The sequence below is a fragment of the Aulonocara stuartgranti genome, assembly GCF_965226115.1.
Source record: "Aulonocara stuartgranti genome assembly, chromosome: 11".
Taxonomy (NCBI): domain Eukaryota; kingdom Metazoa; phylum Chordata; class Actinopteri; order Cichliformes; family Cichlidae; genus Aulonocara; species Aulonocara stuartgranti.
In genome coordinates this window covers 19,848,745-19,992,556 of record NC_138947.1, presented here as the reverse complement: position 1 = coordinate 19,992,556, position 143,812 = coordinate 19,848,745, and the positions used below count along the sequence as shown (strand labels likewise).

The 143,812-nt window shown below is 39.2% G+C and overlaps 8 protein-coding genes, 2 long non-coding RNA genes and 1 pseudogene across 20 annotated transcripts in view; 7 read left to right on the top strand and 4 right to left on the bottom strand.

Annotated features, from left to right (window-relative positions):
* Positions 1-6,685: 6,685 nt before the first annotated feature.
* LOC309718006 lies at positions 6,686-30,248 on the top strand (annotated as a pseudogene). The gene is made up of 17 exons (XR_014280713.1): positions 6,686-6,757; positions 7,056-7,397; positions 7,551-7,862; positions 8,079-8,123; positions 8,426-8,767; positions 8,920-9,231; positions 9,797-10,052; positions 14,165-14,242; positions 14,539-14,880; positions 15,034-15,345; positions 15,904-16,167; positions 16,799-17,062; positions 18,050-18,355; positions 18,711-18,783; positions 19,219-19,312; positions 19,418-19,844; positions 29,977-30,248. The product of XR_014280713.1 is annotated as an uncharacterized misc_RNA (transcript).
* On the bottom strand, positions 24,926-26,655 carry LOC309717129. The gene is made up of 3 exons (XR_014279628.1): positions 25,591-26,655; positions 25,164-25,208; positions 24,926-25,082 (listed from the first exon to the last, which is right to left on the bottom strand). It is a non-coding gene; the product is annotated as an uncharacterized lncRNA (long non-coding RNA).
* A 3,988-nt stretch (positions 30,249-34,236) lies between the features above and the next one.
* Positions 34,237-48,974, top strand: LOC309717107 (myelin-associated glycoprotein-like). Of its 2 annotated transcripts, none has more exons than XM_082551401.1 (10): positions 34,237-34,426; positions 34,636-34,745; positions 35,372-35,719; positions 36,236-36,532; positions 36,632-36,895; positions 45,497-45,778; positions 45,946-46,030; positions 46,155-46,211; positions 46,482-46,665; positions 48,841-48,974. In XM_082551401.1, the coding sequence occupies exons 2-10, from the start codon at positions 34,679-34,681 to the stop codon at positions 48,871-48,873; spliced, it is 1,617 nt and encodes a 538-aa protein (XP_082407527.1). In that variant the 5' UTR covers positions 34,237-34,426; positions 34,636-34,678; the 3' UTR covers positions 48,874-48,974. The 2 variants fall into 2 exon arrangements, with proteins under 2 accessions (XP_082407527.1, XP_082407526.1); XM_082551400.1 differs by having other exon boundaries at positions 35,363-35,719.
* A 68-nt stretch (positions 48,975-49,042) lies between these two features.
* On the top strand, positions 49,043-49,759 carry LOC309718005 (free fatty acid receptor 2-like; the record flags this gene model as incomplete). Its single annotated transcript, XM_082552947.1, has 1 exon — positions 49,043-49,759. One exon carries the CDS (start codon positions 49,043-49,045, stop codon positions 49,757-49,759), a length of 717 nt encoding a protein of 238 aa, XP_082409073.1.
* A 12,522-nt stretch (positions 49,760-62,281) lies between these two features.
* On the top strand, positions 62,282-68,243 carry LOC309717114 (free fatty acid receptor 2-like). Of its 4 annotated transcripts, none has more exons than XM_082551417.1 (2): positions 62,282-62,343; positions 67,009-68,243. In XM_082551417.1, exon 2 carries the CDS (start codon positions 67,016-67,018, stop codon positions 67,928-67,930), a length of 915 nt encoding a protein of 304 aa, XP_082407543.1. In that variant the 5' UTR covers positions 62,282-62,343; positions 67,009-67,015; the 3' UTR covers positions 67,931-68,243. The 4 variants fall into 4 exon arrangements, with proteins under 4 accessions (XP_082407543.1, XP_082407544.1, XP_082407541.1 ...); XM_082551418.1 differs by lacking the exon at positions 62,282-62,343 and adding an exon at positions 62,850-62,927; XM_082551415.1 differs by lacking the exon at positions 62,282-62,343 and adding an exon at positions 62,994-63,068.
* Positions 68,244-72,287: 4,044 nt separating this feature from the next.
* LOC309717964 (free fatty acid receptor 2-like) lies at positions 72,288-73,190 on the top strand (the record flags this gene model as incomplete). The annotated part of the gene is made up of 1 exon (XM_082552905.1): positions 72,288-73,190. Exon 1 carries the CDS (start codon positions 72,297-72,299, stop codon positions 73,188-73,190), a length of 894 nt encoding a protein of 297 aa, XP_082409031.1. The 5' UTR covers positions 72,288-72,296.
* Positions 73,191-73,573: 383 nt separating this feature from the next.
* Positions 73,574-88,704, bottom strand: LOC309717414 (lens fiber membrane intrinsic protein-like). 4 transcript variants are annotated; one of them, XM_082551966.1, is made up of 12 exons: positions 88,550-88,704; positions 87,993-88,271; positions 87,619-87,879; positions 87,148-87,390; positions 86,765-87,043; positions 85,958-86,050; positions 85,309-85,533; positions 85,089-85,208; positions 84,934-84,974; positions 84,637-84,723; positions 84,435-84,548; positions 75,778-75,851 (listed from the first exon to the last, which is right to left on the bottom strand). In XM_082551966.1, the coding sequence occupies exons 1-11, from the start codon at positions 88,602-88,604 to the stop codon at positions 84,474-84,476; spliced, it is 1,758 nt and encodes a 585-aa protein (XP_082408092.1). In that variant the 5' UTR covers positions 88,605-88,704; the 3' UTR covers positions 75,778-75,851; positions 84,435-84,473. The 4 variants fall into 4 exon arrangements, with proteins under 4 accessions (XP_082408095.1, XP_082408093.1, XP_082408092.1 ...); XM_082551967.1 differs by lacking the exon at positions 84,435-84,548 and having other exon boundaries at positions 75,755-75,851; XM_082551968.1 differs by lacking the exons at positions 75,778-75,851; positions 87,619-87,879; positions 87,993-88,271; positions 88,550-88,704 and having other exon boundaries at positions 84,450-84,548; positions 87,152-87,179.
* A 1,961-nt stretch (positions 88,705-90,665) lies between these two features.
* On the bottom strand, positions 90,666-98,024 carry etfb (electron transfer flavoprotein subunit beta). The gene is made up of 7 exons (XM_082552825.1): positions 97,887-98,024; positions 95,626-95,784; positions 93,363-93,521; positions 93,184-93,246; positions 92,444-92,602; positions 92,037-92,248; positions 90,666-91,311 (listed from the first exon to the last, which is right to left on the bottom strand). The coding sequence occupies exons 1-6, from the start codon at positions 97,938-97,940 to the stop codon at positions 92,078-92,080; spliced, it is 765 nt and encodes a 254-aa protein (XP_082408951.1). The 5' UTR covers positions 97,941-98,024; the 3' UTR covers positions 90,666-91,311; positions 92,037-92,077.
* Positions 98,025-101,320: 3,296 nt separating this feature from the next.
* Positions 101,321-117,140, top strand: usf2l (upstream transcription factor 2, c-fos interacting-like). 3 transcript variants are annotated; one of them, XM_082552615.1, is made up of 11 exons: positions 101,321-101,827; positions 102,300-102,340; positions 102,568-102,674; positions 103,786-103,905; positions 105,138-105,291; positions 109,285-109,372; positions 111,366-111,404; positions 113,468-113,526; positions 113,889-113,983; positions 114,111-114,239; positions 115,092-117,140. In XM_082552615.1, exons 1-11 carry the CDS (start codon positions 101,793-101,795, stop codon positions 115,179-115,181), a joined length of 957 nt encoding a protein of 318 aa, XP_082408741.1. In that variant the 5' UTR covers positions 101,321-101,792; the 3' UTR covers positions 115,182-117,140. The 3 variants fall into 3 exon arrangements, with proteins under 3 accessions (XP_082408741.1, XP_082408742.1, XP_082408743.1); XM_082552616.1 differs by lacking the exon at positions 111,366-111,404 and having other exon boundaries at positions 101,322-101,827; XM_082552617.1 differs by lacking the exons at positions 101,321-101,827; positions 102,300-102,340; positions 102,568-102,674 and adding an exon at positions 103,441-103,639.
* A 6,887-nt stretch (positions 117,141-124,027) lies between these two features.
* On the top strand, positions 124,028-125,055 carry hamp (hepcidin antimicrobial peptide). The gene is made up of 3 exons (XM_082552994.1): positions 124,028-124,336; positions 124,437-124,514; positions 124,658-125,055. The coding sequence occupies exons 1-3, from the start codon at positions 124,250-124,252 to the stop codon at positions 124,763-124,765; spliced, it is 273 nt and encodes a 90-aa protein (XP_082409120.1). The 5' UTR covers positions 124,028-124,249; the 3' UTR covers positions 124,766-125,055.
* Positions 125,056-140,607: 15,552 nt separating this feature from the next.
* The window catches only part of LOC309717828, a 13,073-nt gene continuing 9,868 nt past the window's right edge, over positions 140,608-143,812 (bottom strand). The window contains exons 2-3 of the long non-coding RNA XR_014279820.1: positions 141,246-141,368; positions 140,608-140,977 (exon numbers count right to left, since the gene is read on the bottom strand). This is a non-coding gene — a long non-coding RNA (uncharacterized lncRNA). The remainder of the gene's footprint in view (positions 140,978-141,245; positions 141,369-143,812) is intronic.

Genomic DNA, 143,812 nt, shown 5'->3' with positions numbered 1-143,812 from the left:
TAGTAGATGTATTATTAATTATATATATCGACAGAATAAAAGAGGAAATAAAACTTTTAGCTGGTGTGTGTTTGTGTGTGAATTCTACTGAAAAAGTTCTTATTTCCCCTTCTAGATATTGTAATGCCTGAAATCGTCAGAGTGCATTAAACAGTTCTTAATATGGACACTAGTTGCTGTCACACTGTCTCTTTTGCAACTAAGGTTTCAACTTCCTGCTCTGATATCGGCCCCTCCTCCACCTCCTCCCCTGACAGCTGTAAGACTGACTCTCCTTCCACAGTGTGGAGTAAAATCCTTTCTGCCAAAACCTACCCTCTGCTTCCTGAAGTACGGACACTGGTTGAAAATATGAGGTCTCATATTTTCAAATATGAAGTTTCAACAGAGTGAGCAACAGAGTGATAATATCTGAAAAAAAAGATCAGTTACGTCTTGTGGCCATAAAATGTTGAAGCTGCAATTTCATAATTTTTAAAGAAAGTCCACATCCTCTGTTAGCCCCTGCAAATGTAGTCTCAGCAGAAAGCCCATGATGTCCCTTTGACAGTACAGCAGCAGTCACATAGACTGCATAAACGGTGCTCAGCGTGGAGGCCTCAGGCTCATGTCCCGACAGAGAACAAAAATTTATTGCTGGATCTTACAGATTGAATCTCCACTATGAGACTACATCCACAGATAAACACAAAACCTTGACTGATGAAGCGTAGCGAGGGAAATATGTACCTAACCAAAGTCTACTTGCACATGAATTGACAACCTGATGAATACTTTCATGAGAAAGTTGCAGTTTTGTTCAGCTTCATCCATATTCAGATGCTAAAAGTGAAGATCTTGGTTAGGATCAATCTTCATTTGTAAATAAACGTTCTCAGTGTTGATACAGATACAGATCCTCCCTCGGTGACAATCACCTGTCCATCACCCTTTTCATTTCCACCTCAGATACTGAACTTGACTTTAAAGCACTTGTTAAAGCCCCAAAACGATGACACAAGAAAACAGAGCTGAAAAACTGAAGATGAAGTAATCAATATACAAGCAAACTACTAGGCTGCAAGCATTAAAAGAAAATGGATGAAGAAGTGCTATTGCAGCTGTTTCGGACTGAAACAGTCCTGCCGTGGTCATCCTGCATCACAGCATCAGTCTGTAGTTATCACTGCAGGTGATGATCTCCAGAGTGAATCAAAAGTTGTAACTTCTCCATCTGTGGCTGTAGTTCAGGAGGTAGCATAGGTCGTCTATTAATCGGAAGTTTGTGGTTGCAGACTGGCTGCTCCAGGCTGCATGTAGACTTGGGCAAGATACTAACCCTGAGGTGCTCTCCGATACATTCATCAGGATGTGAATATAAGATAGAAAGCACTTGTGCAAAAAAAGTATATAAAAATCTCTTTGTATGAATGGGTGAATGAGGCCAGCTGTATAAAGCTCTTGGAGTGCTCAGAGTGCAAAAGTGCCGGATAAAAATCAGTCATTTTACCATCTTCTTTGTCTAATCCTCTTGAGTAATGTGGTCTGTGTGTGGATCCTTTTTGAGCAGCCACAGTTGCTACAGGTGTCCTGAATTGATTGGTGGGTTTTCTCTTCTGCTGAGAGCCTTCTGCTGATAACATGTGAGAGAAGAGCAGGGCCCTGTTTCAGGAAGCCGGTTTAGAAAACTCAGAGTGAAAAACGATACGCAGGGTTGAGTAACCCCGAACTGTCCAACTCGGAATATTCGGTTTCAGAAAGGCTGATAACAAGTAGTTCAGTCAACGCGGAGTTGCTTTAACCCCAAGTGAAGCGCGCGGACGAGGATACATAAAGCCCTGATCAGTGGAGCACAGATTAAGCGAGTCACCATGGAGACGGAGGGAAAGAAGGCGCGGTCAATGTATTTCACAGCGCTTGAGGCCGAAATTCTGATGGCAGCATATGCCGATAACATGCAAATTCCGCGGAAAAAAGTAACACAGCGACAGCTGCAAAAGAAAGTGAGCATGCATGGCAAAACATAGCCGACAGAGTCAATGCGTGAGTGTTAATTTAAACATTGATCGAGGGATTTCCACCCATTTAACACGTTATTTTATCATATGTTATTTTATTTGTTATTTTATACATTTTATTTTGTGACGTGATGTGAGCGCAGGTGCAACCCAACAGGCCCCAAACGTTCCTGGCAGCAAGTAAAAATGAAATAGAAAAATATAGTCCAAACAGGTAAGGTGTAATTGTATTATGAGCCATAGTGCTTGGTCTGTTTGTCCGATGTAAATCAATTGCAGTTAGAGGCTACATTAATTTTCTGTCTGTAAGCACTTATTGAAATTATCTGAGCACATTACAAGTACATATTTGCTTACTCTGTATGCTCAAATGTGACCCGTTATAGCCAACAGAAAAAAAGCGGAGGCCCGAAAAACAGGTGGGGGTCCTCCACCACCACCACCACTCACAGAGGCTGAGCAGTTGGCCCTCAGCCAAAACAGTGGGCGCCCTGTGGCCGAAGGCATCTCTGCGGGGACATCCTCTGAGTCAATAACCCCGCAAGACACAAGTGCCTACATAAGGGGTAAATTCAAAATAATACATGATGTGCATACATCCTTTCTTCACAGTCACCTTTGCAGTGCTACTCATTCATTTGATAAACTCTTTACCATAATGGATTATTTTGTAGTGAAGTTATTTTCCTACTGATTTTGCCTTCCCTCAGTCTTGGTTGTCTTTGAGAGCATAATGACAATGAAGTGTAAGCTGAGTGCTATATGTTTGTTAATTGCCATTTGGTCCCTTGTAAGTTATAAGTGACCTGTATAAACCTCATATTCTATCAGTTGATGGTGATGGTGTACTGCATCTGGTGCAGCCTCCTGTTGAGCCAGACCAACATGCAGTTGTGAGTAATACTCCACAGATTATATGAGGTTACAGTAGAACAGCAATGTTGTTTATTTCTTTACTACAGGAAAATAATGAAGAAACATTGACAGCTGTTACAGAGGAGGAAGCAACAGAGACACTTTATGAGGTTTACATCTTTTAATACTTTGTGTACAGGAAATACAGGCGACCAATAAAGCCAGTTGAACAAAAAATCTGTTTATTCTTCTTTCAACATGTTGAGGTGATGGGTCAAAAGAAATGATTGTGACATATGGTGTCTCTGACTGCTCTTCCATCTTGTATGTCCGTGGGAGGGTCAGGATGTTCATGGTTTGGATCACTGCTGATGTTTGGTTCAGAAGGACAGTGTTCTCCTCTAATTGTGGCAATGTTGTGAAGAATCACACATGCCACAATAATGTCACATGCCCTTTCTGGGGTGACCCTGAGTCTTTGCAGGCACTGGAACCGGGCCTTAAGCATTCCGATAGTCATTTCAACTCTGGCTCTTGTCCTGCAATTAGCCAGATTATATCGCTGCTGTGGGCCCGGTTCAGGGTCAGAGTAAGGGGTAAGCAAATAGGGTAAACATGGATACCCCCTATCACCAAGCAAGTAGCCAGTGTCTCCTAAGACAGAAGGATACACTTCAGTTCAAATGTCCCTGAAGCAATTGGTCTTTATATATTTTAAAGTATTCTCAACTCACCATGTCCAAATTTTGTGCTCAGTGTACATTCACGGAATATTTGTGAGTCATGGACAGAGCCTGGCCACTTGGCTTCCACATTTGTGATAATGTTGGCAGCATCACATATGATCTTCACAGTGCAGAGAACACAAATTAGCATCCATTACTATGATGAAATAATTTGTTAGTTTGAAATGCTACAGGGAACTATGTACCTGTACATTAATGCTGTGGAAAGACTTCCTGTTCACATAGTCTCCTTCATTTACTGAAGGAGCAATGATTGGAATGTGAGTACCATCTATACAGCCAATCACGCCTGGGAACCCTGAAAATAAATGTAAAATTTAAGTAGTAGTTCAAGTATCACCACATCATAAATTAAGTTTTGGTCATCCTGATACCTGCAATTTTGTGGCATCCCTCTTTGATGAATCTTGTGGGTCTATGACCGGGGAACACCACAAACGTGTACAGGAGACGTTTCAGTGCAACTGTAACATTCCTGACTGCCCGACAGACGGTAGCCTTGGAAACGTGCTCAGCGTCACCAATATTATACAGAAAGCTCCCGTTTGCAAAAAACCGAAGTGCAATACAAATAATATGTAATGAACTGAGAGCATGTCCGCGATGTGTCACATGCGTAATATATGGCCTGAGGATGTTATCCAAATAAATTATAGATTGTGCTGAGAAACGGTAACGTTCACACAGGAAATCATCAGGAAATGATAAAATGTCCAAACGCGCTCTGATCACTCTCTCCCGGCGGAGAGCTCTGCGGAGAATTTGGGCTTCACGATCTACTGGCTCTTCAAGGAAGGGACACGCCATGTCTGACACTTCCTACTGTCAGGTTTCCGACAAAGGGGCGGAGACAGTCAGGGTTAGTTGTAGTAAACCTGCTAGGGGGCAGGTTAGCTTCACGGCGTGTGTCGTCATAGTGACTCACTCAGGCTTCAGCTGAACTCGCTTTGTGAAACCGAAAACCCAGAGTTTTCGTTAACTCAGGGTATACTTACTCAGTTTTTCCACTAAACCGGCTTCCTGAAACAGGGCCCAGGTGTGAGAAAACAGAATCCATAAATCATGACAATAGTTTGATTTTTGCTGTGATAATGACATTTAGATGATTACATTGTCTGTCATTAAAATTGGGTGTAGCAGGAAGCCTGGATGTCAGATGTCCTGATGGAGACAGACTGTCAGACCCGACTGGGTCACTGAAAGCTGTAATGCTCAGAGAGTGATCTGCTCAGCTCTTTCATCCATTTATTAATATAATCACTGATGTTGTATTTCATAGACACAAACTCAACAGAAGCAGCTCAGCCTGTCTCAGGCAGTGTTGAAGTTCACCTTTATCACCTTTATCACAGACACAGCATCATCTCCATCATCACCATACAGATGATGTAATGACCTCTTAGCAGCTTAGTGCATGTTATTTGATTCACATTAATAGAGAGGAATAAACGCTTTTATGAGTTGTATCATCCTCTCATCATCTCATACATCGTTTCAATCATTTTCAGGCTCTAAACATATAAACTAACAGTGGGAGAAGTCACCAGAGTTTGTTTACACAAATAAAACAGCTGTAAACAGCATTAATGCTACCCGGTTAACACAGCAAACTGACCAACATTGTACATGATGAGTTACAAGCAGTAAAGTGAATAACTCAGACGAGTGTTACTCACTTTACTAACCCAAATACAAGTTATTAATGTGGAGTGATTGCAAATGTTTACAGCAGTTTCTATGTTGCAGAGATCGTGGAAAGAAAAAAGGTGACAGTCACTTCTGGTCATGTTCACACTCACTGTGTCTTTTGTGTTAGTTCCTCATTTTACATCTTTTTTGAACACTTCTTTAAAAACCTCACATCCAAAGAGCTGACTGCTCGACAAACATCATAAAATTGTCATGATTTGCTGTGTGGCAGGCAGGATGAGGACCCAATCGCAAAACTCACACACACGGGGATGAACTCAAAAAACACAGCTTTATTGCTGGCCACGAGAAACAATACAAAACTAAACTGGGAAAAACTAACATAAAGCTCACCAAGGAACACAGGGGAATCACACACAGCATGAGGGAGAACGCGACGCCGAACAGAGGGAGACTCAGACAGAAATACACAGAGGGTAAACGAGGAAAGTGGGCACACACGGGGAACACAGGTGACACTGATAATCATAACGAGACAGGGCGGGGTGAACTGAACATGACATGTACAGGCACAGAGGTTCAGACAGGAGGAGAGAGAGCACGGGGAAACACAGACATAACGGGCTGGGGAAACATGAAACAACCACAAAGGGAGACGAGGGCTCATAAATACATAGAGGGCACACAGGGGGGAGAGAGAGCACGGGGAGAACTTAGACATAATGGGCAGGGGAAACATGGAATAAAACATAAGGAGAGACGAGGGCTCACAGATACACAGAGGGGCACACAGGGGGTAAAAGCCATGAAGGGAAAACACTTAGGGAACAACACAACAGGGCAACTCAGAAAACATGGCCTAAATAAGGAACAAAATACAAAAATACAAGGAACTAAGAATACTGGGCCCACATGGCCCAGGACCATGACAAAAATAATGTAAGTTATCACATTTTCACTATGATACGAATATCAAGGTTTTAGGAAAATATGATGTGATTTTCTGTAGTTCTTTGATTCACAGATATTTAGATGAATTGTCATATTTTTGACGTTTGTAGAAATATGAATCCAAAGAAAATTAAAAACTTTATGAGACTATTAAGACATGAATTCACTGTCTTTAGTAGAATTTTTCAGAAATCAGAAACATAAATTATGTTTAATTGTTGAAGAATATTTTTAATAAATTGTATAACTGCTTTAGACTTACACCTTCCTCTTTCTTCTCTTTCATCATTTAATGTTTAAACTTTGTGAAATCAACACTGTATGTATATACTCTAATCTTTGTAAGGCTGAACATTTATGTATCTATATTTTTCAAAGTGACAATAACTACCAGTAGTAATTTGGACCTTACATGACATCTTAACAGCTTTTCCTTGGTTAACAAATAATCATGTAAACTGTTTCCTGTGTAAACTTCAGACTCCCTTAAACTTCACTCTCTTGCAACAAAGATGGCTGGAACTCTGACTTTTCTTCTCGTTTGTTCTCTGCTGCAGGGTGAGTGAAAGAAACTTGACATGTGCATTACATAAAGATGATTAAAGTTGATAATAATAATAATACACTGTTGTTAATTTAAATCATTTACTTAAATTATCTGACATCACTATTCAAGATGAATGTGCAGTAAAGTACCAAGGCTTTTTATTGATGAGATATTTAACAGTAAAAGTGTTTTGTATTAGTATCTGAATTTAATACTGAGTCGTTGTAACATGATAAATATGAAGGAAGAGATGAAACTGTTTGGGTTTTTGTTGTTATTGTTGTTGTTTTTTATCGTGTTGTGTTTCAGGTGCGCTGTGCGGAACGTTCAACGTCAATATACCACAGAAGATAAATGTTTTGAGAGGATCCTGTGTGAACATCCCCTGCTCCTTCGATGTAGACAACACGCATGATAAGAACTTAGATAATTCATGTAAAGCATATTGGAGTGATTCATCTTCATTTTCCACTGAAAATGCAAAACTAAAGCCAACTAAAGAAATGACAGGAGACTTAACAAAGAAAGACTGCACCACAACTTTCAATAATGCAAGTCTTCTTCAAAGTGCTAAATACTATTTCAGACTGGAGTGTAATAATCCACTGAAATTCACTTTTACCCAAGCTGGTGTAGATATTTCACTCATAGGTAAGATTTTTTTTTTCATCCATTTACTGACAATTCATGAACAAATTACACTTGTGGAACTGCTTTGAGCTTGCTCTGAATTCACTGGATTTTACTCAGCATATAAAAACTGAAACTGCTGCTCATTGACTGACCAGAATGTCTTCCCAACAGATGATCCTCCCTCACCGACTCTGACTCCATCCACACTGGAGGTGGAGGAGGGAGCCTCAGTGAGTCTGACGTGCTCTGCTCCAGCTCCATGTTGGTCTCATCCTCCAGCTCTGACATGGAGCCCTAAACTGGGTCAGAGTCAGGAGACACTGCAGGAGAATCAGGACAAAACTAAAGTCAGGACCTCTGTTATGAATTTCAATGCTTCTCACCTCCATCATGGAAATAAAATCTCCTGCACTGCTGTCTACCAGAAACAAGATGGTATCCCTGATGTCACTGCTGAAACAAGTTTAACTCCTGATATTTCATGTGAGTTTATTTTTTCTCTTCTAAACTGAAATTACAATAATATACTTTCTTGACTTGGTTTAAATTAGACATAAAATGGTCAGTCAATTACAGTGATGTTATGAGTATGCCATAACAACGTCTTTGGGTTTTATAAAATATAATGAAGACTTTAAAAGTTTGAATTTAATTTCATACTTTAATTTCATACATGCAGACTGTACACTGATGTGTGATCGTCTGGAACTCTGACTTTTCTTCTTGTTTGTTCTCTGCTGCAGGGTGAGTGAAAGAAACTTGACATGTGCATTACATAAAGATGATTTAAGTTGATGATAATAATAATACACTGTTGTTAATTTGAATTATTTCCATATCAAATTATCTGACATCACTATTCAAGATGAATGTGCAGTAAAGTACCAAGGCTTTTTATTGATGAGATATTTAACAGTAAAAGTGTTTTGTATTAGCATCTGAATTTAATACTGAGTCGCTGTAACATGATAAATATGAAGGAAGAGATAAAACTGTTTGGGTTTTTGTTGTTATTGTTGTTTTTTTATTATTGTGTTGTGTTTCAGGTGCACTGTGTGGAATGTTCAACGTCAATATGCCAGAGAATATAAATGTTTTGAGAGGATCCTGTGTGACCATCCCCTGCTCCTTCGATGTAGAGACGAGATTTGAAACTAACTTAGATGATTCACGTAAAGCATATTGGAGTGATTCATCTTCATTTATCAGTGAAAATGCAAAACTAAAGCCAACTAAAGAAATGACAGGAGACTTAACAAAGAAAGACTGCACCACAACTTTCAATAATGCAAGTCTTCTTCAAAGTGCTAAATACTATTTCAGACTGGAGTGTGATAATCCAATGAAATTCACTTTTACCCAAGCTGGTGTAGATATTTCACTCATAGGTAAGATATTTTTTTTATCCATTTACTGACAATTCATGAACAAATTACACTTGTGGAACTGCTTTGAGCTTGCTCTGAATTCACTGGATTTTACTCAGCATATAAAAACTGAAACTGCTGCTCATTGACTGACCAGAATGTCTTCCCACCAGCTGCTCCTCCCTCACCGACTCTGACTCCATCCACACTGGAGGTGGAGGAGGGGGCCTCAGTGAGTCTGACGTGCTCTGCTCCAGCTCCATGTTGGTCTCATCCTCCAGCTCTGACATGGAGCCCTAATCTGGGCCAGAGTCAGGAGACACTGCAGGAGAATCAGGACAAAACTAAAGTCAAGACCTCTGTTATGAGTTTCAATGCTTCTCACCTCCATCATGGAAATAAAATCTCCTGCACTGCTGTCTACCAGAAACAAGATGGTAGCCCTGATGTCACTGCTGAAACAAGTTTAACTCCTGATATTTCATGTGAGTTTATTTTTTCTCTTCTAAACTGAAATCGTAATGATTTACTTTTCTTGACTTGGATTAAATTACACAAAATGATTAGTCAGTTACAGTTATTTTATCAGTATGCCATAACAATGTCTGAGTTTTATAAAATATAATCAAAGCTTTTAAAGTTTGAATTTAATGATTATTTAATGATTTATGTATTTTTTTGTTAGCTCTGCTTTTTAGCTTTAGGATGTCTTCAAAACTGACAGTAAAACAAAACTACATTTAGTGAGTCATGTTGGACAGTTGTTTTTATTTTAAACAGCAGTTTTTCATTTACATCCTATGATAACATTTTCTCACATTATCATATTTCTAAATTAACTCATGAGCTTGTCAGAGCTTTCAGATTCACTCTAAAGGTCGAACAAGAAAGTAGAATTGCAGAAACGTTTTACTTTTGACATTTGGCTTTCTGGTCTGTAATAGGATGATCTATTAATAGTTCCGTTAAAATGCAAAAGGAGCTGTGATGTGTGATTTACATAAAACCTACATATTACATTTAACAAATTATCATTGTACTGATTTTTAGATTCACCCAAAGATGTACAAATTTCAGTCAGTCCCTCTTGTCCAGAACAGCAATATGACTCTGACGTGCAGCAGTAATGCCAACCCAGCAGTAGAAAACTACACCTGGTACAGAGCTGATGGAGACCAGGAGACTTTTATTAGGACAGGAATCAGCTTAAATATTAAAGTGTCCAGAGACAAAAGAAGATTTTTCTGCAAAGCTGAAAATGAGATCGGGGTTGGACGTTCTAACCTGACTCACCTTGATGTTCAGTGTATGTATCACACAATTAAAATATTTTAAGGTTTAAGCATAACTTGAGCAGCTATAATATATGCATGGTATCATTATTCATTGCAGATTGTGAAACACAGTGTGGATTTTACAGTGGAGTCCTTCCTTGGGTCCTTGCTGGTGTGTTTTTCAGTGTCAGCGTGATCTGTGCAGCTTTCCTTTGGTATGTTTTAAAACTGGTTGTTGATTAAAACTAAAAGTCCTGCAGATGTTTCCATAAAATATTTTTCAATAATTGTTTTGTATTCTTCTAGCAAAGTACAAAAGAATGTGAAGCCACAAGAAGAGGACAGAACTTACATGTCACTGAATCGTAGAAATGTCGGCTCTTCAGAGTATGATGTCATTAACACAACTCCAAAGTGACCTTCACTGATCCTTCAGAATATATCTAATTTTGTTTTATTTTGTGTTTCCAGAGAAATAATTCTCAGTCACACTTCTCTTTATTAAATGCATTTAATAGCCACTGAGCGCTTATTCATCAGTTTTTTAAAGGGTGCTGGAGTTGCTCAGTTTAGTGGGATTGAGCAAATCCAGCAGAAAATGCTTCCTAAAGCTTTGATACTGACTATAATCCTGTTTGTTGATAATGTAAATTTATATTAAACTTAACAGGTTATAGTGTTTTTCTTTGGGGTTTTTTTTTATTTTTTTTATATATGTTCATTTTGCATTCGATGTGAAAAAGCTGGGGCAGGGACATGATTATCAGTAGGTCACATAAGCTTTTAACAGCACTGTTTAGAAAATAGAGACATTAGTGATCTACACGGCTGCTCTTTTCTACGTTTACGAGAAAGACCTTGAATAGTTAAGATGCCTTGTCAGACCAGCCACATATTAGTTTCCTGTAAATTTGCCCTGTTATCAGTATTTATGTTTCTCACACATGAATGTTTGATTAGTTCCTCCTCAACCAAGTTTATTGCACTAAATGTTTAGAGTAAGATGTCCTGTCACCCGAATGCCATTCATGCACAACTGAACCTTGTACCACCAATATTACCACAGCAAATGAATAAATTGAACAGCTCAACAGTTTTTATTTTATACCATGTTAAATGTTTTCCATGGGTAACCATGCATAGTAGTATGTTTAGTAGATGTATTATTAATTATATATATCGACAGAATAAAAGAGGAAATACAACTTTTAGCTGGTGTGTGTTTGTGTGTGAATTCTACTGAAAAAGTTCTTATTTCCCCTTCTAGATATTGTAATGCCTGAAATCGTCAGAATGCATTAAACAGTTTTTAATATGGACACTAGTTGCTGTCACACTGTCTCTTTTGCAACTAAGGTTTCAACTTCCTGCTCTGATATCGGCCCCTCCTCCACCTCCTCCCCTGACAGCTGTAAGACTGACTCTCCTTCCACAGTGTGGAGTAAAATCCTTTCTGCCAAAACCTACCCTCTGCTTCCTGAAGTATGGACAACTGGTGAAAATATGAGGTCTCATATTTTCAAATATGAAGTTTCAACAGAGTGAGCAACAGAGTGATAATATCTGAAAAAAAAGATCAGTTACGTCTCGTGGCCATAAAATGTTGAAGCTGCAATTTCATAATTTTTAAAGAAAGTCCACATCCTCTGTTAGCCCCTGCAAATGTAGCCTTAGAAGAAATCCCATGATGTCTCTTTGACAGTACAGCAGCAGTCACATAGATTGCATAAACGGTGCTCGGCGTGGAGGCCTCAGGCTCATGTCCCGACAGAGAACAAAAATTAATTGCTGGATCTTACAGATTGAATCTCCACTATGAGACTACATCCACAGATAAAGACAAAACCTTGACTGATGAAGCGTAGCGAGGGAAATATGTACCTAACCAAAGTCTACTTGCACATGAATTGACAACCTGATGAATACTTTCATGAGAAAGTTGCAGTTTCATTCAGCTTCATCCTTATTCAGATGCTAAAAGTGAAGATCTTGGTTAGGATCAATCTTCATTTGTAAATAAACGTTCTCAGTGTTGATACAGATACAGATCCTCCCTCGGTGACGATCACCTGTCCATCGCCCTTTTCATTTCCACCTCAGATACTGAACTTGACTTTAAAGCACTTGTTAAAGCCCAAAAAAGATGACACAGGAAAACAGAGCTGAATAACTGAAGATGAAGTAATCAAAATACAAGCAAACTACTAGGCTGCAAGCATAAAAAGAAAATAGATGAAGAAGTGCTATTGCAGCTGTTTCAGACTGAAACAGTCCTGCCGTGGTCATCCTGCATCACAGCATCAGTCTGTAGTTATCACTGCAGGTGATGATCTCCAGAGTGAATCAAAAGTTGTAATTTCTCCATCTGTGGCTGTAGTTCAGGAGGTAGCATAGGTCGTCTATTAATCGGAAGTTTGTGGTTGCAGACTGGCTGCTCCAGGCTGCATGTAGACTTGGGCAAGATACTAACCCTGAGGTGCTCTCCGATACATTCATCAGGATGTGAATATAAGATAGAAAGCACTTGTGCAAAAAAAGTATATAAAAATCTCTTTGTATGAATGGGTGAATGAGGCCACCTGTATAAAGCTCTTGGAGTGCTCAGAGTGCAAAAGTGCCGGATGAAAACCAGTCATTTTACCATCTTCTTTGTCTAATCCTCTTGAGTAATGTGGTCTGTGTGTGAATCCTTTTGGAGCAGCCACAGTTGCTGCGGTGTCCTGAATTGATTGGTGGGTTTTCTCTTCTGCTGAGAGCCTTCTGCTGATAACATGTGAGAGAAGAGCAGGTGTGAGAAAACAGAATCCATAAATCATGACAATAGTTTGATTTTTGCTGTGATAATGACATTTAGATGATTACATTGTCTGTCATTAAAATTGGGTGTAGCAGGAAGCCTGGATGTCAGATGTCCTGATGGAGACAGACTGTCAGACCCGACTGGGTCACTGAAAGCTGTAATGCTCAGAGAGTGATCTGCTCAGCTCTTTCATCCATTTATTAATATAATCACTGATGTTGTATTTCATAGACACAAACTCAACAGAAGCAGCTCAGCCTGTCTCAGGCAGTGTTGAAGTTCACCTTTATCACCTTTATCACAGACACAGCATCATCTCCATCATCCCCATACAGATGATGTAATGACCTCTTAGCAGCTTAGTGCATGTTATTTGATTCACATTAATAGAGAGGAATAAACGCTTTTATGAGTTGTATCATCCTCTCATCATCTCATACATCGTTTCAATCATTTTCAGGCTCTAAACATATAAACTAACAGTGGGAGAAGTCACCAGAGTCGTTTACACAAATAAAACAGCTGTAAACAGCATTAATGCTACCCGGTTAACACAGCACACTGACCAACATTGTACATGATGAGTTACAAGCAGTAAAGTGAATAACTCAGACGAGAGTTACTCACTTTACTAACCCAAATACAAGTTATTAATGTGGAGTGATTGCAAATGTTTACAGCAGTTTCTATGTTGCAGAGATCGTGGAAAGAAAAAAGGTGACAGTCACTTCTGGTCATGTTCACACTCACTGTGTCTTTTGTGTTAGTTCCTCATTTTACATCTTTTTTGAACACTTCCTTAAAAACCTCACATCCAAAGAACTGACTGCTCGACAAACATCATGAAATAATGTAAGTTATCACATTTTCACTATGATACGAATATCAAGGTTTTATGAAAATATGACGTGATTTTCTGTAGTTCTTTGATTTACAGATATTTAGATGAATTGTCATATTTTTGACGTTTGTAGAAAAATGAATCCAAAGAAAATTCAAAACTTTATGAGACTATTAAGACATGAATTCACGGTCTTTAGTAGAATTTTTCAGAAATCAGAAACATAAATTGTGTTTAATTGTTGAAGAATATTTTTAATAAATTGTATAACTGCTTTAGACTTACACCTTCCTCTTTCTTCTCTTTCATCATTTAATGTTTAAATTTTGTGAAATCAACACTGTATGTATATACTCTAATTCTTTCAAGGCTGAACATTTATGTATCTATATTTTTCAAAGTGACAATAACTAGCAGTAGTAATTTGGACCTTACATGACATCTTAACAGCTTTTCCTTGGTTAACAAATAATCATGTCAACTGTTTCCTGTGTAAACTTCAGACTCCCTTAAACTTCACTCTCTTGCAACAAAGATGGCTGGAACTCTGACTTTTCTTCTCGTTAGTTCTCTGCTGCAGGGTGAGTGAAAGAAACTCAAAATCTTCTTTGCTGAAAACATGATTAAAGTTGATAATAATAATACACTATTGTTAATTTAAATCATTTACTTAAATTATCTGACATCACTATTCAAGATGAATGTGCAGTAAAGTACCAAGGCTTTTTATTGATGAGATATTTAACAGTAAAAGTGTTTTGTATTAGCATCTGAATTCAATACTGAGTCGTTGTAACACGATAAATATGAAGGAAGAGATGAAACTGTTTGGGTTTTTGTTGTTATTGTTGTTGTTTTTTATCGTGTTGTGTTTCAGGTGCGCTGTGCGGAACGTTCAGCGTCAATATACCACAGAAGATAAATGTTTTGAGAGGATCCTGTGTGACCATCCCCTGCTCCTTCGATGTAGAGACGAGATTTGAAACTAACTTAGATGATTCATGTAAAGCATATTGGAGTGATTCAACTTTATTTGACAGTGAAAATGCAAAACTAAAGCCAACTAAAGAAATGACAGGAGACTTAACAAAGAAAGACTGCACCACAACTTTCAATAATGCAAGTCTTCTTCAAAGTGCTAAATACTATTTCAGACTGCAGTGTAATAATCCACTGAAATTCACTTTTACCCAAGCTGGTGTAGATATTTCACTCATAGGTAAGATTTTTTTTTTCATCCATTTACTGACAATTCATGAACAAATTACACTTGTGGAACTGCTTTGAGCTTGCTCTGAATTCACTGGATTTTACTCAGCATATAAAAACTGAAACTGCTGCTCATTGAGTGACCAGAATGTCTTCCCACCAGCTGCTCCTCCCTCACCGACTCTGACTCCATCCACACTGAAGGTGAAGGAGGGAGCCTCAGTGAGTCTGACGTGCTCTGCTCCAGCTCCATGTTGGTCTCATCCTCCAGCTCTGACATGGAGCCCTAAACTGGGTCAGAGTCAGGAGACACTGCAGGAGAATCAGGACAAAACTAAAGTCAGGACCTCTGTTATGAATTTCAATGCTTCTCACCTCCATCATGGAAATAAAATCTCCTGCACTGCTGTCTACCAGAAACAAGATGGTATCCCTGATGTCACTGCTGAAACAAGTTTAACTCCTGATATTTCATGTGAGTTTATTTTTTCTCTTCTAAACTGAAATTACAATAATATACTTTCTTGACTTGGTTTAAATTAGACATAAAATGGTCAGTCAATTACAGTGATGTTATGAGTATGCCATAACAACGTCTTTGGGTTTTATAAAATATAATGAAGACTTTAAAAGTTTGAATTTAATTTCATACTTTAATTTCATACATGCAGACTTTACACTGATGTGTGATCGTCTTAACGATGTACGTTTTTCTTTTGTTAGCTTTGTATTTTACTTTAGGATGTCTTCAAAACTAACAACACAAAACCACGTTTAGTGAGTCATGTTCCACAGTGGTTTTTTATTTAAACAGCAGCTTTTCATTTACATCCTATTATAACATTATAGTGTTTCTAATTTAACACATGAGCTTGTCGGAACTTTCAGATTCACTCTAAAGCTCAAACAAGAAAGTAGAATTGCAGTTTTATTTTAGACATTTGGCTTTGTGGTCTGTAATAAGTTCTATTAATAGTTCAGCTAAAGTGCAAAATGACCTTTGATGTTTGATTATCATAATACTCATTTTTAGATTCACCCAAAGATGTACAAATTTCCGTCAGTCCTTCTGCTCCAATATTAGAAAACCAAAAGGTGACTCTGACCTGCAGCAGTAATGCCAACCCAGCAGTAGAAAACTACACCTGGTACAGACCTGATGGAGACCAGGAGACTTTTATTGGGACTGGAAGCTCTTTTAATGTTACCGTTTCAAAAGTAAAAAGTACATTTTTCTGCAAGGCTACAAATGCACTTGGATTTAAACGATCAAGCAACCTACAAATAAATGTTCAATGTATGTATTAATTTAATTAATTTTCCATATTTACTCTTTACATATCACAACTAGAATTCTATTAATGGGATTGAAGGATGTACAATACATGAATTATTGTAATGAAACTAAAGCATTAACTGATCTTTGGGGTGGAGTTAAATAAAGAGACTGACAATAATCACATTACAAGTAGTTAATTTAATTTAAGTATTGGTTATTAAAATTAGGGATTCCTGACAGCCACATTATTAGGCACATAGTAAGAAGAACAAAAAAAAATTCAAACTTTCTTCAGATAGCTCTAAATCTTTCAACAATAAATCAGTTAAAGATTAAAGACAGTTAAAGTTAAATACAGAAGAAAAGGTGATTTCATTTGACATGAACAGAGTCTTCAGAAAGAAAAGCCAAGGAAAACAGCTTGTCATTTTTACTCTTCAGTTTCTGCTTAAGATGAAACCTTTATATTGGTGTGGTTTGCTCTCTGCTAATATTTAAAGATACAATTTTGTGTTATGCATTCAAGAGTATTTAATATTATTTAAAAAAAACATTTGAAGCACTACTGTATTACAAATATTTACACTTATTCTGTAAATAAAACTGTCCTAACATTTCAGTCTGCATGTTTCTGTGCTCATTTTTTCAGATTCACCTAAAAACGTTACTGTTTCAGTCAGTCCTTCTGGTCCAGTACCAGAGAACAGCAACGTGACTCTAACCTGCAGCAGTAATGCCAACCCAGCAGTAGAAAACTACACCTGGTACAGTGCAGATGGAAACCAGGAGACTTTTATTGGGACAGGAATGAGTTTATCTATTAGAGTCTCCAAAGACAGGCGGATATTGTTTTGCAAAGCTGGAAATGAGATTGGAGTTGGAGGTTCAGGCAGCATTCAAATTGAAGTTCAATGTAAATATCACATTTTACATCTCTTTAACATGTTCTCTATCCACATCTAATTTGCATGTACATTTGTATGATATTACGATTCAACAACAAAAAAGAAAAGAGAAAGAGGCAGACTAATTCAATGACAAAAATGACCTTTGTTTAGCCAGAGCAGGAGACAATGTAAACAGAGTACAATGCCAAGAATCCAGCAAATGAGGAAAAACGGGTAATCTTAAAAACTGGCACAAGCACATCTGGACCAGACAGGACCAGACTGCAGCAAAGGAGAAAGCATTATATGCACAAAGGGTAATCAGTTAATGAAACACAGGAGGGTCACAAGATGCTCCCACAAAGATTCAAGACAGTTAATGAAGAAGAGACAAGTAAACTTAAGAGCACTACACAATTACTAAGATAAAGTTAGGAACCATATAAAATACAAAAAGGGAAAATCAGACGCAAAACTGAAGAAAGGAAATACAGAGAAGGAAAACAGAAATACTGAGCGAAATAAAAAACTCTAATACAAATAGAAACTGTAACTAAGAGAACTAAATACATGAAGATGAAGACGTGATAAAGTAACTACTAGCCAAACAGATGATGTTAACAATATATAAGAATTTAAAGTCCATAAACTCAAAACTGTGTGTGTGAAACCAAAGACCATAGCAGATCTGATACCAACAAGCAGCAATGTCACTCTGACATTCTGCAGTAATGTCAGCTGAGCAGTAAGAAAGTATTTGTGATGCAGCGCTAAAGATAACTGTGAAAACTGATGGGGAACAAACACATTTTATGAATCAAAGATTTAAAGTTAACAGTCTGTTTAGCTCAAGTCTGAAAATTATGTCAAAGTCAGTAAAATTTAAAGCATCCTATGTTCAAAAAGGATTTCGCTTCATATTGATAACTATGATCAGTGCTTGTTTTTGGTAATTTCTGTAAAATGTATTCAACATGATTGTGACCAACTGCTCTCTCTCTCTTCAATGATAGACCCTCCACAGATCCTGTTCTCGTCACACTGCACCTCAACAGAAAGTCAGCTCAACTGTTCCTGTGAGACTCTGGGAAACCCGTCCCCCAATATACAGTGGTATTTGAATGGACTAACTGTCAATCACTCTAAATGCGAAATATTCAATGAGACTCTGAACAGGACAATTCTGAGGAGCTTCTTCACTCTGAATCAGCCTCATAAGAAGAATCATCTCACCTTGATTTGTCGCACCGTCAACTCTCTGGGCTCGGCCAGTCAACAATTTTGTGTCAGCAGCCAACAAGTTTCCACAGAACATCAACGTATGTCTTTTGTACACTTGTAAATATTATTGCTTAAGTTGTATGTGTACTAAAGTGGAGACCAAGGATGTTTAAAACCTTAGCCAGTGATACAGTGTACTCTACAGAGCCCACTAACAGATAATGTTAGGACTACATCTATGCTCCTCTGGGATTCACTTGCAATCAATTTCTTTGCAAGAAGTTTTAGATACCCTCTAATCCATATAAAGAATGAATCGGTTACTTCAGTCCAGTTATAATAGACACACTAGGAGTTTCATAAAATGTATGTTGTGAGTTCAAACAAACCTTATTTTTTAAAGATAACACGATTAATATACAGGTCTTTTTCTTTTTCTTTTTTTAAATTCAGTTCTGTATCCAGCGATAATATCCACTCTTGGAGTGCTACTGTTAGCACTGTTACTATGTGTGTTTTTTATCAGGTAAGTAAACAACATGAGACTTTTTCAGAAAACCTTCACACTTTACTGTAACAGTAAACTCTATTTGTCCTGATTCTATTTGACTAAATGCTGATAAGTACTTTGTTTATTTGGGTCTTCGTTTGTTAAAAAAACACTTTTGCAGCTGATTTAATACTCAACATTGGTAACACTATTGATTAAATGTAATATCAATCAAATCTGTTCATCGACAGTCCATTTGACATGCTACTGGTGGTTAATATTTGCATGTATTCATTTTCAAGACGTCTGTTTACATTGTCTGTTAACATTCAGTAATGCATGTACAACTGCATTATTGCTTGCTAGCAGACAATTAATCTATTCATGCTGTGAACTAAAATGTAAATAGTGGCAAAACTACGATGTATGAATTGTATGCATATATGCTTGATATTCTACTTCATTTTTTAGGGCTCAGAAGAGTCCCTGTAAAAATAAAGGTCACTTAACAGACGAAAACAACACAGTTGCAACAAGTCAGCCTCTAACTGAAGAAGGAAATGAGGTGCTTAAAGTTCCTTTTAACAGTGTTGACCAATGCTGATGCTTTTGTAACTATACAGCAAGAAGTAGATTATCTTTACCACTGATATTTTCTATGTAATTGTAGGAACCAAACACAGCAGAAGAGTGCATTTATGCAAACGCTGATGGGCTGAGAGGGGCAGAAAATTTTCACCCTGCAAACATCGCTGGACCAAGCGGCACTAACTTTCCAAACTCTGGGCCAAACCATGCAGAAGGAGGACGCAAAAAATCAGACAAGAAAGAGGACGAGTGCGAACTGATTTACTCTGATGTGAACTGGAAAATGAAAAGCAAGAAAAAGAAGGGTGAAAAGTCTTTGGACATGAATCCATCTGCCAGATCTTATTTGGAAGAGGAGAAGTGCACGGTGAGGGGAGTTAACAGAAAGTCTGTGAGCAATGCAGTAGAAATGGGAGGCCTGTATGCTCAAGTGGAGCCTAGAAATATGAGGAAGGAAGTGGGGTGTGAATATGCGCAAGTCAAATTTAAAGAACAAAGCGCTATGCAAAAATAGATAAATAGTGCTGTGAAAAAATATTTACCCCATATTTCCTGATGTCTTGCTTTGTGCAAAATTAAACTAATCTTAATATTTGGAAAAAATAACTCAAGTAAATTCAAAATTCACTTTAGAAAAAAAAAGTCCAAATCTATTAAAAAATTTTGATTATCTGAAACATTTTAATGTGACAAATATGGAAGGAAATAAGAAATCAGACAAATACTTTTCATAACATATTGCAACCTTTTGCATTGTTGAGCTTGCTACAAAACAAATAAATAGCTGGTCTGTTCTCTGGGTGTGTCCTTGACACATGTAGTCACTATGTAGCCATTGAGCAATACAATTACAATCCCTTCATTCAGGCTTCTCTGGCACAGTATCTCAGACACTGCCTGATATTTTCTTAAACTTGGTAGCTACCAGGTGGCTACAACTGGTCCAAGGAGACCTGTTAGAGAAGCTAGGAGAAGCTCTGGACATGATTCAGCACACAAATGGCCTGAGGATAAAAACTCCTCTTGAGCCTCTCTGTTTTTGTTCGGAACCTTCTGCCTGATTTCAGAAGCTGGAAGAGTTTGTTGCTGGGATGGGAATGGGTCCTTCAAAATCTGAGTTATTCTAGTCCAGCATCTCCTGATGTAAATGTCCTGTAGGGAAGGGAGAGCAGTCCTGCAGCAGTGTTCTGCCGTACGGATACTCTCTGAAGTGCTTTTTTAGCCTTGACACAGCTGTTTCTATACCAGGATGTGATGTTCTGTGTGAGGATGCTCTTCTCACACAGAACCTGTGTGAGGATTTTCTATACAGTGCCTGTATAGAAAATCCTGAGGATCACTGGAGAGACCCTGAACTTCCTCAGTTGTCGTATGTGGTACAGGTGCTGCCTAGCCTTTTGGTCTGGACCTGAATGTGGGCAGACCATGCCAGGTCTGAGGAGATGTGGACACTAAGGTACTTGAAGAACTGCACCCTCTCCACTAGAGCTCCATTAATGATAATGGGCTTGTGGTCTCTGTGCTGACTCCTTCTGAAGTCCACCACCAGCTCCTTGGTCTTGCCGACGTTCAGCTTGAGGTGGTTGTTCTAGCACCACGATGCCAGATTCTTCATTTCATCCATGTAGGCCGCCTCATCGTTGTTGGAGATGGTGCCCAACACCACTGTGTCGTCAGCAAACTTCACAATGGTATTGGCCACACAGTCTGAAGTGTAGAGGGAGTAGAGCAGTTGCGAGAGGACACATCCCTGTGGCGCTCCTGTGCTGATGGTGAGGCTGTAGGAGATGCACCTACCCACCCTCACCACCTGAGTTCTGCCATTGAGGAAGTCCAACACCCATGCACACAGACGGCTGTTGAGTCCCAGATCCCTCAGCTTTGTGAACAATCTACCGGGCAATATTGTGTTGAACGCTGAGCTGTAATAAAAAAAAAAGCATTCACACATAGTTAGCCTGTTTCTTGTCCACGGCGCAGTGTCCCTGGCTTTGTAATCCATGATTGTGCGTAGTACGTGCCAAATGCTCCATGTGTCGCCCCGGCTGAAGTGAGACTCCACTCGCTCCCGATATCGGCATTTGGCATCCCTCACCGCGCATCGCACGCCGTATGAGGCCGCTTTCATCACAACATCACAACATACATCTGAATCTTATTGTTTAGCTGTTTTGTTTGTTTGTTTTATTAACATGCAATTGCAGGAAAAGTGTTGTTAACTGTTCTGATAATTAGTTGTTGTATTGTGTACCCAGTCACAAACTATGTCTATATAGAGGTGATATTAATATATTTATAGTATCATGATATGCAGTCACAGTCAGTTGTGCTTAATTTAATTTTCTATCTTGTTGTGGGCTATAAATATAATGAATGATACTTAAACATAAATACAAGTGATTCTGTTTTTTGTTTGGTTTTTTCAATATATTATTTTGTCAAACATTTTTTGGAAGTTAAGCACCAGTGTTGGACAAGTTACTTGAAAAAAGTAATCAGTAAGTAATTACTGATTACTTTCCCCAAAAGGTAATCCCGTTATTTTACTGATTACTTATTTTCAAAAGTAATGAATTACTTAGTTACTTAGTTACTTTTTTTAAACATGATTTACAACCTGAATAGGTAATAAAGTGATAGATCTTTCAGCCCAATTCTACTTTTTCTGCATAATCCATTGGTGCTTTCGAGTTCACTCATGGATTTGCTCTTTCATATTCATAGAACGCATTCACTTGCTATTACACACTAGACATGGGGAGGATTGACTGGTAGATATCGAATAAATTTTGGTTTTTGTACCTTTGTCCTCTAAGCTGTATGACATCATTTCACTGAGTAAATGTTCTGGGTGCATTGCATTGGCTGATAATAATCTTTGTTCATCACCTGATCTAACCTGATTTTAAGTCCCTACATTCCTCCTTATTGCATTAAAAAGTGTAGCAAACTAGAAATTTAGTGAAACAAAGACAGCCATTCTTTCAATCTTTCAGTGTTTCTCATGTTCAGACTGACTGCCTTAGTCAGCCTCAAACAGGAAACAGTTTCCTGTTTGAGGCTGAATAGCAGAGAAAGTGGCAGAGCATCTAAGCTTGTCTTTTCTCAAGTCACTTTAGATTTCTCAAGTCATCTAAAGTGACTTGAGAAAAGAAACAGACTGGGACATCACAAACACAGTGAAGCAGCATCTATCTAGCCAGGTACGGTTCTTGTAAGATTTAAAGATTGAACTTCCTTTCTGAAGATCTAAAGCTGTATTACAAATGTAAAGCTAAGTTTTGTGCTTTGTTCAACCTGGAAGAACTTGAGGATTCTAGTGTAGAAAAATCAACTGTAGTGCTATACACTTCCTCAGTAACTGATTTTGTGTCACAGTGTATCATGACCTGTATTATAAATAATACAATGTTACAGCTGCTGTGTTTCAAAGATGACTTATCGGATGCTGTAAAGTGACTGCTGTCTTCATGGCGGCCGCTCATCTGCTGAGTTTGATGACTGGTAATAAAGACCCACTTTTGTCTTTAGTTCTGTTGCTGATAATGCTTTTAAACAGTTAATGCAATGTAAAAACACAGACAACAAGTGTCAATTTGGAATGACTAAGAGAGGGAGGGAGAAAACAGGAGAGAGAAAACATGGGGAAAAAAGATAAAAGCTGCATGGGTTTCACAAAAAATACAATAACATATAAAAATTCAGGCAATGTTCATTTCATACTATTGGCATTATTGTATTATTTTCCTGTAGCAATACATTTGGTTACTTTGACAATGTGAAAAAGTCATAATCGTGTAACCTCATCAAATTAATCTTTAGTAATTTTGCAGTAAAGGTAGGATATGTTCCTTAGAATTTGAAGACAGAAAGCAGAATACAGGAAGACAGAACATCCACTCATTTCATTTTTAATGAGTTGACAGCAATATTAGGTTGATTTCTGAGAAGTCACTGGTGGTTTTTTGTTATTTATATATGGTTGATGTCTCTTAGTGGTTAGCCAGCTTTCATAATAGCATCTCTCTGTGCATCAGCGTTTCCATTTGTGGGTCATCACCAAAGATATTATTACAAAATTTTTGTGGTTTAGTGATGTTTCTGACCTTCCCTTCTGCTCTCCTCTTCCTCTCACCCTTTTGAGGTACCTCAAAAGAGTGAAATGGTAAAAATAGTAAAATTTAAATTTTAGTGATCTAATCATGATTTTGTCAGTAATAGAAAGTTAAACATTCCTATCAGGAACTTTGTATGCACACATTCATCAGCATGGTTAAAACTGATTTAGATTTTTAAAAAGTTAACCATCAATTTCACGGGCACTTCTGGACAGAAACAAAGGCTAAAGATACATTTTATTTATTTATTTATAATACTAAGTGCAATAATCCTTTCTGTCATCGTTGTATTTTTACTCAGTTGTATATAGTATTTGTATTCTATTTTTATCTTATTGTATATTTATTTTATTTTATTCTACTGTATATAGTATTTTATTCTATTCTGTACGTACTGTATTTATTCTTATTGTATTCTAATTTTTGCCTCATAACTTTTGCACTGTCCACTTCCTGCTGTGACAAAACAAATTTCCCACGGGTGGGACTAATAAAGGTTATCTTATCTTATCTTATCTTATCTTATCTTATCTTTTATTTATTTGCTACTTCTGATTCTGTCACATTTTATTCTTAAAATATACCATGGTTCACAGATGATGCATCTCTTCTCTGTACAGGAAGTTTGCAAGTTCAATGCCACAAACTTGCTCATGTTATAATTCTCAACAGTGTATCTTTAGTTCACAGTGATATTAAATGCTAATCTAAATAGAGGTTAATTCCTGTTAAAAAAAACTTTTTTCTTTTCCACTGTCACCAAGTCCTTGCTCAAATGGAGTAATTTGATTGTTGTGGTTTTCCCTGTATTATCGTAGGGTAATACCTTACAATATGAAGTACCATGTGGCAACTTTTATTGTGATTTGGTGCTATATAAATAATATTCAACTGAACTGAATTAGTTATTAACTTGTAAAAAGCAACATAATAAAAATAGGCTATTCATCCTAGAAAATATATCAATATTTGTCATCTTAATAGGGGTGTGGGAAAGGAATATTATATTTTGAATTGTATCAATACAAGGACACCAAATATCAATATTTTTATTTAATCAATTAAAATAATCTGGGAAGAATTAGAACAAGAAGTTTCAGCTCACACACCACCATCCAGAAATAACTTTAGACAAGCGAGCGTATGTTAAATCAGCTCAACCGAAATAAGTGCCCAACACTGGACACACATAATTTGACAAAGCTACTTCATATTTAAGAGCAAGTCAGTTGCTCAGTCATATGAGTAAAAGTAAAATAGCAACCTCCTAGCATCAGTCAAAAACACCAGTCCCTGACATCAGTCTAGACAGTAACGTGTGATTTTCAGTGACTTATTACTGTTAACTGTTGTATCATCAGAAGATGATTGCTTTAGATTGCATGTAATTGCCCATTTGACCCCATTCAGTCAGAGTGTCACGGTCGATAGCAGGGACTCAAGCGCAGAGCAGGTTGACGTTTCCAAACACATTTTATTTACAACACCAGTACAGAATATATACAGTGAGGGGGGGAAATCCAGGGTTCCAAAGGTCCAAGGGGAAGGTCTCTCACACTTGTACTCGTCTCCACGTCCAAACTCACACACATTCACACAGCAGGAAGGTCACAGGTCCAGGGAGGAAAGCTATCACACAGGAGAGGGAAATTATTCAAAAGTCACAAAATACTCAAGCATGGATTCACGGGAGCTGAGAGGATCACTAACGTGTCTCGCACAATCATCCAGCGATGAGGAGGTCTGCGTCCTGGCCTTAAGTAGTGGACAGGTAATGACAACTAAACGTGAATGGGTGTGTGGGCCAAGGGGGGTAGCCCACAGTGAGCTCCGCCCAGGCAGAGCGGTGAAGGAGATAGAAACAGAGAGAGACAGAGAACACAAAACACATGCAGCCTTGCGGGGCCGGCTGGGTAGACACGGGGACCATAACACAGAGACTGATAGCAAACTGACTCCAGGTGTTAGTGACAGCATTGGTATGCTTGGCAATCTCATTTTGCATTAAAAAAAATATGGTGAAAAAGCTATCTTATTGGATAGAATAGATAGTGACAAGGTTTAACTATGAGGAAAATTTAAAAGGTGATAAATGTATATGAAAAATAAGTCACAGATATACAAATAAGTTTGTCACCTGTTTCTCTCTTCCTCTCTCTCTCCTCTTCTCTCTTGCCGGGCGGAACTCACTGTGGGTTCACGCCCTCGGCCCAGGCCCTCGGGAGATGAGACACCTGGGTCTCATTAAGATGATCAGCATCTAAGCCAGGAGGTGACTGCTGTTCGTTGCTGGATCGTTGTCTACCACAAATTAGTGAAGCCAAGCTACAGCAAGTCAAGTTAAGTGTGTTTCCTTTGTGCGTTGTATTTAAACCTGTCTCCCTGTCCACAGAGGTCCCTGGATTTCCCCCCCGTGTGATTCCCGAGTGGCAAGTGTTGCAGTGAGAACCTGTGATCGTGTGTGTGGATGATTTGAAGAATGCGTGCTTTTCCCCTGGACTTCCCTGGAGCCCCTTCTCCCTCACGCAGCTGTACATAGCACTCCCCCGCCCCGCTTCTTGTATATACACCTGGTGAATTGTAAATAAATCTTTCTTCTGTGCATCTGAACCCGGAGTCCTGCGCTTGAGTCCTCCTCCAAACCGTAACAATGTTATTGCAGTAGTCAGCATATTGCAAAATGGTAAAAATCCCGATAATATTATACAGAGCATACAGCCTCTACTCAGCCTTTTTATTGTCTTTTTTCAAAACTGTTTGCTAAACAAGCCCTATTGACAACAACCTACTCAATACATCAGCCTAGAATGAATTTAAAGGTTATTTAAAGAAAAATATTGTTTATTTGTCCCATAAATAATAATAAGTTTCTAATTTAACACATGACCTTGTGGAAGCTTCAAATTCACTCTAACACTTGAACAAGAAAGAATTGCAGAAAAAGTTTTACTTTTGACATTTGGCGTTGTGGTCTGTAATATGATGATCTATTAATAGTTCAGTTAAAGTGCAAAAGGAGCTGTGATGTGTGATTTACAGAATATTACATTTAGCAAATTATCATAATACTCATTTTTAGAATCACCCAAAGATGTGCAAATTTGAGTCAGTCCCTCTGGTCCAATATCAGAAAACCAAAAAGTGACTCTGACATGCAGCAGTAATGCCCACCGAGCAGTCGAAAACCACCTCTGGTACAGAGGGTACAAACACAGTTGGATTTAAAGCATCCATCAACCTCCAAATAGACATCAGGTGTATGTATTAATTTTACAAAATTACTATTTATGTACCCTGACTAGTAGTACCCAACTAGAATTTCACTAATAGAATTGAATGGTAGAAAAATATGTGTTTTTGTATTCAAAATATTAGAGACCAAGAAAAATACCTTGTGCTTTTTACTTCTCAGTTTTTACTTGCTAGCTTTACTTGCTAGCTTTACTATGCTAGCGGAGGAGATTATCCCCACTGCGAGAGTCACCACATTCCCCAACCAGAAACCGTGGATGGACAGATCGATCTGCACTGCAGTAAACGCCAGGACCGCCTCCTACAACGCGGGTCTCGCCACTGGCGATATGAGCGCCTACAAAGCGGCCTCATACGGCGTACGGCACGCGGTGAGAGATGCCAAACGCCGGTACCGGGAACGTGTGGAGTCCCGCTTCCACCAGGGCGACACACGGAGTATGTGGCACGGACTACGCACCATTACGGACTACAAAGCCAGGGACACTGCGCCGATCAACGCCGACTCTGCATTCACCAACGAGCTGAATCGGTTCTACGCCCATTTCGAGGTTAGCCAGGCGGCTAATGCTATCTACCGCCTGACTACCGAGGACAGTGACGTCATCAGCGAGAGACCGGTGACCAGCATCGCGGAGCATGACGTCCGAGCGGCACTCAGGAGAGTGAACACAAGGAAAGCGGCGGGGCCAGACGGCATCACCGGCCGTCTGCTGCGCTGCTGTGCTGACCAGCTAGCAGGTGTGTTCACTTACATCTTCAACGAGTCCCTGGCGAAGTCTGTGGTCCCCACATGCTTCAAAAGATCCACCATCATCCCTGTGCCCAAGAACAGCAAACCCTCATCCCTGAACGATTACCGGCCAGTTGCACTGACCTCGGTAGTAATGAAGGTGTTTGAGAGGCTGCTGAAGAACATCATCTCCTCCTCCATCCCAGACACCACAGATCCGCTGCAGTTCGCCTACAGATCCAACAGATCCACAGAGGATGCCATCGCCCACGTCCTACACACCACTCTCAGCCACGTGGACAAGAAACAGGGTAACTATGTGCGAATGCTGTTTGTTGATTACAGTTCAGCGTTTAACACAATAGTGCCCTGCAGACTGTTCACAAAGCTGAGGGATCTGGGACTTAACAGCCGTCTGTGTGCATGGGTGTTGGACTTCCTCACTGGCAGAACTCAGGTGGTGAGGGTGGGCAGGTGCTTCTCCAACAGCATCACCATCAACACAGGAGCACCTCAGGGATGTGTCCTCTCGCCACTGCTCTATTCCCTCTACACTTCAGACTGTGTGGCCACCCATGGCTCCAACACCATTGTGAAGCTTGCTGACGACACAGTGGTGTTGGGTGCCATCTCCAACAACGATGAGGCGGCCTACGTGGATGAAATGAAGAATCTGGCATCGTGGTGCCAGGACAACCACCTCCAGCTGAACGTCAGCAAGACCAAGGAGCTGGTGGTGGACTTCAGAAGGGGTCAGCACAGAGACTACAAGCCCATTATCATCAATGGAGCTCCAGTGGAGAGGGTGCAGTCCTTCAAGTATCTTGGTGTCCACATCTCCTCAGACCTGACATGGGCTGCCCACATTCAGGTCCAGACCAAAAAGGCTAGGCAGCGCCTGTATCACCTACGACAACTGAGGAAGTTCAGGGTCTCTCCAGTGATCCTCAGGATTTTCTATACAGGCGCTGTGGAGAGCATCCTCACACAGAACATGACATCGTGGTTCGGGAACAGCTGTGTGAAGGACCAAAAAGCTCTCCAGAGAGTGATCCGTACAGCAGAACGCTGCTGCAGGATTGCTCTCCCCCTGCTTCAGGACACCTACACCAGGAGATGCTGGACTAGAGCAGCGCAGATACTGAAGGATCCGTCCCATCCTGGCAACAAACTGTTCCAACTTCTACAATCTGGTAGAAGGTTCCGCATCTTCCGGGCAAGGACAGAGAGACTCAAGAGGAGCTTCTATCCCCAAGCCATCCGTGCCCTAAACACACACACCCGCCCGCTCACATCATCTATAATTGACTGAGACAGGACTCTCTTCCAGACACTAAACCAAGGCACAATGTACATTTCAATTCCTTTAATTTTAAATATGTTTATATTGTCTATCCTGTAAAATAGTCAGATGTCTATTCATATTAATGTACAGAATTCACCTGCTTGCTGCTACTACTGCACATTCACCCAGTGTATATACTATATGTGTGTGTGTGTGTGTATATATATATATATATAAAATGTTCTTCCTCTACACCCCCCCCCCCCCCCCCCCCCATTTTTGCACATGTCGAGGAGCGTGTCAGGCTACATTTCACTGTGTGTTATACTTGTATAACTATGCATGTGACAAATAAAGAACCTTGAACCTTGAACCTTGAACTTAAGACAAAACTAAACTTGTTGTTTGTCTCGACCCAAGCTTAGTAAGACCCAAGTAGGATTTCATATTATTTGTTCAAGAGGAAGTAATTACACAAAGTAAACTAAATAATAATTATAATACCAGCAATTTTCAGGTGTAAGATGTCCAAATAATACAACCTCAGATATTCATGCTTTTTCAATAATAAAACTGTCTTGCATTTCATTGTGCATGTTTTGGGGCTCATTTTACAGATTCACCTAAAAACGTCACAGTTTCAGTCAGTCCCTGTTAGGATGCCTGGGTCGTCGACCCAGGGTTTTTGAGTTTATGATATTATTTATACTTTCTAGTTTTTGGTTTCTTTGAGTTCTGTCTTATGGCTTATGTCTCTGTCTTCTTTAGTTGCTCTGTCTCCCCTATCACCTGCATCCCCTTGTCTAGTTCGCGTCTATGTGTATCCTAAGTTCCTATATCCCTGTGTTCAGTCAATGTTTGTGTCTGCCCTGTTCCCACGTCTCTGTTCCCTTTGTTATAGTGCCTGCCCGTGAGTCTGTGTTATGTTTCCTGTTTTACTTTGAAAGTCCATGTCTGATGTTAATGTGTCTGGTTTTGCTTCCCCTTGTCTCGTTAGGCCTGATTTGCCCCAGCTGTGTTTTCCTCCTGTTACCCATTCCCTGATTGCTCCCTCTGTGTATTTAAGCCCTGTGTTTCTTAGTGTCTGTGTCGTGATCTACCGTTTTCTTAGCTGTGTGTTCTGTCATTTCTCTAGTTTAAGTTTGTTTTGAGTTTTTTCAGTTATGTTATATTTTGAGTATCATTAAAGCCATTTTGATTTCACGTCTGTCTCCGGAGTCTGCACCTTGGGTCCTATTCCTGTCTGCACACAGCCACACCTAACAGTCCCTCTGGTCCAGTACCAGAGAACAGCAATGTGACTCTGACCTGCAGCAGTAATGCCAACCCAGCAGTAGAAAACTACACCTGGTACAGACCTGATGGAGACCAGGAGACTTTTATTGGGACTGGAAGCTCTTTTAATGTTACTGTTTCAAAAGTCAAAAGTACATTTTTCTGCAAGGCTACAAATGCACTTGGATGTGAACGATTAAGCAACCTACAAATAGATGCTGAATATATGTATTGATTTTCCATATTTACTCTTTACATATCACAACTAGAATTCCATTAATAGGATTGAAGGATGTACAATACATGAATTACTGCAATGAAACTAAAGCAGTAACTGCTCTTTGGGGTAGAGTTAAATAATGAGACTGACAATAATCATATTACAAGTAGTTAATTTAAGTATTGGTTATTAAAATTAGGGATTTCTGACAGGCACAATATTAGGCACATAGTAAGAAGAACTAAAAAAAATTAACTTTCATCAAATTGCTCTAGAACTTGCATCAATAAATTAGTTAAAGATTTAAAGTTAAAGACAGAAGAAAAAATATTTTATTGGACATGAACAAAGTGTTCAGAAAGATACAAGCCAAGAAAAACAACTTGTCACTTTTTACTCTTCAGTTTCTGCTCAAGATTTAACCTTTATATTGGTGTGGTTTGCTCTCTGCTTTTACTTAGAGGTACAATATTGTGTTTTGCATTCAAGAGTATTTAATATTATTTTTTAAAATATCTTTCAGGGCACTACTGTATTACAGATATTTACACTTATTCTGTAAATAAAAGTGTCCTAACATTTAAGTGTGCATGTTCCTATGCTCATTTTTTCAGATTCACCTAAAAACATCACAGTTTCAATCAGACCCTGGTACAGTGCGGATGGAAACCAGGAGACTTTTATTGGGACAGGAATGAGTTTATCTATTAGAGTCTCCAAAGACAGGCGAATATTGTTTTGCAAAGCTGGAAATGAGATTGGAGTTGGACGTTCCAGCAGCATTCAAATTGAACTTCAGTGTAAATATCACATTTTACATCTCTTTAACATGTTCTCTATCCACATCTAATTTGCATATACATTTGTATAATATTACAATTCAACAACAAAAAAGAAAAGAGAAAGAGGCAGACTAATTCAATGACAAAAATGACCTTTGTTTAGCCAGAGTAGGAGACAATATAAACAGAGTACAATGCCAAGAATCCAGCAAATGAGGAAAAACGGGTAATCTTAAAAACTGGCACAAGCACATCTGGACCAGACAGGACCAGACTGCAGCAAAGGAGAAAGCATTATATGCACAAAGGGTAATCAGTTAATGAAACACAGGAGGGTCACAAGATGCTCCCACAAAGATTCAAGACAGTTAATGAAGAAGAGACAAGTAAACTTAAGAGCACTACACAATTACTAAGATAAAGTTAGGAACCATATAAAATACAAAAAGGGAAAATCAGACACAAAACTGAAGAAAGGAAATACAGAGAAGGAAAACAGAAATACTGAGCGAAATAAAAAACTCTAATACAAATAGAAACTGTAACTAAGAGAACTAAATACATGAAGATGAAGACGTGATAAAGTAACTACTAGCCAAACAGATAATGTTAACAATATATAAGAATTTAAAGTCCATAAACTCAAAACTGTGTGTGTGAAACCAAAGACCATAGCAGATCTGATACCAACAAGCAGCAATGTCACTCTGACATTCTGCAGTAATGCTGAGCAGTAAGAAAGTATTTGTGATGCAGCGCTAAAGATAACTGTGAAAACTGATGGGGAACAAACACATTTTATGAATCAAAGATATAAAGTTAATGTTTAGATGTTTGAAACCTTAGCCAGTGATACAGTGTACTCTACAGAGCCCACTAACAGATAATGTTAGGGTTACATCTGTGCTCCTCTGGGATTCACTTGCAATCAATTTCTTTGCAAGAAGTTTTAGATACCCTCTAATCCATATGAAGAAGGAATCTGTCACTGCAGTCCAGTTATAATAGACACACTAGGAGTTTCATAAAATGTATGTTGTGAGTTCAAACAAACCTTATTTTTTAAAGACAACACAATTAATATACAGGTCTTTTTCTTTTTCTTTTTTTAAATTCAGTTCTGTATCCAGCAATAATATCCACTCTTGCACTGTTACTACATGTGTTTTTTATCAGGTAAGTAAACAACATGAGACTTTTTCAGAAAACCTTCAGACTTTACTGTAACAGTAAACTCTATTTGTCCTGATTCTATTTGACTAAATGCTGATAATTTCTTACTATTTTATTTTTTAGGGTTCAGAAGAGTCCCTGTAAAAATAAAGGTCACTTAACAGATGAAAACAACGCAGATGCAATGAGTCAGCCTCTAACTGAAGAAGGAAATGAGGCGCCTTAAGTTCCTGTTGACCAATGCTGATACTTTTGTAACTATACAGCAAGAAGTAGATTATCTTTACCACTGATATTTTCTATGTAATTGTAGGGACCAAACACAACAGAAGAGTGCATTTATGCAAACGCTGATGGACTGAGAGGGGCAGAAAATCTTTAACCTGCAAACATCGCTGGACCAAGCAGCACTGACTTTCCAATCTCTGGGCCAAACCATGCAGAAGGAGGATGCAAAAAATCAGACAAGGGGACGAGTGCGAACTGATTTACTCTGATGTGAACTGGAAGATAAAGAGCCAGAAAAAGAAGGGTGAAAAGTCTTTGGACATGAATCCATCTGGCAGATCTTATTTGAAAGAGAAGTGCACGGTGAGGGGAGTTAACAGAAAGTTTGTGAGCAATGCAGTAGAAATGGGAGGCCTGTATGCTCAAGTGGAGCCTAGAAATATGAGGAAGGAAGTGGGGTGTGAATATGCGCAAGTCAAATTTAAAGAACAAAGCGCTATGCAAAAATAGATAAATAGTGCTGTGAAAAAATATTTACCCCATATTTCCTGATGTCTTGCTTTTTGCATATTGGTCACAGTTTGGAGTTTCAGAACATTAAACTAATCTTAATATTAGGAAAAAAATAACTCAAGTAAATTCAAAAGGCAATTTTTATTAAAAAAAAAAAAAGTCCAAATCTATTAAAATGTTTTGATTATCTGAAACATTTTAATGTGACAAATGTGGAAGGAAAAAAGAAATCAGGAAGCAGACAAATACTTTTCATAACATAATGCAACCTTTTGCATTGTTGAGCTTACTACAAAATAAATAAATAGCTGGTCTGTTCTCTGGGTGTGTCCTTGACACGTAGTCACACTGTGGCAAAGACATTGAGCAATACAGTTACAATCCCTTTGTTCAGGCTTCTCTGGCACAGTATCTCAGACACTCCCTGAAATAGTCAAAGACTGGCTCACTACCAGGTGGCTACAACTGGTCCAAGGAGACCTGTTAGAGAAGCTGGGAGAAGATCTGGACATGCAGTTTGCATGCTTGAAATTTGGTGGTAATTCATTTTAATCTGATTAGCCTGCAACAAACGCATGGCTCTGAGCATGACCCAGCTATAGTCTAGCTTCATCTGGGATGTGATAATGCCTTCCTATGTTTGAATGCTCCAAATTCCAAGTAATAAAATGCAAAAATGTTTTAGTGGCCAACATGATGAAATCATTTTTGGAAAAATCTTCTGAAATAATTAAATAAAAAAAGATTAAAAGATTAAATAATTTAAATAATTTAAAATATAGAATATAACTGCACAAACATCTCAAACTTATCATTGTTTAGCTGTAGGCTATAAATATAATGAATGACACTTAAACAAATAAAAGTGTTTGATTTTTTTTGTTTTTTCAATATATTATTTTGTCAAAGATTTTTTTTTTAATTCAGTGCATCTGGGAGTTTTTTGTCTTTTGTTATGTTGCACTTGTGCTTTCGAGTTCACTCGTGGATTTGCTCTTTCATATTCATAGAATGTATTCACTTGCGAAGACACACTAGATATGGGGGTGATTGACGTCATTTCACTGACTAAATGTTCTTGGTTGCATTGCATTGGCTGATAATAATATTTGTTCATCACCTGATCTAACCTTATTTTGAGTTCCTACGTTCCTCCTTGTTGCATTATGAAAAGTGATGTATAAATATGTATGTAATCATTTTTCTAAGCACTTAGATTAACACAGGAATCGGTCCAAATCCATCTAACCTTTGTCACACTGCTTTGGAGTTTAATGAACAACATGTGATGAAGTGTTTAGCAAACTGTAAATTCGGTGAAACAAGCAGAGCCCTTCTTTCCGAGTTTCTCACTTTCAGACTGACTGCCTTAAATGAGCACTGCAAGTTTCCTGTTTGAGGCTGAATAGCAGAGAGTGGCAGAGCAATTTAGGTTGTGGTCAAAAGGTGGACTTGAGAACAGAAACAGACTGGGACATCACAAACACAGTGAAGCAGCATCTCTCTTGCCAGGTACGTTTCTCATAAGATATAAAGATTGAACTTCCTTTCAGAAGATCTAAAGCTGTATTACTGATGTAAAGCCAAGTTTTATGCTTTGTTCAACCTGGAAGAACTTGAGGATTCTAGTGTAGAAAAATCAACTGTAGTACTATACACTTCCTCAGTAACTGATTTTGTGTTAGTGTATTATGACCTGTATTATAAATACAATGTTACAGCTGCTGCGTTTCAGAGGTTGAAAGGCCAAAGGTGACTTATCGGATGAGTAAAGTGACTGCTGTCTTCATGGCCTCTGTTCATCTGCTTAGACTGCTGAGCTTGATGACTGGTAATAACGACCTGTTTCTGTCTTTAGTTCTGTTGCTGATAATGCTTTTAAACAGTTCATGCAATGTAAAATCAACTGTCAACGTAGAATGACTGCACCATATGAGTGAGAGAAAAACAATGGGAAAAAAACAACATAAAAGCTGCACAGGTTTTACGAAAATCTTATATCCATACTATTGGTATTACTGTATTATTTTCCTGTAGTAATACGTTTGGCTACTTTGATAATGTGAAAAAGTCATAATCGTGTAACCTCATCAAATTAATCTTTAGTAATTTTGCAGTAAAGGTAGGATATGTTCCTTAGAATTTGAAGACAGAAAGCAGAATACAGGAAGACAGAACATCCACTCATTTCATTTTTAATGAGTTGACAGCAATATTAGGTTGATTTCTGAGAAGTCACTGGTGGTTTTTTGTTATTTATATATGGTTGATGTCTCTTAGTGGTTAGCCAGCTTTCATAATAGCATCTCTCTGTGCATCAGCGTTTCTATTTGTGGGTCACCTATTTTATTTTATTATTCGTCAGCAAAGATATTATTACAACATTTTGTGGTTTTGTGATGTTTTTGATCTTCCCTTCTGCTCTCCTCTTCCTCTCACCCTTTTGAGGTACCTCAGTTCTCCAGCAGGTGAAAGGCTTCAGCGTTAGAGTACCCAAAACAGTTGTTGCTGATGAAGGAACCTGTGTTGTGGTGCCATGTCAGACAGAACCTTACGATCGAGTTATCTGGTACCAGTATCATAATCTAAAGTATCCTGTTGTTTATGATGGAGTTTATTCTTATAACGTGGAACAGCAGTTCAGAGGACGCACCAAAGTATCTGGCAACGCTGCAGAGGGAAACTGCACCCTGATGATTGACAATGTGAGCACAGCTGACCATAACCTACGTGTTTATGTGTGGATCAATCCAGACTCTCAGACAACTCAGACATTCCATGATCAAACTGTAACTATCAGTGTTGGTAAGTGAATATTGTCAAACTTCCATTTAAGTCAGACTGACCAATGTTACGTGCCAGTTTAGTTCAGTGGATGAGTGGGTGACTGGGCAACCACATGTGTTATAGAGCAGCACCCGGGTATGAGTATGAGGCCCTTTGCTGCGTTTCTTCCCCTCTCACTCTCTCCTCCCTGCCTCCCTGTTCATCTCACTGTAATATCACCATAAAGGCAAAAAGCCAAAAAGTATTATTTAGAAAATGACCATGGTTGCAGGAGCTTAATAACAAATATATATATAAAAAATTCTGTGAAAATGTAAATAAAAACAACTAAAAACTAGTTCTGACAGAATTTGGAAAACTCAAAATCTGTTACACATCCAAGAAACCCAGCACATAACACGGCTACTTGGTTTAAGTGTACAATAGCAATTTGCCATACAGTACATGTCATTTAGAAAATTCTAAATCTCAAGATATACAAGACATTTTTTTCTCTTTATTACGTTTTGTTTTTTGTTTTTTTTTAACTTCTAGAAAGAAAAGCTCCCATAATCTACATACAGAAGAAAATGGTGGAAGGGGAGAATTTCCAGGCCAACTGCAGCATAATCTACTCTTGCCCTTTCTTACCTCCATCGCTTCAATGGAATGCAAACACACTTCTGGAAAACTACACTTTTGTGGATTTCCACATGGAAGTGCATGGCCAGTGGTTCTACCAAAAGACACTGCGAGGAGTAGCAACATATCTGATGCATAACAGGAGGATTCGCTGTTCGGCTAAGTTTAAAACCTTTACCATTGGAAGTGAAATGACACTCAACATTTTATGTGAGAAAAGCAATATGTGCTCTAAATACAGTAAATCGTAGACCTACATTTATTTATCTTAACAAACTGTCTTGTTGTTATGATTTCCTATATCCACAGATAAGCCTGTCACTGTTACAGTGAAAAAGGAAAAGAAAGTTGTGGTGGAAGGTGACAGCATCAACATTGAGTGTGTTGCTAATAGTAACCCCCCACCACACAAATACTTATGGTTTATAAGACAATTAGACCAGCACAAGATCAAAAATTCAACTCAGAGTACAAAGCATTTCAACAACATTGCACGAGATACATCTCTGTCCTGCATGGCTCAAAATGCTTTTGGAGTGCAACAGTCCGTCTGGGTGGATCTGGATGTTCAGTGTAAGAAAAAAAGAAACACACACACAACAACAACAACAACAAACCACAATAACATAATAAAAAAAGGCTATTCATCCTAGAAAATATATCAATATTTGTCATCTTAGCAGGGGTGTAGGAAAGGAATATTATATTTTGAATTGCATCGCTACAAGGAAACCAAATATCAATATTTTATTTATCCATCCATTCGCTTCCGCTTATCCTTTTCAGGGTCGCGGGGGGCACTGGAGCCTATCCCAGCTGTCATAGGGCGAAAGGCGGGGTACACCCTGGACAGGTCGCCAGTCTGTCGCAGGGCTAACACATAGGGACAGACAACCATTCACACTCGCATTCACTCGCACATTCACACCTAGTGACAATTTGGATTAATCAATTAACCTATCCCCACAAGCTGCATGTCTTTGGACGGTGGGAGGAAGCCGGAGTACCCGGAGAGAACCCACGCAAACACGGGGAGAACATGCAAACTCCACACAGAAAGACCCCGGCCTGATGGTGGAATTGAACTCAGGACCTTCTTGCTGTGCGGCAACAGTGCTAACCACCGTGCCACCGTGCGGGGAAAACAACATCAGAAGGACCCCAGCCTGAAGCAAAAAAACACCGAAACTTTGCGTCTTTACCAACTGTTACTTTCTACGACACGCTTATCTTAGTGCTAAATATTTTATTTAATCAATTAAAACAATCTGGAAAGAATTAGAACAAGAAGTTTCAGCTCACACACCACCATCCAGAGATAACTTTAGACAAACAAGGGTATGTTAAATCAGCTCAACCGAAATAAGTGCCCAACACTGGACACACAATTTGATGAAGCTACTTCATATTTAAGAGCAAGTCAGTTGCTCAGTCATATGAGTAAAAATAGAATAGCAACCTCCTAGCGTCAGTCAAAAACACCAGTCCCTGTAAATTAAACTCTTTCGCGATGAGAGGAGGTGGAGAAAAGATAAACTCCAGTTATCTTATGAAATCCTACGTGCCAGCCACTCGAAATTCCAAACTGCTGCCAAAATGGTGGCTTTCCTATCAAAAATTATCCTGGCTAATGGTCACAATCCCCGAACGCTATTTAAAATTTTTAATTTAGTGGTCAATCCCTGCCCTGTTATGCCGCTGGTGTGCTCTCCTGCTCTTTGTGAACAATTTTTAAATCACTTCTTAGATAAAGTTTCATCTCTTAAGTCTTCACTTCCTTTAATGTCTAGCCCTGTTTGTAGCCCTGGTTGTTCGTCTACTTTCCATCAGTTTGAGCCCGTGTCACTCCTTACTCTTAAGCATTTAGTTGAACAACTGAACAATACTAATCCTATACATGATACCCTCCCATCTCGCATAGTTAAGGACTGCTTCGATGTAATTGGACCCAGTATTTTATCGCTATTGAATTCTTCCTTACTCTCTGGCTGGAATCACATTAATGATAAATTCCAGTCTGCCTTCAAACCACATCATAGCACTGAAACAGCGTTGCTTAGAGTCCTCAACGATCTTCTTCTAATTGCTGATACTGGACGCTCTGCGGCCCTAGTTTTATTGGATTTATCCTCGGCCTTCGATATGGTAGATCACAACATCTTATTAGCGAGGCTTGAGCATACTGTAGGCATTAAAGGTGTTGCCCTTGATTGGTTTAAATCATACCTCTCCAATAGGTCCTTCTCTGTCAACCTGGGCACTTGCTCTGTGTTGGGCCCTACTCTTATCTCACTGTATATGCTCCCTCTAAGTGCAATCTTTGAGAAATACCGCACCGCCTTTCACTGCTATGCTGATGATATACAGATCTACTTTGAACTAAATGATGATCTTGCTTTATCCTTGCACTGCTTTCAAGAGTGCATGCGTAAGGTCAAAGATTGGCTCTTAGCAAACTCTCTTATCCTAAATGATAAGAAAACTGAAATCGCGGTATTTAGCAGCAACGTTCCTCATGGCCAACTTTGTGATGCCTTTGGTTCCCTTACCAGCTCCCTTTCTGACACTGTTAGCAATTTGGGCGTGTTGCTTGACAGCTCGTTCAAATTCGATAAACAAGTGTCTGCTGTAGTTAGATCTAGTTTCTACCAACTGCGTCTCATCTCTAAGGCTCGGCACTATGTTTCACATAAGGACCTGGAAAAGCTCATCCACGCCTTTGTGACTTCTAGGCTGGATTACTGCAATTCACTGTATTTCGGTCTTCATTCTGCCCTCCTTCATAGACTGCAGACAGTCCAAAATGCTGCGGCACGCATTCTGACCAGAGCTGGGAAGTTTGCCTGTATCACCCCTGTAAAGTAAAGTGTAAAGTGTGTGTGTTAGTCCCCATAGGGAAATAGTTCCTCTGCATTTAACCCATTCACCCCCCAGTGAAGCAGTGGGCAGCCACCAATGTAGCGCCCGGGGAGCAGTGTGTAGGGACGGTACCTTGCTCAGGGGTACCTCAGGGTAGCCGTTCAGTGGAGTCAAACCCCCGACCTTCCGATCATGGGGCCACCACTCTACCTACTGAGCTATCCCCTGTTCTAGCTGGCCCATTAAATACCGCATCCAATTTAAAATACTGCTGCTTACGTTTAAAATTACCAACAACACAGCACCGAGCTACTTTAGCAAACTCCTTAAATCGTATGTTCCTGCCAGAGCATTAAGATCATCTACTCAGTTACTCTTGGTGCAGCCTAGATCTCGGCTGAAGTCTAGAGGTGACCGGGCGTTTGCCCTGGCTGCACCAGAGTTGTGGAATAACCTTCCGATTGCGATCCGGGCGTCCGATTCTATCCAATCTTTTAAATCACGGTTAAAAACCTATTTGTTTAATCTCGCTTTTCCTGCTTGTTAATGCTCGTGCCTGGACGTCACTTCCGGCATGATGGCGCCTGTGTTTGGCTTCGCCGCTGCCGGGTGTAGTTGGTCTCGCTCTATTGTCGTGTTTTTTCTTTCTACTCTGCTGTTTTTTAACTGTTTTAATGATGTACTGGCTGCCTTGGTCTACGATCGTCTGACGCTGTTATCCATCCGTTCGTCAATGACGGCCAAAGATGTTTTTTCTCCTTCCTTTTGTGGGACTTTCCATTCTCCACACTTTTCTCCGCACTCCTTTGGTACCTTCCACCCTCTGCCTGTGACTGGATCTTCGGCCAGCGCTTTCAGCGTTCCCCGTAGACTACGGAGAAGAAGAGGAAAGAGATCGGGCATCCAGGTGAAGCTTAGGCTCCTCTGGCGGCGGGGACGAATTGGAAAGCGATGTCGGGCGTTTTCCGTTGCCTACGCACATGACAGCTATATGGAGAGGAATCTGTCTCCCAAGGCCCTACTTGGATATAGGGGGCCCAGCTCTCCAAGGCCGTGTTATCTCAGAAGGGTTCATCCAGACTCTCCTGCCGACTGGCTTTTCATCCCCTCGGTGAGTGGAATATATGAACGTGAAGGGTCTGATCCCGAGAATTTACGCCCTTTAATTCGAGAAACTCTAGCTTCTTCCAACAACAATGTTTTCACCCCGCTGTCTATGGCGCTCTTTAATGCCCGATCTTTGACGAATAAATCGTTTGTGCTTAACGATTTTATTGTTTCTAAAAATCTGGACTTCCTGTTCTTGACTGAGACCTGGCAACGGGGGTCGGATTATTCGTCTACTATTGAAATGTGCCCAAATGGCTTCTCTGTCATTAGCCAGCCTCGAGGATCTGGTCGTGGAGGAGGCCTCGCGGTGGCATTTCGGAGCCGTTTTAACTGCCGTTCAGTGAAAGTTGGACACTTTCTGTCTTTTGAACTGCAGCTCATCAAAATTGGAAAGAAGGATCCTTTTTACTGTGCGTTGGTCTATCGCCCTCCTGGCCCAAACAACTCGTTTTTAGCCGAGTTTAGTGATTTTCTGTCCTCTACTATGAGGTTGTCTAAATTGCTTCTTGTGGGAGATTTTAATATACATATTGATGATGAGTCCGACCTCTTTGCTAGGAGTTTTACCAGTATCATGGACTCTTTTCATTTTATCCAACATGTATCTGGCCCCACACATAACAAAGGCCATACACTGGACCTTGTTTTTTCTTTGGGTCTGAATATTGATTATATCTGTTCTAAGGACATTTTTATTTCTGACCATTATTGTGTCTTTTTTAATATGTCTTTTTATGAGCCTATGTCTCTTCATCGGACAGTTATTTCCCGCACTTTAGACTCCTCCACAGCACAGAAGTTCTCTGATGTTTTTAATTTAACATTATCCCCACAAAACGATGTTGATTTTTCTATAGATCTATTCAATTATCATTGTCTTTCGATCTTAGATGAAATCTGTCCGATTAAAATGAGACCTGTGCCTGTTTCCAAGTCTGTACCCTGGTTAAATGACAACATTCGTCTTATAAAACGTAATTGTCGTAAAACTGAGCGGTTATGGAGGAAAACTCACTTAAATGTTCATCTCCTCTATTTAAAGGATCTTTTAGCCTCCTTTAACAATGCTATTAGAGTTGCGAGGGCTGCTTACTTTTCTCAGTTGGTTGCAAGGAGCAGAGGTAATCCTAAAGTTTTATTTGATACTATTACTAATATTATTACTCCTGCTCCACCTGCTGCTATTATTTCTTCTGTTGAAGATTGTGAAACTTTTCTTGCTTTCTTTTTAGAAAAAATTAGCAACATAAGGAAAAACCTGTCTTTTTCAGCGTCTGCGCTGTCTGTTCCCACGCCAGCTCGGCCTGTTGTTTTAGAAGGTTTTTCACCTGTTTCACTACCAGAGCTGGGAAAAATAGTTAGTGCAACAAAATTATCCTCTTGCTCTCTTGATTTTTTACCTGCATCATTATTTAAAAATGTCTTTTACTCTACTGGTCCCTGTATTCTTACTATAATTAATACCTCCTTGGCCTCGGGCATAGTCCCTGCCTATTTTAAAACTGCTGTTATACATCCCTTGTTAAAAAAGCCTATGCTGGACCCATCTCTCACTAGCAATTATAGACCGATCTCAAAAATTCCGTTAATTGCTAAGATTCTAGAGAAGATCGTGGCTAAGCAGCTTACAGCAGTTTTAGATAAATATAGTATTTTCGACAAATTTCAATCTGGCTTTCGTAAAGTTCATTCCACTGAAACAGCCCTTCTTAGAGTTTCTAATGACATTTTGTTACAAAGCGATGCAGGTAAATGTTCTGTTCTCTTAATGTTGGATCTTACGTCGGCCTTTGATACTGTTGACCACTATATTTTACTTAACAGGCTGAAACACTGGGTTGGTGTCTCTGGGACTGCATTGAAATGGTTCTCCTCGTATCTCTCTGAACGATATTCTTCTGTGGCAGTTTCTAAGTATAGATCATCTTCTGCGTCCCTGTCTTTTGGTGTGCCACAAGGCTCTGTGCTAGGGCCATTACTGTTTTTAGTTTATTTACTCCCTCTTCAGCACATTTTGAGCCCTTTTGAGGATATTTGTTACCATTGTTATGCAGACGATATCCAACTCTATATATCTTTTAAACCGGAAGAGGCTTCTAAGCTGCGGCTTTTAAATGTGTGCTTGGAAACCATTAAAGGCTGGATGGCTGAAAACTTCCTCCAACTAAATGACAGTAAAACCGAAGTCCTCTTATGTGCCCCAGATAGACATATACCCAGTATAATAAATGCTCTTGGTCCTCTTTCAACGTTTGTAAAACCATCTGTCAGGAACTTAGGGATTATCCTTGATCCTGCTCTTACGTTAGATAGTCATGTTAAATCTCTTGTTCGGTCTTGCTTTTATCATTTAAGAAATATTTCTAAATTGAGCTCTATTATATCCTATACCGAACTGGAGATTGTTATTCATGCTTTTATCTCTTCACGACTGGACTATTGCAATTCCCTGTTTACTTGTTTAAATAAAGGTTCTTTGGAGCGTCTGCAGATCGTTCAGAATGCTGCAGCAAGACTTTTGACGAAAGCTTCTAAATTTTCACATATAACACCGTTGCTCATGCAGTTACATTGGCTTCCTGTTGAATTTAGAGTCCAGTTTAAGATTTTGGTTTTAACTTTCAAGGCTCTTCAACAACAAGCACCACCATATATCATTGAACTTTTACAGCCCTATGCCCCTAGTAGGTCTCTGAGGTCGAGTAGTCAGGGCCTACTTGTCATTCAGTATACGAGACTGAAAACTAGGGGTGATAGAGCTTTTGCTACTGTGGCCGCCAGACTGTGGAATTCCCTTCCTCAGGACTTACGATCCGCTGATTCATTGATTACTTTTAAAAAACAGCTAAAAACACATCTTTTTAAAACTGCCTTTTGCTAACTTTGTTTGTATTTTGTCTTTTTAATCTGTTATATCTTGTAAAGCACTTTGTGATCTCTATCTAGAAATGTGCTATATAAATAAAATTTTACTTACTTACTTACTTAGACTTACTCTATTTTTCTTTATACATATTTTTATGGCTTGTGCTTTTACTATGTTTTTACTTGATATGCATTTTATACTACCCCTGTGTATTAGTGGCAATGACCTGTGAGTATATTTGATACTTTGTTGAGGCCTTATAATACTCATGTTACTTTTCTGTCTTTTATGTTAAGCACTTTGGTATACCGCTGGTTTTTAAATGTGCTCTATAAATAAAGTTTGTTGTTGTTGTTGTTGTTCTGCAACTGACTGCAGCTTGTAGTGACTAAACCCATTTGTAGGCATTTTTTGGTCATGAGTGTGCATATGATTTTAAAGCTTTGTTGGAGATGTTAGCGTATGCCCCGTGAAAGTGTCTGCATGTATGTAGACAAGCATGAACAATTTAAACTATGTTTTACTCACTTACTGTTGTTAAGCAGTTGTAGGATATTTATATTTATCATATCTCTTTGTCATTCCACTTGTCTTCTCTTTGCCATAAATAATTTTAAGCTTCAAAAACCTTAAAACTTACAGTGGCTAAAATGCATGTAAATAATCTTAATTTCTGCCAGAAACTAATTTTTAGCAGAAAGACATCATGGTTTCCTTAGACTTCCACCACTCTTCATTCTAGGGAGTTTTGTCAAAAAGGGCCTTATAAATTGTAAGTTTAGGCCAAGATGATAAATAATTTTCATGTTCACTGAAAGTTATAAACCACACATATCTAAGAGGTTTGCATAAATGTGATGTAGTAATATTTGCCTACCAGCAAATATACTATTTGCCTACTAATATACCTAATATACTGTTTGCCTACCGGGCAAACAGGTCGGTAGGGATGATGCAGTAAACATGGGGCTGCATTACATCCTGCAACACCTCGACCGCCCGGGAACTCATGCCAGGGTCCTGTTTGTGGACTTTAGTTCAGCTTTTAACACCATTGTGCCTGAACTTCTCTCCTCCAAACTCTCCCAGCTCAGCGTGTCACCAGCTACCTGTCAGTGGATCACCAGCTTCCTGACAGATAGAAAGCAACAAGTGAGGCTGGGGGAGATCACCTCTGAAACTCGGTCCCTCAGTATTGGTGCCCCTCAAGGATGTGTCCTCTCACCACTACTGTTCTCCCTCTACACTAACGACTGCACTTCCAAGAACTCGGCTGTTAAACTCTAAAGTTTGCAGATGACACCACTGTCATTGGCCTCATTCAGGATAGTGATGAGTCTGCATACCGGCAGGAAGTTGAGCGGCTGGTACTCTGGTGCAGTCAGCACAATCTGGAGCTGAACACTCTTAAAGCTGTAGAGATGACAGTGGACTTCAGGAGACATCCCTCAACTCTGCTCCCCCTCACCATATCAGACAGCCCTGTGTCGACTGTGAAGACCTTCAAGTTCCTGGGTACCACCATCTCCCAGGACCTGAAGTGGGAGACCAACATCAACTCCATCCTCAAAAAGACCCGGCAGAGGATGTACTTCCTGAGACAACTGGGGAAGTACAGTCTCCCACAGGAGCTGCTGATCCAGTTCTACACTGCCGTCATTGAGTCTGTCCTGTGCTCTTCCATCACAGTCTGGTATGGAGCAGCCACTAAACAGGACAGGAGCAGACTGCAGCGGACTGTGCAGGCAGCAGAAAGGATCATCGGCGTCCCCCTGCCCTCCATCCAGGATCTGTACCTCTCAAGAACCAGGAAACGGGCAGGGAAAATCATCGCAGACCCCTCACACCCTGGTCACAGACTTTTTGATCTGCTGCCCTCTGGCAGACGGTACAGAAGCCTGCAGACCAGGACCACCTGACATAGGAACAGTTTCTTTCCCCTCGCCATCTCCCTTCTAAACAGTTGACCTGTCACACTGCTCCCACTGCCAGACTGCAGCTGCACCTTATGTACATTCTGTAGTATTCATTCCACCTCATTTCATTTCTGTATTTTATGTATATAAGTTTAGATTAGTTATTTATAGTTGGTTTACACAGCGATGTGTATGTATGTGTAATGTGTGTGTGTGTGTGTGTGTGTGTGTGTGTGTGTGTGTGTGTATGTGTGTGTGTGTGTGTGTGTGTGTGTGTGTGTGTGTGTGTGAGATTTACATTGCTGTGCTTGAGAGGCACCATCTACCGGAACCAAATTCCCTGTATGTGTCTGCACATATACTTGGCCAATAAACACGATTATGATTATGATTCTGATTCTGATTTATATTTGGTCTTTTTAGATCGCCCTGTAATCCTACCTGAGACCTCGTGCCACCTTACAGGAGACCTTCTGAGGTGTATCTGTTTGGTTGATGCATCCCCTAATGCTTCTATATACTGGATTATAAATGGAAATTACACCCATTTGTCCTCATTCACCTCTGCTTTGACAAATAAGAAACATGTAGTCTTTGGGGAAATAAAGATTAAAGTTAAAACCCAGACCAATGTATCGTGCACAGGCAGAAACCCACATGGAAGTGACACCAAAAAGATACCTGCAGTCAGTTTGTCAGAATCATGTAAGTAGCACTTAAGACTAACAGTGTGTATATGTTTGTGTATTCAGGCATGAATGGTGTTTACCCAATTTCCTTCGGGGTCAACCTTCAGGATCAATAAAGTTTTATTGAAATGAATTGAATTGAATTGAATGTGTGTCTGTAAAAAATGTTTCTTTGTTTTTCAGCCCTTTTGCTGTGGCTCATGCTTCCAGGAATGATTTTCCTCTTTGGATGTGCTGTTCTCATTTACAGAAAATATCCTGTAAAGAGGTTGGTAAACTGTGTTTCATGTTATTGTTTTTGGTGTTTAAGATGTAAAAGTATTAACACAGATTTCTTTTTAAATACTTGACAAACATATATTTCAAATTTACTAAATTCAAACATCTTTTAGATTATTTTTTGGAGGAGGTCAAGTCCAGCAACAACAGATAAACAACATTTTTCATCGGTGAGGAAAATCATTTCAAATGAAGCTACCTCAGTTTTGATGATGTGTTGTAAAGATATGATAATTCGTATGCAATAAGTAAAGTAGCCTTATTTATCTGAGTAATCTCTTCTGTAAGAGCTCAAATATACATATGAAAGGCAGCAAAAACCTTTACACAATGATTGGGGGTCAGTTGCTGCAGAATATAACATGGTATGTCTCTAAATGAGCAAAAATATTTAAAGTTTCTGGGTGGCTTTGTAATATTTTTCTTCTAACTTTTGCTAGCTCACAAAATGAAGACACACAAATACACCTACACAGACCTGACAGAGCCCTGGAGATGGAAAGACTTTCCTGTGTTTATGACAATGATTTCCTGGAAGAAATGCAAAGATCGGCGAGATCTCAACACTACCAAAACAGTGAAACGCTTCTCCAAAGCAAAAATGAAACAGAGCCACCTGACGAGGTTTTACCACAGAAAATACTCATTTCAAGTTTAAAGCATATGAAATCACACTACATGTATCAGAATGGAAGTTGATGTAGATCTTGACACATATAATCAAATTGCTTAAATCAGACTGTACAGTTATGTTATGCTATTGTTTTTTTAACTATTGTAATTTCTCAAACATCTAAAAGTAGTAAAATTATATATTTTACTTCCCACAAAATTTGTATTGCAACATGAGGGTTTATCTGGAGTAATGACCAGAGGGAATTTGCTGCTGTCTCACACAGTAGGTTCCATTGATTGTTGGAGCAATATAGTCTACTTGCAATGCATATTAGAGTGACATACTTTTGTACTCTCAGTTTTCTCTTAAGCAATTCTGTTAGACTTGTCACTGTTAGACTAGATAGTTTTGTCAAAGCATCAGTTATATTTTTGAACATATACATGTCTACCTTTATTTCCTGTTGCAATCTTAACATGTTAGTGTTCCTAATGCTAACAAACAAGGAAATCAATATTTAAACAACAGAAAACTGAACTGCAAGCAGAAGAATACTTGTTCTTTACTCCACTGCAAAACTGACAAACATCTATAATCATGCCAAGGTGGGAATATATTCAAATAAGGATAATTAAAATATTGTGGAAAAACAATTTCTTACACAATGCCCTCTTCTATGAGAGGTCTAAGTTTGAATATAAAATATACTGAATATATATATATATTATATATTTGAATAAAAGTTTATGATTATAGAATTTCAGACAAAGAAGAGCCAACATCAATTGCAGTTTTGCATTTGAGTTAATATTAACTCAATGGTGGCTGCTATTGCTTTTTGTAGTCCCCTGTGTGTTTGATGGAGCTTGACTCAGTGTTTCCAGTTTCTCACATTTTATATCAGCCCATCTTTGAACCCACGAGTTAAGCTGTAAGTCTTTCATGAAATACAGCCGGAGTCAGACTAGTAGTAGTTTTAGTCACAGCATTTTGGAATCTTCTGCTGCTGCGTAAGTAAATTTATTTACCTAATGAAATGAAACATACCAGAGCCTGCTTGCAGTTAAGAAATTGAGCAATTAAAATCATATCCAAAAGTTATTTTAATCATATTTTTAGTAAACGGAAACAGGATCACAATTACAACTGAGGTTACAACTGCATCTATTGCTCAAACGTCATCATGCTGATCTGAATTCTTTAAAATCAAATGTCTGTGACAGAGAACACAAATTGTATGCTGATGATATAGCAGTATTAAGCAAATATGCTATTCATTCTGTGTCAGTGTTATTAGAGGCTGTTGAAACATAGTTATCCAGTTACAAAATCATCTGGTATAAATCAGAAAACATACCAGTATCTTCAGCTTGCTGTCCTAGTCAAAAGAATGAACCCACTGTGCAGAGTGATGTCTTTTAAATGTCCCTTTTAGACGTACAGTTTTAGTCCAATTGATGGGGTTGTTTTGTAAACCCAAGCAACATCTTTTTTGACGTCTAACGTCTAGTGTTGACATTGGTAGGACTGCCGTGTACGGGCTATTTATAGTCCACAACGACCACATTTGGATTTGTGGACGTCTTGTTAACATTATTATTACTTGACATTTTAAGATGAATTTCGCCATTTTTAATATTTCAACACATTTTAATAAATGACAAATTCAACCTGGTTACAAACAAATAAGTTCATTAATTGAAATAAGTACACCAATTTGAAAACCAAAAAGAAAACCAAAACCATCATAGCACTAACCCCATACTATGTAAATTATTTAGTTATTTGCATCCCTGTTGTATGAAATGTGCCTCTAACAAAATAGAAACAACAGAAGGTCTTAGCTGCCAAAAAGGCTGTGATGTGTGATGTGTTATTATTTTCAAAAATGGAAAATTTGTCTGGGAAGCCAGAGGAAAATTTATCCAGTATAAAATAATTGTTCGGTATTACCACACTTTCTAGACAATGTAAGTTTATTCAAGGATGCTTTGTGAGGGATTTTTAGGACAGAAACAGGTATAAAGAAAAAAGCTAAGCTTCTTCTTTTTTGGACAACAACATGCTTACACACAAAGTTGTTCCAAGTGTAAAAATAGAAAGTAATTTTTAAAATGTCATTTGTCTTTCTAACCAAAAACATTTCAGTTGATATGTGTGTTTTTTTCTAAATGTTGATTTAGGTCAATAATGGTGGAGTCTACAGTGAGGAGTGAGATCATTCTCTCAGTTTACATCATTTCATTCCTGATCGGCTTCCCCTGTAATCTCTTGGCTCTCTATGCGTTTAGTACCAAGATCTGTTCCAAGCTACGTCCAACAGACATCCTGCTGCTTAATTTGACCATCTCCGACCTGCTGTTTTTGGTCATCCTTCCTTTCAAGATGCACGAGGCAGCATCTGGTATGAAGTGGGATCTGCCCAACTTCATGTGCTCCATCACTACCTTCACCTTTTTCTCCACAATCTACACCAGCTCCTTGCTGCTGATGGCAGTCAGTGTGATCCGCTACATAGGAGTAGCATTTCCTATCACCTATCATCTACTGCAGAAACCTGTGTATGCAATTGTTATCAGTGTTGCTGTTTGGCTCATCTCATCAGCACACTGCAGTATCATTTTCATCATCCAGCATCACCCATCTCTGGCCAGTAATAACTCCAATGCGTGTTATGAACAGTTTTCAGAGAAGCAGTTGAAGATCCTCCTCCCAGTACGTCTGGAGATTTTCTTTGTACTCTGCCTCATACCTCTTCTTATTTGTGTTTACTGCTACTTGCGCTGCATCTCGATTCTGTACAGCCTGCCCAGGATATCCCAGATGCAGAAACAGAAGGCCATTGGCATGGCCTCAGGGACTCTTGCTGTGTTCCTCATTTGTGTTCTGCCATACAATTTATCTCATTTAGTGGGTTACATCCAGGGACTAAGTCCAGAGTGGAGGTACTACATGTTGCTTCTGAGCTGTTTCAACACCTGTATCGATCCCATCATCTTCTACTTTTCCTCGTCTACCTTTCGCTTCTCAAGTGAAACATTCATTTTTAGGAAGTGGTTCAATTTTTTAGGACTGAAAAGGAACAACAGCACCACTAACTAATAAGAGATGGAAAAATACATTTTCAAAACTAAATGTACCATTAACACATTTAAGTTCACTGCTGATGATGATCTAATATTTTTCGAAAGGACTGTATTTTCCTTTTGAAACTGTTTTTCCTGTTTTCTACAAAATTCAAAGACATGTTTGTTGCATATGAAAATTTCAACACTTTATTTTATTTTTTCATTCAAGTGCAAATATCAAAATATAAAATGAGCCCTGCAGCCCTGACACAAAACTTCCTCTTTTCTTTATTTTGGACTGGCCACTTTTCTGCATTCATGCAGTCTGCAAGTTATTTAGAAAGAGGTATGTTGTTAATTACAAACCACACACATTAAGTAAGAGGTGATGGCACTTCTAAAAGGCACCTAAATCAGGTTTTACATTTATTTTAGCAAACGATAAGACACATTTTTCGTCAGTGAAATATGTGGGATTTAAATGATTGGAGTTTTTTCGTTTGTTGTGTTTTTTGCTCTATTTTTGAAAGCTTTTTCATATAACAACTGATTTTCTTTATTAGTATCAATATATAGTAATTTATTTAACCTTAACTGCAAAGCTCATATGTAATATATATCACTGGGATATTAGATGCTGTAACTACAGTTCTCTACTGGTCCTGAACTTTGGACTTTAAATCGCATCCAAATATCAGTCAGTGAATTTAAAAGCATTTGAAATGAGTGGAACTGTGTTGTTGTAAGTCTTAATGAAATAGATGCTAACTATGGAACCTTGTTAACATTGTTGAGATTATCCAAGCTGTCATAGTCCTGAGTCATTTTGACCCACCGTTCTTGGTTGTCTTGTGTTTTTGTAATTTATTAGTTCATTATTTATTCTAAGATCCCTAGGTTGTTCCGTTTAGTTTATTGGATGCCCCCTTGTATCTCTGCCCTCTGTATCTCCCTATGTGTCCCTGTTTCACATTGTGATGTGAGTTCTTGTGCTGTGTCTCCCTTCGTGTTTCATTCTGTTATTTTTTCCACATTTCCCCAGCGCGTCATGTCTGTGCTCTCCCTCGTGTTCCCTCGCTCCCTCGTCTGCCTCTCCTCCACTCCCACGTCATGTCTCCTGTTTTATTGTGAAGGTCCCACGTTTTCATGTTCATTCTGTTCAGTCCAGCCTCCCCTGTCTCGTTATGGTTATCCGTGTCAGCTGTGTTCCTCATGTTTTGTCACTTCCTTGTTATCCCTCTGTGTATTTAAGTCAGCATCTCCCTCAGTCCTCTCTCCTCCTTCATGCTGTGTGTTCCCATGTGTGCATCTCTGTAAAGTTTAGCTTATATTTTCCCAGTCTAGTTTAGTTTTGTATCATTTCCTTGAGTCAGCAAATAAAGCTGCATTTTGAGTTCATTCCCGTGTGTTGCGAGTCTTGCATTTTGGGTCCAATCTCCTGCGTGCCACACAGCCATATCATGACACAAGCTCCTTTTAGTCAGGTGCAATCTTTAATTTGAAGTTATGGTGGATCCCATATGATAGAGCATGCCTCAAAACAAGTTATGGTGGTCTACAAGATTCCAAAGTTTTACCACCAATAAAATAAAAATTTTAACATTTTTGTATTTTTTTTCTTCCCTGGAGCTGGATTTTCTCATGTTGAGGAAGAGCTTTCCAGATGTTCAGTGTTATGGTCCCATCTTTGCTCAGGACCTACCATTTTTCTGTGCTCGACCCATTTCATTTCATTTTGTGGTTTCTCCAGTGCGTGCATTTGTGTAATAACTTTGAAGACCTAAAAAAGACTATTTACTAGGGCTGGGTATCGTCACTGAGTTCTAGAATCGATTCAATTCTGATTCACAAGGTCCCGAATCGATTCGATCCACGATTCGATTTAATTCGATTCGATTCGATTTAAATCTGGGAAATTTTGACAGTCAGAAATATAATTCAGATCAGTACATTTACATATTTTTGTATCAATAAAAAGGAAGCTGACACACGCAAGACTTTATCACAGGTGTGAGCTTCACAGCAGATGCCTTTGTGTCAAAGTAGCTGAGGATAAAACACAGAAAAACATGAAGGTGATTTTCCTGGCCTGGGATTTTATAAAAATATTCTGCAGTAGGGATGGGTATCGAAAACCGGTTCTTGTTGAGAACCGGTTCCCACTGTTTCAATTCCTTGGAATTGTTTGCCATTTTTGCAAACGATTCCCTTATTGATTCCAGTCGCCCCGAATGACGTCACCACGTTGCGGAGTGTCATTTACCTGGCAGGAAACATGGCGGCTCAAACGCTAAAAAGTTTGGTTATACTTTACAAGAACCGATGACAACAGGGCAACTTGCAATACTTGCAAAGTAGATACTTCATTTAAGGGAGGAAACACTACGAATATCCAAAAGCATTTGCTCACAAAACACGCGATGACCTTAAATGAATGTCGTGTTTTTAATTCCGCTCCGGACTCGTGAATCTCAACCCAGCAGCAGCGGTAACGTTTGCACGTCCTCTCCCGTTAATGCGGCAGGTAAATAATCAACTAACAGTGCATATTATGTTAGCGCGATCTGCCTTATCTGCCATTACTGCGCGTTTAGGTGACCATGATGAGAGAGACAGAGTCTGGCTGGCGCTCGCTGGCAGTTCTTGCTGCAGTCTACCGGTAGCGTCTCCTTTCAAGCCAGGATAGACTAATGTCACCGAGCAGTGACTAAGTTTGCGGTAAAAGGCTTGAACCCATTTGCCACAGCAGTTGATTTTCGGTAAGTGAATGTGTTTAATTGTAGGCAGGGACATTACTGGATATTCTTGTGTAATTGCTACAGAATAATTTATGTTATACTTTGTTATTGCTACAGAAGAATATTTATTTTATTATTTTACATTTACAATTTTTTCCCCGGGGTCCCCGTGACACCCCATTGAAGAGCCATAGGCTGGATCTCTTAAGATCTCACTGTTGGATTTGTAAGGCCATGTTACTCCTAAATTTCTATCTTGTTCAAAGAGAAGATATAAAACAAAGTTCTAAGCTATTCGACCTTAGTGTTCTCCTTTTTAAAAAAGAATCGATAAGAGAATCGATAAAGAATCGAATCATTAAACAGAATCGAAAATGGAATCGGAATCGTGAAAATCTTATCAATACCCATCCCTATTCTGCAGTACATCAAAAACGAAAGAAAACCATTAATCAACATATGAACACTACCTCTGGCGTTACAGCGGTTTTATTAGAGACACGGCTAAGCATTTTGCATTTTGAATAATTTTAAAAAGTTTAAATTTGTTCAGTATTGAACAGCAGAAATGAGGTTTTCTTTTCGGAAGAATGTAAAAGGGGAAAAAACAGCGGCCGACAGCGCTGTAAACAACAGTAGACTTGTGCGTAACAAGCAAGCGAATAATGAAGAAAGGGAAACTGTTCTTGAAGTACAGAGAGAGAGAGAGAGAGAGCTGTGCATCGCGATGGAAGCAAAACAGTAAAAGTCAGAGTGAATTCATGACGATGTTTATGTGAAGCGTAGTTTGGATCTTCTTTTACTGCTGGTTCGGTCAATATTGTTTGGAGAGAGATCAAACTAACAGCTTTAGAATCAGCGCATAAAGGGCGTGAACACAAAGCGCCGACCCGCCGACAGATCAGAATCAGCGAGCTGTCGGCTTTCAGCCCCGACTGTGAGAAAGGCGACATCTAACTGATTCTGATCCGCGGGTCACGCTGTGTGTTTAAGTCTATGTGCAGAATCCCTGTACCTGCTCTCATTTACTGTCTTAACTGTTTGGTGGTTCTTGAAATTTTGTGAGATGTCACCAGAGATTTTGGCATTTCGGGCAAAATAAATTTATATAAAAAAATCGATTCAGGATTTTAATGAATCGATTTTACGTTATCCAAGCCAGAATCGATTTTAATCGATGAATCGATTATAAAAACCCACCCCTACTATTTACAGCAGGTAAACAGTATCTGAAAGTCATTTAATTAAGAAACAGGAAAAAACTGACTTAACGTCCTGGTAAATGCTCTTCTGGCTCTTCTGTTGATCCATCTGTTGTTTGCTAAAGACTTATCAGAAATGTAGTCATTGGAAGGGTGTCTAAAAATATTTTTAAGGATGGAAAATAAGAAGAAAAGGATGAGGCAGTGGTGGTCCTAGCCTGTTTGGCGCCCCGGGCAAACACTCCCTCTGGAATTTCTAAAAAACATCGATGCAAATTATAAGTCTGTGTCATAATGTCTGGTGTTTTCATGTTTGTTGTTTTGTTTTTATTTTGTTTTATTTTGCGAGTTGGTTATTAGATGCTGCTCCAGCCAGCCAGAGAATCCCCTGCCGCCACCGTCACTGACACAAGACAGACGCCAATTATCAGCGCCAGAGAAGCGCCCGATAAGACATCGTGAACGCTTCCTGGCCATCCAGTGAAACTGTTGGGAAGACAACGTGAACATTTTCTTTGTACTGTATAATCTGCAGATTCTGACAGAAATCTGCCACTATCCTTTGAAGCACCGCTCCTCTCTAAAACAGCAATAAGGATCATTATTAGGTTATTTACATTATTATGTAAATAACAAAATAACTTAAAGCAAAAATTGGGAAAAAATGTAAAGTCCGAAGTCTTTATATTAAGGGCCATCAGTCAAACAATACTGTTTGCTCTGGGTCTAAACAGAGCGCGTTGTGTGTGAAGTCTTCTTTTGCGCATGCGGGCCGCTTTGAGCGTTCACACTAGAGCACGTTTTGCTGTCGCATTTTAGTTGTAGTAAGAACAAGCAGACAACCCTGGGCACATGTGCCACAGCTGGCATGCAAAGGGTTAACTGATGGCCCAACCATAGGACTGGCCATCGGGCATTTTCATTTTTATGGGCCGATAATCTTATTTTTTTGTAACGGTATGAACAATGAAAGGTGTTGGATTGGCCAGATGCTGGCCGATGTGTAAATAACTCAGTTGTTTGGTGGTGGCTATGCCGGAGCTGCCACAGAGGCCTGCAGGTGGATGAGGGAAAGCGGAGGCAGGAGGAGGAGAGACCCAAGGCGGCTGCCGGTCCGAGTATCAGGTGAACTGAACTCCAGGTAAGAAGTTATGACCTGCAATCTATCTGGGTGTCATGAATCGCTGTGTGCAGGCAGGAGGTGAGGACTCAAAATGCAGGACTCGCAACACGGGAATGAACTCAAAAGGGCAGGTTATTGTAGATGCAGGAAAAAGATACAACTAATGAAGAACTAACGTAGACTGGGAGAACAGAACCAAACGTTTCACCGAGAGGCACTCAAAGGATCACACAGCATGAGGGACACACAACACAACACTGACTCAGAGAAACAGGGTTTAAATACACTGGGAAGTAACGAGGGGAATGAGACACAGAAGGAGGGCACAGCTGGGAGAAATTAGAACTGACGAGACAAGGAAGCAAAGCAGAACACATTCACATAAGACACAGACCTTCAAAGTAAGACAGGAAGTCTAACACAGAGACGCGAACTTGACTAGGGGAGACAGCGCAACTAAGAAACAGAGAACAACAACAAATACTGAGAAAACTAAACAGAATACAAGAAAGCCAAACTAACGCACTAGACTATACAATAAACTGGGGCAACAAAGAGAACTAAGATAAAAGTACAAAAACTCAGAGACACAAGAAACTCAAAACACTGGGTCACCGACCCAGGACCGTGACACTGGGTCAGATATAAACCAAGTTTAGGTGTAGTTTATTTTCGTTGTCCTGACTTTTTACCATCAGTTACAATAACTTGTACTGCGTACTAGCTAGCATGATGGAGTTTCTATACAGCTGGGTGGGTGCTATGATGTTACTGATAGTGAACTTTTTTTAATTGATAAGGTTAGTTAGTAGAGTTGCCAACGACCCATAAAAAACAGAATCAAGGCATAAATAGGGAACAAAATACAAAACACACAAAAACTAAGAATACTGGGCCAACATGGCCCACCAGGACCATGACAGTTAGAATGTATTTAATATTAATTTCTAGTATCAGTTGATGTTTGCTGGAGCCACAGCTGTAAAAGCTGCTGGTCATGATATCGGTTTGGTTATCTGGCGAGAGGGAAACATGAAGATGAAACCAGGAGATGTCCTTACTGAATCATCAGAGCTGAACAGGTGATGGAGAAACAGGTTCACTTTTTAGGTGACATGAATGAGTTGAAGGGAAGTTATCAACTGTTTCTGAGAGACAAATAACACCAGGATCCTTTTTTATGTAGCTGACAGCTGGTAACTGTGCAGGGGCGGGTCTAGCAAAGTTTTGCCAGGGGGCCAGGTAGGGTATTAACAGGGAAAGGGGGGCACAAAGAAATACTTTTCTTTCTTATTCTCATTTAAAATGTCTAGCTTTTAATAAATAATTATCTGAATCTTACAACCAAAGTGGTCATCAGTGGTAAAATGTTTAGAAATCATACATAAATACTAACAAGATAGTGTACATTACTGTAACAACAGTGTTCGTTTTCATTCAAAGGCTTTATGGCATTTCCTATAATACCTGGTGGGCCGGTCTCTAGTCAAAATGCCCGGGCCCATTTTTTGTTCCAGTCCAGCCCTGGGCACGACACACAGTGAATTAATCTGAGAAGGCGCATTTAAAAATAAATTGCCGGGCCAGCGGTGCACATCGCAAATTAGCTCGCATAGACACATTAGTTGTGCCGCTTCTTAATGATGGTATTTTAGCTAACAACCCCAACTACCAGATTCAACTTGTAATTGGATAAAAAATAACTTTAGCCTACCAGTGAGAGGGACATTGCCAGCTTGCAGTTTTTTCAAGTGATGTTGAAATTTCCAACACTTCAACTGCTTCAGGAGCTTTCCACTCAGCGCAACATCAGCACCACAGAAATACATCCGTAGACTCAAGACAGAATTCACAATGGGTTTTTGGGACTTTCAGGTGTATGGACCAATGTTTTCTTTTCTGATCAAACCAGAAAGCTTCAATCAGCAGCTGGATTTGTCTCTGGCAGAGTTAATGCCAGAGGAGACCATAAATAGCATTTGCATTTTCTGTTGTACAGTTCAATTACTGTTATGGAGTTCTTGTTATGGATAAAAAGTGTCCTTTTTTTTCGTTTCAAAATAGCTGATAACTAAGCTGCCAACATCTGCGAACAAATATAATTCTGTAAAGTTGTTCTATATAGTGTGTTATTATAGAGTGTTGCTAATGCAATCATATGGCACATTGACTCCTGAGGAAATTTTAGATGGCACTCGTCATCAGAAAGGTTGCCGATCCCTGCTTTAGTCAATATACTTCATTTGGTGTTCTGATTTCCATTTTATACTGGTGTGAATAAAGTTCTTTAGGAAAATGTTCTTTTATGGCTTTGACTGCTGATCAGTCCCAAACAAATGAGGCAGGCAGCTCTCAGAACCAGCTACAGAATTTCAATAGTAAATAGGATCTGCTATATTTAGTTTTGCAAGGTAAATGTGTGTACTTAACAACCAAAAAAAAAAATTCTGTCTGTATCTTTCATCAAAGACTTTCATATTGTAACTTGTGAGTTCAAAGGTGAACTGATATAAAATGTGTCACACAAGTCACATTTGACAAACCTCTTTACTCATCCTAGTAGCCATCAGTAGGTAAATTATGACTAAAATGCAAATTTTTCATCATGCTGTCTTTGGTAAGCTAGTAAAGGACTTCTTCCCACTGTGTCTGCTGGAATAACTTTTGAACTTGATAATCAGGTATGGATTTAATCATGCCATGTGCCTGCTTGTAGTCAAAGTTACACTGTACACTGTGTTAAAGTCCAAGACACCAAACCATCACTGAAACACAGTTGCAATTTACAATGGATTTAATAATTATCTGACAGATTTAATTGGCAGTTAGTGTTGGTTTTCTCCTGTTTTATCTTCAGACTGTCTAACTAATTAAATACATTTGATGGAACAAAAAGAATCCCATAACAGTTTATTTTTAACACACTGAATACTTTACCATATCCTTGCTCTTCTGTTTTGATTTGCAAAATTAAAATGTAAAACAACCCCTGCAGCCTTCTTAAACTTCTTTAACTCTAAACTCATCGATTCTTCTACTTATCTATAAAAAGGGATGCCCCGATTGACCAAAAACCACCCTTTTTTGTACACACATCAAATTTGAGGCAATGGCACTGCAACCTACTCGAGTTATCAGGTTTAGATTTTATTTGAGCAATATGATAAGCTTCGTTTTTAGTGAATGGCATTTGTGGGTTTTAAGAATTAGTAGAGTTCTTTCTTTCTTTGTTTTTTGATGAAAATCTTAAAACTGTCACTGAAGCTTCACCTTCCACTGAATTAAAGTGAACATTTTTTGGGGGGAGGCAGTGAAAAAAAAAGTTATATCTATTTGATTAATAAATATTTTTGGTGAATAAACGCATGCTGGTTAATGAATGGTTGGCTGATAGCTGGTTGATGAATTTTCGATGAATTCCAGGTGAGTGTTACAGTATGGATCAAAGTGACAGTTTGGTTCCCAGTGCATCTATGTGTCTATTATGTCTAATATCTTTGCTCATATTGTTAAATAGTCTGCAGTCTACAAGATTTATGAAGGGGTTATATATATTAAAGAAATTACCTGTTTTGCGAGTATCTTTATTACTGTGTTATTGTACATACTCTAAAATACAATGTAATACATTATAGACCAACAAGTAGGGATGGGTACTGGTGTCCGGTGCCATCATGGCACCGGTTCTGACATAGACGGTAGTAACCAGACCGAAAAGCAGCGCACATTTCGGTGCTTTATTTCGGTGCTTTTTTTTTCCCTGAGCTGTGATTCTAGCCAATCATTTTACGTTTCCGAGGATAGTAGGCGGGTCCAGGTACGTACGTTCTTTTGAGCTAAAGATTAAAAATGCCCAAGACGAAGCTGTCAAAAGTCTGGCTGTACTTCACAGCAAAATATGCAAACTCAGCAGCCTGCAACAAGTGCTTTAAGCTGATACTGTGATACTGTCAAAGGAGGTAACAGCTCAAATCCGATGAAACACCTGGCGACGCATAGCGTTTTTTGTTTTTTTTTTTAAAGCCGAGAAATGCGCCGTATTTGATAGCTTGCTGCGAGACCTCACACCGTGCACATCTACTGTGGGTGGGTTGCCTGTTATCGGACCCGGAGCAACATCCCCCAAAAACCCGAAGAATGGAGTCCTGTAGCCCTGCCAGTATAGCAGAAATGATGACGGATGATGGCAGCAGCAGCCGTTCTTCTCTGCGTGAGTAGCTTAATGTTGTTCGTGTGTAATTTACGTTGAGTAGGCTAACCACGTTATTACATTAATGCATGTAAGGTGAACTAGCAAACATCATCATAGCTACATGCGGCTGTCTTCTTGTTTGATGGCAGATACTCCCTTCACCCTGGCCAAAAAGGCTAAAATGACCAAAGAAAAAGTGGAAAACAGCTAAACATGAGAGGTTTTTGGACAAAGGGGCGACCATGGCTCAGGGGGTTGGGAAGCGTATCTGTAACTGGAAGGTCGCCAGTTCGATCCCTGGGCTCTCTGTCCTGGTCGTTGTGTCCTTGGGCAAGACACTTCACCTACTGCCTACTGGTGTTGGCCAGAGGGGCCAATGGCGCGATATGGCAGCCTCGCTTCTGTCAGTCTGCCCCAGGGCAGCTGTGGCTACAACCGTAGCTTGCCTCCACCAGTGAGTGAATGAATAGTGGCATTGTAAAGCACTTTGGGTGCCTTGAAAAGCGCTATATAAATCCAATCCATTATTTTTATTATTTTTTCCATTGTTTAAGCACTGCTTCCAGCCAAGAGTGATACCATATATGCCCCATAGCTGCAGAAAAGGTTAACATTGTTGAGAGGTTTTTGGACCAATTTTGTGTTCTCCATTCTTTAAGCACCGGTTTGAGCACCGTTTAAGCACCGGCACCGTTTCAAAAGTACCGGTTTGGCACCAGTATCGGATAAAACCTAAACGATACCCATCCCTACCAACAAGTCTTTTACATCCTTCTCAATACAAACAATAATATCTTGGCAAATACTGCAAATAATTTTTTTGGCAGAAGAAAACTTTTTTTCAGCAGCTTTTTTTTAACTTCTTGAAAGTAGTAACGTCTCTTTCAAAGGTTCAGCTCAGTGACATCTATGTGTAGGAAATCCCTCACCTTACACTGCTGCCAGGCACAGACAAAGTACATGTATTTTCAACCTAGATGTGTGATTAGAAGAACCAAAAAACTATCACCTGTAAATCTTGTATTTTGTTGTTTGAGTGCAGGGCAGAAAAGTTCCCTTAGTATTAATTTGACACATCAATGTTATGTCATAACAAACAGAGGGAGCTGTTGCAACTGTTAAGAAACTCGAGGGAGACAACTTTGCAAAAAAACCCTCAAAACACTCAACAGTCTTGGCTTCAGATTTTGACTTCTTTTCCACCTTGTCAGCGCTTATGATGCAATATGAGCAGGTTGCAAGGGGATGTGGAGGTGGTACAGTTTGGTGTCTGGGATTATGGTGTTGAATGCTGAGCTGTAGTCCATGAAGAACATCCTCACATAACTCTTCTTGTTCTCCATTTGGTTCAACACTTTGTGAAGGGTGACAATATCCTCTGTGGACAGGTTTGCTCTGTAAGCAAAATGGTAGGGGTCGAGAGAGGGATGTAAGCAGTCTCTGATGTGCTGTGATACCATCTGTTTAAAACACTTCAGGATTACAGACGTGAGGCCTATGGGTATGTAGTCATTGAGGCTGTCTATATCAGTCTTTTTGAGGATGGGGATGATGGTGGAGACCTTCAGACAGTTGGGAACGGTGGCATTAGTCAGGCAGAGGTTGAAAGGCCTGGTGAGGATCCCTGACAGTTGATGTGCGCAGGGTTGACCACAGACCCTTGGACCCAAACCAAGCAAAGGTGTTGAGCGCTTCTCCTAGCTTGTAACAGTATCAATAGCTCATCAGACACAGGTGGGTGACAATTCTCAGGGGTGCCGGACACGGACTCGGAATGAGTGCCACCCATGACATGAACACAGAGTGAGCAAGTGAGGGACCCTGGCTGCACTCAGGGAAGGCTGGGGGACAGTTTGTGTCTTTGTGTCTGTCTGCTTCCCATTTTATTTCGGTGGTCTCTCGTCTTGTGTGCTTGTGCTTGTGCACTTGTGTCTGGGTCAACTTTGCTAGCAAGAGATAGAGAAGCGTTGAAAGGCTGCTCCAACAGAACAGCGGAGAAAAACACGAACACAGTGTACAGTCGAGTCTTATTTCTTCACGTCATTAGGCCACAAATAGAGGTGACATGAGCCACATGATTGAGACACAGGCATTAGAGCCTCTTATTGCGTGTTTCGTTTGGGTTTCCAGCGATGCGTGGAATTACCAAAGATAGAGTGGGCATTGCCTAACATATGAAACAGCAAAAGACCGCTGTGTAATCCATTTATTGCAAGAAAGTAACCATATTCTGAATACCACCTTTTTTTAAATAGTAACTGTAACGGAATACAGTTACTCATGTTTTGTATTTTAAATATGTAACACCGTTACATGTATTCTGTCACTCCCCAACACTGGTTACCTCACCCTTCAGTACTCCTGTTTCCAAGAGTTATTTCTCCAGTTTCAGTTTCAGTTATGATTTTTTTCATCTGTTATCTTCTGCATTTTGAGCGAGTTGGGAATAAGGCAACCATCCATCAGAGCCGTGCCAGGGACCAAGTGGCTACTCCATAGTTAGAAAGGCTCATGTCCTGGGCACTTCAAACCCGCCAGTTATTGATCCTGAAGAAACAGAGGGTCACAGACCGATTCCACTTCAAGCTAGGGAAACAGATTACATCTGTTTTAGAAAAGAAAAAAAAAAAAAAAAAAGAGCTTTAGTAAGGTCTTCAGATGCAGTTTAAAGGACAGATTTTATCACGGCAACCAGCATCAAACTCAAGGGGTGGATGAAGGTGATAGACAGGTCTGGTCTCCCTGGGCAGTTCAAGCCATGGGTTTAGCAGCAGATTCTCTCATGAATTATCTGGCCCTCGCTCGTATATGAGGTGCCCATGACTATAGTCCCATTTCTTGCTTGCTTGGACAGCAAGACTGGGAGGAGTTGGAAGGAAGAAGAGGCAGTGCTGGGATTGGGAGCATTCCTTCAGTCCTGGTCAACAAGAAGGAAAGACGTTAACTAGTTCTTGAGGAGGAAGGACACTTATTCTGATAAAGTGGGAGCAGGCAATGAAGCAAAATGTCAGCTGGCAAGATATCTGCTCATGTAACCCCCAGAGGATTAAATTCTTCATCCAGGAAGTTTGACTTGCTTCCCAGATGTTCTCATGGTACAAGGTTGAGTAGCCAGCCTGTCACCTTTGTTCAGGGACAGGGACCCTCGAGCACATCTTGAACACTTGCTGTATTGGACTGAGCTAAGGACTAGATCCTAGAGTCTATTGCAGAGGCAATCAGCAAGAGGAGTAAAGATAACAGGTGCAGCACTGTCGTAACCAGAACCATCAGGATAGTCACTGCTGGATAGCAACCAGAGAATCAACCCAAAAGCTCAAAGGGGGGCTTGATTGCAACCGCACAAGACTGGCAGTTCAACAGGTATATTTTAATTTGGCCTTTTTAGGTCCCACAGTAACTCTATCCTCCTGCCTTCTGAAGGGAAATATTCTGAGCTGTGGCTGCTTGACTGACACCTATATATCTACTTATATGGACTGCATTATTTCAAAGAATTCTACTGTGCATATTCATCTCTGTCTCAACAAATGAAAGAAATGTGGTCACTGGTAAAATAAGGATACCAGCCAAACTATCTATTTCACAACTTGGAGTCATGGAGACCGACAGAAGCCCACATGCTGAGCACTGGAAGGAATTCAAAAGGTTTATTTACAGGTTTGTTTGAGGAAAAAAATAATGTAATCAGTGAGGCATTTTAAGGTCCCTAAGTGGCAGCGAAGGTATTATGGGTTTCCAAGGCACACACACACACTCTGAAGTATAAAGCTCACAGGCCTCATGCAAACATGGAAAGGTCTGCACAGAGACACAGAAAGAGTTATGTACCCACCTGACGCAAAGATCTGGCAATGACTGAGTGTCTGCTCCAACATTAAGTAGCCGGCCTGATTGTTCAACTAGCTGCAGGTGATTCAGATCAACTGAGCAACCACTGAGGAAAGGTAAACACTATACACACAAAACACATGCACAGACTGACAGGGGAGAAAGAAAGAGAGAGAAAAAGAGTGACGGAAAGCCAGCATGATGCCGAGAACCCACTGCTAAGTAACACACAACAGGAAGTTAAAGGCAACGGTTATGTGTGTATATAAGTAACACTTCTGATTACATTTTTCTGTGTATGTCATATTGTTATTCAAAAAGGTTTATGCTCAATTTCTTCTTTGCTGATGTGATTCTTGCTCATGGGAACTGTTTTCCTGATTGAATGTGAAATGTTCTGTTACAAAAATATATTCCAGCATCAGGTTGTTTGCATTGTTGTTTAATCTCTGGAGCTATGGAAGTGTATGTTTTTGTTAAATACATTTGCACAAATTTGTTTCTAATGCTCTGAATTCAAAAAAGTTCTTTAATTGCTATAGGGTCAAATATTTAGCAGGTATTATCTAACAAGAATAAAGATAAAACTCTCAAATGTGAAGGAAGCTATAACCAGAAGTGGCTGTTAGCAGGGCTAAATTATTTTTAAAAAAAATATAAGCTCTCATTGCTTCCAGCTGAGGGCATGGAAATATTTGCTCAATAATAATAATAATAAATAGTCGCATCCCACACGCTCTGCTTACATCTTCAGCATATCCTGTTTTCCACCTCTATCACTGTAAAGTGGACGTGGTGTAGATAAGATGAGAGTTGGATCTCAATATATTATTTAATAATATTTGGGTATTGTTATAAGATATGTAAGATATTTAGCAGATGCTATGTAGATCACCATCTAATATCTCTGAAATATCTCTTAATGCTTTATGTTTTGTTGAGAAATCAGTTTTACCCCGGTTCTTTTTATTCCTCGAGCATCCAGAGATGGCACCGGACTCAGTAGTCATTTTCACAAAATCTTTTATTCATCTGTATTCATCTTCATTCTTCTTCATTTAAGCATGCACTTCTAGAAGGGAAGATGAGGCCGGTGTCCCTCTGCAAAAATCTTCACCCCTTTGTTAGTTACAGCCAGCTTTATAGAAGTGACCCCATCATAAAAAAAACCCCTACGGTGTGCTGCAAACTCTGTCTGTGTCTATGTGCACGAGCACGTGAATGCCTGCATGTGCACGTTCCCACGTGTCTATGTGAGTGCTCGTGTGTGACTGTGTACGCATACCTGTGTGTATGTGTGAGTGCACATGAGTGAGTGTGTGTGTGGATGTGTGTGCGTCACAGTTAAAACACTGTGGGTGAAGATATCTTTCTACAGGTCATAAAACCCCCACAGTTATAAATGTTAACACCCCCACCTTAAAACATCCTCTGGGGAATTTCCACTCAGGAGAAGCCTTCTAAAATCTACTCCTAAATTCACAACACTATAAGGCCTTTATTACTTTACAAACAGTGTCTCTACAATAATTCTACATTCTATGATAACATATTTCTAAACTCTAAAATAAGCTAAACATTCCTACAGTTTCTACTCTAGAAACATGAGTTTTTGTTTCACAGAAAACTGTTGTGTAGAAAATGTGTTTTCTGATGGCAACAAATGATGTTAGTATTTGAAATGTTTGAGATTTGTTTGAAATTGGTAGACAATTAATTAGTTCTACTTAGGGTTGGGCGATATGTAAAAATTTATGTATGTATGATGTAAAAACAATCGTAAGCCCAATAATCGACGATGGGCAATATATTGGCACATATGCAGACTTTTAAAGGGCGGAGCAATGTAATCATGCAAAGACTGATTTGCGCGTTTACCAAACAGAACATGGACGAACTAAATGCCAAAAAATATAAAGTCGCCAATTTGGGATTTCTTTGGCTTTAAACCGGATGAACGAGGTAAATCTAAGGATGTAACCAAAGCGGTGTGCCACTTCCGCGAGAATTTGCTCGCGGATGAAAGACGGTGCTGTTAAAACATCGCAAATATTATTTTTTCTTTTGACTACTTCTATTAGCTCCATCATTATGAGCAGATTTACACATGGACAAATAAATAAATCAATCGCCCTTGTAAAAACGATAGTCCATATATTTGTCCAATCGCCCAACCCTAGTTCTGTTGTAATTTTGGAATATTTGACTACAGGTTTTCCTTATTATTGATACAGTCCAGTCACTTGGCAGTGTTCATTCTCATAAAGAAACCTAAAACTGCCATAAAAATGAATGTAGTACATTTAACCAAAAGAAACAATAGGCAACCAAAACAGCAAGTGAAAATGAAGCAAGCTCCTTAACTTCGGGATCTACTGTTTTGTTATCAATTTTGACATGTACATACAAGCGTCTTAATGTTTCTGTGAAACTGGAAAAGGAAGTTGTGGTGGAGGGTTGCAGCATTGGTGTGTCGCTAACAGTAACCTCCTACACTGATTCAGAAAGCCATTGAACCAGAGAAGAATAAATTCAGCTGAGAGTAAAAGATTTCCTTCAGCAACACCACATACTTCTCTTAGGTTGAAATACAGCCAGCGATAAGTGTACAGTCATTTTCGTAACTGGCCATTACTGTTTCAAGTATAAAACGCATGAAGAGCATGAATCAGACTGAAAGTCAATATAGACTCTTACAAACAGAACTACATTTCCTGAATTACAGTAACTGTATCTCTTTTTTTTCTATTGCTGATGCACTGGACTTTTAACCCCTACAGGGTGTGCATTGAAACATTTTTTAAACTACTGACATGAGGACATTTGTTTTGAGTGGTAAATGGACTGGTTCTTTTATATCACCTTTTTACTCTACCTAAGAACTTAAAGCGCTTTATACAACATGCCCCATTGCCCCATCCACACACACATTCATACTCCAGTGGATGCCACAAAGAGCAACTTGGAGTTTGAGTCTAGCCCAGGGATATTTGTCATGCAGACTAGAGATGCCGGGGACAAAAGCACCAACTTTGCAATTAATAGATGGCCTGCTCTCCCTTCCACGCTATGGCCAGCCCTTTACATTGTAGGTTCCACACAGTTGTTCCCATTTCAGTTGCATATACTGCTGAAGTTATTCTACTTAAGCATGAGCACCGATACATTTTTAAAAATTAGCATAGATTGCAAAAGGACCAGTGATATTTTTAAGATACTTGACACCATAGTTATTTCCTGTTGCAAGAGATGTCAATTTTGGGAAAAGGAAGTCATTGACAAACTGTTCCTAAGCAACAGATAACAGAACTATAGAGGTTAAAGCCTACATGTTATTTTCCCCTGCGCTGCTGGAATCACAAATATCTTAAAACACTATGAATTAATTGTGTACTTGGGGAAAAAAATGTATGTATAAAATGATTATTTCTTCCCTGAGTTTTGTTGTAGGTGTAACTATATCATTTTTAATTCTAATTATAAGTTCATAAATTATTACAGGAGAGTAAAACATAGGAAGAGGTCCTTTATTAACCCATCTAAGACAAACTGTTTACATGCTGCAGTTTTCCATCGTAGTTAATATTAACTACTGGTATTAGTCATACTGAAGTCACATGTGACTTCAGCGTGACTGTTTCCGGCTTCTAACATTTTATATCAGTTCATCTTTGAACTCACGAGTTACAACCTGAAAGTCTTTGATGAAAGTTGCAGAATGGAATTTTAGTTGTTGTTAAGTCTGGAAACTTTCTTCTGCTTGGTGAGTAAATACATTTACCTTATCACACCAAATACAGAAGATTCTACAGTTGGTGAAGTTCTACGGCTGATGCAGAAAGTCGACTGCCTCATTTCTTTGACACTGATCAGTGATCAAAGTGAATAAAAGACATTTTATTCACCACAATGTAAAATGCAAATATCAAAAGTATCAACTGAGCAATATTTAAGGTGCTTATTTTACTTCTTTATTTATGCATTTAACTATTTCCATAGACAGGTTGGACATAAAACTGTTCAGTATTGTTCAATACTGTTCAATGTGATTGATCAGTGAACATTTGAACAGGCAGCTGTCTTTTACTCTGTGTTTAAATTGTCAGAAAAAAGCTAAATATTTTATTATTATGGGGTATATTTTTTCTAAACTGTGATTGGTTTGTGTTCTTTTTTCTTTTTCTTTTTTTGGTTTAGGTCCATAATGGAATCTACCGTGAACAGTGGAGTGATTCTTTCAGTTTACATCATTTCATTCCTGATTGGCTTCCCCTGTAATCTCTTGGCTCTCTATGCATTTAGTACTAAGATTCACTCCAAGCCACTTCCAACAGACATCCTGCTGCTCAACCTGACTGTCTCTGACCTGATGTTTTTGATCATTCTGCCTCTCAAGATGCACGAGGCAGCAGCTGATATGGAATGGAATCTGCCCAACTTCATGTGCTCCATCACCTCCTTCACATTTTTCTCCACAATCTACACCAGCTCTTTGCTGCTGATGGCAGTCAGCGTGGTTCGCTACATAGGAGCAGCATTTCCTATCACCTATCAGAAGCTGCACAAACCCATGTATGCAATTGTTATCAGTGCTGTTATTTGGCTGATCTCGACAGCACACTGCAGCATTGTTTTCGTCATCCAGCATCACCCATCTTTGGCCAGCAATAATTCCAGTACTTGGTGCTATGAGCGTTTTACAGACGAGCAGAAGCAGATCCTCCTCCCAGTACGTCTGGAGTTTTTCTTTGTACTCTGCCTCATACCTCTTCTTATTTGTGTTTACTGCTACTTGCGCTGCATCTTGATTCTGTACAGCCGGCCCAGGATATCCCAGATGCAGAAACAGAAGGCCATTGGCATGGCCTCAGGGACTCTTGCTGTGTTCCTCATTTGTGTTCTGCCATACAATTTATCTCATTTAGTGGGTTACATCCAGGGACAAAGCCCAGAGTGGAGGTACTACAGCTTGCTGCTTAGTTGTTTCAACACCTGTATTGATCCAATCATTTTCTACTTTTCCTCCTCCATCTTCCGCTTGTCAAGTGAAAAGTTCATTTTCAGGAATTGTATGCTCAGTCCTTCACGGTTCCAAGGACATGTCAACAGCTCTAGCTAGACTAACATTTCCTTTCATTAGTAATTGTTCATATTTAGTTTGATTATATTTGTTTGAGTGCACATTACAGAGATAAAAATAATATGCAGTATGTAATCTCTCACAAGTTTTCTGCTCCCCACTCACACAAACTATTTTTGGTGATTAAAAAGACAAAAAAAAACATTGTTGCGTAACACTGGTGCCGCACAGTGGAAAAGTGAGGTCATTTTGATATAAACTGATGCATCATTACCTGATCTAGTCACTTTGCATGTGTTTAGAAAATGTGTTTACTGATAGCGAGACATAAGATTTTTTTTTTTTTTTTTGAAATAGCTGTACAGGGTTTATCTGAACTTCCTCATAACTGTTCAATGACTCAAAATAAAATGTTAATGAAAATAGAAGTGTTTATAAAACTGAAATGTATTTTTGATTTTATTTTTTTAAAGCAAAGATGGCATTTTTCTTATTCTGTAATGCTATCTATTGATTTGTTTTACTATTAGCAGAATACCTTAATATTACATATCTTGAAAACACTCATTTACATTAACAATCCTGCGCAGAAGGTCATAAACAGGGCCAATCAGCCTCAAACGCTTGCCTGGAAACTTGCCTGTCACAGCACTGTAAATGGCCACTGCACGCAGTTCAAAGAGAATTGGTCTGGTATGCAGAGAGGTGCACATAATATAATTTATCATTCTATAGGTAGTGCTCAATTCAGTTGCTGTGAACTTTTTGAGAACTTTATTTTTGCATCATATGGAAATTCACTAGATTAATTATTAATTTGGTTTGTGTAGCCATGACTCGCTGAAAACAAAGAACATGGACACAAAAACAAACAAAAACAATAATAATAATAATAATAATAATAATGTTAATGATGATGATAATAATGATAATGATAATAATAATAATAATAAAGGACAGAAGAACATCATATTAAGTCAAACCGACAGTCTTCTTCTATAATTTACTTCTTATTGAAGATACTTGAAAGGTGAAATTAGTAATAAGCAGATGTTCAATAGTTTTGATTAAATTTGGTCTATTCAGATCCCCCAGTTATCCTTTCCCAGTCTACCTGTCTCTTGAAACAAGATGTTCCGAGAGCTGTCAGCCAAGTAGACACAATACGTTTGACACCCATTCATCCATTCTCTTCCAATTCAGGGCCCCAGCTGTCAGAGGACAAGAGGTAGGGTACACTGTGGACAGTGTTGGGAAGGTTACTTTTGAAATGTATTCCATTACAGAATACAGAATACATGCCCTAAAATGTATTCTGTACCGTATTCCGTTATGTTACTCAATGAGAGTAACGTATTCTGAATACTTTGGATTACTTAACTTAAATTATCATGCATTTTACAACTACGTGAATGTACTATTGCTGTGTGATTTATTACTATTACTGAAGGTCCGCGGCTCCGAACCGTAGTAAAGGGACCTCTGGCTAATACGGGTTCCTTGTCGGGCTTGTAGCCGAAAAATGGCTTTACTTTGTTGTCTGGGTCAACTCTGCTTGCGAGAGACAGAGAGAAGCTTGAAAGGCTGCTCCAACAGAACTTATTGTTTCGGAGGAAAACACAAACACAGCGTCCAGTCGAGTCTTAATAGCTTACTTACAACTGGGCTTGGCTGCAGTGGTTATTATTATATTTACATGCTTCCAGCTCCCGTTTTTGCTCGATGACAACTCGTACTTTTCGACTCTCCTTTTTCTTCCACCTCGCGCTCACAGACACATAACGAGTATGGCAGTCCATTCTCCCTGCAGCACGGACTACACTGCCCATGAGGCTACATTCTTTAGGGCTATGCCTGTAGTATTCTGCCTATTAGCTTAGCACAACAACAACAACAAAAAGGCGCTCTCTCACCCAGGAAACACGCAGAGCGTCCCCCTGTAACCATGGCAACCGCAACGCTGCCGCCTGGAACTACAGAACATAGCTGTCAAACAAAACCGAAACACTCCTGACCTGCGACAATATGAAACAGGAAAGTACCGCAGTGTAATCCATTTATTTCAACAAAGTAACTGTATTCTGAATACCACCTTTTTAAACGGTAACTGTAACGGAATACAGTTACTCATATTTTGTATTTTAAATGCGTAACATGTATTCCGTTACTCACCAACACTGACCGTGGACAGGTCGCAAGTCTCTCAAGGGCTAACACAAAGACATAGACAGACAACCATTCACACTCACATTCACACCTATGGGCAATTTAGAATCACCAGTTAACCTAACCCCACTAACTGCATGTCTTTGGTTTGCGGGAGGAAGCCAGAGTACCCAGAGAGAACCCACAGAAAAATGGAGAGACCACGCAAACTCCACACAGAGAGACCCTGGCCTGACGGTGGAATTGAACTCAGGACCTTCGTGCTGTGTGACAACATGATACCTCTATATTATTTCAAGCGATTCTTTAGTGCTCATTCAACTCTGTCTCGACAAATGAATACAAAAATTTGGTCTCTGGTAAAATAAGGATCCCAGCTAAACTATGAACAGTGCAACCTGGATAACACTCAGAAATAACACCAGACAGCTGTCTGAAGGCAATGTGTGTATGTCAGTAATATTTCTGATTAAAAGTTATTGACTGTGTGTCATATTGTTACTCAAAAAGCTTTATTCTCGGTGGCCTCTTTGCTAATGTGGTCGTGCTTGGACCGCATTAGTATTAAAAGTTGGAACTGTTATCCTGATTGACTGTGAAATGTTCTATAATAAAAATATATTCCACCATCAGATTGTTTTGTATTGTTTAATCTTTGAAACTATAAAACTGGATATTTTGTTGAATAATTTACACAAATGTATTTCTAATGGTCTAAATTTAAAAGAGACCTTTAATTGCTTGGTTAAGGTCACATATTATTCTTGACTAACAAGAATAAAGATACAAGTCTGAAAGGTAAAGAAAGTCAGCAGATGTACTTTGGCTTTGAGCAAAGGGTTAAACTGGGCAAGAAGAATCTGGTAAGGCATTCAGTATTTTCAGTAAATGAGAAATTAAATCTGAGGTGCTGATTAATGCATAATATCGAGTGCATGGTGATATTTACTCAAAAACTAAGAAAAAATCACTTCCCACAGTCCTCCTTGCATCCTTAACACATCCTGTTGTCCTGCTCATCACTGTGATGTGGGCACAGTGCAGATAAGATAAATTTACAGCCTGTACATAACAAAAAATCTAGTAGAGCTAGCAGTAGAAACTACAGTAACTTGTTTTTAAATTACTTGTTTTCCACACATTAAACCACTATGTTATGTATCTTTTTCTCGTCTGTCAAACCCCACTTTAACCCCTGGTGGTCAGTGTTAGTGTTTTGATATAACAAGGAGTATATGGGATAAACTCAGGATATAGAGCAGACCGTCAATCTTCAGCTCTTTCAGTCTATGTGCTGTAAAGTCCTTAGGCATGACATAAACCACAAATCGCCCCTGATGCATCCAGTGACTTGAAAACTGTTTTTATACTGAAGGCTACATGTATAGGTAATCTCCACAGTGCTCCTAAAATCACAAATTTCTCATGGAGCAATGGAAAATATCTTGAATTCTAATAAATGCAGGCTTCTGGACTTACGAAATCCAAATCAGAATCAATCAGAATCAGAATACTTTATTAATCCCGAAGGAAATTACTATGATAATAATTTATTTTGGTGACAGGAGGTCCTTTGTTAACATATCTAAGATGAAAGTCAACATGAGCTGCGGTTATTTATTTTAGTTAATATTAACCTACTGGTGTCTGCTGTTAGTCATTGTAGTGTGCCCCAGTGTGTCGCATGGAGTTTTAAGCTTCTAACACTTTATATCAACTCATCTTTAAACCTGGATTAGAAACTGGAGGTCTTTGATGAAAAGAACAGAACGGAGTGTTAATTGTGAAGTTTTGACATCGGAGATATATTATACCACTTGGTAAGTAAAAATATACCAAGATCCTATTTGCTACTGAAAATCATCTACTGATGACAGCTGACTGCCTCGTTTGTTTTAGCACATTTAAGTGATTGAAGTAATGAAACACATTTTCCTAAATAACTGTATCTATACTAACGGAAAATGTTAATTGTTTAGCAAGCAACACTGATGCTTTAGTATTATCTATTGAACATAACTGCAAGACATTGATTTTCCTTTATTGTTTAACTAGAGACATTCACTTTCTGAAGTTTGAAAATTCCTACATTACTTGCCAATTAACATCTGTAAATTTATTGTATTCATTACTGTTTGGTTTGATATATTAGATTTAATAATACTGTATATGTATAAGATGTATGAGAAGCATAGAAGAAGAAGTTAATCTGTGTTGTTTATTTTGGTTTAGGTCCATAATGGAGTCCACTGTGAGCAGTGAGATCATTCTCTTCATTTACATCATTTCATTCCTGATTGGCTTCCCCTGCAATCTCTTGGCTCTCTATGCGTTTAGTGTCAAGATCCACTCCAAGCCACTTCCAACAGACATCCTGCTACTCAATCTGACTGTCTCTGACCTGCTGTTTTTGATCATTCTGCCTCTCAAGATGCACGAGGCAGCATCTGGTATGAAATGGAATTTATCTCATTTCATGTGCTCCATCACATCCTTTGCTTTTTTCTCCACAATCTACACCAGCTCCTTGCTGCTGATGGCAGTCAGCGTGGTCCGCTACATAGGAGCAGCATTTCCTATCACTTATCATAAACTGCACAAACCCGTGTATGCAGTTGCTATTAGTGCTGTTATTTGGCTGATCTCGACAGCACACTGCAGTATCGCTTTCATCATCCAGCATCACCCATCTCTGTCTAGCAATAACTCCAGTGTGTGCTATGAACACATCACAAAAAAGCAGCTGGAGATCCTCCTCCCAGTACGTCTGGAGTTTTTCTTTGTACTCTGCCTCATACCTCTTCTTATTTGTGTTTACTGCTACTTGCGCTGCATCTCGATTCTGTACAGCCGGTCCAGAATATCCCAGATGCAGAAACAGAAGGCCATTGGCATGGCCTCAGGGACTCTTGCTGTGTTCCTCATTTGTGTTCTGCCATACAATTTATCTCATTTAGTGGGTTACATCCAGGGACAAAGCCCAGAGTGGAGGTACTACACCTTTCTGCTTAGCTGTTTCAACACTTTCATTGATCCCATTATCTTCTACTTTTCCTCCTCCAACTTCTACTTCTTTAGAGAAAAGATTATTTTTAGGAAGTGTAGCTGCACTGATTCAAGGCTGCAAGCGTAGACCAACAACTCTAGCTAAGATTGAAAATGTAAAAATTACATCATATTTGATATCACATGTACATTTTCATTTTATTATATTAATTTACTATGAATTACAGAAATTATATCAGAATTTGAGCCTTATATTTAACAATTCATACATACAGACCTGTATCTGAAATCTTTTAAAATATTCAAGCTTAAATTTGGATATCTTACTATTGCTTATGATCCTAAGCTGTTTAATGGGATTGTGTTATCCTTGACCATTTTCTTAAAAATAAAAAAATAAAAAAATACACATTTGGTACATATGCAGTTTTCCAAATTTTATTGTTTTCCACCACGGTGCCAATCTTTAAATGTAAACTAATGTCTTCCGCAGCCCTGACACACTTTTTCCTCTTTCCATTAACGTGGGCCAGCCACTCTTCTGCACTCATGCATTCTGTAGGCACACATGTAGAATATACCTGCAAAACATCAACAAAAGTCATCTTTAAAGAGACATAGAGACAATTTCTATAATATAACATGCCAAACAGACTTTGATTTCTGATAGTAAGACATATATTTCGTGTATGGAGTAGAAGATTTAGAAAATGTATACATGGCCTGTATTTGGCCTGTATTTGTATAGTGCTTTACTAGTCCCTAAGGACCCCAAAGTGCTTTACACATCCAGTCATCCACCCATTCACACACATATTCACACACTGGTGATAGCAAGCTACATTGTAGCCACAGCCACCCTGGGGCGCACTGACAGAGGCGAGGCTATGATGGATAGTTTGACAAGTAAAGACTGTACTAACTCAGAAATCCAGCAGCTCTAACATATATAAGTATGGATAACATTTTCAGAAAATGAAAGTGTTCATAAAACTCAAATGTATTTGTGTTATTATAATTAAGAAATTAATAAATGAGACCTGCTGTAATTTTGGTTTATTCAATGCTTTTCTGCATTTCCAAAAACTGTTAAATATCACTGTATTGATACTAAGATTCATCTAGATAAACAAACCTGCAAAGAAGGTCATTAGCAGGGCCACCCAGCCTAGTATGTAGGACCAAGAGAAGCGCCAGTCACCAAAGCGCTTGCCCAGGAAGTTCACAGTCACCCCAGTGTAAATGGCCATTGCAAGCAGAACAAAGAGAGCTGGTATAGTGGACACACAGTTAGACATAATATGATACTAATATGATAAAAATAATGATACTATCAGTTTCCAAATAATCACTTTAATAAATGTTAAAATGTTAATTGTTTTCTGCATCAATAACTTACTTGAAACAAAGAACATGATTCCAGCGGCAAATGATCGGTTGAACCGCTCAAAGGCAGAAAAGTGGGCAAAGGAGAGGATTCCTGCGATGATGCCAGCAAAGCATGACATGGCCGACAGGATCATAAAAGCACGAGTGGCATTCCAGTATGCTGAGGAGGAGTAAAACAAGAAAATACTATGAAGATGTATGCTAGAAGAACTACAACATACTAGCACTACCCAGGAAATTACAGATGTATTTATTATATATTTTAGATGTTAAAAAAAGATAAATTTGAGTTCAGAATAAGATTCTCTCCAAATATAACTCATAAACTTGTAACTTTCTCTATTGTAATGCATAATATAAATTAAAAAAAAAACAAAAGACAACTTTAATCAACTTGAACTTGCATTGGAATATATTAATAATTTAATATATTTACTAAAAATATTTGAGATCTATTTTGGTGTACTGACTCTTTGATTCCTTGTGCGGTGTATGGTTGTAATTGCAATTAATACAATTTATTCCAATTTCATTTATGACATCAGCAGCAGCTGTTAGGGTAGCCAAACATTAGTATGATGTGATGCTGAAACCAAGGGGCATCATGGGTTATTGCCACCAATACAGGGATCCAAAGTTATTCTTTTTGTTCTCAGAGTGACATAGATTAGTTGGATGAGGCGGAAAGTTCAAGTAGTGGATATAATGATCATTTTAAACTATTATATATTTGAAAAACTGATTTTTCATTGTCTGCAGTTGTCATGTCCAAAACTGCCCACTCTCATTGGTTATCAGACTGTCACCAGATAACCAATGAGAATGGGCCTCAGCAGTCCTTTGTATTATAAACATCGATGGGCCAATTTTAGCATGCAAATAAGTTTATTAAGAATAAAAGGTAAACCATTATATGTGCTAAGCATCAGCAGTGTAACTGTGATCATACTGGCATGCTAACATTAGAGCAAATACCACAGAGGTTGGCTATAAACTTGGTCTTGGACTTTCATTCTAATAGTATAAACGTAATGTCTAATGAAAGTCAAAAAATTCCTGTTGATGCGCCTTAAAAGTAAGAAAAGTTGGCTTCTGACCAGATAAACAACTGTCTCCGGGGAGGATCACTGTTCCTTACAAAGTTTTAAATGTAATGAATTTGGGTAGAGGACAATTCCCTACTTACCAATGCTGTCAGTTTGCATGTAGCACTTTCCAGACATGCAGTATCTCCACAAGCCCTGATGGGCGAAGCTGCCAGACAGACGGTACTGCATCCAGTAGTCTGTGGCTGTGGAGACCACCAACAGGATGTTCCCCACAATGGCACAAAAAAGGCCCCCTCCCATGAAGCTGTACATCATGAGTGATCCTATGACAGTGGTTAAGGCTTTATGCACTGTCAAAAGAAAAAAGAAGATAGGAATCAGTGGTGCAAGAGTAAAGCTGCAGGAAAGAAAATAGTAATTTTCTTTACAGCTTGGTGCTATAATGTTAATGTTTATTAAGTAGGGAATGGTTTTAAGAGACAGTAACACCCTGAAGAAGTAGATGGAAAGAGTAAAAACAAAAACTGCCCACATCTAGTTGCCACCACATGTCTGTCACTATGGCGTTGCATTCATTCAAACTTCATTTATATTAAATCAGAAAGGCTAAATGCATTCTTCTAAAACCACTTCACTTCCAGGAATTAGTGAATATATACCATTGCACTCCCTGAATCCTACCGTGACACATAGTCAGTTTGTGAGTCAATCCAAAACAAAGCTTGCATTATTAATAAAGATATTTTTATCATGTTTTATAAAACATGAAGTTTTATGTGGGTCTTATAGTTAATTGATCTAAATTTATTCATATAATGTGTTTTATCGACGCAGTTATCTCTCACAACAAAGCAAAGGACAGCTGCAGACCTGGATAAGCAAATCATGCCACCTGCAATGCAATCAGCTCATAGCAACACGTACTCTCTCGCTCACTCTTTGAATGTGTTTTATGTGCTTACAACTGCAGCAAATAAACTGCCACAAAAAAACAAATAAGGAAATAGACTGGCAATATAATCAGCAAATAACTTCCAATGATGTGAAAGGCAGTGACAGCTGACACAAATAAAATGTAAGGTCATTTTAGGGTAAGGGTATAGTTGCATAAGTAATCAGCACCCATGGATCAGACCAAACCCATCATCATACTCATCCTTTACTTTAATTTCAGCAAAACATTTGTGGAGTTTCACGACTATATCTTGTGTTAACAAACTCTGTCCACGTACAGACAGATATAAACACTCAAAACAGCCTTTGTGGAAATTCCATTTTGCTATTATGGCACACAGACATACACATTGAAAACAGTATCAGCTACAATACCAACTATACACTTGCACTATCAGCCTTGGTAAATATTGAACAACTTTAAAAACATATCAAGCATCTGTTTCAAGACATGTGGGTTCAGTTTTTCTCTGAGCTGTAAGAGCAAAATTCAGACGGCATACATCTGCAACACTGGTGTGTAACATCTGAATGTCATATTCCTGTCAGGATATATAAAACAAACAGACAAATCTATCATCTCAAATCTCAATCTTTATGGGATGAAATCTTTAGAATCATTAGAAATGCTTGATGTATTATTTAAAACTATCTATGAATATACTGAAAATAAAGACCCTGAAACATGAAATATACATACATTATTACGAAATAGTCACAGTGCATGAAAACTGGTTAGCAGCCAGTGTTATCCATTCTAGTTTATAAATTCTACTGCAATTTAACAAATCACCATCACCATCATCTCACCTGAATTCCTCAGGATAAATCAACCCTCTTAAGTATCAGGCTTTCCTTAGGGAAAGAGTGAGAGAGAGTGCAAGCCAGGAGTGAGCGAATGTCAAAGAGGATGGCCTAGGCTGAATTCCAAAAGGTTAACCCCCCACTTTTCTGTTGATGGAGGCAAAATCCTTTAAAACAATCAGCACAGTACAAATGGATATGAGTTGGTGTGCAAAAAGCCATGTGACACGTTCCTGCTGAACTACATGGGAGCATTGGGGGGGGGGGGGGGGGGGGGGGGTGTCAGGGGATGCTATTGGGGTAAGGGGGAGGGTCTGTGATGCGAGGCCGCTGCAGCACAGTCCTTGTCTGTTGTTCTGTTTGGTGTTCTGGAACTGTGGATGTGCAAAGGCTTGCAGTACTGCTGCGGTCAATGGAACGTGCTGAAGTGCACACTTTCTTTCAGTGTAACTGGGGCGTGGTCATGGGGACACGTTGATGCTTAAAACAGATACGTAAACTTACACCGTTCATGTAGAGTGTGCTCTGCATGTTCACAGTGAATATGTGATGATGTTGACAAGGCAATTGCCTAACAGTTATAACAGTTAAAGGTTGCCGTTTATTGCATAGTTAAAGAAATATCAGCTAAACCTACCCTACTGGATTTATTCTACTAACACTAGCACACGTAATCTCAACGGCCTTGTCGTTTACACCGTCACTGTTCTATTGCAATCCATTACAACAATTATGATAAATTGTCAGGGGCTGATGTGATGTGGTTGGTGTTTGTTGGATAGAAATGGTTTAAATTGAACTGTGTTACACTGAGGAGTTTGTTTGACAGCATCATTTCATAATCTTTTCTGGAAAAATTACAGTGTATAAACAATCTAATATTTGCCAAATATTAGGCAACAGTAACCAGTCACAGATGATATATGATACATCTATATCTCTAAAACTCGTTTCCTGAAATTTGTTCTTGCCCTATGACAGTAAGGGGAGACCACCCACTCATTGTTACCCTGAATGAATTTATCATTAGTAGGAAAAAGATTTCAGCATCTTACTTGCACACTGCACAACACAACACACCCCTCAGTGAAACCTTGTCTCCTAGTTCCTCATTTCTGCAATCATTTTAATGAATGTTACGCCATGGCTGTACTTGGCTGTACTTGGCTAGTTGTAGTCTAGTCTGTAAGCTGTCTATCTGTATCCTCACATATAACTGTAGAGTTTTTTCTTATTTACTAAGCAGAAATTAATAGTATTTCACGATGCCACTTTTTTCAGTTTGTATTTCTAAGTACGTGCTGGTTTGCAGATAATGCTGCTGGCCACACGTCATATAACCTCATTTACTCCTGAACATGTCAACAGACAGAGATAAAGAGATAATAGGATTAATAAATGCAAAAATCCCCAAAAGGGGGAATAACATAATGTGTTGTGACCTTTACTGATCTCTTGTCACAGTGTGTTTTTATGTTTTTATTCACTGTTTATGCATTTAACACATTTTTACTATGAATGCACTGAGGGTCAAGAAGCCAAATAACCCACAAATTCTCTGTAATTTTCACAAGAAGAACTCTGATGATGCAATTGTAGTTCTTCTTCATTTTGATCATGAATGCTGTCAGTCAAACAGATTAGAAAGAAGTTTTAAGTCAGACCCACAGCTGCTGTGGTGTCATGTTTGCTTAAAGACGGTGTTGACAGGTTTGTTCATTTAACCACCATATAAATCTTTCACAAGATCAACTGCACATTTGCAAAACATATGATCAATATGATTGAAAGAAATAGACTGTTGTTAGTTAGGACTGAAGTGATATTACACTGACTAAATTATAACTATTTTGTTTAGTATTTAAGACTGAGATAAGCAATAAGCACTAAATAAACATCTTTAGGGAGTAATCGCACGCTGTACTAATGGTCCTCACTCTGTGAAAATTAGAAGCTTTTGCCAAGTTTTTCCCCAAAAGTCAATATTGCACCATGTGGCTGAAAACTGTGAGAAATCATGAGAAAGAAGAAGAAAGAAGATAAAATGAAACACCAGACCAGAAAATACAAAAACAGAGGATTGTCAAGTTAAAGCAAAACAACGTTGACCAAACACTAATGAAGCAATTTCAACACAAGTGTGACTGTCGTAATTTTTTGCCACTTATGTTCTCTACTTGGGAAAGCTAAAACCTCAAGAGCACTTCCTCAAAGTGTATAATCGTGTTGAATACTAGCAGCTTAATTTGAAAATCTGCATTATAAGATTTTCAAATGACCAGATTAGTGTGCATCGTTCATTATTTTCATGGATGATGCACATAAAGATTTTAAAAAATTTTTTTCATTTTTCACTATTGTTATAGGGTTAATTAAATCCTTTTACTAAAATATTTAATATAGCAATGAATAAGAGTGGCAATGAGTTTGTGATCTTATTGCAGATTGGCTTACTTTGACTGTAGTAAACTACAAACTTTTAGGGGACAGAGGAAGCCAAATATTATAAATACAGACTTGTCAAACCATGTTTAACCATATTCTTTCCTCTACTTTCTTCTTTCAAGTTCATGTTACGGCACTAGAGCACCATCTACTGCACAGTTGTATAATATCAGCTCACCACAATGAAAAAAGCATTGCTGAGAGAAGCTGGCACTAACCACCACCCTCACCACTAGCCATGGAAAGTTATTTTTTCTCACAGCGTACCTAATGTGCATGCAATTTACATAGGCATTTAAATTTAATGTTACTCCTTGAGATTTTACTTATCTCACCTTGAGGTGTGTTATTGGTACTTTTACTTAAGTAAAATGTTTTCTTCTTCTACCACACTTCACCACTTCCACATTTATGTGCCTCCCAAAGACAAGATCACTGTTACAACCCGGCTCAAAAGCCGCAACATAAAAAAAAGGAGATGAATAACAGAGTGTGGGTGAGAAGAGGTTTCATCCTAAAATGGAAAACCAGGTTGGCTAAAATGGCTGGTGCCACCAAGGCAAAGACTAGTGCACTGCCAGAAAGCTTGCCTCAGGTATGCTTTTATCCACACCTGACTAGGTGTGGCCAATTAGCACCAGCTGAAAACACTGAGACGATTAGAAGCTGCAGAGGGACGTAACAATCACCTTATTCCGAAGTAAAATCTGCTACATAATTATGTACCACAAAAGAAATTGACTGTCATAAGGGATGTTGAAGGGTCTATAAATGAGCCCCACATGATTTCAAGTAAACATTAGAAATAAGAATTGATTTTTATACCTTTAAATTTAGTTGCTTATGTTAATCCTTGTCCATTTGTGTTCATCAATTCTTTCCATTATGCTGCAGCGTCTTGTGTGGATGATGCTCAAGATCTTACATTAATGTTTATCGAAACATTAGCACTTCTAGCATTGGGCTAGAAAAGGATAGTTCCCACTACGTCAATTGACCTTTTGAACAAAAACACTGAGTTGCATCATGAGATTTTTGCATTTAGATGATTTTAAAACAGGGGCTGATCCAAAAGGACCATGTCAAGTCATATTCTTGTCTCAACAGGGGAACTCTCGACTCCGCCACAATGAAAAAATAAAAAGTTAATCGGTCCATAAATATTATGGTGACGATGGGATCTAATGGTGAAACATATGGCTTGAGGATTAGTATATGCAAAACAGCATTTGCTGGGGAAATCAGCTCTTCCAAGGAAGTGATACTTCCTTCTTCACTCTTTTTCTAACTGTAGTGTAATTACTTTAAACATTTATAGAGGTGGTCACACTTGCTGACGATCAGTTAATAGTGCTCTCTTAATTTCTATGAGAGCAGTAAGGGTATAGTTGGCTTTTCACTGGACTGCTTCTGCATTTTGGCCTAATTTTTCCTAAATAAATAACTATACAGTGTAATATGCCATGTTTGTAGTTCATCTCTAACATAATTTTAAGAACTGCTATGAATCTTAAAAGAAAGTTATTTTTCATGACATTAGATTCCCCAGAAAATGTAGGAAACAAACAGTCAAGAAAAACATGAACAAAATCAAGATTTTATTCAAAATTTTAAATTAAAATAATGTTATGCCAATATTTTTAAAACAACAGAAAAACCTGGGCAAAAGCCCATGATGCTGGCCTACGAAAGTGCACTACTACACAGGATATTAACTTGTCCTGTAATTTTAAAAATTATCCTTTAATTTTTAAAACAGCTACCTAAAAGAGAGAAATCACCCTGAATTTAAAAGAGTCAGGTGGAAAGGTCAGGAATAGTGGTCAAACTGCTAACCAAACTAATAAAAACATTAAGAATATATATATATGTGTGTGAATACAGGAGTGCAGAATTATTAGGCAAATGAGTATTTTGTCCACATCATCCTCTTCATGCATGTTGTCTTACTCCAAGCTGTATAGGCTCGAAAGCCTCCTACCAATTAAGCATATTAGGTGATGTGCATCTCTGTAATGAGAAGGGGTGTGGTCTAATGACATCAACACCCTATAGGGCTTTGGAGTTGACGTCACGCCGCAATGCATTGTGGGAGCGCGGCACCATTTTCGGGGTCTACGATCCAAACAAACTCACTGTTGGAACGGCGACGACGACAAGAAACATGTTTAAAAGCAACTCAAAAGAAAACGGACGGTATAGAGACCGATTGCGTCCAGAGGCGAAGCAGCGGTATTTGAAAAAAAATAGAGTGCATCGCAAATCTGGACCCATACGACATACGGCAGTGGAGTAAAGACCCAGACGACTTACCGCCACTGTCCTACCCCGATATCTTCACCTATCTTGTTTGTGGAGTAAGCGCTTACACTGCGAACCAGTTTCGTAATTACAAGTCACTGGAGGCGCACATCCAATTTACAAATGGCTGGGTGCAAGATTTGGCTATTTTCAAGCCGCCAAACTCTTGAGTACGTCGTCAAAGTAAGTCAGCTGGAGTGCATCGAGTGAAATAGCCATTTTCCACCCCCCACCATAATTAATGTTATACATTTATCAGTAAACTGCTAAAATATCGTTATCATATTATGTGCCCATAATTGTAAAGTAGATGCAAATTAACACATTGATAATCGGGCAAATTATTAACGCCAATTTGTGTCCTCCCTGTCCTCCTGCGAATCTTTACATAGCACACATGTCTGCAAAGTCACTCCATTTGATGTTTGATCGCAATTTCTATAACTTCCGAGACCACCAACGATAATATTATTCAGCTATAAAGTGTGATGTGAACATATTTAGAACTTACCGGAATGAAAATGTCTTGAGCACACCAGCTGATATCTGGAGACGTAACAGAACTTGATATCAGCTCGTCTCACGGCTGCTATCCAGGCTAGACGCCTTCGTTTGGTAATATCCAATACATGAGCTACTTCATGTTGCTTCCACGTTGGGAAAGCATAAAAAGACAATCCAAACTTATTCCCGTGCCGGTCGGAAGATCGAACATTGCAGCCGAGCACACAGCAAGTACGAACCATGGCTATGCTTTCGCTCCTTACTTAGACCCCCAAAATGGCGGATCGGGCCAAAATCCTTTCCACGCCCACCCCCGTGACATCACGCTCCAAAGCCCTATATCAGGTGTGCATAATTATTAGGCAACGTCCTTTCCTTTGGCAAAATGGGTCAAAAGAAGGACTTGACAGGCTCAGAAAAGTCAAAAATAGTGAGATATCTTGCAGAGGGATGCAGCAGTCTCAAAATTGCAAAGCTTCTGAAGCGTGATCATCGAACAATCAAGCGTTTCATTCAAAATAGTCAACAGGGTCGCAAGAAGCGTGTGGAAAAACCAAGGCGCAAAATAACTGTCCATGAACTGAGAAAAGTCAAGCGTGCAGCTGCCAAGATGCCACTTGCCACCAGTTTGGCCATATTTCAGAGCTGCAACATGACTGGAGTGCCCAAAAGCACAAGGTGTGCAATACTCAGAGACATGGCCAAGGTAAGAAAGGCTGAAAGACGACCACCACTGAACAAGACACACAAGCTGAAACGTCAAGACTGGGCCAAGAAATATCTCAAGACTGATTTTTCTAAGGTTTTATGGACTGATGAAATGAGAGTGAGTCTTGATGGGCCAGATGGATGGGCCCGTGGCTGGATTGGTAAAGGGCAGAGAGCTCCAGTCCGACTCAGACGCCAGCAAGGCGGAGGTGGAGTACTGGTTTGGGCTGGTATCATCAAAGATGAGCTTGTGGGGCCTTTTCAGGTTGAGGATGGAGTCAAGCTCAACTCCCAGTCCTACTGCCAGTTTCTGGAAGACACCTTCTTCAAGCAGTGGTACAGGAAAAAGTCTGCATCCTTCAAGAAAAACATGATTTTCATGCAGGACAATGCTCCATCACACGCGTCCAAGTACTCCACAGCGTGGCTGGCAAGAAAGGGTATAAAAGAAGAAAAACTAATGACATGGCCTCCTTGTTCACCTGATCTGAACCCCATTGAGAACCTGTGGTCCATCATCAAATGTGAGATTTACAAGGAGGGAAAACAGTACACCTCTCTGAACAGTGTCTGGGAGGCTGTGGTTGCTGCTGCACGCAATGTTGATGGTGAACAGATCAAAACACTGACAGAATCCATGGATGGCAGGCTTTTGAGTGTCCTTGCAAAGAAAGGTGGCTATATTGGTCGCTGATTTGTTTTTGTTTTGTTTTTGAATGTCAGAAATGTATATTTGTGAATGTGGAGATGTTATATTGGTTTCACTGGTAAAAATAAATAATTGAAATGGGTATATATTTGTTTTTTGTTAAGTTGCCTAATAATTATGCACAGTAATAGTCACCTGCACACACAGATATCCCCCTAAAATAGCTAAAACTAAAAACAAACTAAAAACTACTTCCAAAAACATTCAGCTTTGATATTAATGAGTTTTTTGGGTTCATTGAGAACATGGTTGTTGTTCAATAATAAAATTATTCCTCAAAAATTCAACTTGCCTAATAATTCTGCACTCCCTGTATATATGTATATATATGTGTGTGTGTGTGTGTGTGTGTGTGTGTGTGTACACACACACACACACACACACACACACATCCATCTACAAGTGGAAATCTCAGTTCTCACATATAACAGACACACAGAATGACAGAAGAATAGAGATCCTTATTTTAGATATACAATATACAAAATAAATATACAAAAAGAGTTACCATCCACATCAATACACATGTTTTGGTTTTTTTTTAAACTTAGACGGTTGTAGCAACTCTGGTAGGTGGAGGAGGGATAAATGCGGGCAGAGACACTGATTTTTCAGAGAGAGTCTAAAAGAAAAAAGAGAAAACCCTTATTTTCTGTGATAAATGGAAACAGTTACCCACTACATCTATTTATTTGTTATAGTAAGACTACCTTCTGTAACCTGTTGTAGTCAGGGGGGGACCTCAGCACTCCTTTCAGCATGTTATTCGCAGTGATATTTGGTTGGCTGTTTTTTACCTGTGGAGGACATGACATGCACAAAATGTAATCATCAAATATAACAACGATTCATTGTGCAATGTGAATTTTTTTTTTAAATAAACCAGGCTTCAACACAAATGCAATATGAGTACAGTGGGATAAATGTAAGTAGTTAAATGTAACTAGCAGTAAAACTATCCAGATAAATTCCTGCACATTAATTATGCTGTCTAGTGTATTTCAAACCTTATCAACTGCTCTGGGAACTGGATATCTTGGCTGATGACCTATGAAAAGCAAACATAAAAGTCCAAAGAAAAGCATCACAGTAAGTAAAGTAAATAAGTCAGTGTAAATGTGATTTATATTTAGTATTTAAATTCACATTTAAATTCACCTACTTTTGTTCCTGATGCAGTAGACACCAAGGTAGATGAGGCCAGTCAGCAAAAGAAGGAACAGAAGGCTGCAGGGGATGCCTGCTGCAATGCCAGCAATAGCAGGACCACTCAGTCCTTCACCTGCCATCAACACGACAGACTGTAACCAAAAATGTTACTACTGTAGGCTCATCACTAACAATGAGATAAGAACTGTTTCACACAGACAGCTGTGCTATACCTGGACCAATTCGTTGGCTCTTAGATGGCTCTCCATTGGTCATACGAGCTTTGGGGATGACTTGAAACCAGTAGGTCAGCTTGGGATCAAGGAAAAAGATATCCGTACTCCTGGCAGAACCAGGTTTCTGCTGGATTGTGCGATATACATTTGAGCTGCTTTTAGTCAGAGGGGCATTGCGATTTTTGCTCAGAAGGTCTGGTCCTTTCATTTGGATGTCGAACCCTTAACAAAATCACACACAATTCTGTTTTGTAGCATCACAATTCACAGAGGAAACCAGTTAATTCTAGCAGATCTCTCAAGATTTCAGTGATCAATGTTAGAGCTTACTGAAACGGATAATTGTATATACATAAACTAGCCGATACTAGCCATAACCAAAACTGGCATTTGATTTTCCTAGTAGTTTCATCTTTAAAGTATTTTGCCCAAAACACAGCTCCATGTAGATGGTAGTTTCACAGACAACACATTATTTACACCCCTATCTTCTATTTTGAGTTTCTGTTTTCACACTAGCAGTATTCATTCACATGGGTTATGGAATATCAAAACAAGAAGGGTGTCTCTGTGTTTTTTCTTTAGAGATAATCTTGTGAAGATAAGTCAAACTAGCACATTTAAGACCTTCCCTTAATTTTAGTACCTGTAACAACAGACATAGATGGGACCTCCCAGGTCAACGTGACGATGGTTCCGTTTCGGTTAGGGAACAAACTGGAATCTGAGATGGATGGTCCTGGAAAGAGAGAGGGATTGTGAGAGTAGGGGAGATCAAGGAAGGGCAGAAGAAGGGGGGAGGCGAGGGTACACCAAAACTGAAGAGCTTTGTCTGAAAGGAAATTGCATTCTCAGGTATTACTTAGCTCTGTTTCTGAGGGCCCATTGTACCTTTGTTTCAAGCAATGCGAGCAGTACTCCAAAGCAGCAGAATCCTTACATTTTAATGGCAAATATTTAACTTTAGAGTCGACACAAAAATGTCAAAATATGTTTAAATATTTTATTTTTAAGTGGATCTGCAAATAACAATTATTTTGATACCACTTTCTCAACTTTGATTTGAAAGCTCAAACTGCTTTCTAAACATTACTGCCTCAGAACTGAGAAAACAAGAAACTGTTGGTTATTTTTGTTAGTTATTTTAATTATAAAACCAGCTGAAGATTTATGTCCTTACAATTTCACTCATCTGACTAATGTTTCCTTTACTGTTTTACATAGGTTTTTCTGAATACAATTTTATACTTTTATCTACCTAGTAGATGTGAATGTCGACTATTACTTTTAATTGCCAGTGTTATTACATAGTCAGACAGGTACATTTAAAGATCTGAGTAATCAACCCTTTTTTTAACAATTTATTTTAACTAGTAACTTCCATCACCTGTTAAACATGGTACTGTAAAAAATATATTTCTCTATAAAATTAAATTGAACAAGTGAGTTATACCTTGTAGCTGAATTTCTCTTTTCTTGCTGCCCAGAGGGTTCCTGCATGTGCAGGTGTAGTTTTGGAGAAGAAAGTTGCTGACATTGTAATGACGAATCATAAGCTGTGAGGTGTTGCTGCTGATCTGGTATGTGGACCCGTTGGTGACAGTCTCATTGCTACTGAACCATGACACAACAGCTTTAGGCGATGCCTCACTGAAACAGCGGACTGTCACCACTATTTTGCCCCCAGAGTCAACTGTGGTTCTCATAATTGGAAGGAATGCTACAGGACCACCTGGAGAACACAAGGTGCCTGTTTAGACTCGACTGCCAAAGTCAATAAAACACATTATGCATACATTATGTGGATTTGTTATGAGTTAAAAATTTAAAACTTGCTTGCAGTGATATTGCACTTATTATGTTCAACCGGGTGTTCTGCCATGCACTGGATTGTTTTCCCATTTAGATTATCTGATGCATTGACGGTTAAGCTGAAGTTCCCTGCTCCACTGCTGGAGTTGCTTAGCTCTGGAAAAGACAGCTGGGCCTGTGGGGTTCCCCCTACCCATTCACAGTGATACTGCAGGTTGATGGCATTCACTGACTGCACCGAGCACTCAGGATTGCCCACTGGCCGCTCTGTCCCAAGATAAAATGAATCTGTTATTAATGTCTGGGTACACGTTTAAATATTTTATTTAGAAATGAAAAATTTCTAAATAAATTCTAAATATAAACAGCATTAGATGAGCACTATGTTCTATGTACAGCAAACCATGACAAACTAAACTATAATTTTCAATCCAAATTGAGAACAATTTCACAAAAACATGACCTAAAAGATAAAATGTCTACTTTTCCACATACCATAAACAGTTAAGGTCATGTTCTTTTGGCGGCTTTCTTTTGTATCTTCATTGACCAGCCTGCATGTGTAAACACCTCCTTGACTGGTTTGTACATTTGTTAGATTTAGGACTCCTTTTAGGGAAATGATATTCCCACCAAAGACCCACTCAGAGATTGGCTGTGGGAATCCATTAGCCTGACAGGAGAGGTTCAAAGAGTCTCCTGCTAAATAAAAAGTCTGAAGTGGATGGGCCTCAAGTGTAGGCTCATCAGGTCCATCTATAACACACCATAGAGAGTTATGAGAAAACAGGGATATAAATAAAGAAACTTATACGTATATAAATAAAGAAGACTTTAAAACTGTAAAACTTTTAAACTGTTAAACTTACACCGCACAGAGACATTTTGAGATGCCGTTGCATTTCTGAAGGGGTTTGTCAGTAACACAGCGTACTCTCCTGTGTCATTTCGGTTTGGCCTGAGGATCACAAGACTATTTGCCTGTGTCTTCACTAAATAGTGTGAGCTGTTTTTTATTTCAATGCCATTGAAGAACCACATTTGTTGCTCAAACACTCCTTGGAGCATGCTATGCTGCAGGGTGAAGTTCTCAGTTCCCTCTTTGATAAGACCCGGCTGTGAGCTCAGAGTCAAGCTCTGGATGTATTCTGTAAATAAAAACATGAAAGGAAAGAAGAACCACTAGATGAATATATCTACTCTAGTGTACTGCCTTTCCTTTCTAATGCATCAGCCTTATTAAGACGGCAGGTACATATAAAAGATAAACTGCATAACTTCTCAAATGTCAGATTTCATTTTTTAATTTTCATTTATGGTTTGTCTCAAATATTTAAACAGTTGTTTAATATTTAAAGAGTTATATTTAACATTTTATCTAAGCCATCAACAACAGCACGTCTTCCAGCCAGATATGCCCACTCACCAAATATTTTAAGAGTGAAAGTAGTTGAGGCTTTACTCATTCCAGATTTAACCATTTCGATGGTGTAGTCACTGGTGTAGTTAAGTGGAACATTAAAAAAGGTGAGATTTGCACTTTGTTTGTCTATCCTGATTACACTACTGAAAGTTGCAGCTACAGGTGGATCAGCACTGGAGTTTATAGTCCATGTAGCAATATTTAAAACCCCCTTAAACCAACTAACAACTGGGTCAGGGGCACCACTGAAGGACACAGCCAGAGTCACGTTTTCGCCAGCTAAAGCATTCACCAGACTGGGACCAGCAGGAGAAACCAGCAGTTCACAGCGGGCACCTGTGAGGATGTAGCCAAGTAACTGAATTAGAAAGGAAATTGCAAGGTCACGCAATAAGTCTGCTAACATCAAAATAATGCCAATTAAACAGAATTACTGTCGTTTAATCTTACAATCAGGAACAATGCTGTCGTTACAGAAACGCACAACAAAGCCCTCTTTTTCTAACCCTAAAAATGACACAAAAATTTCTAATACTAACAAACAAAATCACACAGATAAGTGTCATAAGGCGTAACTACGCTTTATTCTCACCTTGGAAAGTAAAAAATGATAAAATGGCCAGAAACAACGAGCTTAATCTCTTGAATTCCTTTACACAAGGCATTTTTTTGTAAAACTTTAAGCACGCTTGTTATTAGAAGCAACCGTTTGCATTTCCAGTGTAAAAGCAGAGACGAAAAACAAAAACGTCTTGTAAAGTCCTAAAGCGCTAACTTCTGTATCAGCGGAAGCTCCAGCGGACAACCAGGCGCGTGAGTATCCCACCTGTACCAACTCGGATTGTGCATGTGAGGCCACGCCCCTTACGTAATTACACACAACAGCCCCTTTATTTGTATCTGCTTGCTGATAAAATAACATATCAACATTTCCTTAATACAACTGGTATAAATATACCATGTATATTAACTAAAGAAGAGGTGGAGAGAACGTTTAAGTAACAACTTTACCTGCGTCACCATAGTTCCGGTACCCTCATCTTAGCAGTCAATGACGTATGCTAATATGGGAAAGTCAAGAGGCCTGCCTGTCCATGCCCGTGTTCATACAGTACCCAGTTTTCAATCACATACCTATGTGCTAAAAAAAAAAAACACCAGGCTTTTTGTATGGAGACCAAAACATAAAAAAGGTGACATTTGTAGTTTGGAATAAATCAATCAATTGAGTATATCAAAACAATAAATCTGTAATAAAGTACTACAATAACTAGGTTATATTTTGAAATTGTGCTGTAAAGTGTAAAAAAACCAAAAGAAAACACATTTTCAAGGTTTATTTGCAGGTTACTTTTACAATTTCTCAGTTTATTCTTATTTTTGTAAAGGAGGAGGCAGTTTTTGCTGTTTTATTCTAAGCAAACAATGTTGGAACGTCTTCTGAAACCTGGATTCCATATTTTTCTTTTCACAGGTGCTCTAATAATACATTACAGATTAAAGACACATGACCTAAGAATCACGCTTTTACTAGTCTTAAAAACACAAAAAAAAAAAAAAAAAAAAAAACAAGTATTAGGACCACACTTAAGATTAAACTCGAAACACTAGTTTGAGATTAAACCTGTTGTTTTAAGTCAAAAACCTACACAGGTACTATACCACTATACCCTTTACAAAATGCCTTTTGTAGACAGGTTAGAGGAGAAAAAAAAATAATTTATAAAAAAAAAAAAAAAAAGAAGAAAAAAAAAATCATACTTAGGAATCAGTTTTGGTAACTTGGAAATTATTTGTCTTTTACCACATAAATACAATATGGTGGTAAATAAGGCACGATAAGAGATCTGAGCAACACATTTTGGACTATAACTAGTAAAACAGTATTTAGCATTAATATTTAGCATTTCAAGTTTAATCTCAAAATTTCAAAACAAACAATATTTTTTGTGTCACTAATACTCTGCGTACAAAATGAACATCAGAATTAAAAATTAAAAAAAAAAAAAAAACTGCTGCCATTTCACAGGTTTTAAAAAATGCCTTGCAGACTAAATTTAAAGGATAAGATGAAACTACTGTAAACTCAAAGGAAACGCCAAGAGACCAGACACAGCTGTAGATATGAAAAAGACTGGCTGCTTTATTGTTATTGTGATGTTCTGTACAATCAAAAGAGAACTTAGGCGCTTACGGTAAAATTCCAATTTAGGATCACGTTCCCCTGCTCATACTGAGAGACACCGTCTAGTCAATCCTTGAACTCAGTCACAGTAGTCAAGATATTAATGCTAGCAGACATCTTCAAATCAACATGTTGGGTGGTTCTGTATTTACATACGTCATTTACAAAAATTGCACCTCTTAACATGTCTGACTACAGATATAAAAGAATTAACAGATGAGGATGAAGCAGCTGAAATGCATCAAACTGGTGAAGTTTGGGTACAGTTCAATACAAACAGCAACATGAGTGATGGGAAGATTCTGGGTTTAAATTGCTGCATAAACACCGCTTTTTATAGCATTGTGATATAATGAAACAAATGAACTACTCTGCAAGTTCAAATGCATACACAAGACAAGATTATTCTTTTGGGCTTGTCTGACTGCAGGACAGTGTGTCTCAATATTTTTCCACTTCTATCAGTACCTCCCTACATATCCTCAGGAGCCACAGTTTCAAACAGAGGGATTAGACCAACACATAAGCTTGTCCTGTGGTTGGGCTTATGTAGTTCAGTCTCGTTATTCATTAGAGAGTCCTGCAAGGAGAGAAAATAACATAGATAAGTAATTCAAGACAAGAGTAGCAATTAGCATCTTTAATTACTTTTTCTTTAATAGCCACAAGACACACAATATCATTTGCTATAACAAAATAAATGTGACTTTTTTCCCCCTCAAAATGAGATGAGATTGTTATAAAAAAGGATAATAATGGTCTACACAAACAATTTTATCATTCATCACAAGAGTTAATTTTACTGCACTCTTAAAAAGTTGTAATCAAGAGGTAGATATAGGTCTATTGTGGATAATTAATTTGTGGTATGCAATTTTCTTTTACCAATTCATTAATGATGCATTGTTCCTTTTCCCAGAATACCTTAAAATTAAAAATACTCTATTAATCTCTTTTTGTAAAAAAGGCCTGTTATAATTACTTGATATAATAAAAAATTAATACCTTTTTTCAAACAAATATAGTTTAGAGTTTGCACAGAAATATAATTGTGGGATTTTTAAGATATAGATACAGGTGGAAAGGTCATAAATGCATGAAACCTATTAATACTAATACATGGGATCACCAGCCGAGAAGATCTAGCATACGTTGCTGAGGCACACTGGCAAGGGGAAAGAAAATGAAAATAGCAGGTGAGCTAGAAGGTGCTTAGTCATGCCAGAGAAAATGACCCTGATGTCTTTAAAAATGTAACTTTTTGCTCAACTTTCTGATGAAAACTATTAATTCACTGATACTCACCTCTGTTAGGTTCTGCACTCCCAGCTTATATGCTTAAGCCTCTATACCCTCCCTGCCTCTTTCAGTTTGACCACTAGGTCTTCCACTGTCTCCACCTTCATCCCTGCCTGCCTCTGTGGAGGCTCCTCCACTTTCAACACCTCCAACCGTGAAGTCACGTCCACCCCCAAGTCTGCAGGCTTCACAGTAACAATCTTCTTCTTCTTGGCTTTCTGAAACAAGTTATGCACAAAGGGTGAATAAAATAATTACTCTTCTTTTTAACTACTTTATAGCAGGTTAGGTCTTAAAGGTAAACCCAGCAATTACAGTCAGAACCCGTCTCTAATCTTGTCCCAGAAATCAGCAACATGATCTTAATGACTTTTTAGCATCTTTCGTTTCTGAACATCATTTCAGCTGCTTACCATGATATTAGGCAGTGTGGCATATCTGGGGGTGTTGAGTCGAAGGTCTGCAGTGATCACTGCTGGTGTGTTGATCTTAATATGTTCCAGACCACCATCGATTTCTCTGACCAAATTAATCTTGTCTCCTTCCAAGGACACCTCTGATGCAAAGGTACCCTGCAATGTGAAGATACGTATAATTTCACAAAATAAATACATAAAAAAAAAAAATCACAGTAGGATCTCCCCTGGGAACTGTTCCTCTATTTTCATCTGCTACCCATTATATGGGACTCAGTTAATACCATCTGCTGGTTTGCTAGTGTAACTACAACTACAAATAATCTTGACTACAGGAGTAATGTATGTAACCCAAATTTATAAACAATTTTTGACATTTACATTACAATGTCTGTCTATCCAAGTGCCCAACCTGGACACTGTAAATAAGATTAAAATGCTCCGTTTTAACCAGCCAAAGGAGAACTTCACTCCATCTATCCAGGTAGCCTTTGACTTTGGATTTGTTGATATGTGCAGGACTACTGTGGATCTTACTGACGCAAACTAGTGTTTACCAACTTTGATAAGGTTAGTGAAGGCTATTGGGAACAGGAACATATCCTCTTATCATTACTGCTATACAACACCCACGAAGAAACAGAAAATCTACAAAAAAAGAAAAGAAAGAAAATAAACTGATACCTACATAATTATGGGGTCAAATATCTCAGTGCTACTATTTAAGGTAGTCTTACCTGAGGCCAGTCCAGTAAAGCTGCTGTCATCTGGCCAGTCTGATTGCAATCATCATCGATGGCCTATGAAATAAACACAAGTCCTTAATTACTTAACAGCAGTGCAAGTATTCTTTAGAGTACGCAAACTAAGAACGCAATTTGAGAGAGTGTGAGGAAAATAAACTGAAATCTTTAACCTGTTTGCCAAGGAGAATAAGCTGAGCATCCTCCTGTTTGGCAAGAGCTGCCAGGATCTTAGAGACCTGAAGGGGTCCCAGGTTTTCATAGTCTTTCCCACTCACATCTACATGAATGCCACGGTCAGCCCCCATGGCAAGGGCAGTACGGATGGTCTCCTGAGTTAGAAAAAACACATGTAAGAGAACTTTTCTTTGGCTTGATGTTTGATGACAACCCTGAAATTATAATCGTTGATAACCTTAAACATATTAAAAGTACATTTATGTTAACATCATAATAATCACTTTCTGCTTACTGTGAGTCTGACAGGTTATATGCATGGGATTTCAAAAGTTCTTTTACATGTAAAATAATACACCTGAAAAAAAAAAGTAGATAGATATCTATCTATCTATTAGGGGTGCAACGATATTCGTATCGATATTGAACCGTTCGATACAGTGCTTTCGGTTCGGTACGCATATGTGTCGAACAATACAAAATTTGTAATTTATTTTATCAACTTTCCTTCTGACGATGCTGTCTGTGTTGAGCGCTCAGTGAATCTGCGTTCGACTGCTCCGCCTAGGGTCGACAGTGCAGCCTAGGCGGAGTAGTCGAACGCAGATTCACTGAGCGCTCAACACAGACAGCATCGTCAGAAGGAAGAGCGCAGTGAAGCTAGCGAGACAGAAGTTAAGCTCCCCTTACAACATGGACCTCCCCCATGGACCACCCTCATTCAGATCTGGCCTTTGGAATTATTTTGGTTTTCATGTGACGTATGACCCTGAAGGTAAGCGAGTCATGGACTAAAGTAAAACAGTATGTTGGATGTGCCATGCAATGCTCAATTACATGGGTGGAAACTAGTGTGTTAGCGCAGTTAGCTCGTTAACGTGTTGGCCGTCTAGCCCCATGCACGGGGCGATCGGCGGTAGCTCGTTAACGGAGATTTGCCGTGCTGTGGCGTTAAGGTAATTTCAACGAGATTAACCTGAAAGCACTAGTGGGAACACAATGAATATGACTGCACATTTACGCCGACATCATCCTAGTGCAAAGACAAGTGGAAGCAGAAAAAAAACAAGCAAGCATGCTACTAACTTTAGCCGAGTCATTTAGACAGCTGTTAGCACATGATTCTCCTTATGCTGCTGAGAATATAGCCCAGAAGAAGCGGATAGTATAGCTTTTATTTTGGAAAGAGACATTTCTCTGTAATAAACTCTCTTTTCCAAAGATGAGTGATTCCTCAATCAGATACAGGGCTTGCAATATCGCTAGCCCGACGTCCCGGAGCTAGCGATTTTTTTCAGTCGGGCTACCAAAATCTATCTCTTCCCTGCCCGTCGGGCTTTTGTAGGAAGGAAAAATATATGTCAATGCTTCTGCATTCTTTCGGAAATGTAGCTGGGTAATTATGTCATTGGCATCGGTGAGCCACTGTCAATATGTGACATATTGAAATCGTGTTTGAATTTGCGCTTGTTTTTTTGCTTTCACTTTGCAATCGTGCGAACTGTGTATAGAGAGCGACAGCACTGATCTGTGAGTGATGATAATTTGTGCACCAATTCCTCTGACATCGTCTTATTAATTGTTAGCTTACTATGCAAACATGACAAGTGAAATCTCCCGCAGCTTAAACATGTGAGAGGTTGATCGCGCAGAGAATCGCTGAGCTTATGTGAGTGCGTGTGTAAAAGCAGCAGGATATATATTTGACTACGATGACCTGGATGACTGAGAACCTTCACAGACAGATATATATTTTAGTTCTGCTGAGCCAAATAAGACAGGTCAGGGTGAAGAAGTGACAGCCAAAGAAAAGCTTACCACAAAACGGAGAAGTTATGACAAATCAGACTATAAGGCAAAAAGAAAGTGCAGCTTTATGGTTTCATGGACAAAAGAATTTCTGTGGCTGCAATATGACGAGCTAAATAACCAGGGCTGCACATAAGTGGTCCGCAGGTGCGCATTCGCTGTCAAAATAAAAAACACGCACAAGGGTTAGGGTTAAATTTAAAAACTGTACTTTTGAGTTAAAATATATATTTATAATTTTAATAAATGACAAATTAAAAAGGCATGAACATTTTTTTGTATCGAAAAAATATCGAACCGTGACACCAAAGTATCGAACCGAACCGTGAATTTTGTGTATCGTTGCACCCCTACTATCTATCTATCTATCTATCTCAACTTGCAGCAGCTCCAAAAAACTCCAAAAAGCAGTTAACTTGCTAAATTACTGTCTCGCCCCAGCTCATTCACCTGCGACTGCTGTGGCCCACAGCTGACAGCCACAACCTCCTTAATAAGCTTCTTCTCCTTCAGCTTGACCGCCTCCTCTACAGCAATCTCACAGAAGGGGTTCATTGAGTGCTTAACGCCATCTGTCACCACGCCAGTGTTGTCTGGCTTCACACGGATCTGTGGAGAAACAAAACAATAACACGGGGTCACTACAGAGGAGCTAAATTAAAGAAACCTGTCAAACACAATGACAGAAGCTTAGAAATGAACCGAACCAATACAAGGTGTTAAAAAGGTAAATACATCTAGTGATGGATATTTAAACAGATTTAATCTAACTGGCAGAAAACCTTTAACTAATCTTATCTTTTTTAAAAATTGGTCTGAAATAACCAATTCTGACACCACTGGCATTGATGTGCTACTATAATCACTTCTACTCTTTTGGAAAGTCACAAAGGTAGCACTGTTGCTGGCACTGGGCAATAAGGCCTTGCTTTGGAGCTGCTGCGACTTCCATGCCAAATTGAGAAAAAGTATATACACATCTCAAGGGACTGGGCAGGGTGTTGAGGAAAAGGTCTTCCACAATTGTGGCCAGGATATTTGCAGTATATTAATGATTTTTTTATTGTCATTGTATGACAATAAAAAACATTAAATTAAAATTAAAATAAAAACATTAATAAAAAAATAAGAAAAACCTAGTGGCTTTAACATTTCTGTGAATGGACCCTGCCATAAAGTCAATATAATGCAACTTCACTTATACAGAACACTTACCAGTTAAAAATTCAATTCTTGCAGTAATCAGTCAGTCATATAAAACACGAGTGATAAAATATAAAATAACATCAGAACACTTACACTGACATTGTGGAGGACTATAAATACCTTGGAGTACACATTGACAATAAACTGGACTGGGCTAAAAACACCACAGCACTTTACAGGAAGGGCCAGAGTCGTCTCTATTTTTTGAGGCGACTGAGGTCCTTCAACATCTGCCAGAAAATGCTGAGGATTTTCTATGAGTCCGTTGTGGCCAGTGCGATCCTCTATGCTGTTGCATGCTGGGGGAGCAGGCTGAGGGTCGCAGATGCCAACAGACTTAATAAACTAATCCGTAAGGCCAGCAATGTTGTGGGGATGGAGCTGGACTCCCTCAAGGTGGTGTCGGAGAGGCGGATGCTGTCCAAGATAAAGACAATGTTGGATAACACCTCCCACCCACTCCATGACATGCTGGTCAGTCACAGGAGCACGTTCAGTGAGAGACTGAGATTACCGAAAAGCACCACTGAACGACACAGGAAATCATTCCTGCCTGTGGCCATCTCCCTGTACAACGCATCCACTTAACACACTGTTTGCTGCTACAACTACACATGTTTCTTTTCCAACTATTTATTTATGAGTGACTTATGTATGTATGTATGTATGTATGTATGTATGTATGTATGTATATATATATATATGTATATATTGTACTATTCTTAGTTAGTGTATTGTCTGTCTTGTCTTAATGTTGGTTTAAAATGGAGCACTGTAACAAAAAATAATTTCCCCCAGGGATCAATAAAGTATTCTGATTCTGATTCTGATTAATCTGACATTGCAAGCACGCGTGGGCATTTCCCCAAACTGCACACAATTTAAAATGGGAAAAAAATAAATAAAGCCAATGCTCTGAAAGTACTGACCTCTTCCTATCAGACCGCTGAAGATATAGTAATCATAGTCGCTTTAACACTGTGCGGATCCTGCTGAGAGCAGCTCAGGCAGGACTGTTCTTGCTGCAACATACACCAGCTAGTATTGCTTATTGATTATGGTGCTGTACCTCAACTGAAGGGTAATGTTAAACAGTCAAAAATATTCCCATTTGAATAACTGTTCCTGCAACATACACGCCTGGCTTACAAACTACTTTAAAATTTGGGAAAGTCACTGCCCAGTTTGCATGGAAGTTATGCCAGAGGTTCAAACAGACATGTTATACAACTTGCAAGAAGTCGTTTGCTGCCCTGCTAAACACAAACTCAGCTTCTCAGTATTGTGCATTAAATAAATGAATACATGAATTTGGCTAGAGACAAACAACTTATCTGTCAAAATAATATGACCGGTCAGTGGTGTGGTGTTGCTCTTGTTTCCACAACCAACTGACGATTTTAGGCTAACATTAGCTAGCAGAGCACAGAATGTCAAATAAGTGAGCAAAGAAAAATACCTTTAAAATCGCGAAAGAAAATAGGTAATTTGACCTAAGATATTACCTTAACTGCATAGTCAATGACACGCTTAACTCCGACGAGAACACGGCCAGACATTGTAGCTGAAACGTTTAAATATAACAGACAGCTAGCGTTACACAGTCACCGCAATGAACCTTCACTGAAGAAGCAGTCGGAATTATTTCAGGGTGAAACTAGAGGAGAGACTAAAGTGACCGCCCCCCACTCTAGCCAATGAAATGTTGGCATTATCCAGCGTTGTAGGTTACGATTGGCTGTCGTGTGTAAGTTGGTTGCTAAACTCAACAAAAAGTCGCCGGTCGCCGCAATTTCGTTGATTGAATAACAGTTCGAACTTACTGCGATTGTTGCTGAATGACACTTATATCACTTCCATTACTATCGTAATGAATATCTTATTGATCAACTTGGTTAAAATGAGTGAATTACGATGAACCACATACTAATCACACGGTGCCCCACATATCTATGTAATAAACAAAACCCAGAGAAGAAGAGTTCCGCTTATATGGGGCAAAGGTCACGAATAACAGAGTGACATAATGACAATCATATTGAGTGTCAAAAAACGTTTTAACTCCACCTGATAGACGATAAGTCAGTGTACTCCTAGTGCCAGTCCCTGGCTAAATGGGTTGGGTTAGATCAAAAAGGTCATTCAACATAAAGTTTTACCAAATCAAGCATGCGGACCATTAAGAATGCTATTTACATGCAGGTTGCCATCAAGGTGCCAATAGAAACTGTGCTACTAGTGGCCGGAGACAAAGAAACAGGAGAGGGGAAGGCATGTTCAGAGCCAACAAGAGAGAAAGATAGGCGGGAATGAGTGCGTGATTGTGAAAGCGAAAGAGCTGGCTGATAATAATGAAGCGAAGGAAGGTAGATATATTGTGTTTAGAGGAGACCAGGTGGAAGGGAACGATGGCCAGACAGATGAGGTCAAGCAAGAGTCTCAGTGGACTATAACATTATAGTCTTAATGATAAAATTGTGAGAGAGTAAGGAGCAGGTGGAAGAGAGCCTGGAGAGGTGAAGGTCTGTTCTCGAGAGAAGAGGAGTGAACGTTTATAGAACTGAGATATAATATGTGTGTGAATAGGAGGAAAACAGGCATAACAGTGAAGATGGTTGAGTTTAAATACCTAGGGTAAACCCAGTATTGGCATTATGGATAAGCCTTGGGGGTCCAGGCCTGCCCACTAAAGCCACTATGCCACCTCAGTTAAATTCTGCTAATAAACTTGAATTTATACAATTTGGTAATGAAAAACATAAAGACCAGTAACATCAGTAAATTATTGCATTGCAAACTCAATTTAATTATTCAGTTCACGGCAGTTTAGTAATTCTACGGCAATCATGTTAACCAGGAGGACACTGAGTGGATAGGCCTATGCAGGTCAGACTTTGGGAGGTACTTCTCATGTCTGTCTGACACCAAGAAAGATCATTCATCAGCTTGTGCATTTGGTTTTAAAGCATGACCCTACAAGAAAGCTGCAAAACAAATGGAAATGTGTTGAGGATATGTGCTCATCTGTCCTAGTGGATGGTGAGTTCACTGATCCCCCTTTGCATTTAGAGAAAATCTACCTCCTGCTTTGTCTCTTATAAATGGCTACATTTCTCTGCATGTGTATTATGTGTGTACAGCTGTACACACATAATACAATGTATAACATGTATAACAATGTATGTATAACGTATGTATAACGTATAAATAACATAATGGTGATTAGTGACAGAAGGATAGTAGCAAGAGTGAAAATTTACAAGTAAAATGTATAGTTTGGAGATGGTAGCACTGGCAAAAAGACAGGAGGCAGAGCTTAAGATGCAAATATTTACATTGGGAGTGACCAAAATGAACAGGATTAGAAATGTGTACATCAGAGGGACAGCTCAGGTTTTAGACACAAGGTTAGAGAGACATGGCTGAGATGGTTTGGACATGTGAAGAGGAGGGATAGTCCATGCATTGCACTAGGATGCTGAAGATAGAGCTGCCAGGCTGTTGGAAAAGAGGAAGACTACGGAGGAGGTTAATGGAGTTAAGGAGGATATGCATAGGGTAGTGTGGAAGAAGAGGAGGCTACAGATAGGGTGAGAAGTAGGCAGATAGTCTGCTGTGGGGACCTCTAAAGGGAGCAGAAGAAGGAAGAAATATGTGTGTCAGTTGTAAGTTTATCGTGTATCTGTCATGGCTCGCTGTGTGGCAGGCAGGATGAGGACCCAATCGCAAAAACTCACGGACTCAAGGGATAAACTCAAAATGCAGCTTTATTGCTGAACAGAAGATGATAGGCGATACAAAACTAGACTGGGGAAAAACTAACATAAAGCTCACCAAGGAACACAGGGAAATCCACGCAGCATGAGGGAGAACGCGACACAGAACTGAGGGAGACGCAGACATAAATACACAGAGGGTTAAGGAGGGAAGTGGGAGCACACGGGGAACACAGGTGACACTGATAATCATAACAAGACACGGCAGGAGTGAACACAACACTAACGGGAGACGGGCAAAGTAAAACAGGAAGTACAGAGGTTCAGACAGGAGGAGAGAGAGCACGGGGAGAACACAGACATAACGGGCTGGGGAAAACATAGAATAAAACACAAAGAGAGACGAGGGCTCATAAATACACAGAGGGGCACACAGGGGGTGAGAGTCACGAAGGGAAAACACTTAGGGAACAACACAACAGGGCAACTCAGGAAACATGGCCTAAGGAACGAAATACAAAAATACAAGGAACTAAGAATACTGGGCCCACATGGCCCAGGACCATGACAGTATCAGGTTGAGTTAAAAAGTTAGAAAAAAAACACACACACACACAGACAAAATATTCAACTGTTTTAGCCTCCTACATATGGACATCACATTTTTGGGTTGTCTACCAAAATACAAAATTTGGCTCTTCAAGGGCCTGATATCCACTTACAAGGACATTATACTTGCCACTGTTCTATCGAAATTTAAAACGAATGTCCTCATATGTGGATCTTATTTTTCTCAGAAACAAAAATCAGGTATAAAAAAAATCACGTAATTCTTTGTTTTTACATTCATCAGGTCCCAATCAGCCCAAATAGCAAAGATAAAGTAAAAATGCATGCCATAAAAGATTTCGTTTCTTAGGGGGTTAATATGTATAATATAATATGTCCAGTGTTCACTGAAAATGTGTTATTAGCACACTTGTTTTGCTTTACTTTCTTTCTTTCGACTTCAGTTTGTTTTGTTTTTCTTCTTTTGGCCCGCAATAATTAGTAAAATCGTGGAGGCAAAAATAAAAGAATAGTTTGAAATAATCTTCTAAGTTTATTTTGTTTTTTGTTATTAGAATACACTTAAATGCCACTTTGTACGCAAGTCTTGGTGTTAACGAAGACTAATGCGCTCATAAATAATAACAATGTGGCATTAATACTTTGCTGGTTCAGATCTGAGCCAGAACATCGTGCCACTCTCTCGCGCATTAATAATAATTTTTTTAAAAAAAAAAAGCTACGTGCATAAGTTACTTGTGGAGCCTGTTCGTTACTCCCAGGTCACCGACAGAGAAGCTTTTTGTTTGCATTTTAATTGGTTTGCAACACTCAGTGTCTTCCCCACGCTCTAGCTGATGTTAATTCGCACTTTTATGGTCACCGGTGGGGGTGAGAAACCGTAGCGAAACGTTATCGACCGTGGTCCCCGGCAAGCAGCAAATCCCTCCGGCGCGACAGCTGATCGAGAGGAGTTACCTCGGATCACCCAGCGACATCAGCAGCGGCCTCCATTTTAACTTCGACACCGAGCCGTACCTCACGTGTCCTGGGCTGTCTCTCTCACATGACCCGAGTGTTTGTTCCCGTGATCAGCACTTCCATCTCCGTCTGTGACACCGAATATCACTTTTTATTTCAACACTGATGGATATGCTTGAACAGAGTCTGGACACCGCAAGGTAACTCGGTCAAAATGGCTAACTGAAAGAAGCTAGCCGCAACATGCTATTTCACACAGCTAGTTTACGACGCTAACCAAGGCCTTACTTATAAAGTGTTGTCAAAACGAATTTAATGTGTAGACTACAGCTAAGTTAGCAACACAGGTGGACAACTCTTTAAGCGGTATAACTTGGTTATATCCAAGAATAGTAGTGTTCATAGTTAACAGCTAAGAGAGCTTAAGCTAGCTTTTAAAACAAATAACTATTCTCAGCCACTCTTGGTAAACCAAGGGCAGTTGCTGTGCTGTGTTTTTCATTATAATTGTCCTGCTGGCTGACTGACTTCCCAGACATCACTTGCCACCCCTTACGGTGAAGTGGAGGGTCAGTTATTACTTTCATTTAATACATTGATATATAATTTTCACAAACATTAGCTGGTTGCGTAGCTTCTAACAACTGAGGTATTTCTGTATCCGCTTTGCAGCCAAGAAAAACAAGAAGAGGAGGTTGTCCAGGGATCTGAAGGTAAGGATTTATTTACTAAGCGGTCTTTGATCACACTGTAGTTTTGTGTGCGTACACAATACTTTATAAAAAAAAAAAGCCACAAGCTCTTTCCTCAGTACACTTGCTTTTCTTTATGTGCTGCAACATTGAGCTTCGTTATTTGCAGCTACACTCGGGGCTTGTTAGCTGTTTAGTTACTTTTTCCATTCTAACTCCTGTTTCTTTATCCCCCTTTTCCCTTGAAGACGGAACAGGAGAAGAGCAGACAGCTGTTACAATAGCCAGTGTACCTCAGGCTGCAACATTTGGTGACCATAACATACAATATCAGTTCCGCACCGAGGGTGGGCAGGTAAGTAGTTAATGGATGGAAGTGTGGACACTACTGATTGTTGCTGTTTAATACCCATTTCAGAAAGCGTCTAAGTGTTCCTAATTGCATAAGGGCCTAGACAGTTAGAATAAATTGCCTCTGTTTAGCACTTATGAGAGTACACAAACAGCACAGAGTGGATAAATGTCCATGGGGTGTTTGTGCAGCACGATAATTACCAACTGAGAACTCTCAGCTGCATATTGATGGAGGTGGTTGAAAAGATGCTTGGACATATGGCAAACAACAGTGAGTGATTATATATGTTGAAGAACCATACTCCCGACGACAGTCCTTAATGTTTAGGCTTACATTTTCTTTTTATCTGATTGTTTTTCTTTTTCTGTGTGCTTTGACACCCTCCTCTATTACAAAGTCAGGAGGAAAGCACTCAGTAAATTCCCTGAAGGTATCAATGTTTATAGTCTTTTTTTTATAGCCTCAAAATTGACTGTTGACCTTTGTACAAAAGTGTCTCCTTCCTGTTCACTATGTGGTTTTCACACCACTGTTGGTCAGTGGTAAACAATGGGTCAGTAATGCCAGCATATACACTAAAAAAAGGTATTGTGACATTCATGTTGGTTTACCCTTACTGGGTGGTTTGCGCTGGAGGAAATTGAGTCAGTGATCCATGTGGTTCAGGCATAAACAAGACTAGTGTGAGCAATCATGTGATTTCAGTCTGGTCTGGGATTGGCATGAGACTGCTGTCACATGTCAGTCAGGAGGAAAGTCACATGATAGAGGGATACAAATACTGATTCTTCGAACAAACAAGCTCATTTTCCTTGCTATTTAAAATTAAATCAGGCGCATTCTGAAGCGTAAGCATATTGTGGGATGGTGAGATCAATGCACAAGTGAGGTTAGTACTGTAGTGTCAGGATACTAGGCTGAGCAGTACGGAAGCAACAGATATGATAAACAAATCAACAAGTCAGGTAAGGTGCTGTTTTATACACGGTATGATTGAATAATGCAAAAAAAAATACATAGAGTAAGGATATAAATGGAGAAGCAACTAGTTGCTCTCTTTGTTTTCTTCTTATTCTCTCTTTTTACCCAAATTTGTTTTTCGTCTGTGCAGGTGACGTATCGTGTTGTCCAGGTGACTGACCAACACCTTGATGGAAGAGATGATGCAGGAGGAGCAGTGAGCGTTGTCTCAACAGCTGCATTCACCGGGGCTCCTCAAGCTGTGGCACAGGTATCAAAATTTTACACTTTTGACTGGACCAAAGGGAAACCACTAGTAGTTTAAACCGTTTTTTAAAGCTTGCTTTCTTTATTTACGTGTTAAAGGATAAGGTGGAAGTTAATTTCTGCGTATTTTCATTTGCAACAGTCTCACTGAAAACAACTAAAACCAGTGTTATTCTAATTTCTTTTGTTTCTTTGTACACGCTTGTCATGTTTTAAAACATCAAGTTTACAAATACTGTTAAAGACATGAAATATATCATGGATCAGTATATACATCTATTGGCTGAAAAGTAGGTATATGAAGTTATTACTGTCTCAGTAATATTATTTTAGCTATAAATTATGTCTGACAGTGCAGAGTGTGGCTGTAAGTAAGGCACACAGCCATGCTCTTGTGTTGGGTCATGTTTTTTTTTTTTTTTCCCCGCTTTATGTAATGTTTTATGCAGACCAACACTAACAAAGATTGCTGTCTATGAGTGAAACAAGATGGTGTAACCAGTTTTTGGTTTCAAGCTGGTAAAATAGTATCAACTTGCAGAAAGGTGTGTTGTTTTGGTTACTCCTAAAAACAATTATGCTTATTAGCAAATTGTGAACTGTTGTGAGTACTTTTGAGTACACAGATAAAGCTTTTTGCTTTATCTGTATATATAATTCAAAAACGTAAAGTTAAAAAAAAAAAACGGCGTTGTATATCTATTATTATCAGTTATTCTCACCAGTTTTCCATATCACATCATCTCTACTTCACTGATTCACTGAAATTGCAGCAGCGGGTGTAATTTCTCTAAGCTTGCCAAGATGGAAAAATAGTCTAAAGAGTGAATTGTGTGCCCGAATATAATATCTAGTCAACACAAAGTGAGTCACATAGGTGTATAGTTTCAATGTGTGTAGTGCCAATAGTTGTTGCACAAGAACTGCAGTAACAGTCGGAGCACAGTTTGAGCTAAAAATATGCAATTTTTCTAGCAAGAACAGACCAAATTTGTTTTCATTAGTGCTATACTGATGGCTTTACTGACCTTGCTATTATCCCTGCTAACAAGATCACTGCTGCTTCTTTGCCTCCCTTTATCCTAGCTGTCAAATGGAACTGTGTCTTGCTTGGGGGGGTTTAGCAGGGATACCAGTATTGAGTCTGACAGAGGATGAGGTGTGCGTTTACCTGCTGTGACTGCTCCATTGCTGCTTGTTCATGGCTCTCCTCTGTCTCTCTCTTATCTGTCACAGGCTGTGATCCAGAACCCTTTCAGTAATGGAGGAAGCCCAGCAGGAGACGCAGTGGGAGGGGAGACCCGCTTCGCTTACTTCCCCGCAACTGCGGTGAGCGACGGGACTGTGTCTGTGCAGGCCGCCACGGACCCCACACTCACACAGGCAGGGGGTGAGTCAGTTCTCACACCTAATTTGGGCTGGGGCTTATCACAGTGCTGCAGAGCTAATTAAGCTATTATTTTCAGTGACAAACAGAAGTGTGTTTTGAAGTACCTTAAGGAGAGAATAGCTGTCCTTTTTTTTTTTTTTATTAGTGAAACACGATCCTGACAGTTTGAGCTGATAACAAAGAAATCAGGGCCATTTACAGCAGATACAAAGAATAAGCAATATATCTAATCCCTCCCTGTTGAGATAAATTATCTATGCTGAGCCTCTAAATATCAATATTTTCATTCTCTATGTAGCTTTTATAAATAGATTTCCTCACCAGCTTGGGTGACTAACCCACGAATCCCATTGGTGGTGCTTTATATGACAAAATTGGGTGAAGTAATACATGTTCAATTCATATTTACATATGTTCACTAACATATATTTGGTGAGGAAGAAGCAAAGCAATCCAAAGATGATAATGACAATTGCACTTGCTTTTATATATATATATATATATATATATATATATATATATATATATATATATATATATATATATATTTTTTTTTTTTTTACACATGATAAACCTAAATATGTGTTGCAGAATCAATTTGCTCTGTGATTCCTTCCCCCCCATTTGGATATTTTTGATCAGTAAGTTATTTTAAAATATAATTTATGATGCTGGAGAATGCAGTTTTCTCCAACTGTGAATCAGCAATTTTCAAGGGTCATTAGATCTTTATTAAAGTTGTAATAATTATGAGGAATATTTTAAATTGCACATACCCAGCAGCTCATTTTAATCTGTTTCAGATTCCTAACTTGGTAATGTGATGGAAACATTTTTTGCCATGACTAGAGTTTGCCTCCTCCAAGTCAAATATTATCAGACGCCAAAATTAAATTTGCCATGCTTACCATGTTTACTTGTTTACTTCATGTCACATGTCTTCCTATTCTGCTTCTCTTCCTCTTTCCTACCATATGCCATCATCTGGCTGTACTACCCGTCCTTGTGGTTTTATGCTGGTTGTCCAGGTCAGGCTATCATTGGCTGAAGCTGTGTTCGCTGAGCGCTGTAAGTGCTCAGTTGACCTAGAGAACAAGATCTAGGCTTTAATGCCTTTTTTTTTTTTTTTTAAACTAAAAAATAAACAAAACAAAAAACTGCCATCTACCTATTATGGATTATTCCGCTAGAACTAGCAAGAACACTGTTACTGCTGGCTGGCAGTTGACTGTTGGATGGTCATTATTTGTCTTCAGGATTGTTATGAAAGAGTCGAACATTGTGGGTCTCTAAGGATTTTATGTAGGAGAATGTACAGCCTGGACAGGAGTTATTGTAGGAACTTGTAATTCATCACCCAGTGTTCCTGCTGCTGGCGGTGCTTCTTGCTGTCATTTTGGCCCAGACTTGGGGTCTAAAAATGCTTGAAACTGGGATTCAACGTATCTCCAACATAAATCTATAGACCCAAGGCTGAAAGAGACAGTTCAAGTGCCACATTTAAGATTTTAGCCCTATACCTCATACGATATCATATTGTCCACAATAATTTTGGTATAACTATTTGCGATACATAAAAGTGTCTCGTCTTGATAAATATAGCATTTATGTTTGCTAGGGTACACAACAAGTCCAAGCATGTCTTAGACTGAGAACTACATGTTAGCCTCCAGTGATGATTTAGTGACCAATGCTTTGCAAAATACACAAGAAAACAGTTCACCCTAAAAGTAGAAACAGCAAATTTGTTTCACCACTTGAAGCAAAGGGCATACAACCAGGCTATGAAGAAGATGCTAGCTGACACAAAAATAAACAAATGCAGCTATTACTCTAGTTGCATTTGGTATGACTGGAAAAGCAAGCATTGCATGAAAATTACTCATGTGTTACATGGTAGAAAAGTAGGGCACTAAGCAGTTGTTTAAAAAGCTCCAAGCAAAATCCAAAATTCTGGATAAAAAATATTGTTAAATTTCAATTTTATTATGTGCTCTTAACTAAAAATGTAAATCTGTTTTTGTGCGTTGGAAGAAAAATACCACAAAAACAATTAAATGTAACTCTCGCTCATTGTCTCACTTACCACTAATACGTATAATAAATTACAGCTTTGTAATTTAATAAACTGGAATTACACAGTTCCACAAAAACAATTAAGTGTAACAGTGCAGGCTGCTAAAGTGTGGCTGGTTTAAGTTGCTTTTTTGTTAAACTAAAATGTTAGACAGTTATATTTTATTTTACCTAAAAGAAAAAAAGCGTGGAGAATTCCCTTCATTTTGTTTGCACTAATAAATGCTGCTGCCTGCAAGCTGCAATCACCAATAAAATGTTCAATATTTTTCTTCTGTGTCATCAAAAATAACATTTCCTTGAACTACTGTGATATAATTTTGAGACTACATCACCCACCCCTAATATCCAATGTGACCTTACATTATGCATTGTTTGTGTCTTCTTGAGAGAGATGGATACTTTGGACACATAGAAATAAGACAATATTTTGCTGACTATAACATACATGTGGATGTATGTAGTAGTTTGTGGCAGCAAAACTACACAAACAAGTAGCAGGCACATGGCACTGAAACTTTCATAGTAAAAGAACAAAAAATGATTTACTTTTTTCTGTTATTTTGTAATCCAACTCATAAACATGATTAAAAAACACAAAAATGAAATGAGTTTAAAACCCCACCTGAGCTCAGTCACGCTCCAGTAAAACACCTATGTAGAGGCACATCTGGGGTCACACAAGGTCATTGCATTGATTCCTTAAATCATTAGGTTTCTTTGATGTAGCTCATCCATTGCTAATTACAGACATAGCTTGTCAAGCTCATGCAGCACATCCACACACACACTGCTTTTCTCTCTCGTTGAGCATTGTGTGTCTACTTCCATCACATGACTTAAACCCACAGAAGTCAGATACCCGTAAGGCCATATCAGTTGATGCACCTCAGCTGTAACTTGTATAATAGGCTCGGCTAGGTGCAGCTTTAAGAGTGAGATTGGAGCCAAAGTGTTAATGCAGTTTGATATAAAAAGCAAAGCACTTAATGTGCATTGAGCATCTTAAAACATTAAGATGTGGCCTCATTCAGAGGGAGCATCTGCAGTCTGCTTTAGCAGCAGATTGGAAAGCCAGAGTGCCTGGTTAAAAGACTGAATGTACCTTGCTGTTTTCATCTGAGAAATACTGATTTTCTTGTGTGTTTTCTGTTAGTGACTGATTCTGCGTTTTAGTCCTTGATCACATTCTTTGAAATAGAAATAACTACAGGCTGAATGTCTGTGTCAAGACCTGTTATTTGGGAAGGTTTTCTGTGAGAGGACCTTCATTTTTTGTGGATTGTTTTTGTTTTTTTTGTGGCAGAAAATTGTGTTGCTCATTTTGTTTGTCAGGCCAGGTCTGCCATCTTGCTGACCCAGATGACAAGATTAGGTGGCTTAAGATAAAATAAGTGGATTTATTTCTTGATGATGTTTTGGCTCTTGAATGAATATGGTATGGATGAGTAGTGTTAGTAGAATATTCTTCTGTCTACATCTTGATTGTACATGAGAGTTGAGCCTGTTTCTACACAGTTGGCACAGTTGCATCCTTACAAGAAATTTCGGGGTTCCACTTTGCTAGTTGGCTTAAGGATTTCTGTGTTATTTTATCGTTGTGCCAGATGTGGCTTTTCTCTACTTTCCTCCCACAGTTTAATGACATGCACGTTAGGTCAGTCGGTGATTCTGAATCAGTCGTAGGTGTGCATGTGAGTTTAAATGGTTGCCTGGCTCTTTGTGTTAGCCCTGTGTTGAGCTGGCAACTTGTCCCTGCCTGTTGTCCAATTTCAGCTGGGACAAGCTCCAGCCACCTTCCCCTGGATCCTCGTTGGATAAGCACTTAAAAAATTTAATGAATCAAGTCAGTCTTCTGTGAAATGTTGAGCTGTCTTACTCTTCATTGTTGACTGATTACACCTGTGCCTTCCACAGGTCAGTTTTATGTGATGATGACCCCTCCTGATGTCATTCAGACAGGCACACCACGAACCATTGCCCCACGAACACAGCCATACCCTGCGTAAGTATCATCTCTGTCATCTGCTGTTTATGTGATGGAAACAATATTGCCAGTGCAGCTTGAGACACATAAAACTAGGCATGTTTTAATTTCAGTGGAGTTTAAAAGTAGATTTAATGACAAAAGCTGTTAAATACATCTAATATCATAATAATAAAGTTACTATGATAGGTTTCAGTTAATTTTGATAAGGGCTTTACGCATTTATTGCAGCAATAAATGATTTGTGTTTAGCAGTGTGGCTCTGCTCTCTTAATGCTTCAGAGTGCATCTCTACAAAACACATCCTTTCAAGAAATGGTATCCATCAGAGTCTGAATTAGTACTGTCATAACAACGAGGGCATCGATTATCATTAAAAGATAAATATAACAGCAATATAAAAAAAATTGTTGCACTTTTTCAAAAAGCCTCTAAGATTGTGATGCATTGAAAAGGCAATAAAGTCTTATTTAACATAGCAAGATGTTCATTTTGTGAATTATCATTCCTGTTTTAAGGTATACAGTAAAGCAGTGTATGTTTCAACCGTGTGACTAAAAAGGGTTGCTACTGTGTTGGTTTTGGAGTCAGATCTACCCCTTTCTCATACATCTAGTTTCAAAAAGCCAAGATATTGATCCGCAAAATGCTCGAATCGAGGTGGCAGAACAGAAGCTAAAAAATGAAAGGGTGAATATGTCGTAATAAGCCGTTTAAAATAGTTTCCTAAATTCAGAGTTTAAATGAGATGTATTTTCAAAATCAGTATTTAGCACGCTATAACTGTAACTGCTAATGCAAGAGGGGAGTGTAGAAGTAGAGGGGGTTAAACTGCAATGCAGCAGATTGGAATGATGTATTAGTAGTAATCTATCTGAGCAAAAGAGAATTGTCTCATATGAATGAATGTTCTATTCAAACATGACTGAAAGACTACTGTGACGTCCATTTGAACAACTGCAAGGCTCAAATTTCTCAGCCTTGCTGCCACTGCTGTTTTCTTTTACTCAAGGCTGTTTTTCTGCCCAGGTAATCTCTCTTGTGTTCACCCCGAGTTCATGGTTATGATTGATTTTTAAGGATTTCTTTTTTTCTTTTTTTAGCACATGGTAGCCACACATCTTTTTTTTCTTTCTTTTTTTTTTTTAACCTTTCGAACTCTCATACTGTTTATTGCTAAAATTCACAACGTGCATTATTCTAATCATGCATCAAAGGGATCCATCTCAGACTCTCCAACTGTTAGCCACATGCTGGTGATTGCTGTTATTAAGATCATCAGCAGGCTCACCTGAGCAAAGGGTTTTAATTTTAATTGCATGCGAACCAAGCTGGTTTTGGCCTACTACTGATTTTTATTCAGAAAAGGGGATTTAAACAAGCTTTATTTATTTATTTCATGGTTCATTTGAGTGCCAAAACACACCGGCACAAGAGCCATAGCCCTGTGAGATTCAAGGCTCATGAATGTCGGCTAGGTTTTGTTTTTTTGTTTTGTTTTTGTTTTTTTTGTACCCTGTTTGGTACGAGCCAGTTTTTTTGCCTGGTTGGTCACTTAAAAATTAACACATGACCCAATTTCAAATTGAGTTAGCTCCGAACCTAAGTGAATATTCCTCTGATTTCATCCAGGCCTATACTTAACCTTTAACTCGTGAAAGTGATGGGATTGTGGTCAATCAGATAACACTGCTATAAGGAGAATAGCAACCAGGATATAGCACTTTATCTTCTATTTATCTTCTATCTAAGCTGTTTTTTTACATTTCATTTCTCATTTATTTATTTATGTGTTTATTTATTTATTTTTCCAAGAACTAGAGATTATTTTTTTGTTCTTCTGTTCAGGACACATTTAAGGGGAGTTGTGACTTATTTGTACATGAATAATTTATGATTTTCAGTGACTTCAAATAGAATTATATTTACATGTAAAGTGATGAACCGTGACGTTTTCGTTGGCATGTGAGCAAAGTGAATGAAAACTACCCAACCTATCTGCCATTCACAGAGATGAAAACGAGCTGCTGCAACATGAAGTTTTAAACTGGTGAGGACAGTTTCCACATTTCTCCCCACTTACAGCAAATGAACTAATCAAATTAGATCACAAGAAGCAAAGAAGCACACAAACCTCTGCCCTTCACTTTTCTCCACCCCTCCCTTCCTCCCTGGTGATTCTCCCTGCTCTTGATGTGTGAGACACAGATGTAGCAATTTTTCAGTGCTGACCCTGATCCATTGTTGTTAGTACTGCTTGTGGCAAATGTATTTTTCCATTAGGACCTAGAAATCAGGTCATTGTTCTCCATCTGGAAACAAATGGCTCACTCCACACTTTTATTTTAGTATAATTTTCAAAGTGTCCTTTGTTGTAGCCATTTGAGTTTGGTTCTCTTTCAGCCTAGTTTTAAAGTTGGTCATAAAACTATATGGACAGCATTTGCTCTTTAAGTGCATTTTGTTGATATGACAGGGCTATTGAGATAAATTGAGCCAATGGAAGCCATGTGCTTTCACTTGGAACATCTACTTTCAAAATAAGTAGTTATTTGTGACTAACTAGCTAATAATCACAAATTTTTGTGCTCATTTTTTTTGAGACAATGACAGTAATATACACAGGATCTTTTTTTTTTTTTTTTTTTTTTAATGTAATTATTATTATTTTATTTTTTTTAGAATTATTCTTCTGAACTCATCCATCGAGGTGATCTGAATCTCAGCCTGCAGTCTCTTGTTTTTCACTGTGTAATTTAATGAAATATTGTCAAGGCCATGGCTTGGTGACATAAAAGCAAAACTTTGGAAGAGGGTGGAGAGTGGAGGTGCATTGGTAAATGATTACATTTGTCATTTTAAAGATCAATAAAAAATTGTGCAGACGTTTTTTGTTTTATACATGCTGTATTCAACATATGGAAAGTCTTCTACCAGAGGAAACGTACTCATAATTTTTGGGGTTTCTCTGGCAGCCTTTACTCTCGGGGGCACTTAAAAGAGGTGTGCAGGGAAAAAACATTCCTCTAGGCATGTACATTTAGTTATTCAAACCGCCATCCACATATTTTAACACTTTGCCTAAGAGTACTGTTTGGCTGCTGAATCCATTATACAGCTGAAATCCCATTAAGATGTGTTGAGATACATGTGAGAGAGCCGTTTGGCTTAGCTGACTATCTCAAACGAAGCTATCAGCAGTCAAGTTGTGTTGATTGGACACAAATTCTCTGCAGTAGACTAGAAAAGATTTGTTTTAAGGCAGACAATGAAGACAAACAACCTCATAGGTCATTTATTACGTCACACAAATTGCAGGCAAAATTGCAGTGGCAATAAGGAGTAGTTTAATTTATTCTCAGAATTTTGTAGTCCCCGGTGTTCAATTAGTGAAACCAACACTTGGTTGTACAGCTATCAACCACAGCTTTAAACCTAGTTGAAAGGAATAACATTGATTACCTTTTTATAATGTAATGCTCTGTCAGGACATCCCGGGTCCTGCCTTTTATGTGGCAGGTGCCCTCAGTGTACACTAGACCACATTTGATTATGTGTGAGTGTGTTATTGGTCTCTTCATGCCATGGTGGGTGGTATGATAAGTCTCCTTGTCACGTCTCTGAGACTTAATTAACTGAATCCTGGGGGAGGTTGCAAAGACAAGAGACAGTTGTGTCATTAGGTGTACACCCCAACTTCAGTAAGCAGCATCTGGTTTTCTACAGTGTTGTAATTTTACAGCATAATAAAGCATTGCACTTCCTCCAGGCCACACCTGGGAAGAGGACAGCCAGCTAAAGTAAGGAGGCTAGCTGATTCTCAGTATTCCAGACAAGGCAGCTTGGCTCAAGGCTGCAGGCGTCAGGACTGCATATGTGACCTCATAGGGCTGTGCATCATTTAATATTTCTACCAAAGGCACTAACCATCTTCAGAGGCTCATTTTAAATGGCAATAACAATAGGCTTGAATTTAAAGATAACAGTGAAGAATGGTTTTTAATAGGCAAAGGATTTGGAGGATTGGATTGGATTTGTGTCCGATTGTATGGAGTGCAGAGATGGGAGATATTGTAGTGCATGAAAAGTGTTTTATTTCCTGTCTATCTGCAGGAAAATGGATGGACCCCGAACACCAAGAGATGAAAGGAGAAGAGCACAACATAATGAAGGTGGGTAATTAGTCATGATTGTGGCTTTTGATTTCATCAGACAGTCTTAACACAATGCCGTGTGGTGCCTAAATGGAACATTTTTTGATGAAAGAAAATCACTAAGCCCTCACAAAATATTCTGTTAAGAGTAAAAAAAAAAAAACAGCATATAATTTTGACCAGCCACTAGAGGTTGCTGTTGAGCTGTCAAAATCAGTCAGGAATGTCGGTACTGACGAGATCCGGCAGATGAAAACCTTGTTTTGTAAATCAGAATGACCTGTGATCTTTTACTGTAGCTTAAATTAGAAATCTGGAAATGTGGCTTGTATGCATATACTCCTTTTAAAAACAGTTCTTCTTTCATCTCTGTTCATCAGTCGAAAGACGGCGAAGAGACAAGATCAACAACTGGATTGTCACACTTTCCAAGATTATCCCAGACTGCAGTATGGATAGCACCAAAACCGGAGCAGTAAGCAGTTTGTTTGTCTTTTAAATTTGCGCTTGACTCATTAATACTCTATAAAAATTATATTTATCACAATAATTATATTTCTTTTTTTTAAAAAAAAACTGTGACAATGCCTCTGTATTTATAGAGCAAAGGAGGCATCCTGTCTAAAGCTTGTGACTATATTCGTGAGCTGAGGCAAAGCAACCAGAGGCTGCAAGAGAGTTTGAAGGAAGTGGAGAGGATACAAATGGACAATGAGTTGTGCAGACAGCAGGTATGAATATCAGTCTTTGCTCTAGGCTGCAAATGGGGCATCAAGCGAAGTTTCCGTGACTTTGGTAATGTGTAAAGAAGGGCTATGAATGATAATTCAGAGTCCTCCTTTGAGGTGGTTGGGTGTAGCAGATAAATAAACTTGCGCATAATAAGGCCGGCATAGTGGGCTTCATATGTGGCTGTGAAGATTGCCACTGCATTGAATAGATTAGTTTGCTTTATAATTCAATGCAACATTCTTTCACTTAAGTCTCAGAAGCATGAAATCCACCTAGCCCCATATGCATCTTCATTTCTCTGAAACAAACCCCCTGAGACTTCAGGCTGCATAGCTGATCATCACAGCCTGACAAAGTGGATCAAAGAATTTGCACTCAGATAATGAGAAGTGTTACCTGAAATCAGTGCTTTGAGAGACTGTGGGAATAATATACACAGGGGTTGTGTGAGAACTAAGTGCATGCTAATGCACTCAAAAGTATTGTGAAATCTTGCAGCTCTGAGTCTCTTGCTTGAATCTTGGGTCTGCAAGCGATTCAGTGATATATTCTTATTCAGATGCTCAAAGCTGAATATCCTTCCTCAGTCCCTCAGTGGGGAGGCAATGAATTCAGGATTCGCCCAGGGGAAATGTAGCAGAGATGACATACCTCAAGATTTGATAATCCAGTTGGTTGTGGGCATCAGTGTTTTACAGGGTCTACACACGCTGCTCAGGGATTGCATAGTCCTGTGTATACATTAGTCAGCTCTTAGTTTTCAAAGGAAAAAGTTTGGTCAGTAAAGTTAAGGCTGTATTTTGCTGTGGAGAATGTTGTGGATGATGCATTTTTTTCTTCTTTGGTTTAAGATTGAAGAGCTGAAAAATGAAAACGCATTGCTCCGAGCGCAACTCCAGCAGCACGGCATCGAAATGGTTGGAGAAACGCCACCACAGTGAATGAAACCAAAAGAGCAGCGCAGGGCACACCCACTCAGACATATAACTGACACAGTGGGAAACAACGCAAGAAAAAAAAAAACGAGAGACTTTATGGAGAATCACTTTCTTTTTAGTGAATGCATCCTCCCCTGGGTTCCCAGGTTGTGAACCCTTCACTAGCCGATTTTGGCTGCACTTGACTTTTCCAATCGTATTGAGATAACCACCCGCTGCAGCTGAGTAGAAATGTGCTCCAAGAAAAGATGCCCACTCACCTTTATCAGGGTGCTTTACTGTAGGACTAGCTATGAAAGAGACCCTCTGCTGCCCTTCTTTATTTGTATTTATGTAGCTTCATTCATGGACTACGATGTTTGGCAATTATTTCTTTCCTTCCCAAACCCTTTCCCTCGTTATTAATTTTGACTTACTTCATGCTTTTATTCTGTTTGTGTTTTTGAGTTCTGTATTAATATTTTGTTTTTAGCCCCTTTAATTTATTAGTCTGTTTGCTGACAGAAGCCTTGATGGAGACCCGTTACGATGAAATTTATGCATCCAGTGAAGCCGACATCAAAGTATGAAAAACATGATTCTACAGACAGAAATAATGTGACACACATAGCTTACCTAGACCCAAAGACAAACAAGAATCTGTGCTTGCTGATGATTCTGGGCTGATTTATGTAAATATGGCCTCTCATGTTTTAATACAGATGTTACAGAATGTTAAAGCAGATTATCTCTGGGAGTAAACAATCAATAACTCATTAGTTCCATGCTGGCAATTGTCAAAACAATTACAACAAAGTGTGTGCAATCTATGAAGTTCAGTTTGCTGAGGCTAAAATGTGGTTTACTTGAAGTGTTGGGCATTTGCTGGTGAAGTGGTATTTAAATACAAAGTGAAATGTTAGAATGTGGAACATGCAGACACGTCAAACTTCATGTTGTGGAGAGGTGAGCGGGGCAAATCCCAACTTTTGCCACATATTTAGGTACTGTGGGTTTTGTTTTCATCCTTTGTCGGGTGACTTACCTGTGTCCCAGTACATGCAAGAATAATCCCCATGTTTCATTTCAAGCTGTTTGCTCTATTTTGGTATTGCAACACTTCAAATGGAGCTCAACGCACAAGGGGGTGGGGGGCACCCTGGAGAGCAGTGCTCAAAGACTTTGCTCACTATAGAAAATGAGTACACGGAAATTCTGTGTTGCAGTTCTTAGTTGAGCATGACTCATTCTCTACGAAAAGACTAAATAGTTTGCATGCGGGTAACTTGGAAACGATCTTACATATTTCTCCACCCACGCAGGCAAACAATAAGTAAACTGTAATTGGTTGTACAAACAGCAAAAGGCAACATTAATGTTGCTGAAGGTTTTGTGAATGAATATAAATGATGTGTTTTGGGTTTTGTTTTTTTTTTGTTTGTTTGTTTTTTTCCCACTTGGGAAAATGTGAGTGGAAGAAAGATGTCAAACTTCACTTAATAGAGCACGATTGCTTCTCCTTGTATCAACAGCTCAGGATCCAGCAAAGAAAAACCAACACTCAGACCCCTGGCAACATTGGCTATCACATTTTAATATCTCAGACTTGCTTGTGCTTTTAAAAGTGCTGTTCTGCTGCAACAACTGGATTCAAACCTGGGCGATATAGTGCAAGTGTCTGGTCTATCAAATGAGGCTCCTAGCCAAAGTCGAATGATAGATGTTTTGCAGTAGATTTTTTTTTTCTTTACACCTCAGTGAGGAGAGACGTGAATGTGAAGAAATGAGTACTGCTTAAAAGATGGTTGATCAGAAATCAAAGGTCATTCGTGGCTAACTTTTTTTTTTTTCTTGCATTTCTTTTTTTGAAATGGCAAAAGGAAGAAAAATCCTCTTTTCCTCTGTGTAGCAGCCTCACTGTTCTCAGGTTAGAGACATGTTTTCTAAGCAAAATGGTGGAAAATAAAACTTTCACAATCTAAACATCTTTGTCTGTGGATCATCGTTTACCAAATCTTGGGAAAAGCTGAATATATATTTTTATTTCCATCCGCCCAGTAGCATTGCATATTATTATATACATTATTATAAGATTCATTGTAATTTAAGACACTGATTTCCCTTTACCTTTTATTCTTAAATACATTTGCTCTAATTAAACCTAATCATCCCATTGATGTGTTAAAATTCAATGAAAACTAACCTGATTATGACTGTAAAATAAGTTCAATCCTTCTTTTTTTTTTTTCTTTCTTTTTTTTTAAAATTAATTATCTAGAATTACTTGTCCCTAACATAGACATAGTAGGCTATCATTTTTGGCTATCAAATCAATAAGTCAACACAGTTTACATAAAAGAGTGGGTGTGACCTGTAGGAAACAGCCGGGTCTACACGCAGCCGAGTGGGATATTTAATATTTTAATGAAGTAAAATGAAAACAGCTTCAAACTAAAATCAGCACGACTGCTACGGGAAAAGCAGCTGTATAGGTTTTAAAATGTGGTACACTATGTTTGGACAAAAAAAATTGCTGTGGTTTGTTTAGCTTTGACAGCGCTATATTTATAAAGTCTATGTTGAGCCAGGAAGAAAAGCCAGCAAAAATACTGACTGTGCGGCCTATCACTATCACAGGAGGACCACAACCATGTATTTAGTTAAATTAGTGTGCAACTTGAATAAAAGGTATTTGTGTGAGATGTAAGACAATTTTAGCTGGTTTGTTTTAGATGCAACCCTGATGGTGTTAAACAGCTGGAGAGCTGCTGATTCATAGTACACACCCCAAGCCTGTTTAGTGTGCTTTCTTCCAAATGATTAATATACAATGTGCATGTCTCACCATGCATGCAGCCTGTTGCTCCTATTATTTTTTTCTTTAATCTCTACTCTTTGAACTTTTTAAATTTTGCACTTTCTCAACAGTTTCCCCCTAAGATTAAAGTATTCTGATCTGATCTGATAACAACAAATATCCCACTGGTTTCATAAAGATTTAAGTAATGTTAAGTCCCCATTTATAGAGAGATGGATAGATATTAAGTCTTTTAAATAAATCTTAATACTTAGACAAGTAGAATTTTTTCTTTAATGTGCGATCTCAAACTGCTGCAATACCTTTTTAAAAAAGAAGCTTTCAACATAGCATAAAATAGTGTCATTGATTTGCATTAAAATTTTCCAAAAGGCACAAACAATAAAAACATGCTCCAGACATCCAGTTCCATCACTTGAAAAGCTGAGGCGACACCTAGCAGATAGCTGCTGGTTACAGCTGCCTCCTTTAGCCTGACCATGGCTCTTAACTTTAAACCTTAACTCGTCCATTTTAGGTTTATTAATTCCATGAACGGTTCGCAGCCAAGTGTGAAGCGGTGGGAATGAGAATCAGCACCTCCAAATCTGAGGCCATGGTTCTCAGCCGGAAAAGGATGGAGTGCCTTCCTGCCTTCCTGCCCCAAGTGGAGGAGTTCAAGTATCTCGGAGTAGTGACCGAAAGAACGAGATCGCAAATACAAGCGGCGGAAATGGGCTTCCTCCGAAGGGTGGCTGGCCTCTCCCTTAGAGATAGGGTGAGAAGTTCGGCCCTTCGGAAGGGGCTCAGAGTAGAGCTGCTGCTCCTCCACATCGAAAGGAGCCAGTTGAGGTGGTTCGGGCATCTGACAAGGATGCCTCCTGGGCGAGGTTTTCCGGGCATGTCCCACTAGGAGGAGGCCCCGAGGCAGACTCAGGACACACTGGAGAGATTATATCTCTCGGCTGGCCTGGGAACACCTTGTTGTTCCCCTGGACAAGCTGGTGGAGGTGGCTGGGGAGAGGGAGGTCTGGGCTTCTCTGCTTGGGCTGCTGCCCCCGCGACCCGGCCCAGAATTAGCGGAAGAAAATAAATGGATGGATGGATAACTCCATAAAACCTTTTTTTTTTTTTTGACCAGGCTGTAAAAAGACTATGCTATGAAGTTGGTCGCTTTAACATGGGAGTCTTTAAAGGTTTCATTGCTTTTGGTGCAGTATGGCGGAGCGGCTGTTCGCAATGTGGTTCTAAAGGTTGCTGATGGCTCTAATCTGAGTAATTTTTAAAAGTCGATGTGGTTTTTGCTATATGTGGCTCAACAGTGGAACACTACGTTTCATTTGCCACCAGTTGCCTTTCACTTAGATGTGCATGTGGCAGGGATCTGGTCCAGCTCCTGGGCATGTTAGTTAGTAATTTGGGACAATACGTCTTTATTGTTGTGAACAGTTGGCAGGTTGAACTAACACAAAAATGTCTATATTCTCAACAAAACGTGCAGGGTATAGGGTTATATTGTCTTGTCAGTGTGGAACAGAGATACAGTTTTAAATATATTTTCGAATTTTCTCTTACAAGGATAGAGTTACTATGGGTTACGTGTCCCATGTGTACTCAAATCCACACAATCAACACACTGGTAAGTATTTAGAAGATATAGAGGGCACCTTGGGGGAGAAAGATCAGTGATGGATGAAAGCTATATCCAAGCCCTTAGTGAGATTGCGTTGGGCAGGGCTACATTCTGCTGCTCTTAAAAGAGAAGCTGCTATTTTATATAGATAGATAGATAGAGATATATGTAGACTGCTGTTTGCACAGACACAGTAACACATGCACTGAGTATTCACTTGACTGAGAGTATGTGCTAAATTTGATTTGGTTTTGTTTTCAGGCTTGTCAGCTGCCATTTAAACATGCATAGACAACCAAGCAGGCAGGCAGGCGTCTGTGTGTCCCCGTTTCTGTTTGAAGTGGATGATCTCTGATCCCACGTACCTCTCTGATTGGGACATGCGTAGTCTCTCTCCGTCTGTCTGTTTTCCTTCTTCACCCCGAAAGCGTTCTGAATCGAGTCAGGCAAAGCTGCAATAATACTGATTTGGAAAGGAAAATGAAATGACATAAAGACATGTTTCTTTAATAAATGTTATAGGAAGCATGTACCAGGGAGTTCAACCTTCACCTCTAAGACCAGATAAATCACTTAGAATTAATTGATGTATTAATTGGAAGAGGAAAGTCTCTCCGCTTTGAGCAATGGATTGTTATTGCCGAAATTGTATTTAATGGATTTGAATCAGTGGTTTAGGTCTGGTCAGTACTCAGTGAATGTCTGCTGCACATTTGCCTGGAGGAAGGGAGTGAAAAAGCCACTTCTATAAAAAAGGACTTTGGATAAGTCCTTTTTTAATTTTTTCGGTGTGTGTGTGTGTGTGTGTGTACACATCTACCAAAGGACACGGTTGAGTGATTTTCATTGAACTCATGCTGGCCAAAACATTCTCCTGGAAAGCCACAGTTTCATGGCCTGCAGGCTTGTCTTACCTTTGTGCTTTTTTAGCTACAGGAGCACACTGTCAGGAGCATGTATTGTCCACTGCCCGAGCTTGTTACACATTCCCCCTCTCTCTGAGGTTATTTGTTGAAAAAGCCTGACAGAAAGAGTCTTATTCCACCTGACATACAATGTGCCTCACACCACACTTACCATCTTTCTTGGTTGTACATTAATAATGACATAGCACCTGTCACACTCATAAGAGAAGTATCAGCACAAAGGTTTGTATTCTGCTGCTGTCATAAATGGAGCATAGTTTTTTTTTTTGTTTGTTTTTTTGTTTCGCCTTTTTGTGCATCCAGAGTGTCATATTCAACAGTATTTCCAGCACTGATCAAACTGACGCATCAAACTGGTGCACGTGTTGAAAGACACGTGTCTCTGTCTTAAAGCTGTGGGTCATGTAGTTTGGATTGCACCAAACGTATTGTTTGAAGTACCATCACTGGGGATAAACACTGAATATCTCCCTGTCTGGCATCGCCATTTTATCATGGATCTGGTGTTTCTGAGAAACCAAAAATCTCAGTTCAGGAAAAATAAATGTATATGTAGAGCTCACTGAGTGGATTATACCCTGTGCAAAAGCCAGTTTAACCAAACAAAGATTTAACATCTTTTTAAGCTATAAAATATCATGTATAGATGCTACATTTAAATGAAACACGGTTGACTGGAAAATTATGAGTAAAGCCTTTCACTTTGGCAGACAACCCCAGGTGTGCTTTTACACTGACATGGCAAAAGATGCTTTCCATTATGAGGGAAATGGGGGAAAGGAGTCATCTTCCCACTCTGAAATATCACCATGGTGTAGTTGCTCATGAGATACTAGATGCTGAAAAGCTAATTCATACTTTTTATTTCAAGCAGACTGCAATTATTGTGTTCTTTAGACTTCTATCCAAGACTAAAAGAAATCTCACCTCGGTGTTAAGCTGGTTTCCCCCCATGTGTTGTATCTGAAGGTACCTCTGAGAGACAAAATCTGTTTGACAAATTAAAACATTTCATAGCTTAAAGTACTTTTTTTTTCTTTGTAATGTTTAGCTTTTTTAGCCCTCTTTTTTGGGGCACATTATGATTTTATAATAGATTTTGAAAATAGATGAAAGGAGACCAGGCAGTAGAGCTGCACAATGACATGCAGCAAGGGTGTACTGAGTGTACAGTTTATAATTTAAATTTTTTCATTCATTGTTTAGTTGAAGTTGCTATGGTAGCATGAATAAGTGCTCTCTTGCCCGTTATTTTTATCTATTAGGACTGGTCTTACTTACTGAAATTTTGGAAGTTCCAGTAGCATATTGTAACCTGCCTCTCACTCCACGCTGACAGGGAAAGTCCCTGCATTGACCAGCAACCCATTAACCTGTACTCCATACTCCTCCCCCCTGAGTGATGTCCCAACACTGGTTCACTCGTGACCCAGTTTTGAGAGAAGACGTATTTAGGGAAATGGTTGACTGCATCGAGGGGCACTGTTTTTGTGTGATGGCTTTGGCAGCTGGCAGATATAATGTATGGATTGTCTTACAGCAGCCTATAAAGCATGTAGGAGCAAGGGGGAGGAGGGGTGACAAATGGATGGGGACAGCAGTAGGGTATGATGATGAAACAGAGACAGACGGGGGCAATGTCCTCGACCGGGGGCAAAGAAACTGGTAGAGTGGCGCCTGCTGAGGTGAATCTGTCCGCCATGCTGGTGCCGGCATTTGTTTGGCAAGTAGATTCCTACTGATAGCCACAGGGACTGCTAACAGACAGGGGCGCCCAGGAAAACAGGACAAAATGTGCACTTGGAAAACTCTGCTATGAATTCTTAAAAAAAACAACTTCAACGTCAGATCTTTAATTTTTCTTTTCTTTTTTTTACACTCTGGGGAAACTGGATATATTACTTTTGTCTTTGTACTGTTAACAAGCGTCAGATCTCGCATCTCACGAGTCATGCTTAGTGAAGCACATCAAATAAAATGACATGTTCATTATTTGAAGACATAACGTGGACTAGATATAGGATTAGAGCCTCTTCTCCTCACACGTGAGCATAAAAGACAAAAATCAAATGCATAGTAAGTAATGAAAATGTGATGATCTTGTAAAAATGATAAAACTATGGATGTGTTCCAACAAATGCGGAGCCATTCGTGGCTGTATTTGTTGACACTGATGTTGTGGTCACCCAAAGCAAGCATGTGGGCCAGCGGGGTTATCAGTAAACGAGACAGACTGACGCAGAGGTCCTGTGACATGTTGTTCCTTAATTGAGTCAGGACGGGCGATTGGAAAGACTTTGAAGGTATAATGAGAATTCAAATGGCCTCTGATTTTTATCACCCTCCACAGCGCGATCATTTATCAGTTTGTTCCTTTATTTAGCCGTTTTCTTATTTCATTTCCACCATTATTGATTTTTGTGTTTATTCACAGCCTGATGTTCCTGTGGAATAGTTTTCTTCCACTGACTGGTTAATTAATCTGTAGGTGTTTCTCATGGCTTCAGTAGCAAAGGAAGGAATGAGAAATCCGGTTTTCCAACAAAACTGAGCAGTCTGCTGTTGTTATTATTATGCCATTAAATAAACATGGTTTTTAATTGTGCACAGTTTGAAATTTATTCAGAAACTATGAGATTGCCAGGAAATGAGAAATGTTTTGAGGAAACAAAAGCAGCTGTTATTTTGTATGTTGGTTCTTAATTATCTGCTCTAAGAATGATGCATGAAAGAATAAAAACTATGACATAGAACAGATGCAGATTAAAATACCAGAAACAATGCAATTCTTTGTTGTCAACACATAATAAACCCCACTACATTATTTTATATTCATCTTTAACTCTTGCATATTGAAACACCTTGACTCTCAAATGGAGCTTTTTAATCCTGGCTACTACTCTCCAGCTCTCAAAGGGATTTAATTTGGTTCAACTGCAGGTTCCTGTGTATTATGCAAAAACTGAACGTGTTGAAAATGAGGGGCTAATTATTCCATTTGAGAGGTTGTAATTACATCCTTTAGACTGAGCAATGGATATTCCAAAGTGGCTCCTTCTCCTTAGTGAAGGATTTCCTGGGTCGAAACAAGTGTGACTCAGTCAGCCATGCAATAGATTGACCTATGCTGTCTAGGCCTTTTGCTGGAGAAAGTACTGTGCTCTTACCAGGGTTCCTCCAGAACAAAAGTCCAATTTACATAATACATATTGCTCTCAGAGATTGTAAAAATAATGGTCTCCAGCAGCGTGTTCATGTGTGGAATTATGTTCTCACAGTGGAAAGTTATTCCCTTAAAAAGTCTGTAGATGATTTCATATCTTTCTCAGACACTGGGACCCCACAATCAAAAATAGATCAGTGAATTTCCCCTAGTATTGCAGAACTACAGTAAGGAGAAATGAAGAGGTCAAAAACTTCCCCATTGGAATTGGGTAACTGTTGCCAGGAAAGGGCTGGGCCTCCAGCAGCGATGAGGCAATACTGAGCCCAACTGTGTATAAAAACCAACACAGTCAGCATACCATCAAACAGGAGAAGGACACGAGCTGACAAGGGTCAGTGAAATATCTAAAGAAATCCACTTGCCCAGGCAATCACCATCCATCACTGGACCTGAAGAATAAATTGAAGGTATTGTGGTGTTCTTCGCTGCACCGGCACCCATGAGAGGGAAGACCCATCAACTCTAATCTTCAAAGGGTAAAACAACTTAACCATTTAAACCCCGACAAAAATGAAGGCATTCAGCATTGCAGTTGCAGTGACACTCGTGCTCGCCTTTATTTGCATTCTGGAGAGCTCTGCCATCCCATTTGCTGGGGTAAGAATTCGTCTTAAACTCACTTCATTTGCTTATTAGATATAAATGTTTTGCCAGGACGCTGAGATGCGCCTCCTCAATGTGCATAATTCATTAACAGGTGCAAGAGCCGGAGGAGGCAGGGAGCAATGACACTCCAGTTGTGGCACATCAAGAGATGTCAGCGGAGTCATCAATGGTATGTTCAATCGACTGAATGAATTAAACCAATTACCAAGAGCAAATTAAAATTTAAGTGGATGCATTTTCCCTGCAGAGTACCTTGGTATATAGAGCGGATGGAGTTGAACACCTTGCTCACGTCTTTTGTCTTTCCCACAGATGCCAAATCACATCAGGCAAAAGCGTCAGAGCCATCTTTCCCTGTGCCGCTGGTGCTGCAATTGCTGCCGAAGCAACAAGGGCTGCGGCTTCTGCTGCAAGTTCTGAGGATTCCCGCAACAGCCACAAAATATTAATTTATTATGCTTATTGACTCTTTCTTAAAGACTTTCTCCGTAGCATTTACTGTGCTATACACATTTTACATAATTTTGAGGAGATGTGAATTATGAAACAGCACCAAAATAGGAGAGCTTCTCTACTGTATTTATTTTATACATTTCAACCATTTTGTGAATTTCTTTTAAAGAGAAAGTCAGATGTGGACATTTCTTTCATTGGAAAAAGTTGATATTTGGCACTGAATAAAGAATACAAATTAAAAGCAGCTGCAAAAATGTTTTCTGTCATTTTTATGGAAATGTTCATCTACAACAGTTAGCAAGAGATTAGGTCTCAGGTTTATGTTATTATTAATCAATATCCTATCCCAATTTTACCTTTTGAGCTTCTACTTTGTTACATTAAATCATTATATCACTAGAAACAGCTGGCATGTTGCATATGCAATGTTTAATACTCACTACACACAACGCACAACTCATACACAATTAACATCAAAATTTGTTCTGCTCTCCATCGCTGACAAATCGTTTATACACTAGTAACTGAACTGACAGTTTATGGTCACATTTATTGTTAATTACTATACATGGTGTTCTATTAGACTCTTAAAATAACGCACAATGAGTTTTTCTTCTTGAGACAAATTACATAGTAAAAAAAAACAAAAAACGTTCTTGCATGTTACCTGAGGTTTATCTGGGGAACAATAAGCAGAAGGTGAGAGCAGAAGCAATATAAACATGAATTAGCCTTCTCAGCTGGGGCTATATTACAGATCATTATCATAATTTCTTATCCGCTGAAATGTATATTGTGATCAGCTCAAATTGATTATCTTTTAAAATGATCTCTAGAGTAAAGGGAAATAATGGAAAGCAAATAAAAGAAATCAGTGCTTATGTGGAAGAAGAGTCTCCTTCTCTGTCTTGTAAAGCATGTTAGGTAAGGATGTAAGAGTGTGCCGGGACCTTCAGGTTACCGTCGTGCTTAGCTAGTAGTATTAGAGTTACTACTGGTAAGAAAAAAGTTTGTGAAGTCGACTCAAACTCAAACATGTGGCTTTCACTAGTTGACCTTGATGAGGATGGTGAAAAAATGGTAACAAAATGTATTGTTTACTGATAATAATACATCAAGTTATGGGGAGTAATGAGTGATGGGGGGTGTTTATGGTTTATAATAAAAGTTTAACTGATCAGGTTTCAGGTAGAATGATAAATTATTGTATAATTAGAACTACATTGTGTATTGTTGCGTAAATTATTATATAAACAATATTTGCACAGAAAGAGCAGTTCTGTCATCCTTTTATGGATTTCTTTTCTATCACTTAGTATCGTGCATATTATGTATGCTATATTACACCAGACCTTAGAATAGGTGAGCTAAATATAAAAGCTCGTACTACTAAATTACTTTGGGGAAATGCAGTGCAATGCCACAGCAGGAATAAACTCACAGCAACAGCATCACAAATGCTGCCAGAATAAACAAGCTCATAATTTGTGATAAGCTGTGACCAGCTAGGGGAGCTTGCTAACATAGCAAAGTCGGTTCAGGCTTCTACGCATATGTTTAATGATTTCCCCAGAGCAGACAACAGACACAGGCGAAGGTGCATGCATAAAAGCAGCACACACAAATAAATTCACTGGAATTAGTCAATTTGAACAAAGAATTTGTTTTATAGCAATAAATGTAAAATGGTGGGAAAGCATTGTAAAAGCACTCTCCTGCACATTGTGCATATTTTTGCATCACCACAACTGTCATGCACACTCTAGAGGAAAATTCCAACTGACACCCTTCAACATTTATTATAATCTAACAGCAGCGACTTTAAGTGTGGCTGTTACGCTTTTCATTGGTGCATGCATGAGGAATCAAAACATATTCCTTGTGTTTTGGGCAGATTAGCAGATGAACATACACAGGAGCAGGAATAAATAGGAGCTGAAATGTTCCAGTAGGCAACAAAAATTGAACAAAAAAACAAAGATCTTAAATGTAGAAAAATAAATAAATAAATAAATAAATATATATATATATATATATATATATATATATATATATATATATATATTACTAGACCCTTTTCTTTCAGAAAAGCTCTACCTTGAAAGATTCAAAATCTTTTTTGAATCATTTTTACATTCAGCAGTGTCTTTTCAAAATAAATTGAGTAAACAACATGCTTTTAAACTGCACTTTCATTTAAGTGCCTGGGAAAATGAAAGAAAGAAAAGAAATTGCCTACTCAATGGCCAAGAAATCTTATTAATGGCGCTATACACTATACATCCAAGCTTTTAAAGCAGAATTTCGCCTTCTTCATAAATCTGAGCTGCTATGTTTATTTCCAGTTAATTTGTGGACTGATCATTACAAATATTAATTATTTAAGTTATTATAGGCCCCAATACAGTAGATGGTGTATCCACCAAAGCAAATGTTTTACCTCTTGTGCCTTTAACACCATGCAACTTTTAAACTAACTTTCTAATTCTAATTAGAAATTAATTCCTTCAGCCATAAGCTGCATAAAAATGTGCATACACCCCTGTTGAAAGGTGTACCTGAGGGAAATGCACTGAAATACCAAATTAAGAAAATTCTGATGTCAGGAAGTAGCAAAGGTAACGAAGCACAGCTTTCAATAGTTAGCAGAATGATTAATAGCAGCTATGAGACAATTGGGTCTGAATATCAATACACATTTTAGTGGTATCATGTATACTTATCTGGTTTTGATTCCTCAACACTGCTTCATCTTTTAACTTTAGCTGCCTGAACATCCAGCATTATATTGGACTGGATTAATAAAAGACTTCTCTGGGAAGTAGTGTGAAGAACAAAAAAATGTAACAAAGCATGGTGCAAAACAAAAAGAAAACAAAATAAAAAAGTCCAGTGCTAAGTATCAACTGTTATCATTTTCTTTTTAGAAAAGGCAATCAAATTGAACTTTCATTTACATATTTTTCCATAAACGTCTAAAATCCATAGATTACTTAATATTGGGTGGTTCTGTCCTTTTCACATGCAGAGCTCTGTGTTTCTTCAACACCATGCACGCAAGAGTAAGAAAACAAAACAAAGCAACATATAATGGAAATCGAGCATTTAGAACAGTCTGATACTTGGGCTTGCACAGAGGTTACTTGTGCACATACTGACCATGTTTAATATGAGCATCTATTACTGTACCAGTATTTGACAGAAAATAAGGAAAATCCAAATAGGTCAGCTCTGAGAATAATTTAGAACCAAAAACAGAATTATCCTAGAAATCAAGTGGCCTGCATTTGCTTACTGCTTACAAATCTTAGGCTACCTCTGAGTAGAAGATTTTCAGAGAACCGAATGAACCTGAGTGAAGTGTTGAATCCAAGCACGACTTCATGCAATAAACTCAGACCTACTTAATAAAGCCAGGCTTTGGCCTTTATTATGTCCGGGCCACTCAAATGCTAAGAGGAGAAAAGAATCATCAAAAGAAAATCAACATCATTGAGGGCAAATAGAACTTCAATAAGCATTTTTAATGACACAACAAGAATGAATGCCAAAGGCATAACAAGCACAATGATCCCTGCGTTGTCTTGTCTTTGATAGTTTAGCATTTCCACCCCAGGCAAGTTTGTTTATTGGATTTTATTCAAATTAAAGTAGCCTCGTTGAGTGTAATAGTGCATGTGCGGAAATTTATGTGTAGGAGGGAAAGTGACGAAGAGTCCATAAAAGTTGAAGGCTTCACAGGCAGTATATTGTCAGTAAGATCAGGCTGACACCTGGCAACAAGCCGCCAGATGGACGAGGCAAACAAACAGGTAGACTTTGAAGCTCAAACAACACATAACATAACATAAGTCTAGCAAGTTGAAAAACTCCCTTTACTGTGCAGTGGGGACTTAAAGAGTAAATGAGAAACATCTGTTCAGGCAGGTATCAAGTAAAACATACTGAGGGCATCTAGTGGACAGGTATGACATTACAAGAACAAAAAAAAGAAACTTATCAATGTAGCAAGTAATGGCCCCACCTTACATTCGCTCCTCCACATGGCTGATATTGCAAATTTTCTGTGTGTCATCAAAATGACACAAAGGCTACAATGCTGAGATCAATGAAAATTAATGGAGAAGTGCAGCATGGGCTGTAGAATCTGTTCATCTGTTGTGTGTTTGTGCATCACTTTCTTTGAACATTGAAAACATGTTCAAAAAACATGTTGAAGCTGTAGCTCCAAAGGGAAGCAGTGGACTGCGAAGGAACCAACCCCCTTATAGGAAAAAAAAAACTATAAAATCAGGGAAGCCTGGAAACATGTTAGCAGGTTAACTGAGGTGCAGAATAGCATCCAGAGAGACAGGAAGATGTCCATAACTGAGGCTCACAACCAGAGATATACCAGAGAATAGGAGAATAAATGGGCTGCTCTCCAAAGATCAATCCAGGGTGTACTCTCAATGATAAGAATAATAGCATAATAGCAAAAAGGGCAGACTCACCCTGATAGAAGAAAGAGGGAGAAAGAGGCATTACCATTACCATCACACTACTGCCAATTGGCTAATGGATCTATCTATCTATCTATCTTGGACCCCTATCAAGGCTTGGACCCCAATTAATATTTGGTTAAATGCCCCTTAGGAAGCTGCACCCCCACCACATGCTTTGGTAGCCTGTCTAAACTGTTTTAACTTGCAGCATTTATCAGGGTTTGATACCTGCCAACAGTATTGAAATTTCATATTGAATTAAATGACCAAAATCTTCTTCGAAGTACCTTTATACTCAAATCGATTTTCTAGAATTAAATTCGAACATATTTTACAGTTGTGATAGTGCCTGCGGTATCAAGAAGGTAACTATTTGTCATATTACATATAGATCTAGGCAGTACACCCTTTGGGTAGAGGAGCACTCCACAATGCATTTATGTGTGTGTGTGTGTGTGTGTGTGTTAGAGGAATGCCAAGATGGCCTAAGGACGCTTGAGACCCAGTGTGATTTAAAAGGACAGGGATGGGAATAGACAGTTGCTCTCTCACTCTCTTCCCCGTCTTTCATTGATCACCAGATACCTCAGAGGCTGAAGAGTGAACATGTTAATCGACTCCTTAGCTGCCGAGAAACAACCTTCCCCATCCCAAAGCTTTTGGAGAACATTAAGAAGAGTGGTATTGCTATTGACCTGCAGCCATCATTGAGATTCCAACTCTTTTGCCTGAAGAAAGGATCTTCCTCCTGCTGCCCATATCACTTCTCTATACACCTTGTATAATGCATCACACCATACCATTTGCATTTAGATCACCTTTTTTTTTCTAACATTGCACATTGTGTGTTGGGATCCGAGTCGATACTGCGGTGGGCTCCTAAGGAGAATGGATGGAGGTGGTAATGAAGGCGAACCACCAACACAAACAAGCCACCCGGCCGTTCCTCTGCCTAGCACCATGCAGCACCTGGAGTCGTTAGTTTTAATTAAGGGAGGGGAGTGATAGGAGCTCCTCACCCCCTCCTCTCCCACCTATCCACCCACCTATCCCCTCTGGTAAAGAGCAGCTGAGTACTGCTGTTCTCTCACACTTAGACTCATTGCGCATATTTTCTTTCCTTTCATTAATAGTGCTTAATTGCTAAAACAAAAGGAGAAAATAAACGGTGCTTCTACGATCTTCTAGGTCAATATATTGGTGAGAACAGTCAGGACTAGCCAATTAAAGCCTTTTTTCCTGTTTAGTTGTCCATCCCAGTTTTTCTCTTAACATATGCTGAACTGACAAATGTACAGACATTATTTGTTTAAGTATAAGTGCAGATGCCAGTGGATTAGGGTTAAAGAATTAAATACTGATTGAATTTCTTTACTCAATTAGAAGTGAAAGAGTACAGTCTCTGAAATGCACTCAGAGTTAAAAAGTATGTCTTTGAAGGATGTTTCTACCAGCTATTTCTGTGCAAAGTTAACTAAACCTCATGCTAATAAATAAATAATAAATGACATCAATAGCTGGAAAGACAAAGTTTTCTTGCTTTGCTTTCCATACCTGAACACAAAAATTAATACAGTGAGGGGTTAAAATAGAATTTACCCGTAGATCAGCTGCAGAAGTACAACTCTCAGTAATTTCTATTGAGAGTTCAAGTAGATTTTCTTTGGGTACAAGCTGTAATTGGCTGACCTCTGCTGCTGCCTCACTTTGTTGATTTACACAACGGAATTCAACAAGACATAAGCAGATGCTCCACAAGCGATCTTGGCTGATTTCCATCCCCTACACTGAAAGTATGCTATTTATACTGCCTTTATACTAGGCAGTATACAGCTGTTATAACAGTTGAACTCAGTGAATGAACCTGATGTAACCTAACACTGACCATGAACATCAAAAGCCACTGTGCGCCGGTCCGACACAATGCTTTGCTGTAAATTTGCACAGCACATCAAAGCAACCCAATTTATCCTGCACTAAACTGCTGAGTGTTTTCATGCAACCTTTTGACAATACAAAGTTAGAATGCCTAGGTTTGTTTTGCAGGACGTTTGGCAACATAAAAAATGTAAAAGAACTTCGCATCATTTGCAGATTCAAAATCTGATTTAAAAAATGAGGACACTGCAGGTTTAAGATTTCAGTTTATCGAAGGTCTAGCTAGCAGGTACACTGCAACGAAATGCACACAGTCTCTATATTTGTCATTATTTGTTGAGTTGATAGAGACTTTACATTTGAAATTACCTGCCACTTAAAAAACATTACCCACTTTATGCTCCTCTTTAGCGTTAGTGCCACTTTAACCATTGAATATAGTGCTATAGAGTCTAATAATCCATACATGTATATTGCCTCTTTCATCTCATGGTGCTTGTGCGTGTACCATCTTTTATATGTTATTGTTCTTTCCATTCAGGCTCAGTAATATCTCACCTCAAAGCATTAAACCTAAAATAATGAGACTAAGGTACGTGTGTAGAAATGTAGGGAGTACAACAAAAAAATGTTAGATAAATAACTATGAAATTGTGAAAATTCTACCTAAGTAGAAACCGTGAACACGTGGCTGCGAGAATCTTTAGAATCTGTGCTGGCAAAAAAGTCACTTGAGAGTGAGAGTGAGTGATATATAGTTTGTCAAGTGAACAGCACTCAATAGCTATTTCATGAAATTAACCTCCTGACAGTTGCAGAAACTTGAACAGTAGATTCCAGCATCCTTAAACATCGCTTCCCCTTTGTGACCCTGCTCTCAACACTGATAAGACCATAGTCACCTACACTGCCCTGACATTCCACCCACACACTACACAGATGCCTTGTTAGCTCAAGAAGAGGAAAAAGCAAAGCCACCGTCCTCTAAATTCAGGAAAAAGCATGAGATTAGCCAGTAGGCACTGATAATGTCTTCTGATATTTTAGAGAACAGGATTGCAAATCTCCTGTTTGTCTAATATTACGGTCCCTATGATGGCTCCTCCAAGCTTTATCTATTTCATTCTTATTCAAAGCTGCATTTGGAGGATTTGGTTCTTGATAGAATCGCTCTGCTCTAACCCCCTCCCTCCTCTCCACTGAGGCGTATTCCATGATTTACATTACCTATCAAATCTTCCAGTCTCTTGCTGTCAAATACTTTACACAGACTTCCAGCCTATACTGCAAAAGCTTAGGCCCTACCTCATCCTCACAGTGCATATATGCCAAACTGATGGGATTGGAGGGTGCAGCATTTTTTGCAGACTTGTTTCTGAAAAATAAGTCCAGTGTTTTGGAAACCTGTAACACTCGGGTAATCACATTGGTATGTAAAGTCCTGTTCAGACTTGGTTCAGACATGTGGAACTTTTTTCTCATTTTCCAAAGCTTCTCCAGTCCCAGCCACACAGTAAAAATGTATACAGTGTAAAACTATTGTATGCTCCAAGTCCACGCTTGCACTGGGAAATGAGGCAACTTGTGTGGGAGAGGAAATGCCTCTGAGGTGAAGCAGAACTCCGAATCGTCCTCTCTTACAGTTCGTTTCAGCAAAGCTGAAAATGCACTTATGGAATGGTCTTTCTTGGATTGTGAATATACACACATCCACATGAGAATTTCCACACTGTGTGCTCATATAGTGACCTTTAAATATTTCACTGTTTGTCAAAACCTGCACAAAAAAAAGAAAAAAAATGCTACTCTTATATAAAATATTGCACATAGCCATGTGGTGAAATCTGCATAAATCATGTCAGTGTTACTCAGACTTATATTACCCTTGGGAGGGCTATGTGTTTGAGTGCTGCGCAGTACCCCCTGGTCCATGTTGATTATATCAAACAATATGCAGCACGACTGGAATACATAAGGAGACTGGGCACACTCCCCCCGTGGCTAAAACTCTGCAAGAAGAAGCTTTATCTCAGGGCTCAGTTTAATACTCCAGACTTCGGAGAAGCCACCCTGGGGTGGATAGATAGGCCTTGTCATTGTTTTACTGGCTCACACTCCACAATGCAGCTGTATATGCTCCCCTGTGTGCCTCTAGTCAATGTAACGGTGCTACAAAATCGTAGTGCATGGATTTGTCATTCCAGATTTCACGTGTGTTTCATCTCCTAGCAGCCGAAGTGTAGTGAGTCACAAAAATGGATGTCATTTCATAAATGCCTCTGCATAAATGTAACTGTTTCATATCAGAATGAAAGAAAAAAAAACATAATGAGTTTCTTTTTTGTGCCCTACTTCAAAGAGACACTTTGTCATTTGGTGCATGTTAATATGTTATTGTACGAACTTGTATGGATTCATACCTGTAGCAAAGGAACAGACTGTGAAAGCGTATCTAGAGATAAGTAGCTAAATTAGTCGCAGATTTATATAACAAACTAATACAAGACATATACATTGCTCGGTGATCATGCATCGGTGCATTTCCATGTAATACTGTAATGCCTTAGAAGACTTATTTAATCTGTTTTCACACTCTAAAGGTCTTTCTCTTTCTCTGTCCGTCAATCACATCCATCACGGTGAATGGCCGGTGGCCTGAAACAAGCTTTCCGCCATATAATGGATGGTTCCGATTAGCCGCTTCTGCGTATATGCTCAACGGAGGCATGGTGTGTTGAGCACTGTGAGGCTGGTGATTTGTTAGGCCACGTGTGGCGGTACAGTGGGGATGGATATTAGCGAGCCGTTTGGAGTCCCAGGAGAGCTGACTCCATCAGATCTGCAGGGAAATGTGCATCTATGTTTACTGATGCTCAGTTACCATACCCATGGCTCTTGCGCAAATAGCTTCCTCCCATACTTAAAAATGAGCTTTAGTTGCATCATGCATTGATCTGGAATTCCTTTTCCATCTCCCTTCCCCCAGTGTTTGTAAGGTTCTTTGTCAAGGCATCCCACTTCTCATGCTTCAGCTTGCTTCCCTGCTACATAGTTACACAAACTGCTCTTTTCTTTTGGTGAAAATTCAATTCAACTTCATTTCAATTCAGATTGTGCCAAGAAAGTCTGGATGAGTATTAAAGAAAGAAAAAAAATATGATGGGGACTTTCTGGAAAAAAGTAAAAACAGCTAAAAAGGGGGGAAAGTACATTCTTTTATCTGAAAGTGGGTCAGTAAACAAGAAGATGACACATGAATATATTTTGGTGAATAGCGCATGTTCAGATTTCTGGACAGCTGAGTATCTGTGTAACTCATCTCTAGTGGTGCAGACAATCCAAGGATGCCCCAGACCAAAGCATTATGGGAAAGGAAGAAAATGCATTTGAAGCTAGTACTGGAGGAAAATCATCCCTAATTAAGAAAACCCTTGTGTGGTTTGTTTAGTGTGCTGCGCTGTGCTCTTACATGCATACGCCCCCCAAATTCCTTGCATCCTCTTATGTAATTCTGAACTGATTCCCTAAGAGAGAGCCTTAAAGGGATTTCCTAAGCACCTCTTGAAAGGAACATGTTAACGATAACAAAACAGCATTATTTGTTCTTCATGTCACCTCAAGGGGCTTTCAAGAAGGGTCTTTCTGTTTGTTCCTTGGGAAACTAGCTACAGCTTCCTTCCAAGCTTTGCTGAATAATCCTGTGTGGATAAGAGTGAACGTTTGTGAAAACTCAGCTGTTTCGTTATGATTGAAATGATCAATAAACTTGTTCAAATATTTCTTATGTCAGCCTATGTCATAATGGTCCTCATTAAAAAATTATCATATATACACTACATGGGGGGGGGGGGGGGGGGGGCAAAGACTTTCCAAAGGGGCCTCTTTACTCCTTCGGGTAAAGACACTAACTCGAAGAGGAGTTATTTATTAGAGAGACATGCAGCATCTTTCCATCCTGCTGACTCGGCTCTCTAGTGGCACTCCAGAGCATAAATCAGCAAACCCGGGCCTCATTCCCTAAACATTCATCTATATATCCCTGCCCCTGGCCCTGTGAAGTGCTGCAGTATGTGTCTATCATCTGTTGAAACCAAATCTCCATCCAAACTAACGTTTTCCAGTGTGATTACATTCTGGGAGTCAAATGGCTACTGTACAGCATAGCCTGGAGGGGTCCCCCTGGTGCTCAACTGTGACTCTCCTCAAAACACATCCCATCTGTGCTTGCTGCTGCATGACAAGCTAAATGGTGAGGAACAGAGTTTTGGGAAGGGGAGCAAAGATGCACCCAGCTGTTCTCCCCCATCAGATGAGCTGTGCCTGTCCTGGCTTCAGTTAGGGAATCGTGTTAATCCAGTACAATCCCACCTATCCTCTGAATGCTAATTCACATTCTGGAAGACTTGTTTTCCAGCAAAAGATCAAGGATGAAAAGAACCAAAGTGTTGGCTGGTTGAGTGGGAACTTAGGAAGGGAGCATTGGCCATTAGCATTGTGGATGGATTACTAAACATCGTACTAGCACAGGCCAATAGCCCCTTGGATCAGATTCAAATTAAATTCTTGCATTCAGTAAAATGAAATTTTTGCAGCCAACTTGGAACACCTCTGGGCAATTACACAAACTGGACACTTCATTAGGTACACCTTACTTACTGCTAGGTTTGACCCTTTTTTTTTTTTTTTTTTTTTTGGCCTGTCCCGTTTGGCTCTTTTGCCATCAGAATTGTTGTCTAAAGGCAAAGAAAGATGCCCAACGGATTTACTTTACCAAACTGACCATCCCAGCCTTGCCGTAATGGTCCATTTGATTCACCTTTTATTGTTTATTTTATTTTCACTTACTGAATACGGGACAGACTTGACTGGGGGAAAGAAGGGGAGAAAGAAAGAGGGAAAGAGAAACAGCTGAGAAGAGGGACGGGGGAGAAGGGCAAAAGACAAAAACCAACAGAACGGGCAGAGAAAAAAAAATGCATATATCAATCACCTGGATCACCTGCTGAGAAAGAAAAAAGAAAGCAAGCAGAAGAGAACAAGAGTAATAGAATAAACAACATCACAATGATATATGGGAATATGACAGTAAATACTAAATGTTAAACATTATTGTGCAGCACATAAGATCAACAGAACACAGTGTGCTTTGAGGTAGGAGCCAAAAAGGGTGTAGTTTGTGGGTGTGATCACCCGTGTGTACACCTGTGAGCATGGACGCGCTTGTTTTTTGTTTTTTTTAAAAGGTTCCTTCATGTAATAATCTGCTAGAGGGTGTGGGGGGGCCACAGCCCCGTCCTCCAGGGCGTGAAGCAGGTGTGGAGGAGATCTAAACTCCAGACATCCAGAGGCCCTCAGAACACAAGAGACCAAGGAAGACCAACAGAGGGGCAGCTGCGCCACTGTCCCGGAAAGAGCTGAGGAGAGTCCCAGATGAGGGCTCACTCAGCAGCCGGCAGCCAGCTGCGCCTGAGTGACCGAGCCCCAGGCCGAGAGGCCGGGGGCACCCCACCTCCGAAGTGGCCCGAGCGAGCCCCAGGCTCCAGGCCCCGATAAGCGGCCGCCAAGGAGTGAGCCGGTGTGTACCTGGACGCCCATCCCGGAACACAAAGAACCACCAACGCACCGATGTCTGAGGGGGTCCGCCACTGGCAGGGGAAGTGGTGGTGGGGGGAGATAGGCCTCCAAACCTTGGAGGGCCTGAGATGTCCCCAGAGAGGTGGCGCCTGACACCCAACCTGACATATAGACACAGACATACAGGCACACACAGATACAAACATCCATTCCCACCCTCATGCTCTCATATGCACTTACTCCACACTCAACCAACGTGGAGACAGACATAAAGAGACGTTGTACACACGATCACACTCCCCAAGCGTACTCTACAAACCGGGTCTAGGTGCCCCCGCCCCTGGAGGGGGGAACTGCACCCAGACCCAGGTGGTGTTTCCCTTTTCCCTGCGGTGGGGGGAGGCAGACCACCCCGACTCCGCAGCAGCAGGAAGGCTCCACACTCCAGACCTTTTTTTGCTTTCAAAATTGCCTCAGGTCTTCACGGCACAGACACAACAAGGTGCTTGAAACACTCCTCAGACAATTTGGTCCACAGCGAAAAAAATAGGATCACACTGTTTATGCAAGGAAAGATGGATCAATACTTTAATGTAGTTTGTGCAAAAAGGTGACTGTAGCATCCAGATGCTGTAGCAGAAATTGGGACGAATCAAACCAGGAAACAGTTCTCCAGTCTTCTAATGTCCAGTTCTGTTGAGCATGTGCAAACTGTAGCCCCAGCTTCCTGTTCTCTGTTGACAGAAGAGGCACCTGGTCTGGTCTTACACTTCTGTGGTGTATCTACATCAAGGTTCAATAAGTTGTATGTCCAGAGAGGCTCATTTGTATACTTTAGCATTAATTGAGTTATTTGATTTACTGCTGCCATTGCAAAACTGGCCGTTCTCCTCTGACCTCTGGCATAAAAAAGCAGTTTTCACCCAGAGAGCTGCCACTCATTGGATAGTTTCTCTTTTTGGACCATTCTCTGTAAACCTGAGAGGGGAATCTGATCTGCCAGCAAAATCCCAGTAGATCAGCAGTTTCTGAAATACAGAGATCAGCCTGTCTGGCACAAACAACCATATCATGTTCAAAGCCCCTTAAATCACCTTTCCTTCTTGTTCTGATGCTGTGTCTCAGCAGATCATCTTGACCATGTCTGAATGCTCAAATTCACTGAGTTGCTGTGATGTGGCTGGCTGAATTAATAAGCATTTAAATAGGTGTAACTAACAGATGAGTATATTACCTTAATGAAATTGCATTTCAGATATAAATGGAACATGAAAATAACATGTACACAATAGTGAGTCAAATTTACATGACCGTTTAAAAGCAACAGATGGCTGACCAAATTGCAGCAGAAATATAAAAAGTACTATAAGAACAATAAATAAATAACAATTTGATTAAACGGGGTTTAAAAAGTCTGCTGATTTTGACCTGAAATAGAATTTTAAAGAGCTGTTGCTGTTTTGCCATATATTTCAATTCAGTCTCATATCTCCTCATCATACAATCTTTATACTAATCTTTTACTACCAGCAATGTTGGGAAGGTTACTTTTAAAATGTATTCCACTACAGATTACAGAATATATGGCCCAAAATGTACGTATTAAGTTCAGTTACTTAATCTGAGTAACGTATTCTGAATACTTTGGATTACTTGATATATTGTTATGAATGTACTATTGCTGTGTGATTTATTCTCATTACTGAAGGCTACTCGCCACCTAGCTGACATTGTTAGCTGGCATTAGTTCATAGACCACAGACTGTAGAGTTGATGGATAGCATTAACAACCTGCTAGCTGAAATAATCATGTGCAGTTCTGAAAGCAATACCAACTAGATTTTTAAATCTTAATATAAAATGAGTAACAGTAGGGTGGACATTAGGTAAGGCTTCACTTTTTGCAGTGATCTTGTATCGAAAACTATTTCTGTGTCAATAACATGTTTTCTTTCTGTTTGCTTTGAGAACTGCAGATGATCATTTGCAGCTAGCAGGTTGTAATGCAGCCTTCAGCAATAATAATAGATCACACAGCAAAACATACTGCCAGATGTTTCTTTAGGTTGGAGATGGAGTCTTTTGACACTGAAAGCAGCTCGGTTGCTGGCAAACAGTTTGCATTGCACGGTCAGATATCTGGTCAGAACCTCTTATTGGATGTTCTGTTTGGCAATCCGTGGAATTACAAAAATTTGAGAGGAGATAAAGAGGGGATAGTCTAACATATGACACAGGAAAAGACCGCCGTGTAATCCATTTATTTCAACAAAGTAACTGTATTCTAATTATCACTTATTTAAGCAGTAACTGTAACAGAATACAGTTACTCATATTTAGTATTTTAAATACGTAACTCTGGTACATGTATCCCCAACACTGATTACCAGTAGTGCAGGACTTGCTGCACTTCGTTCAACACAAATTGATTTAGGAGTGTCCATGGCTGCAGGGTATTTGAATTCACATAGCTGATACTTGAAGTCGTTACTTAAGTAATACTTAAGGTTATATGTGATTCATTGTTGCATTAAATGCATACATATAAATGTAAATGTTAGACTGAGTAAGCGATGAAGCAAAGAACCAAGTGTTTCAATGTGCGCCTTAACATATTTTTTATTCAGTTTACAAATGCCTCCACTACCAATACAAAAGTACAGAGGATGTACTGCAGCTGTCAAGGCCAAACCTGACTAACTCTACAAGAAAAAAAATGTTATGCTCAGAAAGGCTTTTCATTTTCTCATCTTCTCTAAAAATAGTTTGTGTTAAGATAAGGTCCCTGGGGGAACTTGTATAAAAACCCACTCCTTGCTCTTCCTTTTTTATGTTCTCCATTATTCTAGCAAAGCTGATAAAGTATTGACTTTTGAGCTTGTAAACCATTATGACCTTTAGTTGTTTTTCTGTGGAACAATCGTGGAAAGACAAAACAAAGGCACCAAAAATTTACCAGTGACTGTTTACTCTGGCTGAAAGCTGGAAGGGAATTATAAAATATGCAAAGGTGACACCAAATGAATACTAAGAATAACAGTTACTGATTAAACTTTAATTTGAGCTTTTTATTCATATAAAAGTTTTGAAACTTGAGGATTGTCAGCAAGCTTTAGACAGCTATAAACTGATTCCTAACCATTCAAAATTTCTTGAAATATAATTTGTCAATAAATCATAACGAATAGCATTATGAATTTGAGCCTCTTTTTATTCGGTTGCATCCTAAGTGCTTTGGGTATTTTTTTATAGAGCACTTTACTTCTCAAATGTAATATCTCTTTCTTCTCCGCCTTCTGAGCCTCCCCTAAAACATAAATCCACTCTAGACTAGCGTGCTCCGTAGTCCGCAACGATTCCACCGTCTCGCAGATTAAGGCAGAGTGATCCAAACAACTTGGCAACACTCTTCCTGACACTGCACTGATTTGCAAACTGATTACCATGTAAGAGGGGAAAAAACACAGCAGTGGATCTGTAGGGGTGTCATTTTTTTTCTAAAAAGGAAGCAAATGACACAGAAAGTGTAAAAAAGGCAGAAGATGGCAGAGCAGGGAGGAGGGAATAGAGTGAGGGAACAGGAAAAAGGGGGAAAGGAAAGCTACAATACTACTGATTGGGATGATCTATCTGACAAGATGGGAAGGAAACAGAGAGTCACAAAAGAAGATGGGCTACCTGCTTTTAGAAAAGAATAAGTGGGGATGGGAGGGGGAGTGATGATGATAAATTTGCAACTCCTTGCAAAAAGTTTAAAAAAAAAAGATGTATTTCAGTCAGCTTTTAAAGTACCTATAGTGTAGCTACTTTAAAATAAGACAAGGTCAAAAATAAAAACAGCATGCACAACAGACATGCAACACTTTGCCAGAAATAAATGTCATGGAAAAGATGGTGTTGCCATGTGGCTGTGGGGAGTCCTAATGTCTGCTTTTGTGTATTTGTGTGCAAAGCCATAAGCTTGCAGCCAACCTCCCAACATGGAGACGGGCCACAGTCCAGAGAGCTTAGGTAATTTGACAGATCGTGCCACTCAGGCTGGTGATGCTTGCAGCTCTCCCTTGCTATGGATTGTTTCCCCAAGCTTGTTTGGCCAGGCTGGCATGCCGACATAAGATGAATAGCGGCTCCTTCGCCCGGCCTGTCTGTCTCTGATCTGTCCTCGCTGCTCCAAGGTCAGCCAGCCGCAGAGTTGTGGAGAATAGGAATGTGGGCCTGGGTGGGCTGTTTGGCTGGCAGGCTGAGTGGAGAGAGAGGGATGGGGGCAGAAGCACCAGCAGAGGTGAGAGGAAGATATGTGTGTGTGTATTAAAGGGAGAAGATAGATTTCAGGGATTCTACAAGGAAGGTACATGACTTGGGTGTGAGCAGGTCTGCAAGTGCCCTGTCTTTGTTCTGTGTGTGCTTTTCTATTTTTGTGTGTGCAAAGAAAGAAAAGCGGTGAGAAATACATCAAACACCATCAGCATGCTGCTGTGATGGAGCCTGCATTCAGTTTGCTTGGCCACCTGCAGTTAAGTGCATTGGTCTCGCTTTGGTTTCCGCAGCCTCTTGGAATGGAAATCACCACAACGTCTTCTGTTTACCCAATGCTGCTGTTAGATGAGAAATCATCAGCCCTAATAGATAATCTGCAGGAAGAGATACAGGCTGTATTTCAGTCAGAAACACTTACCTACAAAAAAACTGAAATGGTTATGTAATTTTGTTGTTGGAAACCAGCTCAAGGTTTTGAGGATGCTCTTGATGAATATGAGCAAAAAAGATTAATCAAGAAGAGAGCCGATCAGCTAATAAAAACATTCACTAACATATTATCAAACAAACAAAATGCAATTTATGAAATGGTTTTCAGCCGTTGAGTTTTATGTTAGGTGACTAAAACTGATTAAAGGGTTAAAGGAAAGCTAACCCAACACATGCTGGTCTTGGATATCCGGATCTTGAAAGTACGTGATGCATGTCTAATCACCAAAGTGACATCTTTTTTTAAATTTTTTTATCTGGTCCTCACTGAAGCAAGGGAAAGAAAAGAAATGCAGGCTTGTGATGGATTGGATGTAAAGGAAAGCTTGAAATTTGGGAGACATGTAACTTATAGGTGTTTGAGCACAGGCCTCTTCTGAGCCATAAAATGTATCATTTTCAAACCAGATGCTCAAATAAACCAGAACACAATGCAGTGCTGTGGTATGGAGGTCATTTTTGGATGTGTGATTTGTTTTCCTGTGCTACCTGAGATCAAATTCTTTTTTTTTTCCCAGATTGTGACAAATTTGCTTTTGGCTGTTGTTGTTACTCTTTACACCCACTTGTTCAGATGTGGGTTTTATGTACAGTGTGTATCTCTGGCTCTAGTACCTTTCTGTTTGCATACCTGAGGGGTGTGTGTATGTGTGTGCGTGCATGTGTGTACATGTGTGTCTGAGTGAGTATGTGAGCCTCATGAGTGTACTGTATAAATGTCACTAGATCATCTCTTTGTGGATGCGGCTGAGTAAGTATAGCTCAGAAAAATCAATTTTGTGGCCCATAGGGGAAACATAAAACCACATTTTTTCATCATTTCAAGGCATGTTAGATAAGCTTTAGTCTTAAAGCGTGGCCCCTAAATCATGTGGCCATTTTTTTTAGAATAACGCTGCTGATATAAAAATAAAAATCCATGTACACTGCATTTTTTAGATTTTGAGCAGGTGACTGCTAAGTTAATTTAGGAAATTTGACAGATGGTACCACTCCTGTCGCTCCTCCCAGCTACTTTAATCAACTTTCCTTTTACATGTCATATGATTTGTATTGGGATGCTGTATTTATAGCAAACAATCTCTTGCTTGGGGACATGTGTTTCGAGTGGCCTCTTGAGCCTTCCAACTTCCAGTAATGATGTTTTTCTGATGTGCAACATAGAGCCTCCTTATTTCATCAGCCCACACTTCACCCCTGTGCCTTTCACTTTTGCTCTTAACTTATTTCCCTCTCCTCTCTCTTCCACCATGCCCGCACCCCCTTGTTCAATCTCTGCACTGTCAGTTTGTGGCTCTCGCCTCTCCTTCAGTCATTGATCATGGTGGCAATAGTGTAGTGTTTGCTGGTCTGGAAATGTGTGGCTCAGCAGGGAAGGAAAGGAGATCAAACACTTTAATTACAGCAGACTTGTAGGTGGTGCCAGCTACAGGCAGCAGTCATGTAACAAGGACAGGTAGAAGAGAAACGCCTGGGAAAACACGGCAGCATCAGAGCAAATATCTCCTTAATCCAGATGCACTCACTCTCGCACCTGCACACATACCTTGACAAACATCATAAATACCTTGCCATTCTTGTGCTCATATATCGTGCTGACATTGATGTGCCCTGAATATGTATCAAATATGAATGCTAGTGAAAGCTCTGCTGAACATATTTATAGGAGAGGGGATCAGTCACTCATGTGTGCAAACACCGCAAGTGCATTAGCATACATCAAGAGTCAAAAACCAGCATGTGCATAGCGTACAATGCATAAACATTCATGCAGTTCATCCATAGCTCACTTACTAATCAAACTAACAAGCTTCATTAGCCAGTCTTCCACTAAAGATTCATCATCCTGTAAGACCTAAAAACCTTTCGTCATCCAGCTTTTATCGCACCGCTGATTCATTTGTATGACCTGCGTTGATTCTGCAGAGAACTACATAGAACGGAGAGAAAGCCTGACACACACTGGCACTGTGATTGATGTCCTGTCTCGCTCATCCCAATGCTGATTCAGAGCTCCAGGCACTGTGGGAACCAACTCTCTACTTGACTGGTTTTTATTCCTACCAGGTAGTGCCTCGTTGTCACTCAGGACCCAGTCATGACTGCACACGGTGTCAACCAGCTGATCGGGCGGGTTGAGAAACCAGGACCTACAGTACTTTGAAGACAGGCTCAAATGGTTGAATGAGGTCGAGAGATCGGGCTATGTGACCTAAAGGTTAAGAAATCAATATGGAATTGTAATCAGCTTTGGCAATGTGGTAGAGAGGAATAAGTGAGAGACTGATGAAATATAACAGATAGGATCAAGGAATAGGTAAATCATGAA

Excerpts from the sequence above, each read along its gene's own strand:
- usf2l (XM_082552615.1), top strand. The coding sequence starts at position 101,793 with ATGGATATGCTTGAACAGAGTCTGGACACCGCAAG. Across the intron at positions 102,341-102,567 it reads GGTTGTCCAGGGATCTGAAG|ACGGAACAGGAGAAGAGCAG; the intron begins GTAAGGATTTAT and ends TTTCCCTTGAAG. Across the intron at positions 109,373-111,365 it reads CGAACACAGCCATACCCTGC|AGATGAAAACGAGCTGCTGC; the intron begins GTAAGTATCATC and ends TGCCATTCACAG.
- LOC309717107 (XM_082551400.1), top strand. The coding sequence starts at position 34,679 with ATGAGTAAAGTGACTGCTGTCTTCATGGCCTCTGTTCATCTGCTTAGA. Across the intron at positions 45,779-45,945 it reads AGTCAGTTTGTCAGAATCAT|CCCTTTTGCTGTGGCTCATG; the intron begins GTAAGTAGCACT and ends TTTGTTTTTCAG. Across the intron at positions 46,212-46,481 it reads ATAAACAACATTTTTCATCG|CTCACAAAATGAAGACACAC; the intron begins GTGAGGAAAATC and ends AACTTTTGCTAG.
- hamp (XM_082552994.1), top strand. The coding sequence starts at position 124,250 with ATGAAGGCATTCAGCATTGCAGTTGCAGTGACACTCGTGCTCGCCTTT. Across the intron at positions 124,337-124,436 it reads CTGCCATCCCATTTGCTGGG|GTGCAAGAGCCGGAGGAGGC; the intron begins GTAAGAATTCGT and ends ATTCATTAACAG. Across the intron at positions 124,515-124,657 it reads TGTCAGCGGAGTCATCAATG|ATGCCAAATCACATCAGGCA; the intron begins GTATGTTCAATC and ends TCTTTCCCACAG.
- LOC309717414 (XM_082551966.1), bottom strand. The coding sequence starts at position 88,604 with ATGGTTAAATCTGGAATGAGTAAAGCCTCAACTACTTTCACTCTTAAA. Across the intron at positions 87,391-87,618 it reads CATGACCTTAACTGTTTATG|AGCGGCCAGTGGGCAATCCT; the intron begins GTATGTGGAAAA and ends ATCTTGGGACAG. Across the intron at positions 85,534-85,957 it reads ATCTATGTCTGTTGTTACAG|GGTTCGACATCCAAATGAAA; the intron begins GTACTAAAATTA and ends GATTTTGTTAAG.
- etfb (XM_082552825.1), bottom strand. The coding sequence starts at position 97,940 with ATGTCTGGCCGTGTTCTCGTCGGAGTTAAGCGTGTCATTGACTATGCA. Across the intron at positions 95,785-97,886 it reads TCATTGACTATGCAGTTAAG|ATCCGTGTGAAGCCAGACAA; the intron begins GTAATATCTTAG and ends GTTTCTCCACAG. Across the intron at positions 93,247-93,362 it reads TTATTCTCCTTGGCAAACAG|GCCATCGATGATGATTGCAA; the intron begins GTTAAAGATTTC and ends TTTATTTCATAG.